The sequence below is a fragment of the Syngnathus scovelli genome, chromosome 2, assembly GCF_024217435.2.
Source record: "Syngnathus scovelli strain Florida chromosome 2, RoL_Ssco_1.2, whole genome shotgun sequence".
Classification (NCBI taxonomy): domain Eukaryota; kingdom Metazoa; phylum Chordata; class Actinopteri; order Syngnathiformes; family Syngnathidae; genus Syngnathus; species Syngnathus scovelli.
Window position 1 is genome coordinate 18,694,392 of NC_090848.1, and position 121,896 is coordinate 18,816,287.

A 121,896-nucleotide genomic window follows, 5' to 3' on the forward strand; every position below is an offset into this window, starting at 1 on the left:
CCTCCTAGACAGGCTTTTTGGAGCCCTGTTAAGGAGATGTTTACAATTTAAAAAGGAGGAAGTTGGGGCCGGGGACACACTAGGCATTGCTGTACCATTGTGCTTGACCCTCCCCCTCCTAGAAGATAAATTTCTTCAAACAAATTTATCCTCTACTTACATTTGCAAATCAAATATAATGTTAGATTAGCAAAGTTGGCCGGTGTGTTAAAACTACTAAATTTACCTCTCTAAATTCGCACCATTCTACATCACCGTTGCTGGGGAGTTACCCCATCAACTCAACATAGCTGGGACAGTAAGCATACTCACTCATTAGTTCCCTATTTGTCTTCATCTGGAGACCCGGGGCTGCAGAGGCTCCGGGAGTCGTCAAAAAGTCAGTCCACGTGTCTTGCCTCCGAAGCACCGCCGTCGTCTTCCTCCTGGAGGCCTGGGTCTTCACTTTAGACTCCCTCCACTTGACAACGATGCTCACAGATGCTCACACAGTGTTTCGTCGTCCCTGTTCCAATAAAAAGAGTCACGTCGCCTAGGGACACAGCCCCGGGTGGCTCTTCTCAGCAGGTCCAGGGCGCGACCGGCCACTTTTCCGTTCGGTGTTTTTCGTATGATGACCGCACCTTTGCATGCGGCCAAACACACCAAGGCGGGGACAGCTAAGTTATCAGCTGTGATCTGGTTCTTTTGGTTACTTCCTAGCTCGAATCAGGTCAGCTGGCAATGGTTTCAACCACTCACCCTCTGGATTATTTTCTTCTAGCGTCTTGATCACGCTCACGATTACTGTTGCCGTTGGCGTTTCTCACAGCTTACAGCCCTTCATGTCTTGACAAAGAGTCCACAAGTACACCTCTTGCGCCATCGACTCGCATGGTTCCAGCGACATACTGGCCCCCATGGCACAGTGCTTGAAAGTCAATCCGTTGGTTCGCTGTCCTCTGCGACCTGTGCTGTACCTGTTATAAAGTTCATGCAAGGCACGAATTGCATTTTCAGAAATCAAGAGCTCCAGCTTCTCCAACTACTTCCGCGTAGGCAAGGGGCCCCTGTGGCCTAGCGCTAACTGTACGGCCGATACCACTTGTTTCACGGACACATCCGGGACCACTTTCCGCGAGGGGTCTTGTCCCATTTCTCAACTCCTAAAACTATAATTTTTCCATTCTCTGACGTATCAATGAACCTTTATTCTTAACCAGCGGGCCCCCTCCTAGGGCCCGTCGGGTCTTCCCTTCACACCCCTGTAGCCATGTTCTTCCCAAATGGCCACAACGTCTTTGAGGGCTTCCTCACCATAACGGCTGTCGGTTATGACTCTCACGCTTCCTGCGTGTCTGTTCACAACCTCCAACAGTCTTTCCAGCACTGTAGGAGCAACTTCTCCTGCCTGTGCGTCGCCGGGCGTTCTTCCTCGACGTCGGTAACTCCTCTTAGGGATGAAGGTGTGTCTGACTTCATAAGACCAAGTTGGGTTGTTGTGATGCGTCTAGTGTGTTGGTGGAGTGCCCAGTGCATGTCACTTCTCACTGTCAACCCTCACCGCTGGCTAGCAGTATGCGAACGGGAGAGCCGAGTGCGTAAGTCTCTCCCTGCCAGTACATAGCCTCTCTAACAGCAAGCCCTATGTAGTGCCTCCACGCGGCGACACATGGTAACTGGGTACAACACGGACCCAGGCAAAACTACAAGGGACTCGGAGGAGGGCTGGCCCCTAGACGTGCGGCACGCAGGCCCACCGGTGTGTGGACACGCCCTGGTGTCCACGAACCAGCCCCCAACTATGGGTTAAATAGTACCACTGCCTAGTGGGCTCCTCGGGAGAGGAATGGGCTAAGGGAGTCAACCCCTACAGAAAATCAATTTCCCCTTGGGTTGGTGTCAGGAAGGGCATCCGACTGTAAAAAGTTTTGCTCCAAAATATTCTCAGTATGGCTAGACAAACACAGAAGAGGCGGGGTACAGCCTTAAGTACCCCGTGGGCATTTTCATCAGCCTACGACAAAAAGAATGATGGAAAGGGAGGCCAAACCGCAGGTGGATATGACGGCCCTCAGCCCGATGGACTGCGGGGAGGCCTGAACCGGAATAGAGAGGGGGAGGAGGCACGTGTTAGGGTGGCTACATGGAACATCGGCAGCATGTCGCACCGATCCAGGGAGGTGGTTGAGGCTCTACACAGGAGAAGGGTGGATGTCTGCTGTGTCCAGGAGTCGAGATGGAAGGGTGGAAGTGCAAGGATGCTGGCTGCAATCGGCAGAAGCTACAAGTTCTTCTGGCAAGGCTGCAATGAAGGGACTGGTGGTGTTGGAGTACTTATCGCTGAAAAGTGGATAGATCAAGTGCTAAGCATTAGCAGGGTAAATGAGCGGATCATCTTTGTGAAGTTGATCGTTGGGAAGCGCCTGACAAACGGAATTTGAATCTATGCCCCTCAAGTTGGCAGAAGTCAGGATGAGAAGGATGTGTTCTGGGACAAGGCCATCATGGTGCTGTCAGGGATTCCCCAGAATGAGGTCATAATTCTGGGAGGTAATCTGAATGGACACGTGGGGAGGGAGTCAGATGGCTTTGAGGGGGTACATGGAGGACAGGGGTACGGCGTGCGGAACGCAGAGGGAGAGAGGATCCTAGAGTTCGGCGACTCACTGGAGCTGGTGCTGTGCAACACGCTTTTCAAGAAGGACGAAACCAAATTAGTAACATACAGTTCGGGTGGCTGCAAGAGCACAATAGATTACATCATGGTCAGAAAGGAGGACCGCGTCCTGGTCAGGGATGCCAAGGCAATCCCCGGAGAAGAGTCTGTGTCTTGGCATCGCCTAGTCATCGGAGACCTAACTCTGCGAATCAAGAAGGTGGGGGCTAAGAAGCATCCTCCCAAGTTGAAGGTGTGGAAGCTACATAGCGCAGGGAGTAAAAACGAGTTTAGGGAGAAGATTGAGCATATAGCAGAAGAAGTGGAGGAGATGATGGAGTCGGGTGGTGTGGATGGCAAGTGGCAGGCAATGAAGAAGGCTCTGCTTGAAGCTACAGGGGAGGTGTGCGGATGGTCAAAGGGTAAAGCAAGACAAAGAGAGACATGGTGGTGGAATGACAGCGTCGAAAGAGCGGTGAATGAGAAGAGGAGGTGCCATAAAGTATGGAAGAAATCTAAAAGGGAGGCAGACCGAGCGCGGTATGTAGAGGCAAAGAGGGCGTCACGGACAGCAGTGTGGGAGGCCCAAGAGACCAAGAGGAAAGAATATGCAAGTGAATTGGAGAGTGAGAGAGGACGAAAGAGCTTCGTCAAGATAGCAAAGCAAATGGTTAAGGAGAGGCGTGATGTGACCGGTGCAAACTGTGTAAAGGATGAGGATGGCAACATCGTGACAGACAGCAGAGGAGTGAAGGAAGTATGGCGATGGTACATGGAGAAGCTGCTCAATGTGGAGAATGACTGGGATGGAGAGGTGGGATGCGACGAAGTGGAGGGTGAATGTGGCACGATCACGCGAACAGAAGTGGGGAAAGCCATGAAGGCCATGAAGGATGGAAGGGCAGCCGGACCATCTGGAGTGGTGGCAGAGATGCTAAAGGCAGCGGGAGACGTCGGTGTGCAGTGGATGACTGACCTGTGTAACAGTGTCATCGCTGAGGGGCACATTCCGGAGGACTGGACAAGAAGCGTCCTGGTACCGCTATTCAAAGGGAAGGGGGACCAACTCGCATGCGGGTCATACAGGGCCATAAAGCTGCTGGAGCATGGAATGAAGATGTTTAGAGAGGGTGTTGGAAAGGAGGGTGAGGTCACGGGTAGAGGTGGACAAGATGCAGTATGGCTTTATGCCTGGTAAAGGTACAACAGACGCAATTTTTGTCATCCGACAGATGCAAGAGAAACACCAGGAGAAGAGGAAGAGGTTGTACTTCACTTTTGATGACCTGGAAAAAGCATTCGACAGGGTGCCAAGGGAGGTGGTGAGGTGGGCCCTAAGGAAGTCGGGCGTGGAAGAGGGACTGGTTAAGGCTGTGATGGCTCTCTACTGCAAAGCATGCACAGCTGTTAGAACAGGAGTTGGCGACAGTAATGGGTTTGAAGTAAGGGTAGGGGTGCACCAGGGATCAGTGCTCAGCCCATTATTGTTTGCTATCGTGATGGATGTGGTATCGAGGGAAGTGAGGGGTGGACTACCATGGGAGCTGCTCTACGCGGATGACCTGGTATTGATGGCTCACAGTCGAGAAGACCTAGCTAGGAAGCTAGCAGCCTGGAAGACCTGCCTGGAAGTGAAAGGAATGAAGGTGAACGCAGCAAAATCAAAGGTCATGGTCGGTGGTGCTGGCCTGGGAGTGGTACCGCAGTCAGGAGCATGGCCATGTGGAGTTTGCGGGAAGGGAGTGCAAGCTAACTCTATCCGGTGCAAGGGTTGTCAGAGATGGGTACACCGGAGATGCAGCGGAGTAAAAGGCAGCCTACTAGCTGCAAGTGAGACCTTCAAATGCAAGCGGTGCAGGGGAGAAGTCGCCCAAGCAGACCCAGCTGAGCAAGAGGGGCTCATAGTAGATGGGGAGATGTACAAGGTGGTGGACAGCATCTGCTACCTTGAAGACATGCTTAACGCTGATGGGGGGGTGGCTTCCTTATACATCTAAAAAACATGCTCTTGGTTCACTAAAAACTCTAAATTGTGTGTGTGAATTGGGGCTATAATCAAACACTAAATAAGTCTAGACTAGGTCTCACCTCTTCTGTGCACTTAAATTAATTTCAGGATGGTGACTTTGAAGGCGCATTAACATGTTGGATGTGACTCGGGGAAGTCTTTTGAGGCACTCGTGACAAATCTTATTAGCAACACAATTCCCATCTGTGTTCTCAACCGGATAGGGGGGGTGTTCTTATACTGTTGGCGGAATTGAGATTGGAGTAGCCACAATTTCAGGGTTATTAGACATATTAACTCTGTTTCCTGGTCTTCTCGCATTGTTGAATTACCATGAGCTTTAGCGTTTTCAAAGGCAACAGGCAACTCTTTATCCATAGAGTGCAGCAAGAAGTGCTGAGAACTTTGCCATTTCACTTGTGCGCGTCTCCTTCCACCTCCACCAGACACCGGCTTCAAGTATAAAATTATTCAACCAATTTCCTAAATACATTGTGGAACTCGTGCCTTTACTGAAACTGATTCACTGACGATGATGGACGTTACTGCCACATACAGCTCAGAACACAAGTCTGAATCTCTTGTGCCGACGATGCTGGACACTAAATAACACTGGTGTACGTTTAAAGTGGTAGACCAATTTACCTGACATATCTAAATGGTTGTGGTAAATAGCACATCTTTAGTTGTTGAAAGGTGGTGGTATGGTTATAATTGAGGCTTCCTCTTCTCACTGTATTTGAGCTTTATAATCACGTCCTTGAAAGGCTTTTTACGATAACATGAATCTATTTTTTGGACGCACACCAATTTTGCCGACTGCACTTATGATAAGTGGCGTCGGGCTGGATTGTAAATGCAGAAATGTAAATGCTCCATAAGGAATGAAAGATGGCAGCGTTCCTAATGTTGAGCGCTTAAAGCACGTCTCAAGGCCGTGTTCACTATTTTAGCGATTACATTCAGATTTCTCGTACGCTGCAGAGCGACCGCGGGGATTAACTCCAATTACATTGTCAAGCCAGTGCTCGCCTTGAACTGTACGGTACTTTAAACGAGTGCCTTAAAAGCTTTAATAGGCTGACGTTTGCATTAAGCACGTGCTGCGTTCCCAAGAAAAAAGCTGAAGGTCGTAGCGCCGCACTGTGTCAATGTTGGCAATACCATAAAAAGTCACATTGATACTTCTGTTCTGTCCTCGCACACAATGATTGAGATGTCTGTCTGGTGGTCTGTCTATACTGTGTATATGCACAGTACTATAAAGTTAAATGAAATATTGAACTGTAGTAATGAGACCATTTCCCTCCTGCTGGCCTCACTATTGATCCTGTGTCTGCGAGTGTATGAATTCAGATTTGCGCGGTGCCAACCAGACAGACTGTGTGACAGCCGAGGCTCCCTTCAAATAAAGATGTTCTTTTTGAACATGAATGCAGTTTGACTCGGGTCCAAATCAAGGGAGACATCTCAACTGGGTCCCGTTATGAATGTCATTACCGCGGTTTTAGCTTGAACGTTTTTTTTAAATTCACCAAAATCATTTAGGGCACTACTTGGCTGCAAGCAGCAGAGGTGCTGTTGAATCACTCTTGGCTACATTGCAAAAAAGCACATGCTACATTGAGTCTGACTGACACAGCTCAAAATTCTATTCTGGAAATTTTAAGGCAATATACAGTATATTGTGAGTAGTTTGGCTTTAAATAACTTCACTTGCATAATTAACATAATGTGAAATAATCTGTAATCCAATAATGCAAGAATACCATGATTTGACTATAGCTACTGTGAAATTCCCACACAAACTTTGAAATAGGACAATAATGTATGTGTGGTTGAAGTTTCAGTGAAAATGTAAAAGAGGCTAACAAGCTCAGATATTTATATCTTGATAGCTGCATAATTTCTGCTGCACTAATATCCAGCCCTTGTAGCCCGAAGCCAGCCAACATTTGTTGTGCTTCTTTCAGACTTGTTTCTAACTTGCCCCCTCCCTCCCTCCCTCCCTCCCTTCCGTGTTGCTCTTATTCTTACCCCAGAGTTGATCTGTTCACCCCATCATCCCCCTTTCACACTCAGGCTTTTCCAACCTCTCGCTCTTTTTATTCTGCGATTTAGGTCAGCGGCTGAGTAAAAGACGACACACATCTGGCCTATAAAGCGCTCTGTCCTCTTCCCCTCCCTTCCTCTCATTTAAACAAGTCAATTCTGGGTAGGTTGACTTTGTATGTCTGTGCTAGGTGACAGTCCGCTGGCGCTGCCATGTTTACTCTACTACTTCTGCATAGTATATGACAGAAAGCTGTATTAGCCAATTTCTTTGTGGAGTTGCACCAGCGGAGCATAGAAAGTCCAACCTAAATTTTTTCCAGGATGCTGGTGGACTTTTGAAAGAAGCGGATGTGTAAATTTGATTAAGTCAGGACGGGTGTGGGTGGCCTGGTGGGGCATGTGGTTAGTAAATCTATCCTAAAAAAAAAAAAAAAAAATCAGTTTTGAATCTCTCTCTGCTGGGGCTTTTCTGAGAGGAGTTTGCATGTTTCTTACACATACTTTCACAAATTTAATTGGAAGTCATCAGTCAGAGAAATGTATTTATATCTGACTCAAGAAGTACACCCAAAAGTGTTTTTTGTAATTGCAATCTCCCCATTTAATATTCATGCCTTTTTAGTGAAACGTTAAGGAAGATAATAAAGTACCTAGCAAAGATGACAAGCTAACCGGGGTGTTAACTAACAAAGAAACAAAGCAAACTGCTTTCCCTTTTGCATCAGGAAGAATATTGGTAAAACATCATCCCATTTAATTCTGTTTGCAGGCATGCTCTCCAATCTAATCAAGTGGCCACAAGGAAGAGCACGGAACTACACAGTGACATGTTCTACAGGGCAAGTTTAATCACATAATCTCAAATCTCCCAAATAATTAATGACATCATTTCGGGCGAAGCTGTTACAATGTGAGCCAATTGGGCGCCAGTAATAATGAGCGAGACAGAGGGAGAGGGCGGGCAGGAGGGAGAGAGATGGCGAACAAAGAGAGTAGACTGTTAAAATAAAGCGCAGATGATGAAGACACAATTTACAGGCATGAAAAAACAGTTTAGGCGCAATGCTCCCTTGACATTGATTTTTAGAAGGTTTTCCTGAAAAAGATCAGCAGACAAAAAATGAGCAGAAAGCAAAAGAAAGCAAATATTGCTCATGAGAGCTCAATTTCTCAGTGTGTGTGTGTGTGTGTGTGTGTGTGTGTGTGTGTGTGTGTGTGTGTGTGTGTGTGTGTGTGTGTGTGTGTGCGTGCGTGCGTGCGTGCGTGCGTGCGTGCGTGCGTGCGTGCGTGCGTGCGTGCGTGCGTGCGTGCGTGCGTGCGTGCGTGCGTGCGTGCGTGCGTGCGTGCGTGCGTGCGTGCGTGCGTGCGTGCGTGCGTGCGCGTGTTTTGCAATACAACCTTGGAACAGATTAATTCTATTCCCTATCTCAAATGGAATTAAACTGTTTGGAAATTTTAGAAATACAAGCAAGGGTGACGTCCTTCCTGGGAAGAATTGTGTTCCAGTTTAGAAAGTCCACAGTGACAACATTAAAAAAATAAAGTACTTGATTCTATCACATTAATGCAAATGGCAATAACCTAAAAGGAACTAATCTAAATGGATTATTGTAAGGAGAGAAGATCCAGACAGAGCGACATACGGACTGAAACGAATCTGTCGGTCAAATGTGCTGGGTTATACAGGGTCATAGGTTATACAGTCATCTAGACTTTGACTTCACTTCTTTCCTCCGTCATTCTTTCGAGGTCAATCAAAGGCTTTTTATTCATGCGCTTCCAATTTTGAACATCAAGGCACGCGCCGTCCTGCTGCTGACGCCATATGTTGCCCTCACACTGAGTGGCTGCATGGAGAGTGGGGTCGACGTTGGGAGGGGTGCTTGCAAGGGGCTTTTCCGAGCAAGTGCTTCTTCTGTCTTTGACTGCTCCTGCGAATGGAAAGGGAGGGGTGTCTGATGCGCACACGCACGCACACACACACACACACACACACGCACACACACACACACACACACGCACTGTGTTTGAATATGCATCACTTAGAAAGCGGACAGATGAGCAGCAAGGCAGTGACCACCTGCTGGCCTGCCGCTCAGCATCTCCCCAGGCTTTTCAGGGTGGGTGTCAGGAGGGGGTATCAGGGTTACAGACAGCCTGTGGCAGCATGTCCCCCCCCCCCTCCCCCCCCCCAATCACTCAGGCCCTCCCCCAAAACTCCACCCACCACCCTGTGGGATGGAGCAACAGAGGGGCAATTAGAGGGGGCTACTATATGCATGCACGCTATGAAGATTGGAAACATTATAGAGAGTGTATGCGTGTGCGTGCGTGTGCATGCGTGCATGCGTATGTTGCGCTATCAGCTTCCTCACCACCTTTGTACTTTAATACACGTTCTCGCATGCATGCATGCGCACACACACACACACACACACACACGCACACATGCACACACACACACACACAGAGGTGGCCATAATCTGCCAGTCTCTGTGCACCGCTACACACACACACACACACACACACACACACACACACACACGCACACACGATCGCTCTGTTACCATAGAAACCAACACCGACAGAACACACATAGGCCCATGCCTACAAGGCTCAAGACAACAAGGAGACTTCCTTTATAAGCAGTCAGCTGGTTATTGATCTTAGTGTACAAGTCCGGATGAGTAGATGGACACACACACACACACACACACACACACACACACACACACACACACACGTGCATATCTGTCTAAAAAAGCATCCACTGCTATCCTTTATTCGCTTGTCTTTTCTTGAATCAATCAACATCCCCTTTAGCCACAGTGACTGAGAATGAAGTCGACCTGTGATTGGAGGCCCTTGGGTTTGATTCCCTCAACTGTTGAGGCGCAACTGCTTTTGAGTGGGGCTATCTAATTACGCCCAAAGCACCACAAGTTCTGGGACATTGTCGATCCGTCCTCCCCTCACACATAAATCTTGAAATGAACTGCTCCATGTGAGGCAGAACTACACTTTATAAATTCATTCTTTTGCCGCTGAACACTTGGATTAGTCTCTCTAAATCAGGTTGAGACACCTTTCCTTTAATCCTCAACTGCACTTTAAGAAACACTGATGGCTGCAGCTCAGCCATCAGGACTGCATTTGAATTGAACACTCTTAAATATTAGACCCAGCAAATTAATGAATAGACCTAATGACTAAGTGCAGGCGTAGCCGAATCCACTTCCACTGAGAGCAAATTCAATCTGCAGCAGACAATGCGAACCAAACTCCTACGCTGATTGTACACGGACCAAATGGCCTGGAGCTTTGATCTCTGAAATCCATATTCTGTCAGAAAATCTCATAGAATACCAGGAGAGTCCCGAATGAATGGCTTTTAAGAGACCTCAGAGCAAATGTGGACCGATAAGGAAAACTCCTGTGCAGCCCTTCATACCCTTGAAATGGTATGGAGCACAGACCAAGTGGTCCATGACCACTATTCTATCTATTGCACTGATACCCACCTTGAAGCAAGGCAAGGAACTAAGTTTATCCAAGTATTTATAGAGTAAAGTTTCTTTTGTAGCTCTAGCATGTTCCCTTTCCACTATGCTACTTGACAGATGATCAGTCATTAAACGATGAAAACTTTCCTGTTTAGTAATCTCTCCTTTTCAAAAGCGCACTGATAAATGGATTGCAGACTGCAGCTGAGCGGATCAGCAGCAGACGGGATCCAGGCGCACCGCAACTTCGATTAGACCCACTCAAGTGATTATGACCTCCATGTTCAATTTTAAAAAAATAATTGCAGTCCATAATTCAGATTTTATGAAAAACTTTTAGAATGAGATTGCTCAAATTAAAAAGTAGAATTAGAAAACATCACAAGAAGAAATATGACAAAAGTCTTTACAAACAGCCCAACGGGAATGCTTAGCATGCATTTTTAAGTAAATTTTTGTCTGATTTTCTGACTTTTTTCTCCGCCTCCTTCTCCTCTCCTACAATTGTGGAGTCCCTGTCTGATGTCAAAGCCCCACAGCGTCTTCTCATGACTGTCAGTCAGTCACTTTCGTTTAGTGTTTGTAGTCCAGGGAGTGTCTCTGATCCATTATAAATAGCTCTAAGTGGCACGACATAGTCTCAGTGCTGTCACTCAGCACGTCCTATTAGAGTCTCCCACTTGTTAACCTGATCAGGTTCTCACAGCAGGAATGAAGGAAGACATGAAACATTTACTATATGTCATAAATACTTTTGTGTTTGTGAGCCTGTTTTCTCATGAAATATTTTGGATGACTTCACTGTCCAATGGGGAAAAAGAAGGTCCAAAATCCGTATTTGTAGGGCCTACGGTTTTCTCATGTTTCAAAAACTTAATGAATTTTATTCCTGCTAGTTAAAACTTACATTTATGAAGGAAACACCTGTGGGACAACTCAAATTTGTTTTTTTAAAAGAAAAGCAAAATCCTTAGTTCAAATTTCACTTACAGTTGATTATCCAAAATAAATTAATGATATTAGAATTTTTATACACGCACAAACACATGTATGTGTGTGTATAGTGGCTGCAGTGCACAGTTGTGCATGTGCAAGTACACCCTGTGGCATTATGGGAGGAAATTGAAAATCTTTCAGCTATTAACCTACGTTTCATCAATATATGCGAGCCACTTTATCAATACGTTAGAACAACATTGCCGCTTCGTTCAATTGACTATCAATATAACGACTATCAAAACGTTACAACAGTTTTACCAAATTGTTTTAACAATTACACTCGAGCGACAGTCCAGTCAAAACTGTTCTCACCATTGGCAGTTCAACCCTTCCGTAATGAATCGATTAGTTTCCATTTCGATGGAAGTTAATTTTGAAATTAGAACGTCACAGTGCATACAGATTGTATTCTTCTATGAAGCAAGTCTTTTCATTGTTTTTTTTAATTTTCAAATGAGTTCTGTTGACACAGAAATTATACTGAACTCTTTGCATAAGTCTCACTGAGCTTGTCTGACAGTTAATGAGGACGCCAATAAAGGGGAACTTTAATGACTAATTTATTGCATTCACTAAAACCGAGTGCGTACGCCTGTTTTTTTTTTTTCTCTTCGTGTAAATTTCAGGGATTTAGTGGTTAGCACGTCTGCACTACACTTTGGAGGTTTGGCCTTTCGCTCTTGGCTCTGTCTTCTCTGTGGAGTTTGCTTGTTCTGCCCGCGCTTGCATGGGTAGGGATGGTTGTTGTCCACATTTTGCCCTGTGGTCACCAGTCCATCACCCAAAGTCAGCCGACATTGATTCCAGATCCCACTGCTGTAATATGTGTGTGTGTGTCTGTAAAGAGAACAACAATGTCACACTGCGTTTTAAAGTACACGCTGCCTCGTCACACAACTTGACTAGACATCCTCCGACGGGCTCCCCTGACACGCGCCCCTTCCAAATCCTATTAAGGGCACCAGCCAGTGCCAAGTAACCTACATTCTGCTGTAATCACACTGTGTGACCAAAGCGTGCGATGGGCTTGCATCCACATTGGGAAAAAAAATAACAAATCCTGTTGGCAAAGCAAAAGGCTGCGGGACAGACTGCAGGCATTCCTGAGGCCGATAGAGGAGAACATTATCTTTTGTGCATTTAAATCGTCTTGAGAAATGGAATGTGTGCTTTTGGGAATACCGTGTAATTGTGGTTATGCTCCAAGTTTCTATTAGTGCTGGTAGAGAGAGGACATAAAATGGCAGTGGTCCAAATGGATGCAACGTGTCCTTAATGTTTAGTTTTATCTTGTGCCTCAATATATTGCAGATGATATTGCTCACTTTTGATTGACAGGGTCATAGTTCAGCATTAATTCTTTTTCCACACAGTGTCGGTGTGATCAGACTGTGATTGATTGTGGGCCAGACCAGTCTGTAGTCTTCTTTTTGCCTTTCAACCCTGGACAGGATAAGTGGTATAGAAAATAAAAAGATATGGGTTTTATTTACATTTTTTAAAATTCATTTTTGTCGATCAATATCATGTTGTTTCTTAAGATATGTTCCCCTCAGGTAGCTGCTTATATTTGCTGGAAAGTTGGACTTTCTTTTTTTGAAAATGTCATGAGATTGCATGGTGCCACGTGACGCTCTTCATCCTAGGTGACCACACGCGCGCAAACACTCAGGCACATACACGCACATGCATGCATGCACGCGCGCACAAACACGATTTCATGCTCGCCCATGTTTCACTGCTGTTCAGCTTCCTAGCGGGTGGGCCGCCTTGTGTTTTCATCTTCTATCTTGCACGCAACGCGAGAAATGCAGTCCCACCAATATCCCATTAGGGGGGGGGGGGGGGGGGGGGGGGGGGGGAGAAAGAACCTTCCCTCACAACCGGAAGGATAAACATAAACTGATAATGAATGTGGGTGGGATGGTAAACGATTTCCTGTAGAAAATAGGCAGTCTGGGTAATTTCCATGATGTGATTTCATTCCATTCTCCAACACAGTCAAGATCTGTTAGCCATGCGCAAATTGGTGTTAAATTGATATGTTGTGCGCAAGCGCTAACTTTACAACCGTGATAAATGATATGCATCAGTTTTGTCAGACCAATGACCAATTATACTTAATCTATCACTATTATTTGTTTGTAAACTAATTTGAATATGTTGACAATTGCCTGCGACCCTCGCGAGAATAAGCGGTTCAGATATTGGATGGATGCATGTTGACATTTTTATTTATGGTTGACAGTCTTAAAATATTTACTGAAGCAAATCTTACTCATCATGGCCAATACGATAATGACGTCACTTGTGAGCTGCCTGGCAGGGTTACGTCACCCTACTGGAATTTACTGTGGATTTCCTTTTATAATGATATGATACCGTGGACAAGCATATGGACATTCATATTTAATGTATTTAATGCACGAACACGCACACACACTTGCGTGCACACTTGCGTGCACAGACACAAACCCGCTAACACACACAAGGACACGTCACAAAAGCTTTTATTGGGCGCGAGTGTGTTTGTTAGCTTTGATGGTAATTTAAATTCTAAATATCTTATAGGCAGCAGAACATTGATAACATTACAGAAAAAATATATGACAGTTGAAGCAACGCAAAATAGACTTTTTTTTATCAAGCTCGATAATAGCTACGTTACAAAAGTGAAGGAATCCTGCAAAATACTCAAATAAAAACATGAAATAGTAATAATAATAATAATAATAATAATAATAATTAATAATAACAACAACGTTTCAATCAAATCACAGTTTACAAACTTTCAGAGCATCTAAATGTCCATCTATTTTTTTTACATTGAAATTTTAGATTTTTAAAGAAACGTGCAGGTTTTGCAACAAGTTCAAGTGGTGATAACTCCACGTCCCCTCGGTTTTGGTGGGCTATATATGTACCACTTCAAGGTAAAGACGCTGGCCGTAAAGGGGAGGGGAGAAAGGGGAAGGAGGAGGAGAGTTTGATTGTGTGTGTGAAGATGCTGGAGGCTTTTGCCGTCGCCAGGGGTGCGTGTGCGTGAATGCGCGTGTATGTGTGTGCGAGTGAGAGAGGCAACCAGTGATCGTGTGAGCCATGTTGGATGTGAGTGAAGGTGTGGAGAGATGCTGCTGCTGCTGCCGCCGCGCAGCTCCTGACGCACGCAGCCCCAGCATCACGCATCACAGCGTTTAGATGCCAACTCTCCAGGCTGACGAAGAGACGGGGGAGCCTGGGGAAAGGGTTCGGGCGGTGCCGGCGCTCCTGGAAGTGGAGTGGAGGGGAGAAAAGTGATCGGGCAAGAAGGAAAGACGGTCTCTTTGGAGAGATTGGTGGAGGAGGATATAGGAGGGGAGAGACCGAGAAAGGAAGAGACTAAATGGCTACACGGCTACCGGGCTTCACCCCGCTCTCGCCTCTGGGTCTTCACCTGCTTCTCCTCTTCCTCGGCTCTTTGTTCGCCATCACCCCGCGGACGGGGAATGCTGCGGGGTCTTCCGACCTGGGCACCCGGGCCCCCCGCCATCGGGATGCCGGTAAAGCGAGCGAACGGCATGAGCGAGAATGGGAGGCGCCGGGAGCCAGCCGGACAGAGCCGGAGGGAGGAGAACGACCAGCAGCGGGAGGGATGCCGGGACCACGAAAGGAGGCACGGGAAGGAGTCGGGACCTTTTGGAGGTGCGGAGACGAGCCACCGATACTACCTCCTCCTTATCTCCTCCCCGGTGTGACACACAGGAGACGCTCTGGGGGGTGGGAGAAGGGCGTTGTTCCGCCATCCACCTCGGCCGCTTTCAGCTTTTCGCCGGTTCAGAGTGGTAAAAAACGGACGGTGCAAAGGACTACCGGAACGTGCGCGCTTCCACGGCCACACCTAACAGAACGTGGCGCAGCCTTTGTGCGAGCATTTGGCCTGCGCGACGCACCCGGAAGTGGAGGAAGGAGTGGCGGAGAGGTGCGCGAGAGGGCTCGTGAGGTGAGGAGACTCGGAGCCCCCGCCACGTTTCACAAACCATCACCCGACCCTGTGCCTTGTCGCATCCTTTCTCTTTATGGATACAATTCAACGTGGACAGAGGCTTCTAAGTCTACATTTCAATCACACTCTTGTTTCAGCAGAAATTCACTTTGGAGCCAAGCAACAAAATTGGATGACATTCTAAACGCCCCTGCATTCAATGTTTTCCAGAATTCAAGTTATCAGTACCAAAAGGCGTATAATGATGAGGATGATGGTGGTGATGGCATGGTTAGGAGGCCAGCTGGTAATTGTTCTCATTTGGGCAGGCACAGCGTTATCGACCCAAGCAGCATCCGAGTGGGGGCTGAGGGAGCCTGCTGCACGGAACGCATTAGGGGGGAGAGGAAAGACCGGTTGGAGGGGGAGCAAGAGGACAGATGTAGTGCACCAACAATGTTTAGGTGCAAAGAAAAGGGGGAAAGGAGGGGTAGAAGAGGAGGAGGGGTGAGCCAAGGCAACAAATGCATTAACTTATCTAATTATGCGCTGAATGATTTGGCTTTTGCGACTCTGACTCGACAATGTAGGGCTGATAATGAGAGGAAAGCTGCGGCTACTACCGGGAGATGGAGCTATGAAGGCTGGGTAGAGAGGAGGGAGGTCACCAACAGTTCCATTTGCTATTTGAAGAGACTAGGGACGTGTTGTGGATTGTTTGCTGAATTTATGGGTCTCGGGGGAGGGAGAACACAGAAATATCCAGTCATCCAATCTAGACTAGGCAGCATCAAAGAAATGCAAGGTCAGTGGTTTATATGTACCAAAATGCATAAAAGCTTACACACACCTCGTGATGCAGAGATTGAACCCGCTGAACTTCTCCTTATCTCGCATGAGAAAGTTAAAGTAACTTCAGAGGTCGCTGAGTCAGCATTTTCTATGCAAGAGAATTTTCCTGTTCATTCAACCAAGCTAAGTCCTTTTTTGCAACATGATTTCATCTCAGCAAAACATCCCCTTATGGCTTCACAAAGCAACCTAACCACTTGGTCTAGTGAATTTCCATTTTTGCCTTTCTCTGCGAGGGACAAGTGGGATTCAGCACTATGGACAGCTCCCCTGAATGTTGGAATGTTTATGTGGCGGGGATTCAACATGAACAGTAACAACAACAACGAAGAAGAGGAGGGGGAGAAGGCAATACACGGTTTTGGTGAATCAGAAATAATTATGTCCAGTGAGCAAAGGCTGTTAGATGACGTCAGACCATTAGAAAGGCGGCAGATGGGGGTTGAGGGAGGAGCGAGGAGGGAGGGCGAGGCTGAGAGGGACGGACTGGAGGGCCCTGCTAGGGGAAGAAAATTACAGGTGGGGGAGGGCGAGTTAATGGGAGGGAAAGGACCATGGGGAGAGAGGCAGAGCGAAAAGGGGACAACAAAGCCAGGCCAAACTGAGGAGAGAGAGGTAGAGGGAGGGAAGGGTCAGGATAGGTTCAGCAGCACCGCCACCATCACACAGTCAAATATGGAAAGATGCAAGAAAGAGAGCATGGTTGATGAAAGCTACAAGGGTGAGAGGATGCCAGAGGGAGAAGCTGAAGAGTGGCACAGTTCAAGGGGAGAGAGGAGCCTGGAAAGGCTGATAATAGAGAGAGCTGATAAAACCTCGCGGGAAGAAAGGACGGACAAGGTTTTGATGCCGTGGTCTCGCTCTCGACGGGCAGCTAACAGACATCCTCATTTCTCCCTGTATAACTACCAAGTAGAAATAGCTGAAAACCAGCCACCTGGGACCTCTGTTATTGTCATTATTGCCACAGATCCTGATGCGGGGGATGCCGGCAGGGTGAGCTACAGCATGGCACCGCTGATGAACAGCCGGTCGTCTGACTATTTCCACATCCACCCCGATACTGGCCTGATCACCTCCACGCAGATTTTAGATCGAGAGCACATGGATCAACATTATTTCCGAATCACTGGAACCGATCATGGCTCCCCTCGTCTCTCTGGCACCACAATGGTAGCTATTAAAGTTGCAGATCGCAATGATCACGCTCCTATCTTTGAGCAGACAGAGTACCGGGAGACCATCAGGGAGAATGTCGAGGAAGGGTACCCCATCCTTCAGTTAAGAGCAACAGATTTAGACTCCCAGGCCAATGCCGATATTCGTTACCGCTTTGTCGGCGACTCCGCCACTATTGGGAAAGCTGCTTTTGAGATAGCCCCACGATCGGGGCTCATAATGACCCGTGGAGTTGTTGACCGGGAAACAAACGAGCACTACACGCTCCAGGTGGAGGCGAGCGACCAGGGCAAGGAACCAGGTGCGCGCTCAACAACAGTTAAAGTTTTCATCACCGTGTTGGACGAAAATGACAATGTGCCACAATTTAGCGAGAAGCGTTATGTTGTGGCGGTCAAGGAGGACGTGAGACCTCACTCAGAAATCCTCCGTGTGAGTGCCACAGACCGGGATAAAGACAGTAACGCTGCCGTTCACTATAACATCATCAGTGGGAACAGCCGTGGGCAGTTTTCCATCGACAGTGTCACAGGGGAAATCCAGGTGGTGGCGCCTCTGGATTACGAGGCCGAGCGGGAGTACACGCTCCGTGTCCGTGCGCAAGACAATGGCCGACCGCCACTTTCCAACAACACTGGCATCGTAAGTGTGCAGGTAACCGACGTCAATGACAATCCGCCCATCTTTGTCTCCACACCGTTTCAAGCATCCGTGCTTGAAAGTTCACCAGTGGGAAGTTCTATCCTCCATATCCAAGCCATCGATACCGATGCTGGTGACAATGCCCGTCTGGAATACAGATTGACCGGCACCGGTTCCGACACACCGTTTGTCATCAATTCTGCGACGGGCTGGGTCACCGTCAAATCCATTCTTGACAGGGAATCTGTCGAGCACTATTTCTTTGGTGTGGAGGCCAGGGACTACGGAATGCCACCTCTTTCTGCCACGGCAAGTGTTACAATAACAGTTATGGATGTTAATGATAACCACCCCGAATTTTTGCAAAAAGAATATTACGCCCGCCTGAATGAGGACGCCGTGGTAGGAACGAGTGTGGTAACCGTCACAGCTATGGATCGGGACGTCAACAGTGCGGTGACTTATCAGATCACAGGCGGGAACACTAGGAACCGCTTTGCTATCAGCACCGCTGGGGGTGCCGGGCTGCTCTCCTTGGCCCTCCCACTGGACTACAAACAAGAGCGGCGCTATGTTTTAACTGTCACTGCCTCAGACCGCACGCTCCACGACACCTGTCAGGTGCACATCAACATCACTGACGCCAACACACACCGACCTGTATTCCAGAGCGCGCATTACTCTGTGAGCGTGAACGAGGACCGGCCGGCTGGGAGCACCGTGGTAGTTATCAGTGCAACAGATGACGATGTCGGTGAAAATGCCCGCATCACATACTTCCTGGAGGACAATATCCCTCAGTTTCGCATTGATCCCTCATCAGGGGCTATCACGTTGCAGACGGAGCTTGATTATGAGGACCAGATGACTTACACTTTGGCCATAACTGCCAAAGACAACGGCATACCGCAGAAATCCGATACCACATACGTGGAGGTGAATGTCAATGATGTGAATGACAATGCACCTCAGTTCCTCAGCCCCAGATACCAGGGAACTGTCAGCGAAGACGCACCTTCTTTCACCAGTGTCCTCCAAATCTCAGCCACTGATCGAGATGCACACGCCAACGGCCGCGTGCAGTACACTTTCCAAAATGGCGAGGATGGCGATGGAGACTTTACCATTGAACCGACATCCGGCATTGTGCGAACCATTCGCCGATTGGACCGTGAGAGTGTGCCATTTTATGAGCTCACAGCATATGCTGTCGACCGAGGCGTACCTCCTCAGCGAACACCTGTCCACATCCAAGTGACGGTTCTTGATGTCAACGATAATGCTCCGGTCTTCCCTGCTGATGACTTTGAAGTTCTGGTGAGGGAAAACAGTGCCGTGGGCTCTGTGGTGGCACAGATCACCGCCACGGACCCGGACGAGGGCGCCAATGCCCAAATTATGTATCAAATCGTGGAGGGCAACATTCCAGAGATATTCCAGATGGACATCTTCTCAGGGGAGCTGACATCACTTATTGATCTTGACTATGAGGCTCGCAACGAGTATGTCATCGTAGTGCAGGCCACCTCAGCACCTCTAGTGAGCCGGGCTACTGTACGGATCAAATTGGTGGACCAGAATGACAACAAACCCAGTCTGCAGGACTTCCAAATTATTTTCAACAACTTTGTGTCAAACCGTTCAAACAGTTTCCCGAACGGGATAATTGGGAGAGTCCCTGCCAACGATCCTGACGTGTCGGACCGGCTGTACTACACGATTGACAGGGGGAACGAGCTTCACCTGCTGCTGCTCAATCACACCAGCGGGGAGATCCGACTGAGCCGTAAACTGGATAATAACAGGCCTCTGGTGGCTCCCATGCTGATCACTGTCACAGGTAAGAGAGCTTGACACGGGAGGGAAGTGTGTGTAGCGGTCCACTGTGACAAATACCATGAAGATAACCAAAAAGCCCGAAAAAAAGTAATTTTATGAACGATGGAATGGCGTGTGAACAAACCTGTTACATTGTTGGAGCACTTCTATACATTGAGTAAAGTTGTAAATGTCAACATTCATGGAGAATTTGCAAACATTTTGCCTTAAAAGTAGACTGTGCAAAAAATGAATGCTTTGAAGGTTGGTTAAGTTGTCTTTTTGAAGCTCAGTCTCGGGAGAGTGTGTGTGAGCTTGTGAGCATGTGTATATTAGATTAAATTCTCTTACTTTTGTAGCATACTTAGCAGCGACAGCATCAATTTATACAGTACTCATTTTTCTGTGTTTTTTAAACAGCAGAGAATTCAGCTGACAGTCAAATGAGGTAGTTAGACAACGAATGACTGCAGGTCAAAAAGTGAGTGAGTAAGGTGTGGAGTCCATTTTTACATAGTGCTTGAATTATTTAACAGCACATCTTTTGTTATTAATGTTACAAATTGGATCTAATTGACTCAACCATAATGCTGTGAACCATTCAGTCATTTTACTGGTTACGCTATGTACACAACTGCAATGATTTATGATGAAATATACACTGGCCTTCCTTTAGGGTGAAAAATCTTTCATTTTTGGTGGTGTTTATCAGCAGTTATAGCATGTGTACGTATTGTGTCTTTTGTGTCATGTGCAGTGAGAAATCTAAGTTTCATTTATTAATGGGAATCAGTCCAGATACTAAATGAGCATATGTGTGCATAGCGGACTTGTAAATGTGCCAAAACGGTGCCCCACTGACTTGTTCCACAGAGCATTCAGCTTTTTAAAACTGACTCACATATAAGATTCTCCCACTATCTTTCCCCTCCAGGATGTGACAGTTATGCGATTATAATGAAACTACATTTTGCGCCAGTCAGGCTCGGAGCATAGCTGTCACTTTCTCTCTCGCTTGCTGTGCGCACGTGTGTCTATGATTCCTGGTCTTTTTTTATTCTCTATATGCATGGATGTGGGGATGAATTAATTCCTATTAGTTGTCTCGCTGGTCTTTTTGCTCCCTCAGTCTTCACTGTGCTCTTCTCTCACCTTATATTACTATATACGTACTTTCAATTGAACTCACCTCTCCCTTCTCAGAACTTCACTGTTATCCTCCAAACATCTGGGTTGCTTCTTCTCCATGGAATTTTTTTTCTTCTTGACTTTCCACGCTTCTTATCCCTGTATTTGTGTTGTTCCTCGATGGTGTGTGTGTACTTGCATACCTGTGCAAGAGATGTGTATACTGTAGCTGTGAGTAGGCAAACGTTTTTTTATTTATTTTTTATTTTTTACCATATGAATCATATTTGTGTGTTTATTTTCCCCGTTTTCAGATTACAAAGTACGTATTCTCAGGTGGCTCAAAAGCTTTGTGCTTCAGAGGGTATTCACATCTTTTTAGTCAATAGTATCTGTGCATGGCAGAGAGCGTAGGGCTGCACTCCTCTCTCTTTTAACTTGGCCTCTTCTAGGTCTTTCTCTCAGTTTCTACGCTATTGATATAATTCCCATGTTTGTGCTTCATTGTTGTTGAAATGCGTTGCCCATTCATGTTTAGCCAGTTTTTACACACACGATTATGAATCAGTAGACTGCAGACAAATCATGTTTTTATTGTAGAGTGGCACCACAAAGGGTGTCAGCTCAAGGTGCCCTTGATCAGAGAGAGAGAGAGAGAGAAAAAAAAGAGCAAGTGGCCAAGAACGGCTTTGGTTGCACTCGCCAACTCTCAGAGGCAAGGCTTTGCTGGAGGACAAAAAAAGAAAATGCAATTTGTTCTGGGGACATCAATGGTAAATAATGTTCCACACACAGTGGTGTAGCACAATTTTGCTGTACGTCCTACAAGAAAACAACAACAAATGTTCTCAGCAGAACAATTAGAATATAAAGGGTGTATCAAAGATGTTGTCCTTTAAAATAATAGTAAAAGCTTAGTTCTTACTGCACCTAAACACATTTGCATGGAAAATAGACCAAAACCAACCAACCAAACAAGCAAGCAAATGTGATTTTTCACATACTCCATTACAGCGTGGGTCAAGGAAGACGCTACCACATTACAAGCTGTGGCCGATCCAACATTTCCCGTTTCCCCCCACTTATGTTTTGTGTTGTGAGACTTTTAGTGGTTTTCTCAACTGCTGCGCAAGTAATGCAAGAGTTTGATGCGGGTCTAATTGAGCCTTGGTTGAGGTCTATGCTGTACTGAGTGCTATCCTCATGTAATATGCAGTTTCATTCAGGGAACGCAGCCCATTATGTAAAAGCAAAAGTTCAAACCTCATGAGCATGTTGACTGCCACCTGAATGCATTGACTATACAGTATCCATACTGTACACGTCAAACCTGTTCTAAGACCACCAAAGAGTGCTTTCACCAGCCCATTAGAGGCCATTAGATCTTCTCCTGATCCGCAGTCGCTTGCCAGACGTTAAATATTTCTCAGGTGGTGCAGCAAGTCCCAGTTTCCGCACCCCGTCATCGGCTCAATGGACCAGATGTCACCTTTTTTTGGGGTTGTTTGTGGCCAGCAATCATGCCATAGCCTGAGACCTGAGACCCTGTCAGTAGCTTCAATGGCCTGCATATGTAATCGGTTTGCTCAAGGGGAGCACATTCTCCATGTGTGGTTCAATGGAATTTTATAACTCCTGAAGCCAACCTGCTAATGCAAAAAAATAAATAAAACAGTTTGAACAGATAATTGTTGAATGCGGTAGCTGGTATTGACATGTTCTTCGAGCAGGCATCAGACAATTTTGCGAAACAAACATTTTCTAAAATAGGGCATATCTTGCTTCATATCGTTTCCGTTGTCGTTAATGCTCCCTGGTTCACATTTCTCAATGTCACTTTTCCACCTTAAAAGATGCAAGGATCTCTATTTCCCCATTTTACATAATGTTTGTGATCCGTGGAGAATGAAAAAAGTAACAGACCTAGTTTGACAAAGTAGAAAGTAAAGATATGTTTTCACATTGGGAGTAAAAGTCATCAGAAAAAATTATATTCAAGAAATTACCCCTGATACAAAATGAAGTATTTTTACATTTGGAGAAAAAAAATTCCAGCTGCAGCAACAAAACAAAAGACACAAATAGGATGTTGGCAGCCGCCACATTCCAGCTGCTAACTGTTGTCACGTGCATGTCAGAGTTCAGAGTTGTGCGGATTTGTATGAGGCTGTAGATCAACCTAGGAAGTACAATAGACACAGCGTGTGTGGAAGTATGATATGGGCTAATGGGCAGAGACTTAACGGGCGAGATGGCTTTTGTGTCAGTGCAACGTACTATCCGGTTTAATGTAAAGGATTAAAGCTTTTGTTGTAAAAGGCTGCTTTGAACCCTAATGTTGCCGGCCGGGGTTGCCCTGTGCATATGTGTGTGTGTGTTTTCAACGAGTTCCACTTTTAGTATAATCACTGACCTCAGGCCTTGAAAGGCTTTCAAAACAAACAGAGCAGAAACCAGCAGTCCAGCCAGTGGCTGAGCTGCATGTGCACGTGCGCACGTGTGTGTTTTGCAATGATAGAGAGACTATATTTTTTAGTATACATTTTTTAGTATAAATTGATATGACCCATTTTAGTGTTGACAAATGTTGCAGAGAAACAACAACAAAGCACAAAGCCACTATAACCTTGGATACAACACAACATATTGCTTCTGAAGTCCAGTGTGTTCATATTCCCCCAAAAAAATAAATTAGAGGTATTTTATTGTGGGTCCTAATAATCATCAGTAACATATTGATGTACAAGCAATGATCAAAGTAACATTCTGAATTGTCAAACAAGTTGACTATTGTTAACTTTTGCGAGATTTTCATTCTTTGTGGCTGTCAAATGCAGAGTTCAGCGTACCTTGTCTTATCTGTCTCAGCAGTGTGTTGTGAGGTCAACCTTCTCATGCACTTGGGGGGCTTTTCTGGCAAGAGGGAGAGAAGGGTCGAACAAAACCATGTTGACAGCGCCGTGTAAAAAGGGATTGAACCCATCCAATTGGGTCGACATGGCCTGAACACTAATGGGCTGAAGGCACCATGACAGACATTTTGTGTATTTCTGAGAAGCAGTAAATGGCTTTTGTTCACCCTAAATCCAATTTTTGCGTTTTTTTTAAACGGGTTTGCATGCTAGTTGTAATAAATCTCCCCCTTTGGGCTTTTTACTCTTAATCCCAATCTCTTAAATGAGCAAGAGAGCAGATACTCAGCCAGAATCTCAACCACAACAGTACGGGTGAATATGAATGAGAAAAGCAAGAGGGGCCTTTTAAGTATTTAATCCTGTCAGACGTGTCTGCTACATCTACAGTACATCCCATGAACTTGACATCATATGACGAGAGAAAGTATTAATTTAAACAAAACGGATTATATCGCTCACCAACTTCTTTTCGCATTTCATTCTGATGTTTGGCCTTTTCGCATTTCATTCTGATGTTTGGCAAACTAATGGAGTGCATTTCTTATACTGGTTCTTAGTCATCTTCATTTAAAGTGCCAAACTGGTTTGCAGGTCCCTATGCCTTACGAATATCAATGTTTACGATAGTACCATGGCAACTAAAATTACTTTTGTCTCCTGTTTTAAATGTAGAAAAAGTTATAGGCTTGAACACACTCATTCAATTTTTTATCGACTGTTCATGAGTAATGCAAGCCCTGAAAATGAAAAGTACATTTCTTCCACATCTAAGGCCAGAATTGTATAATTTAGGACTCACTGAATGAGGCTTACAATTCCTGGTGGGTAGATTGCTTGTTAAACCACAGCACAAGTCTCCCTTAAGAGACCAAACATGCCTTGTGAAAGGATTTCCTTTATGTTGGTGGAAAAATACTGTCTGAAAAATAATACCTTGTGTTTCTTTTGTATGCAGACTTGCGAGCAAGTGCACCATTATTGGTGTTAACATTCGTCTACAGTAGAATCATGGATTTATTTTTTCAATTTCAATGCCTCATTCCATTATACTGTAATAATTTATTGATTTTAATTTTCCAAGTATAATTTTCTCATTTGTTATGGCCATACAAGGGTACAGATAAATGTAATGTGTAAACAACAGTAAATATATTGTTTTATGAAGGCGGAATGATTTGTAGATGCAGCTCATCCGTCTGGTTTACAACATTCTTAATTGTCATACAACTGCAAAACAACAACTCGGAAAGACATCTAACTTTGACAACGCCAATCCAATCACCCGGTAACGGCCATGATGACAAAGTGGATCAGCGGGGAGTGATTTGACACCCGGGGAGCGGTTCATGGTATCGGTGTTTTGCTCAAGGACAGCACAGCTGGGGGTCCGGAAACTGTTGGGGCTTGATGGTCGATTGCTGCATCCTTTCAAGTCTGTCTACTCTTGCTAAATCGTTTTTTTTTTTTTTTTTTTTTTGCCACAATCGTCTACTGGTCGATGATGTTGAACCAGCATCCCCGTGGTGTTGAGCTTTGATCTTAATCTCTTGGCCAAGGTAACCTCGCTTCTTTTCTCCTCAGATTATTTTCACTTGACACACCTTGTTAGGACAACTCCTTTTGAATATGCAGAGTTCATTGTCACTGAATTGAAGTATGCAAAGACTTCATGCTTGGCAGCGGTTCCCTCATCATTTTTCTCAGAAATGTTGGTTGAATTCCAAATGACCTCAGGAGCTTTCAACTTTCCAATTTTTCATAATCGCATTAGGTAGATGATTTGTTTCCATTTTACGCAACCCCCCCTCCAAAAAAAACATATTTTCCAGTCTGCTTTCAGCTGCTACTGTGGCGTCTCATTGAACCTGACTTTGCAGACTATTTGCATCCGTCTTAACTGGATGTTAGCTTGGGAGGCTCTGACATTCAAGGAGCTTTCAGCGCGCTATTAGTCAAGCTACCTGGCAACGTGAGATAGCGCTGGACTCCTCACTTGTCGACCCAGGGAGCATCTTAAAAGCAGAACACTTATTGGACCCGCTTGGTGTTCTGGCAACAGTGGGACTTTACTGGTGATTCCGCATCAGCGTGTTCATTCTTTAAAGGCTTTATAAGCGCTCTGCCGCTTTTCAAGGGGAAGATGATGTCTTCATGTCCACACGGGTCAAAAAGGTTTCTGCCAAGTTATTAAAAAATCTTTTGTTCAACAACATATACCAAAGTAACTTTCTATTTATGGCCTTTGTAAGATATTAATGTTTTATTGTTTCCATGCACGCTAAAGCATCAAAAAGGCTGATGAATTATTTATGACTTGATTTTTTTGTGCAAAATCACCTGTCTTCACTTTGTATCTATCGGAGTGCTTCACTGCATGGCTTTCTATCGCAAAGTTGGATATATATTTCTGAATGAATAAATGATGGTATCACCCAGCAGCAGTAATCTCTCTTCTCGACGGCGCCAGAGTTGCAAGCTATGTATAGTTTTTTGTTTTTTTTCCCACATTTGAAGTGACTTCTGCTGCACTCTGCAGGCACTCACATCTTTGCTTGAGATGATGTTTGACCTTGTTTGTTCAAGTGTCATTGAATGTCTGATGATGGATTTCCAAAGTGTCAGTCAAAATCTCATGCGCTACTGAAGCAAGCTTAGACTTAACCTTCATCAGAGTGTCATAACTGTTTATTGCGAGGCCAGAGAGTAGAGCGAGACATGTTGTGTTCTTTTGTATTTCAGTCTTTATCCAAACTTGAATAACTTCCAACATCACACCAAAATGCAATGTAGAATTACATAGAAAAGATGAGAAATGGTCTTTATTTTTCCAGGAGTCATGATGTACGTTTTGTTTTAATATTCCGCACCACAACAAAGCATTTAGCTGTTTCAATATCCACTGGTGTTCTCAGATTGCTTTAATTTGCTTCTTTTCAAGCCTCCCCTTGTCTTTTAATTGAGAAATGAGTAAACTAAAACTACTGCACAAATTTAATGAGATTAATGTGAGATTTTTTTTTATGCGTTATCCATCATGACTATTAACAAAATGTGGCAGGAGACAGTAAACCCACAACTCAGAGCAGTCATTTTTTAAAAATTATTATTTAATAGCTAAACGACGGATGTCCAAACAAAATGTGTGAGTGTGAGTGCGCATGTGTGATTAAATCCTCCTCCAGCAGATTATCCAGTCATTCTCAAGATTTCCACCATTTAAATAACAATAGGAGATCATCTTCAATTTGTGTGACATGGCATGATGACAATAATGAAATAATGTTGCCCTCTGAAGTTGAGGATGATGAGATGTCGCTTGTTGAAACGTGCTGTGTGAGCAGAGCTATCAGTTGTGACTACATAATAAGTCTATCTAGCCTGTAAGCATCCATTTTCTTCGTGTTAAAGTCAGGGACTCTTCTGGCTTCTTATTTACTGCCTTCGTCTATGTGTGTGCGTGCCTTAGAGGTCAGTAGGGAGTGAGGCTCTTCATAATCCGGTAATCAAACCAGCTGCCACCACCAGCAGACCCCTATCCTCGCTTCTGCCTTTCTCTCCATTTTTTAGCCCACTCTCCTTCTGTTGCTTTCACTTGTTTTTTTCTTACCAAATTCATTGATTCTCTCTGTTTATTAATTTTTAAATTTACAAATTACAAGATAAACTTAACCATTTGAATATCTTAGTCGGGAAAATGAGCTAATAAAAGCCAGTGATTCGTAATACTATTACACTGACTGTACATTTGATGATCCTCCAGCCATCATTTTGTTATGATTTGTTCTTCCATATTCCTGTTCAATAAGATTTTTTTTTTTAATTCAAGTATACTCTGTCCTTGTTTATTTATTTTTCACTAATTGTACGTGAGCCATCCACCACTTTCACCAACCGTGCACAATCTGTCATTCCCACTGTGTCTTCAGTCACATACAGTACCTCTCATCTTGATTATCTTGCTTTGGAGTGGTCATTTTTCCTCCCCCAATCGCATTACATATTCCAATCGCAGTGGGTTGGCTGGTTGCCAAAGGCCTGCAAACTAGCTGTAGCACTGCATATCCATCCATCCATCCATCCATCCATCCATCCATCCATCCATCCATCCATCCATCCATCCATCCATCCATCCATCCATCCATCCATCCATCCATCCATCCATCCATCCATCCATCCATCCATCCATCCATCCATCCATCCATCCATCCATCCATCCATCCATCCATCCATCCATCCATCCATCCATCCATCCATCCATCCATCCATCCATCCATCCATTTATGACTATTAATGGTTGTTTTGTTATTTTTCTGAGCTATTTGTCTAACATATTGCACATTACAGACACCTCTTGCACATTCTCTTTCCTATACCCTGAATTTGATTAATTCTCTCTTTGCACTGTAGTGTCTTCATTCGTCAACTCCTAGTTACTCCCCTCAAACTGTCCTTATGAATGTTTTAATAAATCTTGTTGTTTTTCCTTTTTACCTACTTACAGATGGTGTCCACAGCATTTCAGCGCACTGTGTCCTTCGTGTCCTCATCATTACCGAGGACATGCTGGGCAGCAGCGTCACCGTCCGACTGCAGAACATGTCCCAGGAGCACTTCCTCTCACCGCTACTGGGTCACTTCCTGGAGGGTGTGTCGGCGGTTCTCTCGGTGCCGGTCGAGGATGTTTTTGTCTTCAACATCCAGCCGGATATGGACGCAGCATCGGGAGGGATCCTGAACGTGAGCTTCTCTGCTGCGCTCCCAGGAGGACAATTCTTTCCTTCCGAGGCTCTGGAGGAACAACTGTATCTGAACAGGCCCCGGTTGACCTCGCTCACACAGATGGAGGTTTGTAACCCTGCAAGAAACTCCCAACACAGTTGCTACGTTTATTTTTGTTCCCTTGGCAACATAAACTATGAAAAGGAGTTTAACCTTGAAGGAAGAAAGGTGCACTTTGAATGCAATCAATTTACATAGGCTACTAGTACCGTGCGTCTATACTATTGTATGCCCACATGACAGAAGATGTGCTGAGAGACATGCATTGATTCACAAATAATGAAAAAAATATGAGGAGCACTAATGCTGTTGTGCATCAAACATATTTTCTTTTTTGTGTTCACTGTGAATTGCAGCCATAGTATTGACTGTATTAGATTTTCCACCAGCATACAAAGGCGTAATTGTGGACAGATAAGCTATGAAATAATGATAATGACATCACCCAATAGCTCTGACCAAGTGATCAATCAGAATGTTTTTGGTTCTCATTTCCATGGTCGATAACCAGTTTTGAAACAGAAGTCAAGGAAAATTTGTTGCGAGCTTTCGCCAGCCACATAAAATGAATGGGAGCAAGACACCTGTAATGGATTGGCTCAGATGTTATTCCTAAACTTCATGAGGGCATATCTACATCATATCTGAAGATGCTTTGACATCCTGTGATCAGTTCTTTTCTTTCTTTGGACCTTTTCTGTACCCTCAGGTCCTTCCATTTGACGACAACGTGTGTCTACGTGAACCGTGTCAGAACTATATGAAGTGCATCTCCGTGTTGCGCTTCAATAGCTCCGCCCCCTTCATCTCCTCACCTTCCATCTTGTTCCGACCCATTCATCCCATTGCCGGCCTGCGCTGCCGCTGCCCCGTGGGCTTCACCGGTGACTACTGTGAGACCGAGATCAATCTTTGCTACTCCAACCCCTGCCTGAACGGAGGGGTGTGCGCCCGCAAAGAGGGAGGCTACACGTGCATTTGCCGTGAGGACTACACTGGTGAGTGATGATGCACACTTTTTATACTAGCAGCAGAATTAGTTCATTAGGATGTTTTACTTGAATGTTGTGATTATATGATATTAGTTCCCACTAATCAAATCTTAGTGAGCGAATGGCACAGGCAAATGCTAAAGCTTATTTAAGCCTGGCCAATTTTGAATTCTTATTTATGTATGTATGTATGTATTTATTTATTTATTTACAAAGTTAACATATTTGCTGAAGCTGCCGGTTTACATTGTAGGTAATTACAAAAAACAAAGCAAAAAATAATAAACAATTCATTGTTATTCAAATCAATATTTACAACCTTCAAAAATAGCTTTGCAAACAAGTACTTTAAAAGTGAGCCACAGATTTTCCAATACCATATATATTTGCATAATTTCAGTATTCCAATAACACAAACACATCTCCGTATAATTCCTTTAGCATTTTTTTGTATGGTAAACTTGCAAACAGTTCTTGAATCACATTGAAATTCCTGGATTACAAACAGCTTTTGTATAAGGTGAGAAATTTTGTATTTTGAATGAGTGTAATGATAAGTTTTAATAAGTATCAATAATATGTATTGATGTCTTTTACAAAACCACAATATAATGATAATAATGATAAAATCATAAAAATTATGAATAAACAATATTTACTTAACTTCCAAACATATTGTTACATTTTCAGTTCGAACATAGTAGGTAGGCCAAATGCTAAAAACATTTTTTTTTTTACTCACGCATGCCCAATATGCTGTGGCATTATAGGAAATTTACTACATTTGTAGCATTAAGCCTACAAGTATGTCAGTCAAAATATTTTTACTCCCCATTGGGACCTTCACACTTCAGTAATATAGTGATCTTCCAATGGATTTTCTTCCAATATATTGGTTATTGCATAATAATTGCTGTCTCGTAATAATGATTATTGTCATTGAAAAGTACTGGTGGCTAAATTATAATTATATTGTACTAGAGGTTTCAATCCCAGTTATAGCGGTTAAAATAAGAAACATTTGTGTACCGTATCTGTGAGATAGGCATTAATAGTAGCCCAGGAATTTAGCAGATTAAAAAGAGTTTCTTCTTTCAGAAGTTGTTTTTCTCCATTGGAAATATTCACAAATAGAAGCGGCTAATGATGGACGTACTGTGTAAATTCATTTTCATGTAATTACTCTGGATGTGGTTCACATTTCACACAGTGTTAAAAGTGTGTTAGGCCACTCATGAATTTCAAATCTGCATCCTCTCCAAATAAATGGGTGCCCTCGGGTAAAAAATGTTTCTTTTTTTTTTTTTGTCGGCACGCTCAGAAAAAGAACACACATGTAAAGTTTCTGTGAGCTGAAGTTAACAGTTTCCTTTGTTGGTGTCCCACATTGAGATTGTTTTTGATCTGCTGTGTTTTCCCTCTTTTGTCATGTGGCGCCTGACAACTTGAAACACGCACCATTGCCATGTGGGAAAACTTCTACTTTGCCGTTGTCTACCTGTTAGTTTGTCATTTACACACAGCATGGCTACTTTATACTGCTTTGCTTTAGTCTATAAGCTTCTGTTTTTTTACTTCATTTTGTATTTGATTTGAATTGATGCTGTGAAGTGTCACATCAGAGAGGAAAAGTAGTTTCAAACTCCCACTGAGACATTCAAGAAGAGTCACGACGAATAGAATGAAAACTAAGCACAATTGGTGGGGAATACGGAAGTCAAGACCACTAGTGGAGTGATGACTAATATCCATATATATTCATATGATTAATAATTGTTAGTTCTCCAATGGTGTCAGGTAAGTAGAAAAGACTGACTTGATATGAATGAGGCAGCCTAGAGAAGTAAAGGTGTATGCGTGACTTATCCAGGACAAATCAAGAGTCTGTCTGAATATAAGTAGCAGATTGATCACACCATATGCCTCCCTAGATCTGAATGGACGTGTCTTCGTAACCATTCCAGTACCCTCGCCTAAACTCAGCTGGGATTGGTTTCAGCTCAACTCCTAATAAGGACACGCAGTATAGAAATTTTAGAGTATGTATTTTTTATTCTTGTGTTTCAAAGGTAGTCAGTACGTCACAGAAATTAAGGAACACAAAAGCCTCTATGGACCTAGTTCAAATGTACTTTTTCTGTGTTTCTGCTGAACCCAGCTGGTGCTTTAACTAAACTGTGGTGTGAATTGGATCTTAAACATTTGATAACCCTGATGCCATGAAAAAGAAAGATGACGGCAAATTATCTCATGCGACACTCAAGATGGTGATATACGATCACACTGTAAATGCAGAGTCTGCTTGGAAGAGACAAGACACAAGCAGGGATGCAGACTAAATTTGTTTGTGAGGAGACGGAAAGTCGACGTAAATAGAAATGAATTCTCATGGTGGTTGTGCAGCAGGCTCTATTTCATACACAGTGAAGCTGAGACAAAAAGAGAGATGGCTAGAAGCGCAGTATAGGTGGAGACAAGATTAGTTTTACCTGCTATGACTATTAAATTGAAATATAATCTATTTTACAGAGAAGAGTGAGCAAGATCAGATATCTAAGCTCTAGAAATGCATCTGCTCAATCGGTTGGTGTGTTATCAAACTAGTGGATTGTTTCAAGTGTTTGGATTGTGTAAAATAAAATAAAAAGCTGCATTCATCTAGTGCAGTAAATTTCAGTGAAGGTGAAAAATGTAGTCCAACCCGACAATTTCGAACTGCAAGAACAGAGGAGTGCTTTGTCTGTAACAAAACAGGGAGATAAAATTGTGAGGGCATTGAAAACAATCTTCCGAAAGGTAAACTACTGAATACAAATACCTGAGGGAGGGGATAGTACCAAAACTAGACTATCTTGCATGCATATGTCACGTTGCACTCATCGGCATACATCATCATTACTGCCACGCTGTTCTCATGAGAAGGTAGTACAATTTTGTATGACCAGTCATGCAGTACTGGTTTATATTTAAGGTTGCTTAAACACAGGAAAAGGTGCACCTGATTCAACAAGGCCTCAGCACAGCACTGCAGCTCTCCAAATCTGGTGGTCGAAAAACAAAAGTTGAGTACGTGGTGCGTGTAACTATGCATGGGGGCGGGTTTTGTAAATCTGCGACTAGCAGATCTGTGAGACGGAGGTCTCTGCTGCTGTGGGAATAATCAACAGCCAACTTTGATTATATCAGTCGCGCACTGACAGCTGTGGGAATAATCAATAGCCAACTTCGATTGTATCAGCCGCGCACTGACAGTGTTGACATGCCGGAACGCAGAGAACCACTTTTTGACATGGGCGCAGTGGGCACATGGGGATACAAAACATCTTCTCATCTTAAGGACTGCCCCTTACCCCTAATTGTTTGTTTGTCTCCACAGTGGTTGCGCTGACCATTAGGATATGATTTAAAAAAAACTCTAAAATGATTCAAAGGGCCTGCTGCTCCCAATTTTCTGAACGAAATATCCATCATAATCCACCGCATGTCCTCTGAGCTTGTTATCTGTCTGCCTGTGCTTCAATCGAACCCATGGAAGTCACGTTGCAGCAGCAGTCTACCCTGCACCAGCACTTAGACATGGTCTGAGCTGGCGCAAGTTTACATCGACTTTCTGCCACCCATTAGTCACTCAGCCAGTCTCATCTCCTGTAATATAACTCCTTTTGCTGCAGTGGTGTACCCTGCTCAGTGGAAACCGGTCTGCCAAATTGGCAAACATGCGCAGCCAGTCTTTCGCTTGCACGGAAATCAAGATACGCTTGCATTTGTTCCCCACAGGTAGATAAGCTTTCCAAGAAAATAGAGCCCAGTCACTTCACATATGTCCCATGTATTTTGTTCTTTTTTATTTGGGGGGAGGAAGGGCATTATTCCCACAACAACCAGCTATTGCAGCTGGCTTTTCTACTAGACACAAAAAGATAACCAAAATCAAAACATGCGGAGTTCATAACTTGAGCTATGTCGAGGGCTCATATTATGTCATGTACGAAGGCTATTCGAATACCAAGACTTTGTGTCTTTTCAGGCCCCCCCAGAGTGCTTAATTCTTTTGTTCAGTCACTACATTTTAATATACAATGTTGTTTATATAGAAGCACTTTATACAAATTACAGTTTACTGTTGTCCATGAGCTATCAAACACCACCGTGGTAATTAAAAACATATTTAAACTAAAAAAGAAGTGGACATTTTAAAGTGTTACATAAAATGAAAGGATAAATACTGTATTGCAAACGAGAGAAAAGCGAGGATGTTTGATACCACTTTTTTTCAGCCCCATATCAATACGAGTTCTCAATTCTTGAGTAGTAACCCTGACGGATACCAATCCCTATATTAAAGTTGTCCTTGAAATTAAAGGAAGTTCATGACAACATTCTATTCTTCTAATTTCTACTTCCTGTTGGTAGAATGGTCAGAAAATACTAGTTATATTGCCCATCCCTAGAAAAAAAAAAGATTTCAGTGGAAGTCTTTTTACCTTTGAACAGCTGCTGTCAAGTAATTGAACCCAGGAATTGGAAACTGCCTTTCATAATACAGCTATGTTTTGTCGAGAATTAAACGATGACAGCAAAGATTGTTTATTTATGTGAAAAAGTCACAGATTAAGCAAATTGGTTGATTTGCAGTTCATTATGCATTTCTAGAGGGGCCGTAGGAGAGAGAATGATCGAGACGGGGGGGACGATGTAAAAGGGAGCAAGACCTACAGGGGGAAGACAAAAGGCAGGAAAGAGGGATCTACGCAGAGTATATCGGCCTCCGGGGATGTACCATGTGGTGAGGTGGAAGAGGAGGGAGCGACCGGGCGGTGGAAGCCGAGGCAAAGCAAACCAAGATGCCGAGGGGTACTTGAAGAATATAGTGGCTTTGATGAATAAAACATCTGCATGAATGAAAGGATGGTGAGAATACATTAAGCCAAGCATGGAGGAGGAAGAAGAGATGAGCAACTAAAGATGAGGCAAGATGGATAAATACTTAGAGAGAACACAGGTGAGGAAAGGAAGGATGAAGCAATAGACTGGAGGGAGGCAAAGTGAAACAAAACTAAACTGATGAGGTAAGTGATAATTCAGGTAGAGCCATAATATTTCGGGACTGCAAGTGGACATTTGCTGAAGTCAAGGTCTACAATCTAAAAATATATTTTAACATTAGTGTTAAAAGTACAGCAAAAATAAAATGTTTTTTTGTGCCGGTGCAGGCCTTGTGTGACAATTTTGTGGCTGAAATGTTAACGACTGTTGGTCAATTTTAACGGCAATGAGAGGAGCCGCTTTGATTGGCCGTGAATCTGTTGTGGTCACACTCACAGTGACGCAAACCACCTGTTTCTGACAAGCCTCGTGCCTCTGTGAAAATATCGACATTTGTTGTAGCCTGTCTTGTTGCACCGCAGAGACTGCCCTTTGCTCAAAATCTTTGGATTCTATGTATCCTTGATTTGGGAATATTTTCTGTGGAACGTTTTTGACTCCCTCTTGTCACAATCCAAGGATGAAAAAAAATGCACTGCAATCCTGCCTGTTGTTCTTGACATCCTCTAATTGGGATGTCTCTATGTTTTTTCAGTTATTTCTATTCTTTCTCCAATTTATTTCCAGTTTCTGTCTCCGTCCAACTGTGCATGCAAAATGAACCAGCCTTTGTGTTTGGCACGTACGCATGTGTGTATTTGCGTTCGTGTGTGTGTGTGTGTGTGCGTGTGTGTGTGTGTGTGTATTTATAGTAGGTGCGTTTAATAATGAACACGCATTATTCATGAGTATTAATGTCTATTCATTTATTTTAATATTAATGAGTCTGTGCAGATAAGTGGTCCAAGAGAGAAAGGCAAGACAGGCAATTTGCTGCATTAGCAAAACTGTGTCCTTGTTGCCGAGGTTGACTTACATGGACGTTTCTGTTATGTTTCTGTTGGCGAGAGAAGGCGACGCCACTAATGGATGATGCACTAAGATGACAATCATTTGGCAATTGGCTAAGACGATGAAGACTTGGAAGGACAAACAAATGAAGAGTAGTCAAGAAAGCAAAGTGGTCAGCTACTCACCTGCTCTGTACATACTATTCATAGGAATATCTAAGTATAGTAATTATGATGATACGGCGATGATGTCTGCATTGCCTGGAAGCACTCACAAACCATTCAGTTTCCTCTGAAGACATTCTCTATGTGGCTCGGAGCCACGAGTCGAGGGAAGACTGAATCTTTTGCTGTTTGGCTTCACTTGTGTGTGGGCGTGTGTGTTGGAGGGCCCTTACCTGCCCTCTAAGCATCTGTAGCTATTGTTTGTATATCTCAATGTCTTTTCTGTCTGATGATATTTTCATCCAAACTGCCATGAGGAATGGGGAAGGTTTCTATTGACTTACAACTGTGTGTGTGTATATTTGTGTGTGGCCTTGTGTGATGTGTGGACTTTTTGCTCATGGGCACAAGCTAAAAGCAGCACAAACAAAGTGCCAACAGAGACAGCTACTTGATCAAACTTGACAGCCTTGAGGGCAAGGGCAATGATTCTTTGTGTTTTGTGTTTTTCTGTGTGCTTGTGTGTGTTTGTGTGCAAATGAGAGAAATACTGGAAGTCTGACACACAAAATTTGATTTATTGCTTATGTATGTAATCAGAATGTCGTTCTGCTTGCTATCTTCTGCAGTGTGGATGTTTGAAATGCTGTCGTCAGGCTCTACTGAGGGTCCTTAAGGAGCAATTTATCTGGAGGCCAGTTTCAAACCCTGTTTGCTCTTTTTATATTGAGAAGCCAAGGGGGATGGGGTGCGAGTGTGAGCAGCTGCTGTGTCAGAATATGTTTGCGTCCGAATGTGCTCCAGGAAAGGTAGAAACAGAGCATTGATGTGCTGCATTCTGTGTGTGGTGATGAAGGGATTATGTGGGTGTTTCTTTTCATAGACAGATAATGTAGAACTTGTTTTTCATTTCTTACCTGCAAAAGTACATTCCCAATAAATTGGAACAACACTCATTGAAACGGAACTAGCCAGAACTTTCTGAAATGCGACGTGGGATGAGGCCACCCAGTTTGATTTTTTTTTAACTTTCAAATTTGGGGTAAATGCTGTTAAGGCGTAAACCTTGCATTGATGACTGTTACTTATTCAGTTAGTCTGTGTTGAGAAGAAATAAAGGCAACAAATTTGTTTAAGTTGGCTGTCGTTGCTCATTTGCACTGTCTCATCAAATCTCATGAGATGAGGTCATTTGACAGGCTAGCTGTTTCACGCAAATTATCCTTTTTTTGGAGGTTAGATTGCCTATTATACTTTTTTTGTGTTTTTTCCATAATATCTTGTGTTCGCTCCATTTGATCGACCACAAAGGTCAGTCCGCTACAAAAGAAACTCTTAAGTCTTCCTCAAGGAATCAGCACCCTGCTGGTGTACTCCATAATGAAGGAGACGTTTGCATAAAAAGGAGAGTATAATTGGCTGCCTGATTGGGAAGAAAAACCAAGTCTATGAACATGGTGCATAATGGAGATACAATCAGCACTGTTTGTTGCACTATTTTTCCATCCTCAAAACCTTGAAATAAATATTTCTGAAGGCTATAGAAAAACAATAAGAAACAATAACAACAATAACGCTGATTAATTAAAAAATAAGGTTTTTTTTTCTTGTGTGGTACATTATGAACATGTTTCTGTTCCTTCAATGGACCTGCAAATTTTGACTGCACATTTCGCAGATTTTTTTTTTCCTCCAGAAATCTATTAAGAGCCAAACAATTTATCCATTTTTAAAAATGTAATTTTTGTCATACATCAAGATAAGAAATAAACAGTCATATGTGCCCCCCCCTTCCCCCCGGAGCATTGATGAAAAATTGTAGAGCGCAGCAGCATTTAAATTGCCCCTCCCTCCTGTATTGTTTCTCTGTGTCTTGTTTTTGTTTCTAAGCTACTGTGGTGTAATTTCACAGAAATCGTAAGAGGCCTTATGCTTATTAAGTGTGTTTCCGACACAGGTGACCGATGTGAATCCGATCGGCGAAACGGTGGCTGCGTGCCAGGGGTGTGCCGTAACGGAGGAACGTGCCGAGAACTCTCGGGTGGTGGCTTCCGCTGCGAGTGTCCTGCCGGCGGGTACGAGCGACCATATTGCACCATCACGTCCCGCTCCTTCCCCCCAAAGACCTTTGCCATGTTTCGGGGCCTCAGACAGCGGTTTCACCTCTCCATCTCTTTAACGTAAGTAGATAAGAAAGACTACTTTCTGTTGCTATCATGTTTCCTTGGGCTCTCATCTCTCAAAATCCAATTTCCCCTCATCCAGAGATCTATAATTAGACCCCTTTGATTCTCATCTCGCACTGTTTTTTTCACTTTTGATTTGGTCTCCATCTCGTAGATCGATGTCACTCTCCTTTTCTCTTGCTTCCATGATGCACACTGGTGGGCAATATGATTTCTCCTCTTTCAACTTTCATCTGCCCATCTACAGGTCTCATCAACATCTGTATCCCTGTGGTGTTCTCTCAGTCTATCTCATCCTTTCTTAGGGAGGCCAGCGGAGTGCCTTCAGTATGATTTTTATGGTTTTCCTGTACAGTGATAAAATATTCAATATTAATATTAAAATAGTTCATAAAAACCAGCAATTCTCTAAAGTGGCAGCAATGTTTAAGTTTGAGCAAGCATATCTTAAAAATCCAGATTTTTACTGTCACCACAAACACTCTGTATGCATTACATTTAAAAATTGCAGCGTGTTCAGAAATCTTACTGCAATCGGTGCTCATTTAAAAATTGTCTCCTGACAACTTATGACAAAAAACGATCAACATCAATTCTGCAAATATACAAATCCCTCAAAGAAGGCCCTTCAACTTTTAGACCAAAAAAAAAAGCCTGGCTTGGCTGAATTTAGTGTTGTCCACACACATTAGGATTTGCCATCTGAAATTTGAACAGGTTTAATGTGTATGACACCACAGGATAATTGGTCAGGATAATCTTTCAGTGTTTGTCGACTTTGAGCTAAGAATCATTGTCAAAATTGAGAAACCCTATTGTTAAACTGCAGGTGCCCATTAATAGTCACATGTGGGAGTCTTGCACATCAATCTTAAACGTAGTGCCTTGCTGAATGGCAAAAGATTGCTGAGCTTGACATGCAGTCAAATTCTTAGCCTTGTTGAATTTTACATCTTAAGGTAGCTAACTGAAGCGTCTGCACTGACATTGTTACCCTGCCTGCTCTCCATATTTTATTCAGCACCCTGTTTGCTTCCAGTGAAATGTTTGGCCTGATTTTGCAGAGCACACCATTGTAGAACGCTATCATTTCTCAAGTCCCTCCACCCCCTCCAAACAATTTTGTATCCCAGACTTCATCAGTCACCTTCAGAGGTGCACGATTTGTCATTGCCACGGGGCCTAAAGACTGATACTGGGTAAATATGCTGTGTTCCCTGCAGCAAGCAGTATATGTTTTTGTGTACGGGCCAGCTGGAGAGTCTGTGCTGCACAGATGAACAAACATTAGTTGAGAAATTTTAAGAGCGAGAACATCAATATGCTTCGCCAGCAGGGATACAAATATGAACTAAAGCATGTTTTTATGCTAAATTTGTACAACATATTTATGTAATGTCCAATGCCATAATGCATTAGTCGTCGACATATTGGGCACATGAAAATTTACCACATCCTTTCCTCTCCTGTCTGTGTTTTAGCTGGCTGTTGCACAACGGCTAGTTGGTTAGCAGAAACTTGATAGCTCTGCAGAATGTCAGCAAGCACGGTTCAGCACTGCTGCAGTGACTGCCAAGTCATGCAGACGATTGCTATGGAAGAAATCAGTATTTGCATGATTGTAATCAGTTCACATATCACATCTTCTATAATGGTCACAAAAGTTCCAAGTACACATTTACAAGATTTTTATGCTTTATAAGTGAAATCTGCACCAAATCTGAATCTGGTTTTCATAGGTTATGATCCGTCGTAATAGTTACTTTTTACTTCATTTTAACTTGTTTTTTAATTCAGTTAGGTTGAATTAGTTTTTGGAGTGGGTACTTTTTATTTTTTCAAAAATGCTTTGTTTCACTTGTCATTGGTCAATTGAAACATGTTTTGATTTCCACCCCTTTATTGAAAAACAAGACATTACTTGTATTTCAAAATTAACATCTACGCACGCACTCACTCGCTTCTTGCTTTTGAACTAAATAAAGTTTATGACCATCAAAAATGAGTAGGGGTGCTTGACCAAGTAAGAAGCCAAACTTTCATCCTATCATACTATATGTATGTTTTTTTTCTAGTTTTGCCACACTTGAGAGCAACGGCCTTCTGTTCTACAATGGACGCTTCAACGAGAAACATGACTTTATCACTTTGGAGATCCAAGAGGGACAAGTGGTGCTTAAATACTCCACAGGTATGTCCAAACACCGAGCATTGCAGGTTGTCTCAATACATTGAGCTGAATGAAAAGGAAAAACTGCAAGGTCGGTTATTTTGAGTTTTTGTACAATACCTGCAGGTGAATCGTCCACCCAGGTGAGCCCTTTTCTGCGTGGAGGTGTGAGTGATGGGGAATGGCACACAGTTCACATCCACTATTACAACAAGGTGAGTTGCTCACAAAATCTTATCACAATTGTGCTATTTTATTACACTCACTCACATTTCACATGTTATTTCATAATGGCTTCATATCAAGTGTCCTTTTCCAGGCTTTGTATTGTTTGGCTTTCTCCTGAATTTTAATTGCTTTGCTTGTCTACTGAATTTATTTTAACATTTCATGCCAACAAAGCTCTTTTCTTGCTGACAAACATGTGATTATGCCATTGCGTGGGTGTTTGCTTGTCATTCTAGCCATGCACAGTGAATGCACATCACCTTTAATTTTCTTTTGTTCTTTTATTTTCCTCAGCCAGCTATACGCTATGTGAGTATGACTGTGTGACATGCTGTCTGTTTTCCTTTCTTACCCTGCAGATTGTGTGTAAATTAATCAGTTTATTGTGTCTTGCCTGAACAATAAATCTTTTCCTTTTTCCTTACTATGAGATACAGTATGAGCAATGTATCCCACTGGTCTGCTATACTCTATTTTAGACTGGTAGTAAGACAGGTATCGAGTGGGATACAATGTAGTCAACAACCTTGCATTTTTAGTTGATAATTTTGTTCTTTAATGTGGTTTGTCTGGTTGTCTAAAAAACGTCATACAAGAGTCTTAATTAAAAAAACAAATCCTCTGCAATCTTTTCATTTTGCTCCTTTGTGTGTTCAGCCCAAGCGCAGCATGAGTGGTGAGGCTCAGGGTCCCTCAGATGAGAAGATTGCAGTAGTGAGCATTGACGACTGCGATACAACCTTGTCACTCCGCTTCGGGAGTCAGCTTGGAAATTACAGCTGTGCTGCTCAGGGCAAACAGATCAGCAGCAAAAAGTGAGTGTGTCTTTTTATGCAAGAATGTTATGTTTACACTTGAAGAGCCAGTGTGGTGTATATACGTATATGGATGTGTTTTCAAATTGTGAAACATGTACTCCTACTCCCATAAGATCCCACAATGAAAAGATCTTGAAATTAGTATATTAAGTCGTCTTTCATGAAACATCAATTGACTGCATGCTCCCTGGTGATTCGTTGTATCTCTCTTATGATCTTATTACCTATTGTAGTCATCATCTTCATTTCTTTCAGCAATGCTTGCTGATATTGCGCTCCCATCTTTAATAAAACACTTTGATGGGCCTGTGTCTTGTCACCAGAAATGTGTAAAGGTTATAAGGATGAAATTATAATGATAACTAAAGAATTTTCCAGAAACTTGCATGCTTGCTGAACCAGATAAGTGATACAGAAAATGGATAAATGCATCGGTGGATGTTAAACTAATTTCCAGAAGACCTTGGTCCCGATGTTCTTGCCCAGCACAAGTCCAGCACAAAGTGCAGCTTAACTGAATGCATGGGTGGATTTTTTTTTTTCCTTTGATATATTTGTAGAGAGGGGAGTTTGCACCATTGTGGGAGTGAACACAACAGACTTACTTCCTGGCCACTGAACGCAGCTCCACTCATTCTGTCTTAATGCAGGAGAGGCTCACGCAGTCTTTGACATTGCGAAAGCAGGTGTAGATTTATTGTTGTACATGCAGAAGTGCACAGTGAACATTGATAACGAACTTCATGCGGAACTCCACTTGCGGATCATGTTAAGTTGACCAAGGCAATCATAGAAGACTGCTGTGAAACTTGGAGACCACCTTCCACCTCGATTAATTTTGTGCCCGCGAAATAGCATAACGGACACCTTCTTCCTCCAGGCTGTCGCTCTGATGAACTCACACCACTCATAGAAACTCAAGAGACATATCACTGTGCAATAACATCCAGCTCTCACCACTTAAATGTTTTGTTAGTTATCTGAATGTATTCAGTCGCTTAAATGTTGCACAGAGGCTGAGATCAACCAGAGTCAAATTCCCTGTTTGGCATGCACAAACTTGGTCAATAAAGCTGATTCTGTGCCACTGCCAAGGAATCTGAGTTTCTCTACCTGTGCATAAACTAGCCCTGCTTTGAGCTGGTCTAAAGTATACTTTCTGTTACCAAATTTTGATATGCATCGGGGGCGTGCAAAAGAAAACGAACAGCATGGTGCACCACTGTCTGCCACGTTCCCAAATACAGTAAACTAGTCTTGCCGTGAGACAAAAATTAAGAGGTGTCAGTTTTTGCGCGCTGCATTTGAGAGCAGAGCCTTGAAAGTTGAGACGTGTAAGAAGTTATTTTCTAAATCAGTGCAAAGGGGTCATTTGGTGCTTAGACTGACTTCATACATTTCACTTTTTAATTTCTTCCCCCCACTAACTAGTACTAATAAGTACGAGTTGACTATGACTTATTGACTTTGCTGTACCAAGTAGCACATTTCTATCTATTGACAAATTATAGACGCAATTATAGACAAATCAACATAACATGCAAGTTTTTGGAACATGTGAAGAAGACAAAATATCTAGAGAAAATCCACTTAAGTATGGGTAGATCATACAAACTTGACACAAGAGGTGTGAAACCGAAATTTTGACCTGGAACCTTTTAACTGTGGAGCAGATGAGTTAAAGCTAAACACTACTCTACAGATGCTTAAAATTGTTGTTGTTGTAGTGGTTTATGTTTAGCTTCTGGGTGCTGTGATCACATTGGCTGTGTCATCTAAGCATGAAGAAAAGCAGGAAGGATCAGAGAAACACTGTCTATCGTCTCCATAGCATGTGTCATCTTTTACTCAGCACTGGCTTCCAATGATGGTTTTTTGTTCATATTTGTCAAAGGTAAATCTCTTTTTGTGTTTTAATGTGTCTGGGTTTCCTCTCCATTTGATATATGGTCTTTTATCAAAGCCAGGTTTAACAAAGAAAATAAAGACAATATTCACACTCGAGAGCACAAATTTCTCTGTGACAACACAAAGATGTCTTTGTCAGGTTATTCATTATCACGTATTCTTTCTCCCCACATTCCCTTAGCTTACCTTCTGTTTTTTCATTCACTTCTCCACTTTTGATATTTGCTTTAACGCACAGTTAATCACAGATTTTTTTTTGTCTGCGTCCCAGCTGCCTCCTGTCATCCTTTTATTATTTTTTGCCTCCATTATTATGATTATGATTGTTATTTTGTCGATGTTTCCTTAAAGCACCTTATTTTATTTTTTGCCCCTGTTCTCTGCTTTGTCCCCCATCTACCTCATAATCCGCTTGATGATTAACGTCACTCATATTCAATCTTCATCTATCTCCTTGTATTATTTCCTGTCTCCTCTTTTCAATTTCTTTCCTCCTCCCTTTAGTCCACCATTATCCTTTGATTTCACCCCAAAAGCCGTGCTTATGCTGCCATTATTATTTCCTCAGACAAGATATTTCATGGGTTTGTTTAATCCTTATCGCCTGTCCTTTCTTATTATCTGACAATGGGTGAATGAGAAAGTTCTGCCTTAACATCCTTAATCCATATCTCCTGATTTCTTAGGTCTCTTGACCTTACTGGTCCATTGTTCCTGGGTGGGGTTCCCAACATTCCAGACAACTTCCCGTTTGGCACCAGGGAGTTTATCGGCTGCATGAAGGAGCTGCACATTGACAACAAACCACTGGACTTGGCTGGGTTTATTGCTAACAATGGAACTCTGCCAGGTTAGCAATTTTATTCAAGTCATAGCTATCTTTCGTTGCTCTATTTTTGGGACTAGCAACAATCCGTGCATGACCAGTGGGTGGCATGGGAACAGATATAACACTAACAACGATGGCACACTAGCCAACAGGACGATTTAAAAACAAAAATAATGAAAGCGATCATAATAATGATGCGTTCAATTAATCTATTTCCAAGATGACTCAGAAGGTTTAATGCTTTGTTTTCATATTTCTAAATGAAATATGATGAAATTCACGCACATATCTGTGCTTGTGACCTGAACAAATTCATCATAACTTACAGCAGTCTACGTACTACATTGATCCCAACTGCCCCCACTGCCCTGATGCATTTCAATAGCTGTCAATTATACAGGGATTTCTGCCATTCATAGTCCAGCTTGGTCCCTATCCCCTGTGAATACATACAATTCGCTATGTATCAGTTTTTAATACCTGCAAATACTATAAATATGTAATATGGTGTTCTCCTGTGTTACTGATAGGCTGCAGTGCAAAACTTCCCTTCTGCAAGTCCAATCCCTGTCAGAATGGAGGAATCTGCCGGGTCAGCTGGGAGACATTCTCCTGTGACTGTCCTCTTGGGTACGGAGGGAAGGACTGCAGCCATGGTGAGAACCTATTTCAGTTACAAAAATTTGCCTATGGCATTCAGTGCCTAATACATTATTATGAAAATATTAGCAGAAAGTGATCACAGTATGAAATCTACAACAAGGTGCTTTCTATTTTCAATGGGCTTTATTTACCTGGACTTTTTAGATAGAAGAGCAAAGGGTCAAATAGGAGCAGCATGGGTAAAAGAAAACTGAAGCTTATGGTTGAGTTTGAGGGTGGAACAGACCACAAGGGATTTTGAGCAGAAAATGAAAAGCTGTTACATAGATAAGCAGGAGCGGAAGACAGGCTGGAAAATATGATCAGGGTTAGCTAAATGTGTTTATAAGTAAAACAGAGTTCCTGAAAAGAGAACAAGAGGCAGATGGCGAATGAATGAATCTCGCAATCTCCAACGCTCACTGAAGTGGTTTGCAGTAGAGGTGTAAAGTGCTTAGGATGAGAATTGGCACCTCCAAATCTGAGACTAAGCAGCAGATCCTGGATAGAAGTGACCCAAATGAGTCGTTCGGGAGGAACTCAAAGTTGAGTCGCTCCTCCTCCACATTGAGAGGAGCCAGATGAGGTGGCTCGGGCATCTTGTTAGGATGCTAGTGAGACGTTCCGGGCACATACCACCAGGAGAATTCTCTGGAAACAACCCAGGACATGCTGGAGAGACTCCCAACTTTCCTGAGAACATCGCGCTGGCATTCAAATTTCAGTGTCTAATCATTATTCCAAGTGTCGACTTTGCTCGTAATTACACTAGGCCGTGGTTCTGTGGTTATTCATACACACGCACACAGTAATATTAAATTTCATCTACATCATATTTCTTCTCAAGTCCAATGATTCATCCGATGACTCATCACCATTATCGTCATCCAGGATGTCTCTGACTTTTTACACATGATCCCTTCTCATCTTTTCTGCAGTGATGCCACACCCCCATCGCTTTTTGGGAAACAGTGCCCTCTGGTGGGATCTAAAGAACGACGTCACTATTTCCACACCTTGGTACCTGGGTTTGGTGTTCCGAACCAGATCCCGAGAAGGGACGCTGCTTCAGGCTCAGGCCGGCCAGTATACCAGCCTGCTATTTCAGGTTAGGAAACATCTCTTTCATAGTTTTTGTCTTATTTATGCTACTTCGACGACCCGGTTATGTTTACTGATGTGTCGCATTCTCTTCCAGGTGATAAATGGTCAGCTAGTGTTCTCCGTTACTCGGGGTTCTACCAGACCAGTGAGGTTGAGGCTAGATCAGGTTCAAGTGGCAGATGGGCGGTGGCACGACCTCCAGCTTGAACTACGAGATGTTCGCAGTGGCCGTGAAACTCGCTATGTTGCCACTCTTCGCCTTGACTTTGGACTTTATCAAGTAAGTATCAATAAGCCAAAAGAAACCATCACTTCAATTTTACATTTTATAGCTGATCTTAGAGAGAATGTCTCAGCCAAAGCTCTCACAAAGGCAAAGGGTGCATACCTAAATCAAGTATGATCCACTCCAGCTCTGGAGGTGCAGTTCAATCGACCAGATCTGGTCGGTCTCTGCAACTGTAACTGCAAAGTTAAAATAGATTCAAGTAAAACTAATACACGCTTTTATAATTTGCACCCAAATCCAATCAAATTTCTCTGAGTAAAAACAAATCACTAAACCACATTCACATTACACATAAAAAATTGCTTCTGAAATAGAATTTGAGCTATTAGTGTAGCTCAAAAAAAGTGTTTTTCCTCCTCTATAATGTTTGCTAGGCAGAGTCCTAAGCTACGTATATAGTAATAATAAAGGTAAACTACCAACAGAAAGTAGTTTTTTTTTCACATTTATTTCCTTGTGAGAATGAAGACCATTGAACAAGACCATTACAAATGCCCAAAGATTGTATCTGGAATCTTCTCGCTAGGTTTGTGAGGATGTTTACAGCAGTCGATGTTTGACATTAAGTATTCATTAATTTGACAGTGATTACCTTTGAAATTACTTGGCAGTGACTGTCGGCCAAACATCAATTCTTATTGCTGAAAGACTAACATCGTAGATGGGACCCATTGATTTATATTTCATGCTTGATGTCTAATGTTCCCAGACACTGCTGCATCCAGTGTCGTGAGCATTGTCACTGTGTGCATCGATTTCATTTGATTGTTTTCTTTTATTTAATTGAGTCTATTATTCTGTCTGCCGCTCCATCTTCAAAAGCTAATATTTTAGTCTGCAATGTGTCCTTGGTAATAATCACACATGAAAAAAAATATATACTTAGAACTATTGCACTTTAAATTTCTTTAAATTCCACTTTAAATTAATTAAAAAGACAACCTTGATTTCTTCATTCTTCATACATTGCTATTTGATAATGACGGTGACATTCAAATGAAACCCTCATGCGTCTTTGTTCAGGAATTCAGTTCTCATCTTTTAACAATGATCATTTTTTTTGCCTTTTCTGTCCCCCTTTGACTTCTCACTATTCTTTCCCCTCCATTAGGGAACAGCAATTGTAGGAAATGAGATTCATGGATTGAAGGTGAAACATCTGCATGTGGGAGGAGTGTTGGGCTCTGGAGAGGTCCAGAATGGGATCAGAGGATGCATACAGGTGAGACTATAATGGTGAATTATTGATGAATGGGTGGCCTCATAAGGGGAAACTTATTTGTTTTTGTAAAATATGTATGCAATAACTGTCTCTCTTTCTAGGGTGTTCGCTTGGGTGTGAGACCGGACGCCCCCCCACTGCCGCGCCCCTCTAGAACTGTCAAAGTTGAAATTGGCTGCAATGTGGGGAACCCTTGCGTCTCATCTCCTTGTCCTGCCCACAGTCGCTGTTCAGACCAATGGGAGCGGCACACCTGCGTATGTGAACCTGGTGAGTTAGTTGCCTTTTACCCACCTAGGAAAGAGAAATTGCAAAAGCTATCTTCAGAGAAAGAGGGAGAGTAAAGTAATGATATCAACTGTTTCATTTCTTAAATTTACATTGTGCATAGCAGTAAATTTTCCCAGCACAGATAATTTAACTGTTTTCACATGGGCAGAGTTAAAGTAAAAAAAGTTTGTCAGAAAAAAGTTAAGTGCAAATACCTGAAATGTTGAGGAGTTCTCATCCAAATGAAATTGAAGAAAAAACTGAAACTTTTGAGGCAAATGAGAAGAGATGAATCACAACAGTGGGAGCAAACACGTGAACAAATGAGCCAAAAAGAGAGTTAGAGGAAGATCAGAGCGGAGGAACAGACGGTTTGAAAATGTTAATGCTTAATTAAGTGAAAATGATGGCAGACGGAAATAATGTAAACAGCAGCGGTTTGGGGCGGTAATACAAAAGACGAGAAGAAAGAGAACTTGAGAAAGTCTAATCAAATAGCCTGAAAACATAGGCGACACATTTCATGAATAGATCTGAACAGTAGGTTAGAGGAAAAAAAAGATTTAAAACTGAATCATTAATTAAGCAGAACAAGCTGCAAGAGAAATGTGTCAAGATACAAATGACATCCTCAGCTCTGTATTGTTTACATGCAACCATCTGTCAGCAGATTGAGGGAAAAAAGTGTTTGAGAAAACAGTCATTGTATTAAGAATTATTCATATTCAAAATACTCATATTGTAAAGTTGTAAATTGAAAAGTCTCTGGTTGTCTGTCTGTCTGTCTGTCTGTCTGTCTGTCTGTTTGTCCTTTATGTACTGTATATATTTGAACAATGTAAAAGTTAGAGGGGAGTCACTAAACAAGGAAAAGTTTGGAAATGAGACAATGTGCTCGCAGCAAATATGGAGGGAGCAAAGGAAAAGGATGTGTGTGTCTGTGTGTGTCTGTGTGTGTCTGTGTGTGTGTGCGTGCGTGTGTGTGTGTGCGCGCGCGCGCGTGTGTGTGTGCGTGTGTGTGTATGTGTCTGTGTGTGCGTGCATTGCAAGCAGGATGAAGAGGCTGTACTGTGTTCAGAAGCCTCAGGCTTTGCAGCCTGAGAGAGGAAGCACGGAGGCAGTGCTGCTTCTGTTGCATCCTCCATTAGCCCATGAGCTAATGCCCCTTGTCTTATTTGCATGGAACACCGCAAACGCGTGTGTGCGTGCACACGCATGCTCTTGTTTATTTTAAACTACAGCTCTCATTATTTTTCATCAGCACAATGATCATTAAAAATGAAGAAAGTTGAACAATGAGTGCGGCCTACAGACAAATAAAAGTTTAATAACAGCACAGAGGGTGGGGGAAAAAAGAGAGTTAAGATCTCAATAATTCACCTTCATCTGATAAATCAAACATACAAATGACTACGTACGCAATCGGTCCAATACAAGACATTGCACACAATTTTAAATAGGGCAAACATGTTCACTTTTCTCCCAATGATATATTTTGAATAAATGACTAAAAATAAAATAAAAAATATGCAAAGAACCAATTGAAAACATTCTAACAAAAATAACATGCAAGGGTATCTGCATGCCTCACAATATTGACCAACCTATAATCCCATGTTCGCCTAATAAATATGAGCTGTCATTGTGTTCAATACTGCCCGTCAACTATCTTCAAACTCTGGAGTTTGTCTTTTGCAGTATGTGATTTTTTTTTTTCCCCCCAAGGTATCCAAAATGATCATTCTTGAACCCATATCCAGCAATCTTTCCATGTAGTCTTTCTGTAAAAATATCATCATATTGTTTTTTAATTTGTGCTCAACCAGGTAAAGTCAGAAAAAAAACCCTGTCAAGTTTGACAGATGTTTTATTATTGATCAACACTGATAATGGAACTCATAATACTGTAGAAGAGAACCAACGGACAAAACAATAAATCTAAACGGGAGTGGCATTTATGCCATTTGCAACATACTGCAATAACTACAACCTGTGCTAGCTACTATACTAATATTACAATCACTGATAGTTACATGGACTAATTAAAATGTCTCTTAACAATTTTTAATAAAACCGCTGCCAGTCAACCAGCATTGCTGTCAACATAACAAAAGAGATCAGCCAATGCTGCCAACCCAGTTTGATCAATATCTGACTTTTATTGGCTACATCGATCAACTGGATTTCCTATTACCTGTCTATCACAACTCTGAAACCAAATTAATCTGTTTAATTTGCACCTTGATAACTACTTTGAAATATGCATTTCCATGACCTACAAGAATGGAGTGTCATGATTACGATATCTGTCTTGGTGGTCACCGTCTGTGCGTTACAGAAATATGATCAAAAAGTCTTGAGACAAAAAGCAAGTCAAAAACAGTTCTAACTCAAGTGTTGCGATATATTGTGATGTACAGCAGTTGCCGTAGTTACAGTTAAGTGAATTAATTTCTCCCAGTGGCGTCTCAGCTTGGTGACAGTATCTCAGGGAATCAGAATTCGTTGTGAATGTGGTAAAAGGATTCCCTTTCTGAAGCAAACCTCTAGAACAGTCACAAAAACAGTGATGTGTGTAATGATTAAAAACAAAATGTTTTAATTAATCATACCTTCTCATCTTGTGTGATGTGCTGCTGCTTTGTTCACACAGTCTCAAATCTGTCTGCATCTGAGACCGGTTCCCTTTTTTTTTTTTTTCCCTGTTGTTGTCTCAAGGCCCATCATTATAAGTGTTTGAACAAAAAGCCAAGGCTGTCGTCACGGTGCTCTGTCAGTTGCCATGATGAATGAGTGGAGATGTATAGCATTGATAACGGACTGCATTTGTGCGTGTGTGTGCGTGCACATGTTCGAGTGAGTGTGAAAGCAGAAATTTGTGTGATTCTATACTGAACGTATCTGCGTGCCTCTGTACGTGTGAGACGTCAGCATCAAGTCAACATGCTTTAAATAGATTTCTGTTAATGAGCTTGTGAAATACAACTACATAAGGTTTCTCAGCTCCACATCTATACATTATTAAAACTCGTGACAAAAATACTGTTCGAAGAAAAAAAATGCTATTTTTGTACTGACTGTGTTGATCTTATTTATCACACAGAGGGTTGACAGCTATTTGCCCTTAGCATGTTTACAAAATGCTCGCTGCTAGCAAAATATTCATGAAGATTTCCGCAAAACATTCACAACATCCGTCTCTTGTCTTTATTGCATACATCATATTGTTATGGTTGGAGAGAAAATCACGGCTCTTTCCTAGAAACCAATGTACATTTTCTTCCTACATGTTTGACAAAGTAAATGAGCTGTACATGAATGTCAAGAGTATTTGTATTTGCTCCTCACATCGCGTTGGAGTGCATCGCGTTGGAATGCATGTTTTTATGCACACTCTCTCACGCTCTTGCAGGTTACTATGGGAAAGGGTGCACTGATGCTTGCCATCTGAATCCTTGCGAAAATGACGCTCAGTGCCACAGGAAGCCCAGCTCGTCACATGGCTACATCTGTGACTGTGGTGACAACCACTATGGACAGTACTGCCAACACAGGTGGGTCCAACATCTGTCAAACTTTATGCATGGTTCTTTGAAGCTGCTTTTGATAATGAGAGGCCAAGATACTGTAAATACTTTATATACCAAATCAACTATCTTGTGTGCACATTTAGGATTGACCACCAGTGTCCCAGAGGTTGGTGGGGATCTCCCACCTGCGGGCCCTGTCATTGTGATGTCAATAATGGCTTCGACCCCGACTGTAACAAGACAAGTGGACACTGTCGCTGCAAGGTAGGACAGGATGCACGCTCATACTGTCTACAGGCCGTTTTAGGTTGGAAATTGCATCATTTATACATCATTGCATACTTTGTAAACCACCTTTTACAGTCTGGTGGTACCCAGTCTGCTATAGTAATATAGAACTGTGATACATGAGAAGAAATTATTTTTAAGCACAGATTACATAAAATAACTATGGTCTGAAAAGCTTTATGTGGAAAAATAAAAAAAAAATAAAAATCACCATTTGCATGGCACACAGGCTAGTGCCATGTCGTCCAAGTGTGTGTGTGTAAGTTTCTATTTTGGTGATCCACTCTCTAATCTTTACTATTACCCTTCAATCTGTGTGATATCATGGAAAATGTATCAGATTTTTTTCCCTAGGTGTCCGTGTCCACATATATGTTCTGTGTGACACATACGTGAATATCGCCATCATTATGTTATCGTGTTTTCCAATTCCTGTCAACTCTGTCTGGAAGGTCGACACTGGCAGCCCTTAACTTGTCATTCAGAATTTGTCAAACCTTGTGGGCATATGACTGTTAGAAAATTATTTGTGTGTTGTTGGAAATAAAAGAAAAATAATTCAGAAACAAACACATTTAGACAGTAAGTGAGTGATATCTGGTACCAAAGCAGTTGGTGGCAGTCATAGTTTTTTTTTTTATTGAAGTGGATGGATAGGTTTTATTTTATTTTGACTTTTATTTTTAGTTTTAAGAGTGGGTTTGCTAATTTTCTTCATGTGTTTTCAGGAGTTTCACTACCGTCCGCGCGGCTCAGACAGCTGCCTGCCGTGCGACTGCTACCCAGTCGGCTCCTTCTCACGAACATGCGACCCCGAGACTGGCCAGTGCCCATGCAGGCCCGGCGTGATTGGTCGCCAGTGTAACACTTGTGACAACCCATTTGCTGAGGTCACAAACTCAGGGTGTGAAGGTGAGGGTGTGTTTGAGTTCTCATGTGGTTAGGGATTTTTTTATTTTAATTGGAATCCAATTTCGCCACATGTACATACAAACTTTTATTTTGCTACCTCCATGTACTCTCTGCGTCTGGATTCAAATTCTGCTCCTCACGTCACAACTGTCCAAGAGTGTGAAACAAGTCATTGTCTCTTGGATTTTTTTGTGTTTTTATGTGGTTTCAAACACTGTGAGCCCCATCTCTATTTGCCTCCCAATATTTTTGGGTAATTTATTATCACTGGTCCATAGGTCTTACTCATCCACACTTGACTGCATGTGAAGCAAAGCAAGTTCACCACCTCCACTGTTACTCCATGTTTTGTTTTGTGCAGTCATTTACGATGGCTGCCCAAAGACCATCACTCAAGGGATCTGGTGGCCACGGACCAAGTTTAACCTCCCCGCTGCCGTTCCGTGCCCTAAAGGTTCTGTGGGTGAGTTCACACTCATCTCCAGTCAATTCATATAGGTTGTGACCTTTTGGAATGGAACCATAACACAAATTCTGCCCTTGGACTTACAGGGGCTGCAATCAGACACTGTGATATTGAGAGAGGCTGGATGGAGCCAGACCTTTACAACTGCACCTCCCCTCCATTTGTGGAGCTCAATGCTGCTGTACGTTGGCAAATAATGCTCTAGATAGAAAGAAAGCACAAGATATTTAGGATGAAATTGTAGCTGCGTTTACATCGCCATATTTTTTGGTTTTCATTCAGCTGGATTCACTTGAGCGCAATGAGACAGAGCTGAACACAATCATGGAGAAGAAGCTCGCACACCAACTCCGTGATGTCACCGAAGCGACAGGCCGCCTCTATGGGAATGATTTGCTCATCGCAGAGCGACTGTTGTCACGCCTTCTCACCTTCGAGACCCTACAAACTGGCTTTGGACTCACCGCCACGCAGGATGCACACTTCAATGAGGTAGGAGATGCGTAGCCATTGTCAAGTTTTAGGCAGACAAGAATGCAAATTTACTTTGATGACGATTGCGGGATCGGCAGCAAGGGTCGATATAGGATAGTGGTGAAAAAAGGAATACGGATGAGTACATGAGCGTGAGAGGAGCATTAAAGTGCATTGAAAGAAAATATGTCGTTAATGTGCTTGGACAAGGTCTTGATATCGAAGTCTGAAGGCTAACAAACACATTAGAATTCAGTAGGTGGGCAATGTGGGCATAATGTAGCATCATTCATTGCCTTGCTTTTTCACGTATTGCTCAAATGATTAGTTCTCCTCGAAACAACATTGATTGATTGAATTCAAATTGCCTATCATATTACTACTGTATTACGTGCACAATGTTTGGATAGGACTATTTTGATGTTACTTTGGTTGAGCAAATGACTAGTACTTTGAAATTGGAATAATATGCTACAGTCAATATGCTGTTGTGCCTCCCAAAACAAATTATTTTCTCATAACGCCAAGTTAGGGCTGCGCAATAATTCATTATCAATATATATCGCAAAAGACACCTGGTCAATATCAATAGAAATTGTACACAAGAAAATATGGATTTAAAAAAAGTCAGTATAAAACCCCCGACTGTGTTATTCTGCAGGCAGACGTTACAAAAACCCAAGAGGAAATTTGGACCGCAAAAACAGTTTTTACTACCAGATATTTTGAATGGTATTTTTCTTTTTGATAGCTTTCTTTTATTTAATTTTAATATTCAATTAAAAAATAATTAATTATCAATAGACTGCTCTTGGCGGCTCGGTGGCGCACTGGGTAGCACGTCCGCCTCACAGTTAGGAGGGTGCGGGTTCGATTCCACCTCCGGCCCTCCCTGTGTGGAGTTTGCATGTTCTCCCCGGGCCCGCGTGGGTTTTCTCCGGGCGCTCCGGTTTCCTCCCACATTCCAAAAACATGCTTGGTAGGCCGATTGAAGACTCCAAATTGTCCCTAGGTGTGAGTGTGAGTGCGAATGGTTGTCTGTCTCTGTGTGCCCTGCGATTGGCTGGCAACCGGTTCAGGGTGTCCCCCGCCTACTGCCCGATGACGGCTGGGATAGGCTCCAGCACGCCCGCGACCCCCGTGGGGACTAAGCGGTTCAGAAAATGGATGGATGGATAGACTGCTCTTCAGCCAGCCCTACTAAGCACAGAAAAGAAGCAATTGAATTCATTCAGTCAAAAAGAGTATAAAAATGTCCTGAACATGTTATGAGATTCAGCACTGCCACAGCGCCAGTCATGCCTGCTGGCATTGTGCACCGTGACAATTGCATCTCGATCTGACTGTATCATGAACTCCTGCACAGTAGATTAAGCCAGCATCTCTAATCCATGCAAACTCGATCAATTGTGTGTGGTTTTAATTTTACAAAAAGGATTACTGCCGTGCTACTGATAAATTCATGTTGGCATCACCACACTAAACCTCTGCGTTATTGTATGTAGCTACACACGCCACAGTGCTTACATATGCTTGATATGTAGCAATGGAAGCTTAAGTCTGAAGCAAGTGATGTTGCGATGGCAGTCAAGTGATGGCAGCTCATCTAATGTTGCAAATGTCATCCTGTCATACGACAGAGCCTCATTATACGTACCTGATATGATGAGAAATTGGGAATTTGTTGGCATTTGAACACGCCAACAGGCTTTCCAGTCATGCAATCATACTGTGAGCACTCCGCTTCCTCCTCTTAGTGTACTCTGAAAGATTTCCGTGTGTGTCGTGTAAAGCTTCAGCTCATTCATGCAGAGAGGGAGAATTTTAAGTTTTTGTGAGGGTCTGGGAAAATAAGATTTATAGCGGCCCTCTTCCACTTGCAGCTGTGGCTATATACCGAGCTGTTGAAAAGGGCTCAGTCATTGTTATACCACTGAAAATGAGTTGCCATAGAAACGGTCATGGCTGGGGAAGTAATATATCATCATATATCATCTTGTAATCACAATGACAACTTCAAGGAAATGTTGACCTTTTAAAAGACAAATGTTATTTCTAATGTGGTAATGCATATGCATTTTCTCCATTATTTTTTTCATCTCTCAATTTTCACACCATCCTTATGCCAACAGTGTTTATTCTCTTTTCTCTCTCGCAGCTCTGCACACATTGTAAATTCATTGCTTTTGGGACTGAAAATTGTGTGTCTTCTTTTAAGGAGAGTCATCAAAAAGAAATCTAAGATTCTCTTTATCTTTATTAAGAAAGACTTGTGGGGCATGCTGGATACTGTCATTCTTTCAAATAAATCAAACAATCGAAGAAGGATGCCAATGTTATTGTTAGTTTTCGGATCTTCACAGTTCAAGTAACTTTCATTACTTTGATCGATCAGTCAAGACTACAGTTGTCATGGCAACTGAGCCCTACCTTAAAGGAAATCCTATAGTGAGTGAAATGAATACCCTCTTATGGCAGACCTCTATCTGAGTGAAGCAACACGTGCTAGAAAAAATAATTCCATACTGTAGAAAGAACTTCATTTTGGCAATTTATCTACAAGCAAAAAGCACTAGAGTTTTGTTTTTTATTTTATTTTGAAGGGCATCCATGGCTTATTCCAATTTGTTTGACATACTAGTTTTTGTACCTTTTGTGGAAGTGACTCAATAATCCAATTGATATCCTGCAAGTGGATTCTGTTGTGTGCAGATTGTTTTCTTAAATACAACTCACTGATCAATTTTTAAATGTAAGGATGTAGCTTTAGTTCTTGGTTTGACTTCACCATTTCCTACTTGTCAGTCCCTCTGTAAATTTATTCAGCCAACGTTTTTCTGTCTTTTACAGTTCGTTGCTTTCTTAGCTCCTCCACTGCACTCTGTGCTTTGTTACTGTATTCTCCCCTGAGCATCATGATGCTCCAATACTTTATTGGATCTGGAGTGGTATCATGAAGCCCCCCCTGCACCCCCATGCTCTCTGTTCATATATGAACCACAAACAGAATGACAAAAACAGGCAAACAAAAGCCTCTCTTATCATGTCTTTTTATACACGTTATAGTTCTTCCTCCTCCCTGCTTTTATTGCAATTTGTCTACTTCTTTGCTTTCTTGGTATTCATTGCAATCTTTGCACCAAAATGTACTCTTTTGGCTCCTTCTAGAACATCCTGCGGGGCTGCAGTGTGCTGTTGGCTCCTGGAACAGAGGGGCTTTGGCGCGCCCTCGCTCAGGGTCAGAACCACGTTGCGAGCGGTCCGGCTGAATTGTCTGAGTTGCTGGAGCAGTACACGCAGAATCTGGCTCAAAATATGAAGCTCACGTATCTCAACCCTGTGGCACTGGTGGCTCCCAATATTGGTGAGTTGAGGGTGACACACATACAGACATGATGGAGCTATACCATCAGTCAAGCACGATAACATTGAGTGGACAGCTTCAAGATGTAAATCCTCACGGATGATCTGCCATGAAATGGGCTAGAATGAATGGGGGACGCAGATGAGAAGAGCTGGCAGCAGCACAGAGATAGATGACGCTTACATGCACGCACGCATGCACGCACACACACGCACACATTCATCATTGGAATGGAAGTTTCCATGTACAGCGCCTGAAACATTTTAGCACTGGCCTTTTAGAATTAAAGCTATCAAATGAACAAATTCGCTCAGTTTTCAAGACCTTAAAGTGTTTTTGTATTCCCTTTTTTAAATGTACCTACTACTAACCAAGAGCTATCATTTGGACAAAATTTATTGGAAAATAGAAAATATTTGTAATGGCTAATGCACCTCAAAAACACACCTCAAGCTGGTTGGTATGATGAACAATTGTATTATTCTTTAGTTTTACTGTCAAAATGTACTTTTGACATGACGCATGCTTTTAACATTAACATGTGACTGTGTGTTATCTTCCCTTTGGCTCAAACATGGGGATTTGGTTAAAAAACAACAACTTGTTTTTGTTTCCTCTGTATTTTAGTCATGAATCTGGATCGGGTGGAGAATCACACCCATGTGCGGCGACGTTTTCCACGTTACCACACGACACTGTTTCGTAGTCAGGCTGTGTGGGATCCATACACCCATGTAATACTGCCCCCCGCTGCGCTCATGCCACAACGACAACAGCAACACAACTGGAAGGAAAAAGAGCGCACAGAGAAAGAACGTGAGAATACATGCATAAATATGAAGAACTGCGAGAGTTGCCAACAAAGAGAAAATACTAACCAAGAGTTCTCTCTCTCAGACGTTCCTCCATCTAATGCTGTTCAAGCGACAGTTAGCATCTCGGCCAATCAGACAGAGTACACTGCAGCTCGGCGAACAGTTGAACCGCCCATCACAATCGTGATTTTGCTCATCTATCGAAGTCTGGGTGGGGCACTCCCTCCCAAATATCACACGGACAGACGAGGAGTGAGGTAAGACTCAACAAGTTCACAGTCTTTTCACACACTGTACCTTTAATGAGAAAAATTTATATTGCGATATAGGTATTTAAAATGATCTGTCACTGTTTTGGGAGTAATTTTATGCATCAAAAATATCAATAGCACTAATGGTATTTAGAATTGGTATTGCTGACTACTCAAGAGTTGAATACTCAGTGTGATATTGGTATGAAGAAAAGCGGTATCAGACGTCCCTCATAATGGGAAATTCCTGATAGTCTTGGCCTACAATATATATACCTGTAGATCAGTGGTTCTTAACCTGGGTTCGATCGAACCCTAGGGGTTCGGTGAGTCGGCTTTAGGGGTTCGGCAGAGCTGATATGTCATTGAACCCCCCCCTCTATAGAGGGGTTCGGTGAATGCGCACATGAAACTAATGGGGTTCGGTACCCCCCCCTAAAGAGGGGTTCGGTGAATGCACATATGAACCTGATGGGGTTCGGTACCTCCAAAAAGGTTAAGAACCACTGCTGTAGATACAAAAGGAGAGTTATCATTAGAAAATTTCAACCTCAACCTCTAGATAGGACTGTAAAAGATGGGCTCACTGAATGAGGTCATTAACCCTACACTCTCTTTTGTTTCCAGACTTCCTAGACACCCAGTCATGAACTCCCCGGTGGTCACCATCTCTGTCTATAACAATCAAACTTTTGTGGGCGGACATTTGGACCAGCCCATCTTACTGGAGTTTAAGCTACTAGAAACAGCCAATCGCAGCAAGCCGCTGTGTGTGCAGTGGAACCACAGCAGCCAGTCAGTTCACAATTGTTTATAATCGTAGTTCAGTTCGTTATACAATATACTATCTTTATTTAGCCTTTCGAGCAGTGGTGGGAAAAGGTTTGTTCTCAAAGGCCACTGTTGACTTTTTAAAACAGTTTTGCCTATAGTCATTTGTAGATGAGGCAAAAAAAAATATGTTGCTGTGACTTTCGGCTCTTTTTTTGCCTACATGATGTATGCTGTTAGGAATAAACAGCTGGCTCGTAGGCTGTATTTTACCCTCCCCTGCTTTAGAGAGGTTTCTTTAATAATGTTGATATTCAGAAAGGACATGCTTTATTGTAAGGTCGCAGATTCAGATAAACAATAAAGATAACTTCATATATTCATGATGTAATGTTTATCTTCTCTCATGGATGTCTTTGTTCTGTGGCCCTGCAGGTGTGAGATTGGCGGCTGTTGGACAGTAAGGGACTGTATGGTGGTATACAGGAACACGTCACATGTCCGCTGTCAGTGTCAAAGACTGGGCACCTTTGGAGTGCTGATGGACAGTTCGCAAAGAGAGGTTTGTGATACGTACACACTATTATGTGGTCTCAACATGGTAGTGCAGCGGAAAGCAATTAACTTGAAAGCAATACTTAACAGGCTCTTTGCCTTCTGGTCTTTGTTTTGAATTTTAAACTAAAGCAAATACTGCAAAAAGATAATGTGGTTTGTTACTGTATTGTGTTTGCAATCTACTGCCATTCTAAGCGGTATTTTTGTCTGCAGTTCACAGATCATGATCTTATTTATATCTTAACATCTATTTCTTAAATGTTGACAGATTATTTTGTGTCATCATTTGACAGGTGAAGGCTAAATACTGTAGATTTTTCTTTTAGATGCTCTCAAACCTCAGATTTAAGATATACTATAGCTTCACTTGCTAACTCTTCTGCATCACAGTGCAGGGCTCGTGGGTCCGATCCCGGCCTCTGGCCTTCCTATGCGGTGTTTGCATGTTTTCCCCGTGCCTGCATGGGTTTCTTCAGGGTATTCCAGTTTAGTCCCACATTCTGAAAACATGCATAGTCGGTGAATTGACCACTACAAATTGTCCGTAGGTGTGATTGTGAATGTGAATGGTTGTTTGTCTATGTGTGCAACCAGTTCAGGGTGTACTCTGTTTACCGCCCAAGACAGCTTTCTCACAGCCAGAAATGTTACCCACTGATTGTCTTTTTGTTGCTTTCACAAGCAGCAGTTGGAGGGTGATCTGGAGACGCTCGCTTTGATCACGTACTCCTGTTTGGTGCTGTCAATGCTGGCTCTGCTTCTCACCGTCCTGGTGCTGTCCTGCCTCCGAGGTCTCAAGTCCAACACCAGGAGCATCCATTCCAACACGGCGGCGGCCATGCTTCTGTCTGAGCTTGTGTTTCTACTGGGTGTCAATCAGACTGAACAACAGGTTGGTCCTTGAGTTTCTCCTGCCTAGTTTGTGTCAAGGAATCATTCTAGCTCACTCTACTTTGTCATTATCTAGGTGACTTCGCCATGTAAAATGTAAAATACAGTATGTGGAGACATTTCAGTTTGCGTTATTTCATCTGCGTTGTGACTTGTTAATTTTGGCATCATTCCTAACTTGACTTGCCAGATGGTTTGTTTCACAAATCTGTCTGTAAAACAGCCTTGACAAACATGTTTTGCAAATGGTGTCTGTCACATACACTAGAGGCCAAATACAAACCATGCCTCTAACTTTGGCACACTGCTGATTAGGCTACTATTTTTCTTTAAATATACTCTCTACAAACTGTACTTTTTGTGTATTATTGCAAAATACATTATTATATATATTATCATTCCCAGCCTGAATTTTATAGATCTAAAACATTTACTTGCTCACTGTGTTGTATTTTCTGTTTGATGGTAATTTTCTCATGTTTTTATAGACCCCGCAGCTTTTGCTCTGCGCTTCCATTTTCCTTCCTGCCATTTTAATGATGCCATATATGCATTTGTGTTTGCATTTGTGTGCAGCAAGGTATATCTTGCTTTCTTACAGAGGAAAGGCTGCTCATGTGTGCTCATTCTGCATGAAATCTTATTAATTAAAATGGTTAACTCCAGCTGTACTAGCCTATGTGCTCTCTCAATTAATGTATATTATGCATCATGCTTAGCAGAGCGTGTTAGTGCTCATCGTCATTCTGCTATATTTGCTATTTCTCACACTTCTACTGTCAAGTCCATCCCTTTTAAAAGAATATTGTCAAGGGGAATGTTTTTACTTTTTGTAATCATGGTAACTGTCTCTGGCCACAATCCAAGATGTCTGCCCAACACTAAATCTATTGGCAAGATTTGCACACCTCTTTTCCCATGTATATCACTCACTCTCTATCACTTCATTCGTTCCATCTTAACTTGGAGCCATCTGTCTCACCTTGCTTCTGAGTCACCCTCCTTCTCCTCTTGCAGTTCCTGTGCACGGTGGTGGCCATCCTCATGCATTACTTCTTCATGTCCACATTCGCCTGGATGTTTGTGGAAGGCCTTCACATCTACCGCATGCAGACTGAGCAACGCAACATCAACTTTGGCGCCATGCGATTCTACTACGCCATCGGCTGGGGCGTGCCGGCCATCATTACCGGTAAAAAAAACAATGCCCATGCGCATGCTTACAGTTTCTGAATTTTAGATACATGACCTGTCATTCTTATATAAATTAGAGAAGGCATTTTCAGGCTTCAGTAAAAACTATGCCTAATGTATTTGCTTGAAATGCTTGTTTTCTTTCAAAGGCAAAGTTCTCAAAATTTACCAATATAATCAATGGTGAGTCGTTCTAAAACTACATCGTAATGGAGAACCGAAAAAATACTGTATTCTGATTCAGATTTTCAATACATAGCTCACACCATAAAATTATTTTTAAGTTCATTTGTGCACTTCTTTATTCTTTGGAAAAGCAAAAAAATATGTGTTGGAAAAAAAATGGTGCTGTCAAATGGATCTAGTGTGACGTGAAATTGCTCCTAATGCAGGCCGATGACTGCATCCACATTGGTGACATTGGTGTCAATTCATTGGCAATATCCTATACATGCACACGTCTGCAGCAGCTGTCTGTGCAGATAAGGTGTCCTATTGCCGTTTGGGCGGAATGTGTTCCACTGACATTTTTATCTCAGCAAAGGTAAAACCTGAAATGGACACATACTTGGTTGTCCATCAGTTTTCTTCACTGTCACACGTATACACGTGCAAGGTGAAACAAAATAAAATTGCACAACCCTTTTGAAAAGTTACCAATTTCTTAATGAATACAAGAACTTGCAGACTCACCTGTGGCGGACGTCTTGTGAATTAGAATATTTTAACATATCATTTATTTTAGTTTGAAATATTATTAGCTAAAAATATTATCAGGCTTGTATGCACGTTAAAATATCTAATTTGCAATAAAAGGTGCACATTTGTATGAGTGTATTGAAGTATAACACACTTCCCCTTGCTGTATATAAAAATTCTTGTTGCTATGAACATCGAAAACTCAGAACATGCACAGTCAACAAAACAGCAGAAAAAAACGGCTCATTGTGCTCTAAAAATGAATTGATATTAAATAAAAAATTGTGATTTTACCACATCCACAATATGAATGTCTCAATAGCTCCAAAGTTTGTCTACATAACCATTGCTGTATATGTCTGAGTTTCAATTCTGCTATTACTGTCCTCAAAAAATCAACATTTGCCGGCATTAAGACCATTTCTGTTCATTAGTCCGCGAGCACTCATCCTCTTCGGAACTAATTTAATTACCTTTATTTAATAACTTATGCATGCACAGTTTATTGAAATGGCAAATTGTGTTCACTGCTCATTGGAAAATGATGCCCAACGTATTCGAACGATTTCCTCGAATGTTTTTTTTTCCGTGTGGTGGAGTTCGCTTCAAATGTAATAGCAGTAAACATTATTCCATGATGTAGAATGTTTCAAATGGCTCTTGCATGTATTTGATTGTTTTTGAACAGCTGAAGCAATTTAGTGACTGTTAGAAATGTGTGTTACAGATGTCTAAACTACATGACAGTTGACCTTGTCCACTTGTGTGTGTCTGAATTGAAGGTTTGGCTGTGGGCTTGGATCCCGAAGGTTATGGGAACCCGGACTTTTGTTGGATCTCCATCTACGACAAGCTCATCTGGAGCTTTGCTGGTCCAATCGCCATCGTTATACTGGTAACTTTTTCATATTTTTTTTTCCTCATGTTTTTTTTTTTTCCCAAATAAACATTCTTCTTAAAAGATCAATGTTCAACACAGTAGTTTCTTCTTCTCTGGCTGCATACATGTGACTACATGTGCCTCACTGTCCCTCTGTCCAGATGAATGGAGGCATTTTCATGATTGTCGCCAAGATGTCTTGTAACACGTCTCAGAAGGAGACCAAGAAACTTCCTGTCATGTGAGTATGGCACCATGACAACAGAGAGACAGTAGCATCTTGAACTATGTATGTACCTTTACATTCTTTTATTAGTTTCTGAGCATGGCTACTCCAGTGGTGACTCTCAGGACGACTTTATACAGGACCATTTTATACATGAACCATATTTATATCAATCCGTCAATTAATGAAATGAGCATTTTTTTTATTTTTGTAGAAAGTTTGTATTTCATAAAATCTGTTGTCATGCATTTACTATCCAAGCCATTTCCCTTTGCAGTGCAACCATCCGCAATGCGTTCTTGCTTTTGATGGTGGCCACCTCTACCTGGCTGTGTGGTTTGATGGCTGTCAACAACAGTATCTTGGCTTTCTATTATATCTTTGACGTCCTCTGTCTAGTGCAGGTATGATCATTCTGCATGATGAGTGTACTGGGCTCCCATGTCAGGTCCCGTTGTTTGAACTGGTTGTTTTTTCTAGGGTCTGTCAGTGTTGTTGGTCTTCGCTGCGCTCAACTCTGAGGTAAAGGAGGCTTGGAGAATGGCTTGTTTAGGGAAGAAGAGTCCTGGAGAAGAGACGCCAAGACCAACATCGAATGCTGTAAGTTACACTGCATCATAGTGGGAGAGGTTCCTAATGATTTGGGTTTAGCTTCAGAAAGCGGTCCAAACACTATTATGAACGACAACCACATTGACAAAAATAACAGCAGTAACCCACTTTTCGATGACCTAATAATTAGGACAACTGAATACGTATTATCTTGGTACAGGCAGGGTTTCTGATGTAATTTAATTGTTAGACTTCATTAGATGATGCAATTATACCCAATGATGTGTCCATTGAGGTTATTATTATAAAACCTGTATAGGCTAATCTCATCAATGAGGTTATTTACTATTATAAAGTCTGTGTAGGCTAATCTCATCAGATGCACTGACTTTACTGTGCTAATCCACTCCATCAATTCTCCCTTCCATCTCCCCTGTCCTCTCGCTCTCCTTCTGCCTCCGGGATTCGGTACTGACCCGGATAAAATAATATACAGCCCTTCCCTGCATTGTGTGTGCATGCGTGTGCGTGTTAGTGACAATGTAGTTCAACCTTTAACTTCCATCGCTGTCGCAACGCTCACTGTAAAATTTAAAACGACTATACAGTAGCTCTCGTGAGCTATTATTGGATGCTCAAAATAGACCATGTTTGAAGCGCCGCTCTGTCCAACAGCATATGTACATTATAAATCATCTGCTAGTGTGCTGGCTTATTAAGTATGAATGAATAACCTATTGCAAAGATCGCTGAGGTCATGTCAAGTTTCATCATGTCCTACTTTGACTACATCTGTCAAAGCTCTTTTAGTGACAACTGAGAAGGGATTTGTTGAAACAGAAGCACCTTTGAAGTTTTAAACAGTTTTCACCTGCAATTAATTCACACCTCGTAGAACCTTGTCTTGAGTCTTAATTGCATTCAAATGATGTTCTAATTGCAGGTACATTTCAGAATTAGTAGAAAATCGAGTGAGAAAAGCTGTTATAGCTTCAGTACATCTAAAATTTGTCACGTCCTCCTTCCTCCTAGGCTTGTTAACATCAACTGTAGACTAACAAACACTTTATGTTCATTAAACTTAGGTTTTTTTGTCTCAGACACAGAATCCCTATCACAATGCTTCCCTGCTGGAGCAGAGTGGTCTCCATCGCATCACCCTGGGAGCGTCCACCATTTCCTCCGTCAGCTCTGCTAGGTATAAAAGCACACAAATACATCATGCAGCATACATACAGAAATAAATTTTAAAAAAGATGAAACATCAATCATTTAGGCGGTACTAGTACTGCTTCCTTGTGCTACTGGATATCAGGCAGTGTTGCTTGAGGGAGGGAATATTGAAACTCCAGCCATTAAAAGCCTCTTGTCTGTTTTGTGGGTCAGTGGGGTAAAGGGAATACACATCGGATAAAACAGTTTCTGTACCGAATGTAGAGCAACTCTAATGTTGCCGGGAGTGACTTTTTCTTTGTAGCTCGCTGCTTGTCTCCTTGTTTGTAATTGACATGCTGTATTTATGTGGATGCTCTCCATTAGTCAGCATGAGTAAACACGCAGTACTTGTGTCTCTAATGTGTAGTAACTCCTCTCCTGGTTTGCCTTTCAGAGAGAATCTTTTAGCGCGTCAAACTCTGGAACAAAACATCGTTCAAACCGGGGCAACGGACTTGGATGTCGCCATGTTCCACAGAGATGGAGGTAAACAAGCCCAAAGCATTTCAATTAGCATAGGTCAACAAATTTCATTTATGGAGTAAAGACACACTCATGCACCAGGTTTGGACATTTGTTTTTGCTCCAAAATTTTATTTATTTTCTGTCTTCCCCTTCCTAAAAGGTGAGGATTCTGACTCTGATTCCGACCTCTCCATGGAGGAGGAGCGCAGTCTCTCCATACCATCATCCGAGAGCGAGGACAATGTCCGTCTACGCGGGCGCATCCAACGTCGTTTTAAGCGCTCCAATCACGGCGAGCGTCTACTCACAGAGCCTTCCAACAACGGTACCAAAGGTGGGCATATTGTCGAATACACACCTGTACTGTAACTTCCATTTTCCTATCTTTTTATTTTACGGCTCTATTTCTTGCAGTTAAAAATTGGTCTGTTAAAGTGTCCTTCTTACAGAACATGTTTTCTACCAAAGGTTTGTCTTCGAGGAATGAGAAAAGGGCATAGAAAAAGAGACTAACAATCTATGAATCTAAAAAAACAAATCAATGTTAAGCCCAATAAGCTATCTGGGTTTTCTCTTGACCAAAACCTGTCAGCTATATAGACAAGCATGTCCAGGATCGCGGTGATCCAGGAGAATTTCAATCAATTCATCAATGAGAAGGACTGTGACATGATTGAGGGAGGGGATGTTTTACTGAAAGGTCATTTTCTTTGAAAAGATGCTATCTCATCTGTCTTGACGTAACATTAAGGCTGCCATTGATTTGGCAGAGTCGATAAATGGATACCATTAGAAGACCACAGGAGGAATATGGATAACTAAGACCAACCACATCTGTTACAAAGAACATTAAAGTACCGTAATTTTCGGACTATAAGTCGCACCGGAGTATAAGTCACACCAGCCATAAAATGCACAATACAGTGAAAAAAAAACATATATAAGTCGCACCGGAGTATAAGTCGCACTTTTGGGGCAAATTTATTTGTCAAAATCCAACACCAAGAACAGACATGAACCAGCAACAACAGGCTAAACGATACGGTATGCTAACGTGACATATACACAAACGAGGAGCTGAGAACGGGCCTGAGTAACATTCAGAGTTATTCAAATAAGTATTACATAAATAACACGTTTATCAAACCATCTGTGTCACTCCAATTCATTAAATCCATCGATCGTCCTTTATGTAAACAATGCCGTGTATGCGCCACATACGCGCCGCTGACGTCGGACTCGTAAGTTGCATTTCTAATTATTCCACAGACCCATATAATGATATATAAAGTATATTTCAAATAACTATCATATAACAACAAACTATCTGTGTCACTCCTAATCATTAAATCCATTGATCAAATTCCTTCTCCTTTATGTCAACAACGCCGCGTGCGCGCCGCACAGATCTAGTATACAACTATATTGTAGCGTTAACAAAGTACCAGGAAACACGTGGGTTTGGTAAACGGCTCTTTATTTAACAAAACAAGAGTTCAACAATCCAACAACTACTGAACTGTAACGATAAAAACATATACAAGTTGCTACACGAAATAAAATATATCAAATAACTATAACATAAATACGTTTTTCAAACCTTGTGTCACTCCAAATCATTAAATCCTTCAAACGTGGGGCCCTTCGTCATCTTCGTCATCCCGTGATAGAATCCTTTGTCCTTATGTAAACAACCGCCGCGCTGCTGACGTCACTTGCATGTCAAATGACAGTAATCCCTTGCTACATCGCGGTTCGTTTATCGCGGTTTCACTACATCATGGATTTTTGAATTTTGAAAATTTGCAAAAAAATTCACATATAAGTCGCTCCTGAGTATAAGTCGTCCCCCCACCCAAACTATGAAAAAAATCGCGACTTAGAGTCCGGAAATTACGGTAGTCAAATGTGACACAATTGTTTGTCTAGTGACGGCCCTAAACTTTATTTTAAAAACAACCCATGAATAATGTACAGTATTTAGTCAAGTATATGGTCATCAGTGCAATGTATTATTCACATTTAAACAAATTTTAGCGCTCTGGTGAGTTGTTTTTGAGGTTTCAAAAGTGGTATGCTTTTTTTCACAAAAATGATTTGAAGATACAAATGGATTAATTAACATACTGCAATTTTTTTCTTTTTACAATCACATGTGCATATCATGGGTTTTTTTTCATTTTCATTGACTTACAATATTTGAGTTTGTGTACAACTCTTTTACATTTTAAGTGCTTGAGGGTGACTTAACAGAAGATTGAACCTCTTATTGTGTATGCCACAGTGAATAAGTTGTGTTTTTGCCTAATGGACACTTTAAATTTTAGTACTCTTAAAATGAATGACTCAATGAATGAACGAACAAACAAACGGATGACTGAATGATTCATTCATGTAAAATCTGTTGTTTTTAAATTTTACCGATAAAGTAAGCAGACCCTGACTGATCATTTGTGGTGCGTGACAGATCTGGATGGCAATGACCTGCTGTCCTATTGGCCCGCTTTGGAAGGATGCGATAAACACACCCTGCAAAAATGGGGCTCCGAGCGCCCACTCGGCGCAGACGACAGTAAGGATGCAGCCAACAACAACCAAGCTGACGCAGCGCTCACCAGCGGCGACGAGAGTGGCCTCACACAGCCACACAGGCACCGCAAGGGTGAGTTCAATCACGCGTAAGACCCGAGCCTGATGTCAGGGTTATTTCAAAGCTTCCCAAAATAAACAGCACGGGTAATTAACAATATCACTTTATGTTCGTGTAACACTCTCTGGAGTAAAATAGTGAAATACAGACTCCACCTATGTATTTACAGTTAGCTATTCACAAACTGGCTAAGGTGACGTCAGGGAGACAAAGACACTTCCTTTCAACGTATAAGGGTGTGGAAAGTAAATTTTAAATGTGTATGTACTGGCAACCTTCTGCCTCTGAAACTTATGCATCAATGTCATCCTGCATCAGCCATCAACACACAGGACAGTGTGTCGGAAAAATACCGTTCTTGGTGGCCAGTGTGTTAAAAAGGCTATTTTCTTTTAACAGTGAGAGCTTAATGTGGGAGTTCCTCACGGTATATTACTAAAACCCATTGCAGTGATTCCCAAATTGTTCACCTTGCTAGAAAATGAGAAAAAAAAATGCTACATTTGTTTCTTTCTGGTTTTCGAACTTTATTTCTTCTTCGATTCTGCCATCATGGCTCTCATGCTTTATAGGTATCCTCAAGAATCGTCTGGGCTGTCCCCCCGCCCTCCAGGGGCTTTCATCAGTGGGCCGTGGTGCCAGTGAGCTCAATTGGTACCGCACCTCAACCCTGGGCCACCGAGGTGTTCCTGCGGCCTCTTACGGTCGCATGTACTCTGCCTCAGCTGGTGCCGGAGGGGGTACGGGCTCCCTCTCGCAGCCAGGTTCTCGCTACTCATCCAGGGAGCATCTGGACTCACTGGCCCGGAGGCAGCTGTCTAGGGATCCTCTCGGGAGGCAAACAGTCGGGGGCTCGAGGGACCGGCTGGACTCTCGGGGATCCAGGGACAATCTGGACCTCTTACCCAGGAGGAGAGAACTGGGCCAGGGTGCAGGGCTGGCGGGGTTGGGGCTGGATCACCAGAGAATATCGTCATCCAGGGAGAACCTGACCTCCTCTAGGGACAGACTGGACAACCATCACTCCGGTACCATCCACGCCTCGCGAGAGGACTTGAGGGGAAATGGGGGCGCTATGGGCGGTGGCATAGAGGGAAACTTGAGCGGGTCCAGATCCCAGTTGAACATACAAACTCGTCGACAGGCTTCATCTCGAGAGCACCTGGCAGGTGCACTGATGAGCAGTAAATCAAAGGAGCAGCTGGAGGCCAATGGAGTGTCGGCGCAGGCTCAACCCTGTCGCGAGTGGCTGCGCTCCCTGCCGCCCCGCCAACCCTTGCACCCCGACCAACCTCCGCCGTCCTCCCCGCCTCCACCCATCTCGGAGGAGCCCCACCAAGAGCCCTTCTCCTCGTCGGATCACGGTCGAGGACGCCTGGACTCTTCATGTAGGTACCCCGGTCATACGGCCACGCCTGGCATGGGTGTGAACCCTCTGGGGAGACAACCTTCTAGCGAGCACCTGGATATTCTCTCCTCTATCCTTGCATCCTTTGACCCCTCTGTCCTCACACCTCCAAACGCTGCCTCCAACCCTGGGTCCAATGGCCCCTCCCTGCCGCAGTCTGCCACCTCCCACAGCATATCAGAAGTTTCCCCTGACTCTGAGTAAGTGTCCTCTTCATTTGTCTCAACATGATGTCCTTTAACCAAGCATATAAAAATGATGTCTTATTTTGATTGCCCACATTTTTAAATGATTGCAATGACAAAATTCATTTCTTAAAATGTACACAAAATGTGAGTTTCATTCAAACAGAAAAATCACACTATAATTGGGTTAAAAAAGAGCGTAAGGACAGAATGTTTGATGTTCTCCTCATGTTTCCGTGGTTCTTTAGCTCATACCTCTCACATTCCACACATTTCGTGGCTCCTTGAAGACTGTAAATTGCGCATTGATGTGACCCACTTGTTTGTCTATATCTACCATTAATGAGGATGCGCTATACATAAAATGATGTTTGAGGTTTTAACTGTATTTCTTATATTGAACCGATTATTCATTTGCTTTAAGGCAGCATCACAGCATTCATTGGTCATTTGTAAGGCAATTATCAAGCTATCGGTTCAAATTGTATGCATGTCCTTGTCTCATTTTGTACAAAAAGAAAATCTAAAAATAAAATGATTTGCAACTGAAATTAATTTGATCTTCTTTCCATCTCAGAGCGAACAGAAGCGAAGGACAGTCTTGATGGCAGCCTCAGTATTCATCGACGCATTCCGAGAACAAGGTGAACCAGCGATGCATTGGAGGACTAAAATACAGCTTTGGACACAGGTGACTTAGTGTGGGAAAATAAGAAGATGCCAACTTTGATGGTCCAGAGGACAAAAACTGTTTACAAAATATCGCAGTCAGATGTAGATCGAATACATCTAAAATCGGGGAAAAAACTGTACATACTAAAACATTTTTATACATTTTGTATCTTTTTCATTGGAGACTAAGCTGTCTCTTGTGATGTTTTCTTTTTTGTAATGTCCGTGTGAGTGAGGTTTGTGCGAGTGAGCTGTATTTAATTCACAAAAAAACATATCTCATCTAATTTGCGTGGTAATTGCAAATGGCATAATAACATCTGATGAGAAACCGCAAGACATAGTTGGAGGGAAACTATCAGCATCAGTGGGTGATGTGTAAATAGACCGTTATCATTATAAGTGAAGAGATTTGAATGGAACAAGATGATTGTAGGGTGGGAGACAATGTTGAGGGTGCCACGTGAGGTTTCAGGGTCTGACCATTAAAGCTCCGTCACAAGTTGTCATGAGATTGTGATGTTTTGTGATCAAAGTTCCGCTGTTAAATGAATGTGACCTTGTCGTCTGTCGACCTTCCGTGCCTGGGCCGTGTCCGTGTACGTGCGGCGTCACATCCTCAGTGGGTGAGGGTTGACACCAGCCTGCCTCTCTTCAATGTGGCTACATTAAGCCACAGCAGTTTTTCATAATTTACTGTTTTTGCATAACAACTCAACCTGCCTCAAGGGACAGAACAGATGCATTCAAGCCAAAGGGAAAACGATCCCAAAGCTATTTTAGGCATCGGATTCACTCAACACTAATGATGAGAAGATAAATTGAAGATGCATGGATGACTACAATTAATCAGTTACAAGACTCATTATAAAAAACATCAATTCATTACTTTGAGTTATAATCTGCATTATATTGAAATGTGTAGAATTAAATTCAAATCATAATAATAATTTAAATATGCATAATTAATTCAACATTATGTCATTGGCTTTATTGATTGATGGATGGCAGATTATTTTTAAATTATCCCCCCCAAATATTACAGATTATTGCAATGACAACAAGGGCATTTATTGTCATTGTATGATTTGCCATTTAAATATTAATAAATTATCTTTAAATTATTTTTTATTTTATTTTTTTAAATAAATTTTCAGTGGAAAAAAAAAACATTTGTGGGTCGCCACCAATTTAGGTCGTCATAACAATCAAACTATGTACAAGTCGTAAACAGTGTTCACTTTCCATGGCAGCGATGTAACTCGAATTTGTCAGAATGTGACTAATGCAGTAATTACACTAAACATTTGTAAGAAACTACTTCTGTTCTATACGTATAAAACACTCAAATGAAAAATAATGTAACTATGATGTTAACGGAGCGTGCCTTCCCGTGACACGTGACAACGTATTCTTACATTAGCCAGATAGCAGGTGAAGCCGAGGGCTCTTCTGTCCCAGGAGCGAAAGGACTGAGTCTGCACAAACTCATACGAGCTCTCGATTAATTTTTAGATATTTAAATGCTGAATTGCATCATTGGCACGATTCCAACACACTTTCTTTCACTATCTGCTGGACACCTGCACTGAAATTAAATCACTCCTAACTGCCATACAGGATAATGACCACATTTAGTGTAAACAAGTGGACTTAGATTTGGCCTGTCAGTATGAGTAGTTCAGCTTCCTGCCAAGAGTATTAATGAAGTGAGGGAAAAGACGTTCCTGCAATTTGAACTTCTGTCTGAAGGCCGGTTTAGTCTCCTACCCGGTGAATTCTGCACTGCGGCTGCACCATTTGCACAGGAGAAGATATCAGTTGTATCTCTACGGGCTTTTGAGATGCAGCTCTGTTTCATCGTAACAGCCACTGCTGTTCTCACTCCTGCAGGAGGAAGCACAACCCTCACAAATGATGACTTCTTTTCCCCTTCAAAAAGCTACATTGTACTGAGAAGCTAGGACACAAATGTGTACATCATCATCATCATAGTTTTTACCTTTGATACGAAAATGTGGTGGCATTGTATGAAAAAGCAAAACACTTCACAGACTGCAAAATCACAAAGCTAGAGTCTGACAATATTGAGTGACGCATCGTGATGGAAGTTTTTACGCAACCTTCCACTGTACTTAACACTCATGGCGATAATCTTCAATGGTATTTGCATCCATGCAAATCAAACTTTTAGTTAAATTATTAATTCTTTAGAAAACTGCATTGTACGGCTATGATGCCAACATCATCTTCTTCATGGATGTAAATATTGTTGAAAGTGATCATTTCCGCCCCGCCCACCCCTTCCTCTCTTGATTTGATGCAGATCCAAGGTTGACTTTGAATTATATCTGTTTTGTTTTAATGCAATGTTTAGGAATACACAATTACAGCAAGGAGGCAATATGGTTGAATCAAGAACAGAATTTCTCGGAAAGACACACGAATGAGGCAGTAATGAACGGCAATGTCTGTGATGCATTTGTGTTTACAATGGGATGCCACATTCCCTGCACTCAGCAAGCAGATTGCGGCATGAAACCATCATAGTTTCTGTTACCATGGATACAACAGAAATGTTGAACATTAAAAAAAAAAAAATTCTACACAGGTTTTTTGTGTGTGTATGTGTGCGTGTGTGTGTGTGTGTGTGTGTGTGTGTGTGTGTGTGTGTGTGTGTGTGTGTGTGTGTGTTGAGGGGATGGGGGTGGGGGGGTGTAATACCTGATCTGTGTGGGTCCATTATATGATTACTATTCACTAAATAAAAACAAAGTCTGTTTGGAATCTAATAATGAGGGCTAAAAGTGTGACAGCAATAAGGAGTATGGAACTAATGTTAGAATTTCTTTAAATCAATGAATTGGCCTCTCAATATTTACAATAAGGGATGAACTCAATTTGACCACGTAAGGCACTGGTGTCCAAACTATAGCATGCAGGCCATTTGTGGCCTGCCCGGTTTTTAGTGGCCCGTGGCATAAATAAAAAAATATATATTTGGCATGACCTGCAATGAAATTAAAAAAAAGGTATGTGGGTGTGAGCAATAGTTAGAAATGTGGTTGTTGAAAAAGTGGGCTATATGAGCAATATACCAAATATATAGTGAAATGCCACTATAACTTTTAATAAAGCTTTTCTAAAATAATAAAATATATTTGAGGAATAAAGCTGTGGTGATAATTTTTGTTTCAGAAACAAAAATGGTTCTATTTGGATCTATTCTAGTGGGCTGCAGGGTCACGGGCCAATCCAAAACTAACTTTGCATTAACAATTGTACCATGTTTAAAAAGTTGTATTGAAAAAAATAATTACTTCCGTCCTGACATTTTTCTGTATGCAGACCTCGGAGGAAAGAGTTTGGACACCTCTGCTGTAAGGTGGATTTATTCATTACATTGGGGTCTTTTTGGTTGTTATTGGTACATTTCAATGTTATACATGCACATACAAGCCGCAATGTGAGGCAAGGTTGTCCATATAAGAATGCTAGCAGAAGCAAATATGATGCTAGTACCACAGGCACACATGACAAAAACATATACTGCCATGCAAAACTTGAAAAGCTGTACAGTGGCTTTTCTGGCTGCCCTGTCTGAGGAGAGTAACTCACACATCAGAGAAAGCTTAGAAATATGATTTTGGTTAACTTGGTAACAACTGCATTAGTGCAAGCAATTTGGATCCTTGGAAAAGCAGAATGGGTGACCAAAATCTCATTACACTAGCTAATTACTATTTTGTCTAAGCTTATTAACAAGCTAGCATTAGCGAGCTCATTAGCGTGATATCGTGAGTTGGGTTGTGCCACAGATTGATTGTTGAGACAACAGGTCTTAGGATTCTGTGTAATATTTCCTAAAGCAAATATTAGTACGTAATAGAAATAATCTGTTCCAGGATCAAAGTGTCACCACAGGCAATAGAGTACTTCAAGAAACAATTAAACATACTTAACTGCCGTACACATTGCAATTTTATCCACTACATTTAGGTTCTAATACTGAATTGAACATCAGGGGCAGATTCCAATGTAAAGGTCCACTGAATCCAGGAAACTATGTTGATATTGTTTGAAGACTACTTGGGTGCCATCGTCAAGATTGCCACAATTTGACCCAAGTTATTATATGGTAAGCATATCTGCCTCACAGTACTGTGGTTCGGGTTTCAAATCTTGGCTTTGGGTTTCTTCTGTGGAGATTGTATGTTCTTTTCTTGCTGATGTGGTTTTCTGTGTCCTCGAAATTCCATCAAAATGCATTTTAATTCGAGATGCTAAATTGGTCCAATAGTGGTTAATGGTTGTTCATCTGTGTGCGTTGCTATTGATTGGCTACCAATCAAGGGAATGCCCTTCAGTTTGCTCAAAGCTGGGCTGAGCTCCTAATAAGGGTAGGGAAAAAATGTAGTATGTATGGCTGAATTTGACTCATAATTTACTTTATCTGAGGTTTGAACTCTCAGACTTGCCAACTTTCTGGTGTAGCTCACTTAAGATGTAAATAATAATTTAAAAAAAAAAAAAGTGGGCCTGATATCGTAGCTTGCTCTACTCAAGCAAATGTTCCCCTTGTGCAAGATAGACTGATGAGGCAAAGAACAGTCTCAGCATTCAGGTACAAAACCATACATTAAAATACTTCAAGGGCATGTGGGACAAGCGCTTAAATGGCTAAAAGTAAAAACTCGGCTCATCCCGTTGGATCGGGGCCTCTCTCTTCGTCGCTGGTGTCGGGGGAGGATGGCGGCACGACCTCTCCCATCCTCTTTAGTTTGGCCTTGTAGTAGTTCTTCTTCATCCTAAAGGCTTTCACCTTCTGGCGAGCTGCTCGTGTCTTCTCCCTCATCAGCTCCTGCTCCCACGCCAGCACTTTCATCCTGTTCTCCCACTCTAGCAGCTTCATGTGCTGCTGTTGCTCCAGGACTTCTGCCCTCTGCTGGTGATCCGCCGCTTCCTGTGTCCGGCTGACTGCCGGCGGGACGAGACGCTGGGTGACAAAGCCGGAGGTCCCTGGGGGAGGGGGCAAGTATTCAGCATACAGACAAGAGATTTCCCTCTAGTTAAGGAACAATGTGAAGTGAATGAATTGGGATCAATATGTCATCATCATAAAGTCTTTATTAACTGTACAGCGGGGTGATAAATCACATTTGTTAGTCATAAGTGTCAAGTCTTAATTTTCATGCATGGCCCCAGTTAATGTGGCAACAATCAAGCAAGCAAGCCAAGTCACGTCTCCACTAAATTTCAAACAAGTTATAAGTCAAGTAATTTTTTCTTTTTTTAAAATGGTGCCTTGACTTGAGAGTTTAATTTGTTCGGTGACCACAATCATAATACAAATCACATCTTTTGCGGCTACCATCTTGATTTTTGTTTACAATTCAAAGTTTAAAAAGAAGTCCAGCAACGTTTCATCGCTCGATAAACAAGATAGTTGGGTCATTTGTAAGTCAAGGCACCACCATAAATTCAAACATTCACCACTTTGCACTCAGTAGCTGTTGCTATTCTCTCTCCCCCGATGTACTGTAATATTTGATTTGGTGTCAAAGTGACTGTATCTACCTGCTGCTGTAAAGTAGGCAGCAGGGAAGGATGCATCCTGCAGCTCAGTATTGTGGAGACTGGAGTTTGACACGGGGCTGTGTTGCGGATCTGACCAGTCGTTCCCTGGTAGTCTATCCAGGTCGTGACGTTGCAGGCAAATAGCCACGTGGTCCTTGCTGTCTTCAGTCTGTGCATCACACTGAGGTGAAAGAATACTTCATCATCTACAGTTTTGGTTAGAACAATTGTTTTAAGGTAGTTACCCAATTCAAGCTGCCGTTCATCTGTCCTGCAGCATTTATCATCCTCAAGTTGCCTGTTTGACAGAACAAGAGAGAAGGAGCGCAAGTAATTGTGTTTGTGGAAACCAGTGGGCAGAGTATGTACAACACGCCCTACAAGAAATAAGATTGTTTACTATTATACTATTATATTACTATTATATATAATTATATTATAATTTTACAAATACTGTAAAATACAGTATTAATATAAAGCATCTTAATATCTTGCGCCACATTGAGACAATATTCGATGATTGAAATTTGGTGACCTGTAGAAAAATGCTGTATCAACGCATGGTGATGTAACAGAAATTGCATGGGCACTCATTTTGGGTGGGAACATGGGTGGCTTTGCCAAAGTAAGCAGAGCTGCAAATGTTAATGTTTTTGATAAACAGCGCTTACTTGATTGCTCCAAGCGCTTTTTCTCATTAAGTTAGGCACGAGTCCTGACACAAATCGCAAAAATACGCAAAAAATGTTGCTTCTGAAAGTATTTACAATTGCCTATTTTGATAATTACAACCCATACTATCACCCCAACACACTTTAATATAATTTCAAACAAATCTTACAACAATACCCCTAAAAACAAATGCCTTACAAATTATTTGATTTTCATAAAACTTCACCTGAAGTATGCATGCACATGCGAGGAAGACTCTATCTAGGAATACGAAAATATTAGTCTTTGGTCGGAATGTATCACTTCTTTGACATCAATTACTACTTTCTTTTTCACCAGAACTTTGGTGCCATCTTGTGGCATCTTAGGAGATTACAGAATGTGTATAAAAGAAGAGAAGTGTGACTAGTGTTTATAGTAAAGCCTGTGTAGCTAAGACTTAGATTCTTGAATATTGAGGGTATTGGGGGCGTTAGGGGCGTGCCAGAGACAGTTAAATTGCACGTGTTGGCTTACTAAATGCTCGCTGGTAGTGACCTATTAATTAGCACTGACTAGTACTGTTCATTGACAGCATAGCTTGGCATTAACGCACCACATCTGAGATGAAAAATATACTAATTATAATATACTCATAATGCCGTGTAAACCTTAATTTAGCAGTTTCATCGTAGAATAACAACTACGCGTAGTGTCGTGATTGTGTGGCAGTAAGCAGCATAATGACACGCCGAGAATGCACGTAATTATTATTGCACAGGATTGTTTCCTCCCGTCTGTTTCCTACTTTGACATGTGAAGCTTATCTACCTTCCACAAGCTTGCGCACCGCCGCTTTGTGTCCAGCTCCCCCTGCGTGGCTGGTGAGAGCAGCCTCGCCCATGGTCTGAAGTTTAATGGATTTAGAACAGGCCCGACATCGAGCGAAGTGAATGTCATGGGTGTCCTTAACCAGCCAGTCTTTGTAAGCCTCCTTGGAAAGCCAGGACTCCTGAAATTTGCACTTCCCAGGCATGGTCGAAGGAGAAGTTAGCTGGAACGCTATTCCACGGAGCTTCAGCTTCTAACGGCGCATTTAAGTTCACTCGGAAAGGGGCAATTTCTCATTATTGCTTCACTGCGCCATTTAATATTTGGAGAGTTTTATTAACCCTTGCATTATCAATGCAGCGATACTCGCCCATTTAAACATTATTCAGTGTCGACCTACTCATGACCCACTCATTTAATTCATTGAAAGTCACATCGGAGTGGCATCTACTGTTGTTGCTTATGAAACTATGGCTTTGCTAATCCAGTTTTCAAATCAAATATGAAATCCACAAAGAATGGGGGTAAAAGTGTTTTTTGTAAAAACGTGCCGCATAGGGATTATAACGACTCTTCTGTTTTAACCAAACATCCTTAAAAGCCTCACAACGCAGTCGACCTCTTACACGTGACTCATTGTGTCCAATAGAAATTCATCTTCAGTATTTCCAACCAGTCAGCAACCAAGAACCCCTGTGAGAGGTCTGATTGGTCATAACGCGGCACAACACGGAAGACGGAAAACGATCACGCTGGACCTTATTGGAAACTTGAAAATAGAAATATTTTGAAACGTCTCCTGTCTATTCTCAAGATACCTTGTGGGCAAAATGCAAACCGTAAACGTTACTTTTTGCAGTCTCACATAGACTAACTCATGCTTAAGCAAGATGTCAGCGACTTCAAAATGCTTTACTCAAGATCACTTGAAGATGGAGACAGCAGCGTTAGTGGTCCCGGTCACAGCTCTGGAATTCTTCCAGGACACGTTTCTACTCACAGGTAGGCATTCCTTCCACTGCACAAATTTTATTATTTTCCTCCTGCAAACATTTGTCCCTAATGCATTGTAAAACTCCAGTATTTAAAAAAAAATGTTTTTGCAGTGCAAATGCAGTTCTAATTTCATTGTTGTCAGGTGAGGGTCCAGTGTTGACGGTGTACAATCTACTGCCTGAACCTAAAGCATGTACCTCAGCGACGGTGCTTCAACAGCACCGCATCCACGGGATAAGACCAAAAGTCTTGTCGACTGCTTCACAGCAGAATTCATTCACAGAAAGTTGCAGAGAAACTAAAGGTAAGCTCAACTTTTATGCTTTGCATTCATTACATCTGATGACCACGATCCCCCTCTCCTCACTCCCTAGACCTGAGCACCACACTTCAACCCAACTCCTATGATCTAGCTGTGTTTGGTGGAAAGGCAGTCCGGCTTGTGAAACTACATTTGGATGCCTCAGCTGTGGAGCCTGTGCACTTGGAGATACTGACTCCCCTTGTAGAGCTCCAGGACTGGGCTCTTGATATCCGCTGGCTATGTGAAGATGAGCAGTCTCTCCTGTGTGTGGCTGTTGCCCATAACGGTGCCCTTCTCCTGGACATCAGCTCAGGGAATGCCTTAGCTCAACGCTCGTGTCTGGAAGGGTGTCTGCTGTACTCTGCCCTCCTTGTGGTGCATAAATCTTGGGCAGATACTGTTCTGATAGCAGGGACCGTTTTCAACCAGCTGGTTCTTTGGAAGCCTGGAGGAGGAGAGAGTAATAAAAAAGCTCCGGTGGAAAGGCGTTTGCTGGGACACACCGGTGTTATCTTCAGCATCTCTTATCTCCTGGAGAAAGGATTGCTGGCATCAGCTTCCGATGACCGTAGTGTCAGGGTGTGGGCTGTTGGTGCTTTAGGGGGCTCTGGAGGGAACTGTGGGGACTTGAAGCCAACGTGCTTAAGGGTGCTTTTTGGACACCAAGCAAGGGTCTTCTCAGTGTTCCTTTCCCCAAGCAGAGTGTTTAGCGCTGGGGAAGATGGAGCATGCTTAATTTGGGACTGGGCTGGAGTTGGGACAGTGCTTCGCACTTTGAAGGGACATCGAGCAGGTGGTATTCGAGCGCTGGCAGTCGGTGCGGGAAGGGATGACACAGGCAGATGGGTGGCAACCGGGGGAGCGGACGGAGGGGTGAGATTGTGGAAGGTTGAAGACGATGAAGAGGAAGACACTGCGACAAATACAATAACAGACTTGGAGTTTTCTGGTCAAGGCATGCCGAAAGTAGTTTGTGTCACAGAAGGCGAAGCTCACACTGAAAATTGGAACAAGTGTAGGATTGTGGTTTGTACTGACCAAGGATTTGTTTACCAATACGGTGACGGCTGCTGGGAGTTGTTATGGCAAGGTTCTCCTGAGTTTCAGTCCTACTGTGTAATGGAAACTGTGGCCTTTAGAGTGAAAGACTCAACAAGCAGAGCTAATTTATGTGCTGTTGGGAGCCTGAGCGGAGTATTAGAGGTCTTTCTCATCTCTCATCCTTACAATCGCATTGTCCTCCAAGCTGGATCAGGAAAGATTCACAGTCTTACTTGGCAGCAATGTGATCCAAATGTGTATTTGCTAGCGTCAGGTGCTGAAGGACGAGTCCATCGCTGGTGTATTGGTGTGAACTTCAATGAAACGAGTACTCCCTCTCTCTGGGTAAAATGCTGCCCTGCATTTGTCCTGCCTGCTTGTGCCAAACGTTGGCTGACGGCTGCAGTGCGCTTCCATTACAAGTCAAAGCGGGCTCTGTGGTTGTGCGGAGACAGAAGGGGGTCCCTGCTTTTGTTTCAGGAAGACCTGGAGCAAGTGTGTGAGAAAGAGACTACTCAAAGAATTCATGAAAGGGATGGAACACTGAAAGAGACAGAGAGGCCAGAGGAACACGAAGGCCAGCCATTGTCTCCACTAAGCTGCTTGTTTGGTGTCCATGGAAAACAGGGTGTCACATCAGTCTGTGAATATCAGGGACTTCTCTACAGTACTGGGAGGGATGGCTGTGTGCGGATTTCCAGAGTGCATTACACACACAAAGAACAAGATGAGGGAAGTGGTAAGGTCCTTCAGCTGGAGGTTCTAAGAGTCCAGCGGGCTTGCAAAGGTATGGAGTGGCTAGAAAGGGCTTTGATCATGGCACCTCACAACTCTGCGGAGAATGGACTTCTAAATGAATTTGAAAGGCTAAATGTGATCGAGGAGAACCAAGAAGAAGGGTTAAAGCTAGAGAACAAGGGAACAGAAGCCCGCTTTGTCATTTTTGGCTTTCATGCCACCCAGTTTGTAGTTTGGGATCCGGTAAAGCAGGAGAGGCTCTTAACGGTGCCTTGTGGCGGTGGCCATCGCTCTTGGAGTTTCTGGCCGATCCACAGTGGAGTTTGGTCTGGATACGGGGCTCTGGTTTTCATCAAGCAGGGGTCCGTCCTGGCTTCTGAGCCCCCCGTAGGCTCATCAAGCTGGTCGGGCAGGGCAGCGTGGAATGAGGGATGGAGCCTGAGGGAGGGCATACATGGGAGGGGGATCGGGTGTGTTTGCCGGTTGGGGAGCATTTGGGTTCAGAAAGACTGTGCAGCAGACAGAGCAGGAAGTTTGAACTCGGATGGGGTTCAAGTTGAGGAGCAGTGGGAAGTGATAGTGACCGGTGGAGAAGACACAAGCTTAACAGTTTTGGCCATACACCCCAATTCTGGTAGCGTTACAGTCCTCTCCGTTATTACCGACCACATCTCGAGCGTACGCGCCATGGTGGCGCTTCCTCATCAAGATGGACAGAGATTTCCTACCCATGCCCAGACCCTCTCTGCCCTTTTGATATCAGCCAGCGGGCGAGCTCAATTACAGTGTTATCGGCTGTGCTTCGGCTGGAACAAGCAGAGACTGGCTCCCTTCTGCCAGGTGGTGCAGGTGGCCAGTCACAGATTGGATGAACACTGGGAGAGGAAGAGGAACAGACACAAGATGGTGAAAATGGACCCGGAAACGAGGCAAGTCTCAAGAGCATAAATTACTATAAAAACTGCTACTGTAACATCATGGCTGTGCGTTTTCAGATATATGTCCATGGTGGTGGTTGACCACAAGTCAGATGCTGTTCTTGTGGCTCTTGCCTGCAGTGACGGTGCAGTCAGGTTAGTAATGTTGCAAAAAATACTGTACCAGAGCTCTGATCAGTGCTTCTCAATTACACTACTGGTCAAAAGTTTGGGGTCGCTTCGAAATGTCCTTGTATTGAATCTTCACCAGGCCTTTCTGATGGGCGTCTGTCACTAACCTAGGCTTGTCACATTTTTTAGAATGATACAGTTTCACAGGGACTATCATGATAAATCATTAGATTGCAATGTTTTTTATGCTGTTGATATGGTAAAGCATCTTAAATCGTGTACCTATGTCCTTGTCAAGAGCAAATAATAATTGTCAAGACTATTGAACATTATTTATCCAAGATATTACTTATTTTCAAACGACATCATTATTAAAATGCATCTTGCACTTATAAAATTAACCATAAATACAGTGACCTTTAAAGCGTAGCGTTATGGTGTGTACAGAGATACACTACTGTTTAAAAGTTTGGGGTCACCGAGACTATTTCGTGTTTAACATGAATATTAACCCAATTGTGTATGTGTGTGTATATATGCATGTGTTTTTGTGTGCAAATTTGTGGAAAAACCCATGGCTAGCTATATCAAAAATAAGAATATCTGTATCAGCCTTCCCAGGTCACCATTGTAAATGAGAAAGTGTTCTCAATTGGCTTACCTGGTAAAACATTGAATATTTTTTTTAATAATCACACTGAACAGATTTTGGTATTTGTATGCAGGCTCAAAAGCTCTACCAAGGATCTGATTTCGATTACACATAAGGACAATTACATTTCTTTTAACAGAAATACTTTTAAATTTTCAGTTTTTTAATGTGCATTCTTCTGATCTGATGCACTTTTTAGTGAGTTGATCATAGATTAGTAGCCTTTTAACCATCAATATTGCTGTCGTTTCAACCCTGCACACTGTATTGTTTCATTAAAGTCCTATTTGTTTTGAATCACTGTCAGTTCCTCAATGCCATTGCTCTCTTTTTTAGATTGTTCTCCGTCAGTGAAGTGAAACGCCAAATTGATTTGTTGCGGGAGATGTTTTACCACCAGCGGTGTGTGCTCAGCGTTGCTACCTGCAGCCTACAGGATGGAAAAGGCAACAGGTAGCACATTGTTTCTGTCTTTCACACCTGACTGTTTTTACATTAATATAACTCATGCTGTAAAGTATTGTTTCTGTCTTTCACACTTGACTGTTTTTAGATTAATATAACTCATGCTGTAAAAAATATAAATGTAAATATTATGGGGAGGGATTTGTATCAAAACTATTGTCACAAATACTACGTCCACAATTTTCATATGTTTCACATCTCTAAATATACACTGCAGTTCAAAACTTTGGGGTCACTTAGAAATGTCCTTATTTTTTAAATAGAATTGCTGTTTTTTTTTCAATGTTTTAAGAGGTTACACACACACACGCACACACACACACACACACACACACACACACACACACACACACACACACACACACACACACACACACACACACAAACCACATAGTGTATTGGTCTGAGCATTAATGAAATGGGTACTTTTATTCATTACATAGAGCTGTGACAAATGTTTGTAATTTTCTGCAGGTACATATTGCTATTCAGTGCTGCGACTGATGGCAAGATTGCAGTGTGGGATCTGACCCAAGAAACCTACAGCTCGCTGAGTGGTGCTCCAACTCCGTTAATCCCCTGCCTCACCTTAACCGCCCACCAGAGTGGTGTTAACTCACTGGCTGTTTGGGTCCAGACACAAGGGCATCAAGATGGCGGCCTTTTAACCATTGCGAGCGGCGGGGATGACGGGATGCTGATGATGTCCACCATTAGCGTGGACTACCTGTACAATCATGGCACGACTGTGGGCTTTACACAGGATCAGCCGCAAACTCATCTTGGTCTACATCTTCTCTCCCAATTGAGTATCCCTTTGGCCCATGCAGCCCCTCTAACTGCCCTGAAGCTGCTTAGACCAGGCCTGATAGTCAGCACCTCTTGCGATCAGAGAGTCTGCCTGTGGGAGCTCCGCAGTACTTCCATCAACCACAAAATGGTGCTGTGCTCCCATGTTGCTGATGCTGCAGGACTTGCAGTGTGGGAGGACCAGGTGATGGTGGCGGCGGAAAATGGAAAGAGGACGACCGAATCTGAGGCTGATGAGGTTTGTGGAAGGACAGAAGGTCAGACGCATTTAGAACGAACAAAAGGTAACGCAGAGGGGCTGGGTCATAAGGACCAGGAAGATGGTGGGTCATGGGATAAGATAGACGACTCAATTATGAAGATGGATGCTGAAACAGAGTTTGGCAAGAAAATACATACTAACAACCAACATGGAGATGAGACAATCACAGGAATTGCTTTGAGATCTTGTGATGAAAGGAAAGGGGCAGAAATTACGGGATGGGTGTTGGTCTGTGGTCAAGGCTTCCAGCTTCTGCAAATTCAAAACAAAGACACTTATAAAGATGTACAGCTGCATGAAAGGAGGAGAAGCGAGAAGGACGAGTGCACAGTAGCTTTACACGGAAAATTAACATGAGGCCGCCAAGAAGTGGTTGTTTTTGATTGCATATGCTGCAATCATTAAAAGCATTTATTACACACTTTTAAAAATAAAGCTTTTTTGTTTGTTTGTTTCTTAAGTCGTCATTTATGAGGCAGATGCAAAGAATGTACTTGAATGGCTCAAGACCTGATGATAAAGGACAAATGGCTCTTGTGTACTCAGTGCTGTATTTTAGTTTTTAAATATGTACGTATGTATATGTTTTGCACAAACTGTTCAGATTTGAGAGTGTTACATTTTTGGTCATAAAAGGACATTTGGTGTTACATAAAAAGTATATTTCAATTTTTCTGCAATTTCCTAACCTTGGCATATCTACATTATAGTGATTAGCATTGCTAAAACAGCATTATGTTTTTCTTGACATTATGTGTCCTGATATTTTCCATAATACATTTATATATTTAATACATTTTTATTCAGCTGGATGGCAATAATGTTTTTGTTTTTTACTGTTAGTAGTCCGTCCAGCTTACGCCATGTCTGATCAAAATTTGTCTGCACTCCGCAACAAGAAGGTTTCAGAGATGTGCTGGGAAACTTTATGAATGAATGAGCAATTTAAATTCTGACGCCTTAGTATCCATACAACATTGTAAAGAGGCCTGCAACGATATATTGCCATATTGATTTTTTGAGTACACATCTATTATATGGGATGGGTAAAAAATTAATCCAGGGGCCTGCATGTGGTTGACATTTGCCCATTCCTGGTTTAGACTGTCATAGACTATCATCAAAGAGATTGGAAGAGTCACAGAAAGGCATAGAAGTGCAGGTCACGACGGCAATGGAAATAAAATCCAACCGATCAAGTTGTGCGAAAAGTATTGAACCATTGAACAGCTGGACATGAGTTCACAAGTTTCGAGAAGGTCAAATTAAGTTCAGCAAATGGTTCTAGTGCATTTTAGGTTCATTCTGAATATTTACCCCAAATCCTTATACCTCTAAAGTTTTGTGATGTGAATGTACGTATGTGTTGCATGGAGAGTGGTAGTCCATTAATTTTTTTGTTCTACTGAATGCAGCATTAATATTTTAATGTATTAACTTCGTCTCATGTTGCCCTTTTGTCTAGCACCCATGTCACAACTTGTCATCGCAGAGAGAAAAGAGGAGGAGCGGGAAGGAAAATGAAAAAAGATATGTCCCTCAAAATACCAAGGAGAGACAGAAGCAAAGAGGTCAGCATCAGTGCAAGTGTTATTGTATTGCTTACAAGAAAGGAACTCCAGGTGAGTGAAAGCATTGCTCTTGTACAGGCACTGTGAAGGTGAGGCGAGCTGGGGGATTATGGAAACATGAGAAGCTGCCCTGAGCATCACTGCATTTTGTAGATTCATTTTTAATCATCTCTATCCACAGATAAGAGAGCTGCATTCGAAGACTAACTTGTTTCATTTAACAAACAACAAAGGTAGAACCACTGCTGCGCATTTCATTTCTACCAATCGCTTTCCTTGATGTGTCTTGAACTCTTTGCCACTTGACTGGGCACGGTTATTTCTTGTCTCTTCAAATTCAAGTTCCCTCTTGTGATGATGTAACTCAAAGGGTCCAATTGACCTCATAGTCAACAGCTTTTCAAGTAAGTAACCTGAAGTACCAATGAGTAGCTGTAATTAGCTGTATTTCTACAGTGGTCATATTTTCAGTACGTGTAATTTGGCTGCACTCCCATTTGCATGGCTTGTGTTTCCACAATGGGTGTGTAATTGATGGCAGTTATTAATATGACTTCATGGCTGTCGCAGTAAATTCATCAAAGGAAACAAGAAACAAAAGCCCTGTTTAAATCCTTTAAAGCAGTGGTAACCCACATTTTCTTAGAGCTTTTCCAATTCCATAGCATTCTTTGCACACAAAGGAAAAGGACGCTTTTGCAAATGGCAGCTTTATTCTCCAATAGAAAAAAATAAGTTGTGTTTTTTATGTTAAAAAGAATAAGTGGAAAATTAGATGAATAGAAAAGATAAGTTGTGTTTTTTATGTTAAAATAAGTTATGTTTTTTATGTTAAAAAGAAGGGACTAAGAACATCCATCAGCAAATTTTCTCACGGATGGCTTTTATGCCAAACCTATTTTGACCCTTTCAAACATGTCTTTACCCTTTCTTTCATGTCTTTTTTTCACATTGACCTATAAAAGCTTGCATTGTTAATGTTCTGTCAGTTGCAGTCCATCTTGGCGATGCCACGTGAACGCCTTCTTCTCATTGGTTCTTCTGGAAATAAAACTGGTGAGCTACATGTATGTTCCCAATTGTTAAAGCTACACTGGAATGTTTATGAGAAAATCTTTCAGTTTCATTTGGAATTGCTTATGTCAGACTCATTTCTATTTACTTTTTACAGTCAAGCCTCATCTCCCGTCACGGACTCCCCAGCGTATGAAACGCAGAAAGCACAGCCATCAGGAGAGACCTTCTGATCACGGCGGACAACTTCCTCTCCTCTCTGATTCCACAGTGACACCCTGGCGAGCCCTCCTTCTCTCCGACTCCTCTTTTTCATCTATTCATGTGGCCCCATCTCCAAAACCGCCTCCATCGACCCCTCATCTTGGCAATCACAATGAAGAGTTAACTTTAAGTTTCAGCTCGAGCGGTAAGATTCTGAGGAAGACAGATTCTTTTTTTTAAGGTGTAGCCCTCTTTTTTTCTTTATGAAATTACTCATGATAATTCAAAATACAGTAGTATTGTGGTAGTAGCTTGACTATAGTGTGTATGTAAACCTATTCACATTGCTCTATTTTTCTCTTTAGATGAAGGATGCAAAGAATTAATCACACAACAGAAAATGTGGACCCAGTCAGTGACACCTCGTCCAACACGTCTCCCTCCAATGCGTCCCATTACCAACCTCAGCTTCTCTCGCAGCTTCACTTTCTCTTTCTTTGAGCTTCCTCTGCATCAGTCACCTCGATGGCGTTCCGAACGTATGAAAAACCTTATGCAGCTTTTGAGACAGACACATTACTGATCCCACCCTCCCAGAAAAAAAAGAAAAAAAAAACCTAATGGCTGTTATCTGTTTTGATCAATTAGAATATTCATAAACTCTTAATTACGTGTGTGTTTGGCTTGATCTATCAGTTAAATAACCTAATGGGCATTTTAAATGATGGAGCAGGCCACCAGTTTTCAGCAGCTATCTTGGCCGTGCGTTTTTTTCTAAATCCCTCAAAATTCAAAAAGCCTCCAATATTCACTTTCTAGGGAGAAAAAAACTGTTCTGGGGGTTGTGGACCGGGCTCTGAGCGTACTGTGTGCAGCTTTTATGTTCTCCTCCAACTTGTGTGGAATTTTGCTAGGTAATCTGACTTTCTTACCGCATTCTGTAATGGTGTGCTCTGAGAGATCATCTGGAGTGCCATGGGAACTTTTACCGAGGCAGAGTAAATTTCCATTTTCTTTGCTGCTTTTGCTTAAACAAATAAATAAATATGTATAAATTGAGATCCAATGATCATTATTTTAATGCTCATACTTTTTGTGACCCGGCTGGTGGTGTACCATGAAAATCTAATAGGACATTAAAGGTTAAAGCATTATTGGCTCAACCAATGGACCCTGAACACTTCCTTGAGTGACGGCAGCTGTTGCGGTGCACTCTGGGACTTGTAGTATCTGATCCAAACTAAATGACAAGACCAGTTATTTTGTCCCAAATAAAGATGTCTCACATCACATCCAAAGACTTCAGTTTCTCATGATTCAATAATGTTAGAATACAATAATTGATAAAGTGGTTGTATCCCAACCGAGAGATTGGAGGTTTGATCCCCGGCCATGAATCATGAAGTATTTATATCCGTTATGTAACAGTATAAATTATCCTTGAGCATGGGGAGTGTGCCATGCAGTTGCCTCGTTTTTCCTGATGTACTCTTTGTTTATCTGAAACAGTATAAACTATATAGATTACAACATTTTAGGATTGCGTAGTTGTATTTCAGAGGGGAGAGACATTGAAGAAAGATGCGCTTGGAACCTGATCCCAGTCATTTTTGCATTCTAGAATTATGTATTGGAAGTGCAACTATTCCTTTATTTCCACACAAACCATAATTGAAGCATTCAGAGCAAGAGAACGGAGCTGCTGGACTAGGACTGAAGGGGGTTGTAAAAGCTCTGCAGTGTCCGGAGTTCAAGGGTTCCCCATGCCCAATCTCCACCCTCCTGGAGTCACGTGTGTTTTTGTGTGCTTTGCTCCCTCCCTACTTTCACTTTGGCACGTGAACTCCTGCAGCTAACCTAGCATTCAAATAGGTCATCCCTTCTTGCGCATTCGCTTGAGCTGAAAAACCTCCCTACTCAAGTTTCATGACCTTTCAGACAGAAAAGTGCTTCAGAGTTAGGACACATTGAAGGCACACGGTATAAAAAGTGAAGATCCTCTGTTTTATTAATCCCTAAACTTGTTTTTAAATGGACGACTCTGAGCAAAATAGCCATCCCGACAACGGGCATTATCTTGCTGTGGCCCTGGATGAGGCCCAGCTGGAGATTATTGGGCAGCGAGTAAACACATCAATGTCCTTCTTGGAGAGGGTCAAGATGATGATTGCATCATCATCATGGTGAGTCAAAGAAGGTCAGATTTTCTGCATGCACTCTCCACAGCCAATATCTAACTCTCTGTGTGGGTTTGCATTGCATTCAGGTGTTCAGGCGCCAGGATAAAGACCACACTGCTGGGCTTGTTTCCCATCCTGTCGTGGCTGCCTCACTACTCCATCAGAGAAAATGCAGTGGGAGACCTGATGTCAGGGCTTAGCGTGGGCGTTATGCATCTGCCACAGGGTGAGCAACGTACAATAGAGCAGAAACTATCATTAAAAAAAACACACACACATGTAAACACGGCGTCTCGCCGCACGGGTAGTTAGTGCTTATGCTTCACAGTTCTAAGGTTCCAGGATTGAAGCTGAGTTTCAGCTGTCCTGTGTGGAGTTTGCATGTTCTCGTGCTTGTGTTGATTTTCATATCTAATTTGATTTCCAAACACATGCTGTAAATGTGATTGAGAATAGTTGTCTGTTTGTGCAGCAATTGACTGGTAACTAGTCCAGGGTCTCTTGCTCAATGCCAGCTTGCCAGTGACATGAGAACAAGCCCTAAAGAAAAGGGATTAATGCAAACAAGTCAACAACTAACTATACAAAAAAAAAAAAACACCCAATCTAATGAATGGATTTAGTGAGACATGACTATACAGGTGACTTGTTGGTCTTGACTATATCTATATGATGTTAACATAATTGGTTCTCAGAGACAGCTTGGCTCACCATCGTCAATTTCATCTCAAAGCATAAAACTTCCACGTTCCATTAACCTCTAAGGCATGTGTCTTTTGTCTCTATCCTGTGCAGGTATGGCCAACGCCATGTTGGTAGGCATTCCTCCGGTGTTTGGCCTCTACACATCGCTCTACCCGCTGATCATTTACTTCATATTCGGCACTTCCAAACATCTCTCCTTAGGTGACTGTCACATTCAAACAAAAATGTCAACAAAATATACATCCTTATGCCTTGTGTCAGAATTCTCCACAAACGTGTGGAAATTATTTTGTGGGTGAATACACAAAAATAATATGGATTCACAATGGTACATCCTGATCAGCCTTGTGTTTTCACCGCCATGATGCCTGATGGCGTTCAAAATAGGTACCAGTACCATAAAATATGCAACTTTTGATGATGGAAACAAAAATTACACTAATATGCCAAACTAATCCTGCTTGGTGTACATATAACTTTGAAACTCAGCAAATAGTGGGTTTATGTTTCAGGAACTTTTGCTGTCCTGGCCATCATGATTGGGTCTGTCCCTGCTATTGTGGAGTTGCCTAATGATGGTGCTGATGTGGCGGCAGCTAAAGTCAACATAGCTGTACAACTTACCTTGCTATGTGGTCTCATACAGGTAAACACACACACACAATACATCATTATCTATTTTTTGACAAAAATACCGCCTTTTGAAAATTTAGTTTGTTTATCCTAATATTTATTTATGTATATATATATAAACATATTGTATTGTATGTATATATATTTATTTTATAATATTTATCGCAGCTCACATCAATTCCAGATTTGAAAACCGCTAGCGTGCGTGTGTATGTACAGTATGTGCGTGTGTACTTATCCAGCTCCTACTGTATCTGCTGCGCTGTGGGTCTGTGTGCCGTTGGTTGTCCGATCCTCTCATCAGAGGCTATACAACAGGTGCTGGCCTGCATGTGGTTGCCCTGCAGCTTCCCCTCATGACCGGAATCATTGCACAGAGACACACTGGACTTATAGCCTCCGCATGGGTTGGTTGTAGTTACACACACACACACACACACGCACACAAACAGAAACACGGACAATTTCTATTCAAATGACAGCATGTCATGATAGTCATTTAAACAAGTTAAACATGTACAGTATTATCCGGGGCAGAGGTCCGATTCTTTTGCATTCCACCAGCATCCACTTTTCATTTCCACCACTTTCTGTATGTACATTTTATCATCAAACTTTCTCTGCTGTCAGAACAGTGGATTACCCCCCCCCCCCACACACACACACACACACACACATACACATACTCACTAACAGTAATGCTTTTTAAATGCTCTTTCTAAAGACGATGATGATGAGGATTATATATTAAAGCATCTGTTGGTTTGATTATGTCCTCCTTTTCCAGACTTTACATGATGTCCTGTGTGGGGTTACCAGTTTGGTACCTGGAACTCTGTCAGTCACTGTGGTTTCTATGGTGATACTCATTGGTGGCAAAATACTGAATAAACATTTCAAAAGCAAACTGCCTGTGGCCATACCTTGGGAAGTCATACTGGTGAGCAACACATACAAACAGCCATGTGAACAAATGACTGTAAATAGTTAATCTGTTCATCTGTATTGTTTTTATGGGTTGTTTATGCATTTTGTGTTTTTGATATACATAGATTAAAGAGGTTCACAAGTCTTTAAGTAATTGTGTGTTTCATTTATGTGATGAGCTGCTTAATTCACAAAGCTGCAAAGTGTCAGGGCTTTAACCTCCAGTTGAACTGCTTTAAACAGGATGTGATACAACACCGTGTTTGTGTTAAATCTGTTGTTTTTGCGGGGCCTACAGATTGTCCTGGGTACTGTGGTCTCGGTGCAGATGGACCTGGCTGAACAACATAGAGTCCAGGTGGTCGGAGACATTCCTTCTGGGTCAGTGGTATAGTCTTATTGTCTTTTTTTGCTTCTGTTTTCATTTCAACTTCCAACATTTCTATTACCAGATGCTAATTCTATTGTTATTGTGTATTGACATGAATTACACAATCTTGAATAGAGACAATGAATAGAGGCTATATGTTGACTGACCCATATTTGCTGTCTTACTATCATAATAATAAGCTCCACATTTTAGTCTTAAATTGGCATGTTTAGAACTAATGTTGTTGTTGTTAAGATATATATATATATATATATATATATATATATATATACATTTAATGTCTGTATTGACATCAATGAGTAGAGATGGTTTTCTTTTAGAGTACAATCACAACATCATCTTTTTCCAATTAACCTGTTCACGGGTGGAATGTTCCAAACAATCTTTTGTCTCACCTATCCCAGCTTTTGGGAATGTATTGCAGGCAAAAATAAATTGCAAAAAATCAAATAAATAATTAAATAATTTTGAATAATAATTAAAAAAAAATAATTAACCTCATGAGTTTGAACAATAAATATTCTATTTTTGAGGTGGGTGTATTAAATTGAAAAGATGCTGAAAATGATTCATAAATCATTGTATTTTGTTTCTATGTTTTACACAACATCCCAATTTCTTTGGAATTTGGATTTGTTGATTACTCTGCTAAATCTTAAAGAAAAACATTTTTTGAACAATAGTGAGAAGAGTATTGAGGGCACATTGTTTCACTTAGTAGATTTGGAATTGAATCGTCATTCAATGGGTGTTTTCCTTTATCGTTCGTCTTCTGCAGCCTGTCACCCCCCATCATCCCCTCTCTCACCATGGCCAGGGAACTGTTCATTCCAGCTTTCTCTATCGCTCTGGTGGGATTCAGCTTCCTGTCAGCTATGGGCTCCACGTTTGCCCTCAAACATGGTTATCACTTTGACTCCAGTCAGGTACAGCCCGCCTAACCCAGTTCTTCAAGAATTATTAGTTTCTCAATTTCCTTGTCAAATATTTGAGGGTCCACTTTTTTTAGTTAGCAGGGTGATTCATGCTAAGAGAAATCACCTCAGGTCCATGACAGTGCTAGTACATTGAGGACCATTTATTTCAAGGGACTGCAATAATAGCAGTATTTGTTCTAGATGTATTGCGACCATCCTATGAGCTACATTACATCAGTGTTATGTTTTTTCGATGTTGTTTCCAAGTCATTTTGACATTTTGTAACAATTTGACAATTCCATTTAACTTGCAGAGTTGTCTTTCCATTGACACCATACTGACACCATACTGACTCAAATAGAAGACTGCTGGGCTAGTTGATATCTAAACTCACCACAGCAGTTTTCCCAAACATCACTTCAAACCCTCTCCGAGCCTCCACTGATCATTTTGAAAGATTACTTTAACATGTTTTATTTGTTTCTTTAAATTATTTTTTTAGCCATCTTTGTTCCTCCTGCCCTTAGGACCTGCTGGCTCTGGGTTTGTGTAACTCCATAGGAGCCATGTTCCAGTGTTTTGCTGTCAGTTGCTCCTTCTCACGCAGTATGGTTCAGGAAAGCATCGGCGTGAAAACACAGGTATCGTTTGTTTCTCGAAAAGACTCTTCTGTTGAAAGAGCAACATGATATAGCGTCATTAATTTTCATTCTACTACTACTATTTATGTTTATGTTCTAAGTGGTTGGCCCAAAGGAACTATTTCATGGACTTTTATTTTACTTTATATATTATGAAATAGTAACTACAGACAATCAAAGACAATATACATTCTGCTGTTTGATAACAAAGAGGTACTTTTTCCTCTTTTTTATGTTACCTTGATTTTTTCTTTATTTGTTCCTGTATTTGTAAAACTGGAATATGAGTAACAATTTCTTGTAAATGTTATACTGCAAAAACGGTGGGTGTTTACAAGCTTTGCACTTCAGCCAACTCCTTCTGAGCATTAGTGTACTAGTTTTCAATTGTAAATTTTAAGTATCCTGATATTTGCTCAATAGAAATGATGATGATGGTAAAAATGTAAATCCCCATGTTTGTACTTCCTATTGCTCACATGCTCCTTGGTGGTTTTGCTCTTCAGATGTCTGGCTTGGTATCAGCCCTGATGATTTTAACCGTTTTGCTAAAGATTGGTCATCTCTTCGAGCAGCTGCCAAAGGTAAAATCTACTTGTTATATCATTGCAGCTATTTTTATTCCTGTAAAAGCATCTCTTGCAGTCATACTTACACATTCGAGCTCTGTTGAAAATTAAATGCATGAATTCACTTTGTCTTCCTCCCACTTCAAATACCAAGTGGTAGAAAATGAGTCAATGGTTGTCTGACTGTTGCTGTGTGTCAGCCTTGGTAGGACTGGCAACGGATCCAGGAATGAATAGAAACATGCTGTGTGTTCCAGGCAGTGCTAGCAGTCATCATTGTGGTGAACCTGCAGGGGTTGCTGGCTCAGTTTAAAGATGTGCTTTTGTTATGGAAGTCTGACCGATTGGACCTGGTAGTATACAAACGCACATTCAATCTGATACATATTCTGCACTTGATTATCAAGACACTTACCCTTGCCTTCTTGATCATGAATGTTTGACCTCTGCTCTGGTATTTCCCAACTCAAGCTTGTGTGGTTGGCATCACTTATTTCAACCCTAGTTCTAAACCTGGATTTGGGTCTGGCAGTGGCCATCGCCTTCTCCCTGCTTGTGCTCATCTACAGAACCCAACGGTCAGTGTTGTTTCTCTACCACATCAACTGTTTGTGTAATATTGCAGTCTGTACGTTTAAGCCTTCAATTGAACTGACCACCTCACAATTGAACACAGAAAGGATATAGGCCTAAAATAAATACTTCTGTTTCTTTTTTACTTTGACTTGCAAACACAAATTTGAGATACAAGCGCTGTACCCACTCAATCCACTTCAAAATGAGCTGCGCTTTGCCAGATAGTAGAACAGTTCTTCAAAAAATAGGCTTCAAGGTCTTCATCACTCCCAGTTGTAGTTTACTGTTTATTTTGTTACACTCTAATTGTTATAATTGTTTTTTTATAAAGTACATTATAGAGTGCTATTTTTCTTAATAGATGATGAATTAAAGCCCTGTCTGTGTGTTTTTTCTAAGCTTCTTTCCCCAATTAGCTTTGGAGTCATTTGCCATGTTGTATGAATCTTTCTCTCATGTGTCCATACCTTCCAGCTCCCCCATTGCTGTCTTAGGTCAAATTCCTGGGACAGACTGTTACAGAGATGTGCAACTCTACACTGAGGTGTTTTCACATTTTCTATTACCTTTAATTTAATCTTGCAGCAGCTGTAACTATGAAAGATGTGTTGCTTTTGTGCTATCGTTCATGGATACCATTTAAGATAACCTAGAAAAAGTTGAGCAATACAAATCCTAAAAAGCTGAATAATGGAGTCTCCACATATAAAAAATATAGTAAGTGATATATCCTTGGTCCTCTCTGTTGGATCAAGGCTGCATCCTTCTTTCATTAGCAGCCGTGTTCTTTGGTTCTTTTTTGCAGGCAAAGATGGTTCCCGGAGTTACCATAATCCTTTTTCCCAGTCCAATTTATTTTGCTAACTCTGAACTGATCTTCACTGAGATCACACAGGTGGAAAACACACACAAACTAACACATTTGTAATGCAATTGTCTCTAACGCTTCCACTTTCTGTTCAGATCGTGAGTCATGCTCAGACGGAGAACCCGATAAGAGTCGAAACTTCCTCGTCGTCCTCCACTGATGTCCCGACACAAAGCCACTCCTTGATTCTGGATTTTAGCTCAGTCAACTTCATGGACACTGTGGCCATGACAGCACTTTGCAAGGTGATTAATCAATTCTTTCGATATTTATTTTGTAGAAGTACAGTCGAGACAAGATGACTGGACTGGCCTTAGCCTTCTTTGTCAAAACTCAATTCGCCACTAACCAATGCCCAAATAACTGCGATTCTTGTGGAACAGCAAACCAAGATTTCCAGGACATCGCAATGGTGATCTCACAATAATTGGTCATAAAAATTCTTTATTCATAGTTTATTTGCCTTCAGCCATGTCATACACAATATGTATGACTACTGGAGCATGATTAAAACATGCACCCATTAGAAACAATTTGTTACAATTTAATCAATGAATTTTCTAAATGTTTTTCAATTCACATTTGAGTCGACAGAGACGTATCTGCATAAAAAATGTTTAGTTTCCATCAGATTACTACAAACATTAAGTACAGTTTTAACAAAGTGTATTTAAAGGGTTATGATTTCAATCTGTCTTTTTGAGCTGACTATACAAGGTAACTAGTACTTTTCATGTTATCATAGTAAATCACAATATATCATTGGCCTAAAGTAAGGAGCATTTATTTTTCTTCAGCTGTTTGTATCTAATTTGGCGACCTGAAATGTAAGTCTGCTGATTAGTTTTTGTTGGTCGGAGGTTAATGTTCACAAATAATGTAAAAAAAAAAAAAAAACAACGTTATTTGCAACAAAACCCATTGACTCCCAGCCGCCACCTTGATTTGTACTTTGAAGGTATGTTATATTTTCAATATGTCCTTGTTATGTCTTCAATACATGTATGTCAGTATGTTGTGTTTTCAATATGCAGTTAACTTATTAATTATTTCCTACCGCTTATCCTGTTCACAGTCATAGGTGAGCAGAGTGTGGGTGAGAAGCAAGATATATGCTGCACTGGTTGCCAGTCAATTGTGTTGTATGAAAAATAATCTTCATCTCATATTTAATTTGCAGATAAGCAAAACACACTTAGAATTTGTGGTAAAATCTCTTCTAAGCTTATTGAAAGTCAAATTGTGGTAGCCAAGTAACTTGTACTTTAAATTTGAGCACAACGTAGTTTTTTCCTCCACTTTCAGAAAATCCAATTCAAATGCTCATCTATGAGTGATACGAAACCGTTCATTGGTTCCGTTATCACCAAAGTTGATAAACACCTTGTTGATTGCACACTGTCAGTTTTTGATGAATGACCAACCAATCTTAGTCACGACTTCATCACATGTTTGACCTCACTGACAAGCAAAATAATAAACACAAGAAACTCACCAAGCTTCTTGACAGATTTTGCATGGCTTGTGATGTTCTATTTGTGTTCAACAGCTCGTGGAGAACTTTGAAGCCTCGAGTATCCGTGTTTTTCTGGCCTCATGCCCGGGTCAGTTTTATTGCATGTTTTTTTTTTTTCTTTCTCATTCATTGTGACACGTGCTCAAGCTTACACACACCCAATTTAGACGTCAAGTAGTGGCAGACACCTGCATGTTTCTTTTTCCAATGGACACACACGTGTCACAAACATCTTTATCTATAAATGTGATTTTTGATGACGTGACTGAAGTGCATACTATGTGAGGTCAAACTTGAAGTGTGCTGTGTGTCAATAGAGAGTCTTTTATCCCAGCTTTGGTATCACGGCTGCATTCCCAACAGCCTGCCAAGCTCCTGCATCTTTCCATCAGTCCATCACGCCGTCCATCGTTGCATCAGCGCCCCTGCCTGTGCTTCTTGAGGTATTTGTGTACAAGCAATTAAAAAGTCATGTTCCCTTTAAGTACCACACCCTTGATGTCAATGATTGTCTTCATGCAAACTACCCAAGAACATCTTATCATTTTTCTATAACGATAGCTGAGCAAAGCAGTTGTTATGTTTGCATAGCAATTATTTGTCATGCATAGGTTTTAATTGTATTCATTCAGCTCTTCCCAGGAAATTACCTCTGATGCAAGATAAAATAGAATGTACAACTTGGACTGCTTCCTCTGTATGTATGTGTTATACAGCTCAAAACTCTGGCACCATTCAAAGTGGATGTCCAAATGTTGTAGTCCAATTTATTCATACAATTTTGCAGTCAAAACTATTATTAAATATGTGTGGTTACATTTTGGAAATATTAGTGCTTTTTGAATGAGGAACTTTGATAGTGGTCAGTTTTCTGACTATTTTCCGAAAATGAAACATTTCTTGTGAAAAGAAATACCAATTTTAAGAATGTTTCGCAGTCGTACAGTTTTGCAGTGTATATGAATTTATACATAGGAATCATATACAGTACGTCCCACAGCATCTTGAGGTGCCCTGAAAAAAAATTGGCACTTCATTTCACTAACATCATTAGTAATTGAATGCAGTCGTAATCTGTGATTGCACTCATTACATTCATTAAGCATCTACTACTTAGCACGCTTGCATTTGTCAATGTATGTAATTGTATATAATTATAATTATATATATATATTATATGAATATGTAATTATTATTGGGGTATACAAACAAACAACAAATCAAACCAATCAAGTAGTGTTGTGACTGTTAGGGCCCTTGATGGTGTCAGTGGCTATGATCTTTATTTTGTCACAGAGTGTTGGGCGTGGCCTGGTCATTTGCTGGCAAGTGTGCCAGTCAGCTTGTCCATGTTGTCCACTGTTCCTTTATTTTTCTATTATGGTTCATGATGATTATGGACTTCCTGGTGACACAACTTCATCTTTGTGAAGAGTGGTCATCAGTATCACATTCTGTGAATTTTGTTTTCGTTTTGTTGTCTGTTTTGTTTTCTGGACAGTATTCAACAGTGGTGTTGTCTGTAAAAAATAAACTTTGACGAAGGTGGAACACTCGCCTCCAACTGCCATGGTGAGTAGAATGTTCTTGTTCTCGATCAGGGGTGCTCGAACTTTTTCAGCTTACGAGCTACTTTTAAAATGACTAAGTCACAAAGATCTACCCACTACAATAAATAAATAAATAAATAAATAAATAAATAAATAAATAAATAAATAAATAAATAAAATAGTGCGTGTATTTTTGTAACGCACTTGGAAAAAGTCCAACTCCCATTCCGTATGAAAGTGATCCGTTTTTGGCTTCTTACTTGGTCCAGCAACCCCACTCATTTTTTATGGTCATAAACTTTATTTTGTTTAAAAGAAAAAAGCGAGTGCGTGCGTTGATTAGCTTATAAACTTTGGCGGTTTGTGTCTGCGCGGCCGTTACACATGTTGCGGTGAGGGGTTGTAGTCACTCTCTATTGCGCATGTGCGGTTCACTGTGATTGCCTCCCGACAGGCCTACCTGTATGTCAATCAAGCGATGGGCTGGATTCTAGCATACAGCATTTTTTTTTTTTTTTTTTTTTTTTTTTTTTTTAACGTTATGCGATCTACCAGTAGTAGCTTTGCGATCGACGAATAGAGCACCCCTGTTCTAGATCATACCCGTTAAAAAAAAAAAAAAAATATATATATATATATATATATATATATATATATATATATATATATATATATATATATATATATATATATATATATTTTTTTTTATATATATATATATATATATACTGATAATAATGTAGTGCAGTAGTCATATCCAGGACTACATGTTTTTGTGTTTGTTATAGTAAAAGGAAATAATAATAAAATAAAAATTAATAAAATAAATTGTTGAACCATCAGCATTGTCAAAGAGAGCAAGCTATTTTCAACACACGACTTTGGTCAGTAATTTGGAAAAATAACACACAAATAAAGATTGAGCAATAATAGGAAAATTACCAAATTATGACAGGGGATTTTGACCTGATGCAAGCGATATATTTCATTTAATCATGACATCATTGATCACGCATGATTAAAATGTGGCCAACTGATTCAGTAGCAAAGGGGAATTCTGCTTCCATGTAATAAAATAATCCATCAATCGCTCACATATTAATCTGTTTTGAAAGTAATCCAGCCGGCATCATATTTCTTCTGTCTGGTGAAATGATTGGACAGGAAACAATCCTGACTCCAATGGCTGATTTATCTAATCTCTCACAAATGCAAGATATGACAAGAGCTCGAGTTAAAGGAGGCACCATAAGTGTGCTCCACTGTTTCTTCTGGCTGAAGACTTGCTCCACTTGAATCAGATGGAAAACTCTTGAACAAATTCGATTGAAAGCCTGGGGACATATCTGCACATAGCAAGGAATCGTTTGTCATGAAGTGGACTTTGTAGGATGTCATCTTAGGACCTAACCAACTTGATTTTAATCAATTGGATGAGTTTATTATCCTGCCGTCTGACTTGGGAAAAACAAACTGAAGACTCAAGGTTTGTGGTTTTTTTTTTAGTTTTCATTGTTTTTACCACAGCAGGAAAGTATTTGTCACTACTTATTCTCTTTGCTTAGTAAGTATGGACACATAATGTGTATTTCAATTATTCCATCATAGTGTTATTGTTAACCTTCTGCATTGTAGATATGGCAGAGGGGGGAGGACTTGTTGACAGAGTCCACAGAGAGATCTTGGATGAAGACGCTGTGGACAAACTGTCCGGGACGCCAAAAATGTCTGTGTGTAACAAGGTCAAAAATTCCCTCAGGTAAATGTCATGAATCCTCATCCATTGATTGTTGCCATGTCCGCAAAACAATTTTCTGTTTTGGTCCTCATGCATATTTTAACACTGAGAAACCCCCTCACACTATAAAGCAATTAAAATCGTTACATTCATTTGTAACATTTAACACATTTTCCCAAGCTGCCCTTGAACATCTCACTTACAGCTCTTTCAGTTGAGAAATTATGGTAAAAAAGGTAAAAAAAAAATTAAAAAGTGTAGTCTGAGACTGACATCACTCGCTTTCTTCACTTTTCTCAAAAATTCATAATGCTTGAGATAAATGCTACCTTTAGTGTCTGATTATAATTTATGCTCACTCCAATCTAGGGAATCAAACATTTGTGATTGATTGCCATATACATCAGAATATACAATAATAATAATAAATGTGTGCACGTATTTCTTCCTGCTTGGACACGGTGGTAAACCGAACATGTTCTACTCATGTCCAGAAATCTTACAGCATCCCCTTTTTCACTTCTTATATTCGAACCTGAGCAGTCCCTTGTTATCTGCAATTAATTATCATACAAAGGAATTCATATTGTGCTCGCATGAAAGGGAAAGATTGACATTTGACATTTCCCCTCTTGTATTCCACACAGAGACCACGGTTCATGAAAACAAGTGAACCTTGTGCATTTCACCCCTAGGTCAAATCTTCGTCACAGGTGTTCCAGTCAGAGTCTCAAGAGCTCCCTGCTGGCTAGCGTCCCTGTTCTGTCGTGGTTGCCTCGTTATTCCGTCAAAGAAAATGCCCTGGGTGACCTCATCTCTGGGCTCAGTGTGGGCATCATGCAGCTTCCCCAAGGTGAGCTATTGTAGGCTACATACTGCATACAAACAGATTGCAGGCATTTTCACGCTTGCTGAACCTGTCAAATTAAAACTCAGGTGTTTTGTACATTTATTTCAATGTAATCAGGTGATATGGTGAATATTATTTTTTTTGTGGCCCTGAAGGTATGGCCTATGCCTTGTTAGCGGGTGTCCCTCCAGTTTTTGGCCTTTACTCCTCATTCTACCCCGTCCTCATCTACTTCATCTTTGGCACATCCAAGCATATCTCAATAGGTTGGTTATTCACAAGTCACCACATATTGTGTGGAAAAGGCTCTCGCAACTGTTATTTAGCACAGATTTCACATTAGATTTCATGGGACACCACCAAACAAAAATTTTAGAAACAGTATACATACTGAAATAGCCGCAATTTACCCCTAAATTTACAAACCCCAATTCCGTGGTGCGAATTCAAAATGACAAATTGTGTGCAAAATAACAAGAAGATTCATCAGTAGTTTGAACATTATATATTTTGTATTTGTAGTGTATTCATTGAAAATAGTTTGAAAAAGATTTACAAATCATTGTATTTTTTGTTATTGTTGGAATTGGGGTTCTTATTATGAAATCTGGGCCTATTTAACTCAATACACTTCTGATAAACAAACAGGAAACATGACTTGTTGAGTATTTGATATAACGCTCTCTCCTTCAGGAACATTTGCAGTGATTAGTGTGATGCTCGGTGGGGTTACGGAGCGATTAGCCCCAGACTCAAACTTCATGACATGGGACAATGTGACCAACATGAGTGCATTGGACATCCCTGCTCGCGATGCGGAACGAATCCGAGTGGCTGCTGCCGTTACTCTCTTAACAGGCTTATTTCAGGTGTCGTTTTTGTTTCCATACCCACTAACAAAGCCTGCATTTCTATATTCATATGTTTTGTTGTCCAATCAATGTAGCTCCTGCTCGGCGTGGTCCATTTTGGGTTTGTGGTGACCTACCTCTCGGAGCCGCTGGTCCGAGGTTACACCACAGGTGCCGCAATCCATGTTATCGTGTCCCAGCTCAAATACACCTTTGGAATCAACCCCTTGAGATACAGCGGACCGCTCTCCTTGTTATATGTATGTTAGGTCATTGTGCTCATATCTGTATTTGCAGATCTAAATACAAAAGTTGTAAAAATGTGTGCTTTTGCCACATCTCTTTTCCTTTATCTCGCATATGTTGTTGTTTTGCAGACAGTGCTGGAGATATTTTATCTCGTTCCACAGACCAACATCGGGACTCTGGTGGTCAGCATTGTCTCCATTATTGCCCTTGTCCTTGCAAAGGAGCTCAATTCGTACTTGAGTAAAAAAATTCCCATCCCAATACCTGTGGAGTTGATTGGTGTGAGTATAAGGCACATAAATATAGGGGCACTGCATTTAACAAGGAAGGCATCAATCAGTCAACACGCTTTTACTCCAGATCACCGTAGCTACATTGGTATCCTGGCAAATGAACTTACCAGAGAAATATGGAGTGGATGTGGTTGGAGAAATTCCATCAGGGTGAGAAACAACATTTTTGAATCAATGTGGGGGTTTTATTCAATTTCCTTGACTTATCGGGCAGCCTCCAGCCGCCTGTTCTCCCGAGAGCTTCGCTCTTCACTCAGGTGATTGGGGACGCCTTCGCCCTGTCCGTGGTGGGATACGGCATCGCCATTTCACTGGGAAGGATCTTTGCACTGAAATATGGATATAAAGTAGACAGTAACCAGGTAGGACACAAGCACGCTGATCAGGATGTCGAAATGATTGACTTAAGGCATGTCCCTTTTATGCTTAAGGAACTGATAGCCTTGGGTCTCAGTAACTCCATTGGGGCAATGTTCCAATGTATTGCCGTCAGCTGCTCCATGTCACGCTCTATGGTTCAGGAGAGCACAGGAGGAAAGACCCAGGTGGGCGGAATAATCCTTTTTCGATTTCATTTTCTACTTAGTCAATTTTCCACTTCTATTGTTATTGTCAAGAGGAGATTTAAGAGTCAGTTGTTTATTGCAGTCTTGGAAGCTTTATTAAATGAGACTAAAATGTTACTTCCTTTTAGCTCTTAAGATGTCAGATTAATTGGTTTTGTGGAAGACAAATGTCAAAGCCCAAAGTAAAATTATCAACATCACACAGCACCTAAAGCACTGAAAGGACTACATGGAAGAATGCTGAGTTTACCATTTATCATTTAGGTTTGTAAGAGGAAGAGAGGCAGGCCCTGATTGACGTTCTCCTCCAATAATTGTGTTGTGGCTCTCTTCAATGCAGGTTGCTGGGGCCCTATCAGCCATTGTTATTCTTTTCATCACCCTTTGGATTGGAGCTCTTTTTGAAAACCTACCCAAGGTCTGTGTGTTCATGTTTATCTAGTTTTTAGAATGAGATCTAAAATATTCAGGAGCATTTTTAGATGGCAAAAAAATGGTGGAATACCAACTAATCGACTATCATACATACGTGACTTGAAACCACAAATCCATTTCATGGGTTCATTTTTAGTGACCACATCTATTCGAGTCACCACCGATTGGTTGCTGCACAGCCCTACTTATTTCCATTATAAAATTGTGAAGGCCTTTTTTTTTTGTACATGAAGAGCGCATGAGAGCATCAACAACCTTTAAATGTAGAGGCAGCCACTCCACACAACACGAGTCATACACAAGATGGTGATTCTCTTGTTTTACAGTACAAATAAATACCGTAATTTTCGGACTATAAGTCGCACCGAAGTATAAGTTGCACCAGCCATAAAATGCACAATACAGTGAAAAAAAAACATATATAAGTCGCACCGGAGTATAAGTCGCACTTTTGGGGCAAATTTATTTGTCAAAATCCAACACCTAGAACAGACATGAACCAGCAACAACAGGCTAAACGATACGGTATGCTAACGTGACATATACACAAACGAGAAGCTGAGAACGGGTTATTCAAATAAGTATTACATAAATAACACGTTTATCAAACCATCTGTGTCACTCCAATTCATTAAATCCATCGATTGTCTTTTATGTAAACAATGCCACGTATGCGCCACATATGCGCCGCTGACGTCGGACTCGTAAGTTGCATTTCTAATTATTCCACAGACCCATATAATGATATATAAAGTATATTTCAAATACCTATCATATAACAACAATATTATCAAACTATCTGTGTCACTCCTAATCATTAAATCCATCGATCAAATTCCTCGTCCTTTATGTCAACAACGCCGCGTGCGCGCCGCACAGATCTAGTATACAACTATATTGTAGCGTTAACAAAGTACCAGGAAATACGTGGGTTTGGTAAACGGCTCTTTATTTAACAAAACAAGAGTTCAACGAGCCAACAACGACTGAACTGTAACGATAAAAACATATACAAGTTGCTACACGAAATAAAGTATATCAAATAACTATAACAAATACGTTTTTCAAACCTTGTGTCACTCCAAATCATTAAATCCTTCAAACGTGGGGCCCTTCGTCATCTTCGTCATCCTGTGATAGAATCCTTTGTCCTTATGTAAACAATCGCCGCGCTGCCAACGTCACTTGCAGGTCTACATCGCGGTTCGTTTATGCGGTTTCACTACATTGTGGATTTTTGAATTTTGAAAATTTGCAAAAGAATTCACATATAAGTCGCTCCTGAGTATAAGTCGCCCCCCCACCCAAACTATGAAAAAAATCGCGACTTATAGCCCGAAAATTACGGTAATATTCAAGTATCACATGCAGCACATGTGTTGTATCATGTATCACCATGCTTTGTTGTTTGACACTATTTGTGTTGAAGAGACAACAATTGTGCAGCTATTTCTGTTTTTAATCTTTAGTTTTTTTAAACATTATTTTTTTATATGTATACAGGCAATGTTGGCTGCCATCATCTATGTGAACCTACATGGTATGATGAAGCAATTCCTGGACATACCTACACTGTGGAGGAGTAACAGAACAGACATGGTGAGTTGGAAAAAAAAAGGGTACTCAGGTAGTCATAGTCGATGACAATTATTTTGCAACGTAAGTAAGAAGAATCTACTTTTTCATTGGAACGTAGGGAAAATTGAGTACTTAACAATCGCTTTTATACACATCTTGGGGATTCTGATGTGCCTGATCACCAATCAGATTTGAAATTAAATCACTTAGACAACCTTTGAACTGCCTCTTGCTAATGTGTCTGTAAGCAAGCCGTTCTGCATTTTTGGTTTACGGCACTCATTAACTGGCTAACTTATCCCAATCAATCAATCAATCAATCAATCAATCAATCAATCAATCAATCAATCAATCAATCAATCAATCAATCAATCAATCAATCAAGCAATCAATCGATCAATCAATCAATCAATCAATCAATCAATCAATCAATCATACTGTATGATTCAGCAGCGAGGTTGACAGAAAGCCTGGCATTTCAATGCTTCTCCACTAGACAGAACCAATATCATTGTTAAAGTTCAAAGGTAAGCAGAGCTGCATTGTTAGCACAGCGTTATCAGTGTCAGCTTCTGATAAGCGGCACATAGTTAAATGATTGCCGAAGTCACTAGCGTGGGGAGGGTGGAGTGTTTTTGTTTGGCGGTGTGTGAAATTAATTAAACAGATCAGCTATACGACTTTAGAGCCATAAGGGCCATGCTATGCTTACTACAACTGACTTGTTAGGAAAAAAAAGAACTAATGCAAGATTTCTCAATCACACTCTACTATTAGCTCATGGCCTTACACAAATGTCTTCTTTCCAGATGATCTGGCTCGCCACTTTCCTCCTTACCCTGCTGTTGAACCCTGACCTGGGACTCGCTGCCTCCATTGGATTCGCAATGCTTACTGTCATCTTTAGGACACAGCTGTAGGAAATATATCCAGTAATAGTATAATAATCGTCAATTATATTGAAACTTGTAGTTGAGTCATATTTTCCTCTCTTTTGTGTGTGTTTTATTCCAGACCTACGTACTCCAAATTGGGGCAAGTTCCAAACACAGAAACCTACTGGCCATTGGAGGACTACACTCATGTAAGAAATATGATATTTCAGAGTTAATTTAGTGCTTGTAGTAAATGTCTGTTTGGTACAAATTTTCAGCTCATTTTACAATATTTTTGTTTTCATTCGGAAAATGATTTGTCCAGTCAGCATTTGTCATACTATTGGTTTCCAAATGACAAAATGCAAAGTTTTCTTGCCACTACACAAACCTTTGTAACAACGATGTGATTTGTTATGCATTAGTTGTAGTTAAGTGCAAATGATGCATATAATGTGTCTGTTTTTACTGTTTACTTTATAGTGATTCATTTAACGTGGTCATAATGTTGTGTATTGTCGGGTATAATGATAGTATTGTGATTTCCCCTCCAAATCGTTGACTGCTGTAAGGTGAGAGAAGTGCCGGGTATTTTGATCTTCAAATCTTCTGCCACGCTCTACTTTGCCAATGCTGAAATGTATCAAGATGCACTGAGCAAGAAGGTGAGCCCCTCACCATTCAACACACACATTCTCAAGCGCGCACACAGTGACATGTTATCAATCGATTGCACAGAACATCATTTTTTTTAAAAGTTCTAAAAAACAAACAAACATTCCACCACAAACTTGAAACCCATTTATAGTAGTTATTCAAACTTTTAAAAGTGTACACATATTTGACCACATTAAAATTAAAGTATATAAGAATTACACAATATTGGAATAAAATTCTGTGTTTTTGTTTTGTTTTTTAGTCCCAGCTTTAATATAAGTGAACCGCAGTATAGTGACTCTACTCACGTTAATATGGACACTATCCTTTTACAACGATAATTATTCATGCACATGCAAATGTACATGCTGCTTGAAAGAATTACAGCCTTAAAATGGATCAGGAGTTACTTAAAAAATAGAACCCAATTTGTACAGGTAGAGACCAACAGGTCACCTACATTGAAAATAACGTGTGGCGTCCCCCAAGGGTAAATTTTGGGCCCTAGGTTATTCACGCTATACATAAATGACATTGCAAAGGCATGTTCCCTCAAAATGGTAATGTTTGCCGATGACACCAGTATATTATGTACTGGACATAATTTAAGACACATGGAAGCTTGTATAAACAGAGAAATGTCAATTTTACAAGCTTGGTTCAATGCAAATAAATTATCTTTAAATCCATCCAAAACTAAATATATGCTATTTGGGAAAAGAAAACCAAGCGAAGACTTAAACTTAGTGTCAAACGGTACCAAGATCGAACGAGTTAATGAGTATCAAATGCTTGGCATAACACTTGATTGTTTACTTAACTGGAAACAACAAATTACAAACTTGTGCAAAAAAAATCAAGAAATATGGCCATTCTGTGGAGGCTGCAAAATAAAATTAGTACATCTGCTTTAAGAATAATGTGTTTGACACTCATAGAACCACATCTACATTATTGTTCAGAGGTCTGGGGTCACGCATACCAGACATCAATCGAACCACTTTACAAACAACAGAAAAGAGCACTGAGGATCATTTGCAAAAAGCCGTACAATTCTCACACGAACAACCTCTTTATAAACACTGGAATCCTGAAGCTCCAAGACTTAATCACTGTTGCAGGACTGTTTAATGTGTACAAAGCTTCTAGATGTATGCTACCAGCAAATATTCAAAGCCTATTCACCATGAGGGACACAAAATACGACCTCAGAGGATTATTTAACTTTGACCAACGACAAGTGTCCAGTACACTCGGAGGTCAATCCCTGACGGTTGTCGGTGTAAGAAATTGGAACAAACTAAACTCTGACCTAAAACTATCCGAAAATTTCAAGGACTTCAAGAAAAAACTGAGAGCCTCTCTCATATCAAATTACGTAAGCTGAGTCCGCGGCAACCCTGGGACGAAAGCATTGATAGCTGTTTGTTACACTCGATACAAATCATTCAAATTCCAAATATTAGCATCATACATAACCATAAATTTTTTATGTTGGCTATTTTGAAACTAAATGTGTAAATGCACTAATGTACAAATATTAGCATCATACATAACCAGAAATTTTTTATGTTGACTATTTTAAAATTAATGTGTTACATAATATCTGTGAAGACTCTCATGAAATTGCTGTGTGATAAATATCTGTGAAAACACGAAAAATATTTGGATGAAAGTTTTGGGACGGGACTCGATAAGCAAGACTGCTTCCACCCGTTCCGTTTTCGGCAAGTACGAAGCGAACTCTAGGCTTTGTGAGGAAAGTGTGACTTTGATGATGTCTGTGTACAAGCTGAAATAAAAAAAAAAAAAAAAAAAAAGTTATATCACCAACATTGTTCAAAACGTCAACCAAGTCTTTTCTCCACATCGCATTTGTTTAGAAAAAAACAGATACAGGAAAAGCATGCTTGACAAAAGGCATATTCATAGAACACGTTTAATTAATTTTCATGTCAACTCGTCAGTATGATAAGGAATGGGGAGCTTTTTTGCTTCCCTATCTTGGGAGCACAAATAACCTTTCACAAATGCCACTCACTGTAAGATGACTGGAGGTATCTGCTCCTATGAAATTACTGTTAGGTTAAGATCGGGTGCTTGAAGGATTTCAATGTGGAATTCATTGTTTTCTGTTGCGCATGAATTCATATGTAAACACTTCCAATTCAATTGCAGTTATTCACATGTCACTCGACGAAAAACGAGGGGATGAGAAAACAGTACATGCAGTGCTGATATTTTCTGTTTAAAAAATGGGTCAAATGCAACAAAAAAAAATTTAAGACATAAAACATCTCAACATCAGATCCAAGCTGTAATTCTTTTTTGTGTTTTTTGTTTTGTTTAGCTTATTTTCTTGTGTACCCTTTTATATTGGCACAAATGAGAACTCTGTTAAGATATTCATCGAGTTTCACAACTAGTATCTCTAAATGCTGGATGCCTATTGCAGTCTTTTTTTGGTCAACATACAGCATACATTATTTTTTCTGCATATTAAACTATGATGTATCAAGTCTTTTTCAAGATGATCACTCTTGAAATGTTTTTCACAAATTCTACTCAGCTAGGACCTGTGTGGTTTTCACATGTTATCCAAGTGCTTGCGTGGGTTTTTAGAGTGTACACCAGCTCCTGCCCACATTATAAAAACAAAGCAAAAAAACATTTTGGGGTGAGTATGAATGGCTATTGTGGTTCTGCGACCAGACCAGAGTGAACTTTTCACCTGAAGCTCTCAGTGAAAACAAGCGGTGGAGAAAATGGATGGATTGACATGTTTCAAATCTTTACAGCTTTAGTACTCTCACTGGTTGAGGTTTTGTGAAGAGGATTTCTGGCATGAGTGCTCAATGTGAACAAAAATAAATGAAACAGAAATAGGTGTTTGTGTATTTCATGTAAACAAAATAGTATGAAGATAAAAGTCAGGCTTACATGTATGTCTTTTGTTATGTACTGCATTTTAGTTTGGCTATGACATTACCAAAATCTTGTCAGCGAAGAAGAAACTTGAAGCCAAAAGGAAGAAGTATGAGATCAAAAAAGCCAAAAATGCTGCAAAAAACAATGTGGCAGACATGGTGAGAATGCTACACAAACACAAATTCCACATGTTACAGAATTGCTTTTTAGCCTCCCGCTCAGATATGAAACCAGATTGTCCACATTTACCCTTAACTTGATATATTTGCTCTCATTATGAAATAAATAAATCATTTGCTTGTATTTGCGTCCTTCTGGATACTCAGGAACAAGAGCTGGAGGAGCATGAGAAGGATATCGCCACCATTCAGTTAGAGACTGAGCCTGACCCTTCAATGCCCAGAGCCATCATCCTCGACCTCAGCCCTGTCAGCTTCTTAGACACTGTGGGAGTCAAGATCTTGAGTGGTGTAAGAAAACCATAGTTACCATTTGTCTAGCAGGCTTATGAAATGACTGGCAATATTTACTAATCATCTTGGAAAAAAGTACACGCCACACCACATGCACTCCCCTCGTGAGCTCTCAAAGGCACACGTTTTTTGTTTTTATTTGGGGTAGCAGGAGCACACTTGGTGTTTTGTGAAGGCATCTGCAGATTGTGGAATCTGGCCACCGCTTAACAAACCATTGCTTTCCATACCCTACCAGGTTTTGGACTTGTTGCCATCCAGCAAGTCCGACGTACTTAGTTACTTTGAGGATTATGTGCAACATTCATTTTTTGGGAAACAAAGTATTCCGTCCTTAGGGAATTAGTCACACAAAGATTAGGCTTCAATTAAAACCTTTACCTTTGACGTCACTTCCATTTATTGCAACCCACAAGGAATTCAATTACTGATGTAAAAACCCAATTTATTGTCCTATACTGTTTGCTGTTGTCTTTTTCAGATTGTCAAAGATTATGGGGAAGTCGGTGTGGAGGTGCTGCTTGCATCTTGTCAATGTAAGTTTCCTGGCATAGCTAGGAAACCATAGAACTGACTCGTTGACAACAGACATTAAATGCACAATATACATTTTCCATTTCCTGTCTTTCGTCTGCCTCATCACACTCTCATCATTCACTTGCCTTTCTGTTTATTTCTCTAGCTGGCGTTGTGAATAATCTGCACATGGGCGGTTTCTTCAATGACAAAGAGAAGTCTCCTATCTTCGCCACTGTCCATGAGGCTGTGCTTCACTGTCAGTCTGGGCAAACAGACTCAGAGGTGATGTAAAAATCGATGACACACATCCAAGGTTATTATTTTAGTCAGTAAAACTAATTACATTAAGATTAGGATTAAAATTCATCAAAGTGCATTATAATATAAACATGTTTCTTTTTTTTAATATAGAGAAATCAATACCACAAAACATTCTTTAACCACTCTCCTGATGATAATGACAAATGTATGGTAATAAACATTGCAGAGCTGATGCGCCTTAAGTAAACCTAAATTAGCTAAATAATAAAAATTTCATAAAACAGTCTCAGGCATGTGCTTGCTGACGCAAAAAACTATATTCACCACTAGTGTAACAAAATGTTATTTGAATTCTAAAGATTTGTATGGAAGGCCAATTGAGCAGTCCAAATTGTCCGTAGGCGTGAGGGTAAATGGTTGTATGTTTCTGTGTGTCCTGCAATTAATTGGCTGCTGACTGATTCAGGGTGTTCCCGACCTACTGCCCCAATGTCTGGAGTTCAGAAAGTGGTTGGATAGGTGGATAGTTAATTGAGAGAAACCAAAAATGCTCTCCACGTGTACCAGGTAAAGCAAGCAGCACTTGCGGGATGCAGTTACTGCCTCATGCGCCCGCTAATGGCGATATCATTGGAAAGAACGCCAAACTAGCCAGGAATTAACCAGAAAGAGGAGAGAATTTAGTCAGATTTGGATTTAAACATGCAGAAAATGATACTTTGGGGAGTGTGCATCGAATAGAATGGTTACTTTTTTTTACAGGTGATCACAGCAACACATTTCTGAATGCTGTGCGTAATTTTATGAAGATGGACAACTAGAAGAGGATATACTGGACTCTTTTGCATATGTGCAGCCAGATCAATTTAATGAATGGCAACCCATGAAAAGCAACAGAATTGAAATGAAAAAAAGTATGTGCTAACAATCCAAGTTTTGAATATAAATTGGAAGGATCGTGGATAAACCGACTCGTGATGGGGCTTAGTCTATCTGGTGTATGCATCAAATCATAGGTTTACGATTCCTGTCATGAAACAGCAGCTTTTCGTTCTACAGCATTTTCAAGTACTGTTCGAAAGTGTTGATTTTAAAATAAATGCACATCTGAAAATGTGAATAGATGGCAGGCAAAATGTCAAAATTATTTTTGGCAGGAAATGAGCTTTACACCCGAGCATGAAAACTAAAAGTGTAAGGATAAGAAATGAATACCATATTACATTCTACAAAAATTAACAGAACATACTGAAACCTTCTGGAGAATTTCGTCATGATGATGCCAGTGATGGTAAAACTAGGTGTGTTGTGTATTCTACACCATTACCTTTATAATTAATCAATTTTATTCTGTGTACTTATTTGATGTGCTACTCGCTTCATATTTTTCACCCAACCAATTCTCACCATTCTAACTTAGTCCAGCTGATAAAAAGGACTCAGCTGAGAACCTCTGAGGAAGGCAACTGAGTACACCAAAACTAGTAAGGTAAATGCAAAACATTTCCTCATTGTCTTTACATCCACGAGGTGGAAAAGTAATTGTTTTGGTCCTAACGACCATTCGTTCGTTTAGGTTTTCCCTTGTGTTTTCCTTTGAGCCATTTGGTCCGTTAATGATATCTATTGGCCACCTTTGATAATGACATGTTTGGGAGTGTATTTCCGGTTCTCTTCCCGTTTGGAACGAGAGCTCAGCGTTCAAGAGCTTCATAGTTGTGATTCCTCACGAGGGCAATGCTGGTGAGTAGACTAATAATGCAATGTGATTGCCAATGAGTATTTTGTTGAAGCTAGTTAGCGATGTATTATTGGGACAAGGAAATGTACATATTGCTAGTACTACTGTAGTCAATCTGTTCTGTGTGTACAAAATATTATTTTGGAAATCGTTTGAAAGACAATATAAATAAAAGCATATTTGTATTTCTTAGTTTTACAGCTTTCTGTTTTGCACATCTGTGTGAAATAAAGGAGAGGAAATATTAGAGGATCGTTTTGCATTCCCTTTGTTGGTCTCCTCACCTAGCCGTTTACACATGCTGCATAGTTGAATACCTACACGTTAAGTGAGGCCAGTATAGCAATCATACCCATGCTGATAATTAAAAGGGAGAAATATCCCAGCAACACTGGCAACAGCCTCTTCTCCTTCGAGCCTCGCAAAAATGACGTTCCTGTATTGTGCCAGAATCATCAGTTTGGAGAAACTACTACTTGCACTGTGCACGTGTATTAAGTGATAGCCTTTACTTCTACTGTTTAGAAGCCCATCATGTTAACTTGTAGAGTATCTGTTCCAGGAAAGGTCACAAATCGATGATGTCACACTGCCCAGTGATGTCGCTACCTCAAACCCATGTGGTGATGCCACACCCTGTGTTTCTACAGCTGCCATGACACAGTGACTGTCATCATCGAGGAAGGCCTCAGAAAGCCACTTTTGAATCCTGAAACTGCCGGGATCTCCTCACAGGAGGTGATTTAGAGTGCTATGTTTAAACAAGGCAGAACAAAACGTATTTCTCAACAACGTAACATCATATATATATTTTTTTTTAAATATAAATGGATTCAGATGATCCTTCGCCATATAGCGCTAATAGCCTACAGTCTACATCCAGTACACCAGTCATTGCGACAGAGCCTGATACTGTCCCAGAATGTAGAGAGACACATAAAACCCATGCGACACAAACTGAAGGAAAAGACTTGACAGATATGAAGGAGGTTTCCCTTCACTATGAAGAGCTATGGGGTAAGTCAGTGTGGTTATTGATACTAATGAATGGGGTCGTGACAGCAAAATTAAAATGTTTCCATGCAAGACCAATGTCACTGAAAAGCACTGGAATAAAGGATCAAACTAGTTTAATTTTGGTCAGTATGTTAACAATTAAGGAAGTTTAAAGGAAAACATTTTAAATGTTTCAAAAAGTGTGCAAAAAACGTTTTCCATCCACTGTGCGAAGGAGTGTGGCTTGTTATGGAGAAGTAACGGATGGATAGCTTATACCAGTGAATAGCTCCCACCATTCAAGGTTAGACAACACATTTTAGTGTATAATTTCCCTCCTTTGCATAAACCGTAAATGGTAACTGAACTGCCCTTATACAGTGTTTTTTTTTTTTCTTTTACTCCGTATGCCTCACATTCACCCATTCAAACACATATTCGTACACCAATGGGAGGCTGCTGCCATGCAGGGTACTGCCATGTCCACTGGGAGCAAATTAGATATGTGTCTTGCTCAAGGACATGCTATTTGTGCCAAGGCTAACAAATTTGTTGTGAAAAAACACGTTTAATGAAGGGGACAAACAATGTATCTCAATCAATCAGTTTGGTGATTTGAACAAGGAACATAGTAACTTTGCTCAAGGTTAATGGGACAATGCTGTTAAGTCACTATTCAATTCACTCTATTCATTGTGAAGAAAATACAATATTCAATTCACTATTTATTGTAAAGAAAATGCAAAACGTTTGGCACACAAGCAAAAGCGGGTAGCCAAATCCTCAGAGGGAGATGAAGTCAACTAAAATTGATTTAACTCTTTATTTGTTATTGTTCATGTCTTTTGGTAGAATTGCACACAGGGGAGTCTCCTTCACTCTCTGTGTCAAGTTCCTCCACTGCATCAGTGATATGGAATATAAAGAAAGAACTCCAACACGAAGAGATCCCTGTGTCTCATATGCACAACCCCTCTAGACCAGCCACACCACCACATGAAAAGACACAAGTGGATCAAACAGAGGGTAGCTATGGTATTCAGGATTTAGCTGGATCATCAGCAGATGGTATATCTGGAACTGTTTCTCCAAAACTCACCCAGGTCAGTGCAACTGGTTTATCCGCATCAGTGACAAAAACAGTAAAATTGTTTGGACCACAGCCTCAGGGTGTGTCTCTCACACACAAATTCAAATTAGAATCTGGGCCACATGGAAAGATTCATGTTTTAGAGGATACATCTGGACTTGAAGACATCATTGTATCTAATATAGATACGTCACATGTATCAGTGTCAGACTCGCATGGCACAACAAATCCGGACCAATCTGATTGTGAACCTAGAGTGACCCGTTCATGTATTCAAAAAGAAACATCTGATCCTTTGCCACTACCACGCAAAGAAGAACATTACTGTCAAACAAAGGATGTATTTGAAATTGTGCAGCCAGAACACAAATACGATATTTGTCAACATTTTCCAGTAAAAGAACCCAAAACAGAAACTACAAAATCTGATACAGTGGATGTATCTAAACTAGTCTCACCACAGCGCAATCATAAAGAGGACTTGTGTGGATGGGCACAAATCCCATCTCATACCAGCACTGTTAAAGATACAGGGAACTCGTTCCAGCCCAGACAACTACCACATCAAGAGGACCCTTCTGAACCAGTGCAAAATCCTGTATCAGATGCAAATGATATTTCTGGGCCGGATCCATCAGCATCCAGAGAGATCACTGTATCCGATCATGATTTAAAGACAATTGCTGAGAACTTATCCGACCCGCTTTTAAGTGTAGAGGACTTATCGGGGCCACTGCCATCCTTTTTTGAGGGAACACGCTTAATACATAAAGATGATTCATCAAGTCCAATGTTAAAAAAAGAGCCTATTCATGGACCTGTCCGACAGTCACATGGACATATCCCATTTCTTAATATAGAGGACCTAGCCAAACCAGTGCCAAATAAAACTGACATATCTGGACCAGGACCACCAACGCCACATGAGGACATGTCTGTATCTCATTTAAAGGATTCATTTTGCCCATTGATATCACCGCTCAAGCACTCTATCATATCCGATAGAGAGGACTTTTCTAGATCATTGACACAATCCCATGAAGATGTCACGGTTGCAGAGCTTGGCAGTTTTTCTGGATACCTCCCATTACCACCACAAGACCCTAATTTGATGAATAATGACAACTCACTAAAAGGGCCCGTACAGCCTGATGCAGAAGGCATAAGAGCACCACTTTCCTCAGCACATGGAGAGACTACTGACTCTAATTCCGAAGACATCACTGAATCAGTGCCATTGCCACTAATACAAGGCATTGGTTTTTATAAAGAAGGCATAACTGGGCCTGTGCCACCACAAAAAGGGACCACAGAGAATGTTACAGAAGGTATATATGAACGAGTACCATATGGAGAAACAAATGATAAAGAATACAACACTGATTCAGTGAGATCACCACAAAAAGAGACCACTGACTCACAAACAGAAAACGTGACTGGACATGTGCCATCACCACAAAGACATGCCGTAGAGCATCATGGAGAAGACATATCTTCCGATGTACGAGACATATCTGAACAAGTTCCATCATCACAGGAAGAAACCATACATCATCATTCAGAAGACATTTTAGAAGTAATTACGATTGGAGAGACCACTAACTCTGATACCACACGTATCAATAAATCAGTGCCATTACTACAAACAGAAAGCAATGAGTCTAAAACCGAAAACATAGCTGGACCAATAACATCACCACAAAAAGTGACCACTGACTCTGAAACAGAAGACGTGACTGGACCTGTGCCATCACTGCAAAGACCTACCCTAGAGCCTAATAGAGAAGCTGTATCTGAATCAGTTAATTTACCACAAGGAAACACAAATGACTCTGATACAGAAAAAAATATTGAACCAATTACATCACCACAAACTGAGATGGATGAGTCTAAAGTTGAAGACATATCTGGACTTATGTCATCTCCACAAAAAGATACCCTGGAATCTGACATAAAGGACATACCTGGACCAATTTTGTCACCACAAAGAGAGACCATAGATCCTGATTTACAAAACATATTAGTCTCTTTACCATGTGTGGACACCATTGACACTGATAAAGAAAACATAAATGAATCAGCAACATTACCACAAGTAGGAACAAATGAATTTAAAATAGTAGACAAAACTGTACCATTTCCACAAACACAAACAAGAATCACTGAATCTACAACAGATGACATAACTGGACCAATGACACAAAAAGACACTACTGACTCTGAAGCAGAGGATGTAAAAGGATCTGTACCATCAGCGCAAAAGCAGACCCCAGAGCCTGATTATGCAGGAGACATATCGGAACCAGTTCCTTTACCACACGGAGAGACCACTGACACTGATAGAGAAGACTTAGTTGAATCAGTGACCTCACCACAAATAGAAACTGCTGAGTGTAAAATAGAAGACATAACTGTATCAATACAATCATCAGAAAAAGGGACAAGTGACTCTGATGTACAAGACACATCTGGGCCAGTCCCATTGCTGTTTGCAGAGGTCAATGATTCTGATACAGAAGACATGACCAAGTCAGTGCCATCCACACAAATAAGAACCAATGAGTCCAAAACAGAAGACATAAATAAATCAATGCTATGCAACTCTGGACCAATAGCTTTACCTCAAGAAGGCCCTCCGAACTCTGGAACATTTCCTTTACAACAAGAAGAGACCAATGAATTGTACACAGAAGACCTTGCTGAACAATTGCCACCACCACAAATAATAACCACTGACTCTAAGACAGAAGGCATAAATAGACCACAAAAAGAGGACATTGACTCTGACACTGAAGATACAGCTGGAAAAGTGCCATCACCACATAGCAAGACCACTGACACTGATACAATGTACAATATTGGAAAACTGCCATCACCACAAAGGGAGAACTTAGATCCTGATACAGAGGGAATATCAAACCCAGTACCCTTCCCAAACAGGGAGACAACTTACTCTGGGACAGAAAACAGCACTGAACTTATTTCATCACCACAGGTGGAAACCAATAAAAGTGAAAGTGAGGATATAACTGACTCTGATATAGTGGACATAGCTGGAAAGTCACCATCACCACAAAAAGACATCATAGTGCATGATGCTGAAGACATGTCTGGATGGGTTCCTTTACTACAAGAGGAGACCATGAGCTATGAAGCAGAATGCAATTCTGGACCAATTTCTTTACATCAAGAAGAAGAGACTGCTAACTCTAGACCATTTCCTTTACAACGAGAAGAGACCAATGACTTGTATGCAGAAGACCTTGCTGAGCAATTGCCATCAACACAAATAACCACCACTGACTCTAAACCAGAAGGCCTAATTGGACCACAAAAAGTGGACATTGACTCTGATACAGTAGACACAGCTGGAGAAGTGCCATCACCACATAGAAAGACCACTGACACTGATGTAGAGTATAATGCTGGAAAACTGCCATTACCACACCCTGATGCAAAAGGACGATCAAACCCAAAACCCTTACCAAATGGGGAGACGACTTACTCTGGGAAAGAAGACAGTACTGAACTTGTTTCATCACCAGCGGTAGAAAGCATTAAAAGTGAAACTGAGGATGTAAGGGGGCTAATTCAATCACCACAAAAAGAGAACAGTGGCCCTGATACCGATGACATAGCTGGAAAGGTGCCATTACCACACATAGCAACAGCTGACACTGATGCAGAAGACGTTGTTGGACTAAATCGAGATTTAACTGAATCAGTGACATCACCACAAAGAGAAAGTGCTAAGTGTAAAATAGAAAAAGGGACAAGTGACTCTGATGTACAAGACATATCTGGGCAAGTTCCATTGCTGCTTGCAGAGACCAGTGATTCTGATACAGAAGACACAATGACCAAGTCAGTGCCATCCACACAAATGGGAACCAATGAGTCTAAAACAGATGACATTAATAAATCAATGCTATCCCCACAAAATGAGAGCAGTGATTCTGAGGTACAAGACATATTTGAACGAGTGGCTTTAATACAAAGACAGACCATTGAGCTGGGTACAGAATTCACATTAGAACAAATCCCTCAACCACATGGAAAGACCACTCAGTCTGATACAGAATACATCACTGAATCAGTGCCAGCCACACAAATACAAACAACTGAATGCAACATGCAACACAAACTATCACCACAGAAAGAAATAACTGACTCCGATGTACATGATATATTCGGACTAGGGCAATCACCACAAAGAAAGATCTTAGATCCTGACATTCAAGACACATCAGGACTATGTTCTTTACCATGTGGAGAGACCATTAACTCTGATAAAGATGGCATCACAGAAACAGTGCCTTCACTTCAAATAGAAACACTTGAGTCTAAAATTGAAGAGATATCTGGACTAAATTCTCTATCTTATGTGGGAAGATTTGATTCAGAGGAAATCATTGAAACTGTGTCTTCACAACGAATGGAAACCACTGAGTGTGAAATAGAAGACATAGCTGGACCAATTCAATCACCACAAAAAAATACTTTTGACCATGATTCAGAAGGCATTACTAAAACAGGTCAATCACTTAAAATGGAAACCACTGATTTTGAACGAGAAGACAGGTGTATACCAGTGCCATCAACACAAAGTGTGACCATGGAACCTGATAAGGAAAGAATATCAGAAGCAGTTTCTTTACCACATGAGGAGACAACTTACTCTGGTACAGAAGACAGCACTGAGCTAATTTCATCACTCCAGGGAGAGACCATTAAAAGTGAAACTGAGGATGTAACTGGACAAATTCGATCACCCAAAAAAGAGAATACTGACTCTGATTTAGACAAAGCTGGAACATTGCCATCACCACAAAAAGAGAGCACAGGGCCCAATATAGACTTATTTGCAAAAGTTCATCTACCACAAGGCAAGACCATTGGCTTTGATGAAAAAGGAATATCTGGACTATTTCCTTTACTACATGGAGAGACCCCTGACTGTGAAAAAGACATCACAGACACCGTGCCTTCAACACAAATACAATCCATTAAGTCTAAAACTGAAAAATTATCTCAACCAGTTTCTCTACAACACGTTGAGACAGTTGTCTCAGATACAGAAGAAATCTCTGAATCACTGTCATCACCACAAATAGAATCAATGGAGTCTGAAAAAGAAGACAGAACAGGAGTAAGTCTATCACCAGAAAAATATCAATTTGGTGTTCGTATGGAAGGCATTACTCAACTAGTTCAATTGCCGCAAATTGAAACGACTGATTCTGAAACGGAAGAGAGGCCAATACCTTCACCACAAAAACAGAGGATTGACTCTAATATTGAAGACATTGCTGAAAAAGTGCCATCACCACTCAGTGAGGTCTTAGCACCTCTTAAAAAAACTTTTACTTTGCCACATGACTCAGCTGAAGAAAATGCTACTGAACTAATGTCATTTCTACAGGTAGAAACCATTGAAAGTGAAACTGAAGATATAATTGGACCAATTCGATCACCAAAGAAAGACAATTTTGACTCTGGTAGAGTTGACATAGTTGGAAAAGTTCCTTCACCACAAAAGGAGACCTTAAAATCTGATGCGGAAAGACGATCAATACCAGTTCCTTTACAACATTGGGGAACAACTTGCTCAGATACAGAAGATAGCGCTCAACTAATTTCATTATCCCAGGTTGAAACAGTTGAATGTGAAATAACGGGACAAATTCACTCACCAGAAAAAGGGAACATTGGCTCTGACATAGAATACATTGCTAGAAAGGTGCCATCACCACAAAGTGCGACCTTAGATATTTATGAAGAAGGAACATTAACACCAGATACAGTGCTTTCATCAAAAAGAGAAAACACTGAGTCTAAAATTGAAAAAATACCTCAACCAGTTTCTCTACCACATTGCAAGTCAGTTGACTCTGACACTGAAAAAATCTCTGAATTAGCGTCATCATCCCAAATGAAAACAATTGTGTCTGAAAAGGAAGACATAACTGGAGAAATTCAATCATCACAATATCTGTATGATTTTGGGACGGAAGACCGTGAACCAGTTCCATTATCACAAATGGAAACCACTGATTTTGAAATAGAAGACAATACACAACTAATATCATCAACACAAAGAAAGAGCACTGATGCTGTTACAGAATATATTGCTGGAAGTGTGCCATCACCACAAAGTGACACCTTGGAGTTTTACAAAGACGAAACATCAGAATCATGTCCTTTGCCACATGGGGGTTCAACTGACTCAGCTAAAGAAGTAGTCACTGAACTATTGTCATCACCACCAGTAGAAATTAATGAAAGTCAAACTGAATCTCTAACTGGACCAATTCTATCATCACAAAATCAAAACATTGACCCTGATACAGAAAACAAAGCCGGAACAGTGTCATCACCACATAAAGAGACCACAGCTTCCGATGAAGAAGTCACTGAACAAATATCATCACCACAGGTAAAAACTAGTGAAAGGGGAATCGGAGCTCTAAATGGACCAATTCCGTCATCACAAAATCAAAACATTGACCCTGATACAGAAGACAAAGTCGGAACAGTGTCATCACCACAAAAAGAGACCACAGCTTCTGATGAAGAAGTCACTGAACTAATGTCATCACCACAGGTAGAAACTAATGAAAAGAAAATTGAAGCTCTAAACGGAGCAATTCCATCATCACAACATCAAAACATTGATCCTGAAGACAAAACCGGAACAATGTCATCACCACAAAAAGAGACCACAGCTTTCGATGAAGAAGTCACTGAACTAATATCATCACCACAGGTAGAAACTAGTGAAAGGGGAATCGAAGCTCTAAATGGACCAATTCCGCCATCACAAAATCAAAACATTGACCCTGATACAGAAGTGTCATCACCACAAAAAGAAACCACAGCATCCGATGAAGACATATTTGGAAAAGGAGAGACTATTGACATCACGGATATGGTGCCTTTACCAAAAATAGAAACCACTGAGTCTAAAATTGAAAACATATCTCAATCAAGTTCTCTCGCACATTCAGAGTCATTTGGGGCTAAAATGGAAAAAATATCTCAACCAGTTTCTTTACCACAACGAGAAATCACTGATTCTGAAATGGAAGACACGGGAACATTAACACAATCGCCACAAAGAGAAAGCACTGACATAACTACAGAATATATTGGTGGGAAAGTGCTGTCACCACAAAGTGAAAGCTTAGATATTTATGAAGAAGGAACATCAGAAGCAGTGCCTTTACCACATGGGGAGACAACTGATTCAGCTAAAAAAGGTATCACTGAACAAGTGTCATCACATGTAGAAACACTTAAAATTGAAACTGAAGATATAACTGGACCAAATCGATCACCACAGAAAGAAATTATTGACTGTGGGACAGAAGACAAAGCAACAATTTTGTCATCATCACAAAAAGAGATCACTGCGCGTGATGCGGAAGACAAATCTGGACAAGTTGTCTTAGAAGAAGGAGAAACCAATGATTTTGATGCAGAAGGCATGTCAATACCAGTTCCTTTACCACATTGCAAGACCCCTGAATACGATAAAAACTACAACTCAGATACTGTGCTTTCACCAAAAATTGAAGCCCTTGAGTCTAAAGATGAAAAAACAGCTCAACCAGTTCCTCTACAACCTGGGGAGAAAACTGACTCTGATAGAGAGGAAATCAATGAATTATTGTCATTCACAAAAAGGGAAACAATTGAGTCTAAAATGGAAGACATACCTGGCTCAGTTCAATTACCACAATATACATCTTATTTTGATTTGGACGACATTACTGGACCAGTTCAATTACCACAAATAGAAACCACAGATTCTGAAATGGAAGGCAGGCTAAGACAAATGTCATCACCTTGTAAACTGACCATAGACTCTGATATTGAAGATCTTGATGGAAAAATTGTTTCACCGCAACATGAGACTTTACATTCTGATACAAATGGAATATCAAAACCACTTCCTTTACTATGTGGTGAGAAAAGTAACACATATACAGAAGACGGGACTGAACTAATTTCATCAGCTCAGATAGAATTTGTTGGAAGTGAAATTCAAGTTATAGAATACAATGCTGGAAAAGTGCCGTCACCCCAAAGTGAGACTGTAAATATTTTTATAGAAGGAACATCAGAAACAGTTCCTATTCCACATAGAATGACAACTGACTCAGCTAAAACAGACATCACTGAAATAATGCCATTACCACAGGGAGAAACCACTGAAAATGAAAATGAAGCTATAACTGAACCAAATCAATCACCACAGAAAGAAAACATTAACTCTGATGCAAAAGGCAAAGCCGGAATAGTGTCATCATCACAAAAAGAGACCACTATGCCTGATGCAGAAGATGTGTATGGAGGAGTTCAAATACCACAAGGCGAGACCATAGATTTTGATGCCTTACCACCTGGAAAGACACCTGAACACCGTAAAGATGACATCGCAGATACGGTGCTTTCATCAAAAATAGAAACTACTGGGGGTAAAATGGAAAAAATATCTCAAACAGTTTCTTCA

General features: G+C 41.3%; 6 protein-coding genes across 9 annotated transcripts; 5 read left to right on the top strand and 1 right to left on the bottom strand.

Annotated features, from left to right (window-relative positions):
• Positions 1 to 14,198: 14,198 nt before the first annotated feature.
• Positions 14,199 to 70,154, top strand: celsr3 (cadherin, EGF LAG seven-pass G-type receptor 3). 2 transcript variants are annotated; one of them, XM_049753001.2, is made up of 37 exons: positions 14,199 to 19,677; positions 28,200 to 28,543; positions 29,187 to 29,475; positions 37,468 to 37,690; positions 39,772 to 39,887; positions 39,993 to 40,081; positions 40,389 to 40,403; positions 40,752 to 40,909; positions 43,507 to 43,670; positions 44,180 to 44,305; positions 45,230 to 45,399; positions 45,490 to 45,675; positions 46,796 to 46,906; positions 47,008 to 47,176; positions 50,589 to 50,730; positions 50,850 to 50,970; positions 51,723 to 51,906; positions 52,268 to 52,369; positions 52,459 to 52,553; positions 52,655 to 52,864; positions 56,015 to 56,210; positions 56,838 to 57,026; positions 57,108 to 57,282; positions 57,904 to 58,071; positions 58,483 to 58,609; positions 59,291 to 59,497; positions 60,514 to 60,688; positions 62,172 to 62,284; positions 62,431 to 62,510; positions 62,773 to 62,899; positions 62,976 to 63,095; positions 64,148 to 64,245; positions 64,657 to 64,748; positions 64,888 to 65,061; positions 67,195 to 67,389; positions 67,950 to 68,985; positions 69,548 to 70,154. In XM_049753001.2, exons 1-37 carry the CDS (start codon positions 14,586 to 14,588, stop codon positions 69,573 to 69,575), a joined length of 11,406 nt encoding a protein of 3,801 aa, XP_049608958.1. In that variant the 5' UTR covers positions 14,199 to 14,585; the 3' UTR covers positions 69,576 to 70,154. The 2 variants fall into 2 exon arrangements, with proteins under 2 accessions (XP_049608958.1, XP_049608960.1); XM_049753003.2 differs by lacking the exon at positions 40,389 to 40,403 and having other exon boundaries at positions 14,200 to 19,677.
• A 2,864-nt stretch (positions 70,155 to 73,018) lies between these two features.
• On the bottom strand, positions 73,019 to 77,016 carry LOC125988173 (uncharacterized). Its single transcript, XM_049753044.2, has 4 exons — positions 76,702 to 77,016; positions 75,465 to 75,517; positions 75,220 to 75,400; positions 73,019 to 74,661 (listed from the first exon to the last, which is right to left on the bottom strand). The coding sequence occupies exons 1-4, from the start codon at positions 76,904 to 76,906 to the stop codon at positions 74,342 to 74,344; spliced, it is 759 nt and encodes a 252-aa protein (XP_049609001.1). The 5' UTR covers positions 76,907 to 77,016; the 3' UTR covers positions 73,019 to 74,341.
• A 386-nt stretch (positions 77,017 to 77,402) lies between these two features.
• Positions 77,403 to 83,473, top strand: wdr6 (WD repeat domain 6). The gene is made up of 6 exons (XM_049753013.2): positions 77,403 to 77,703; positions 77,840 to 78,001; positions 78,072 to 80,709; positions 80,776 to 80,853; positions 81,818 to 81,934; positions 82,421 to 83,473. Exons 1-6 carry the CDS (start codon positions 77,592 to 77,594, stop codon positions 83,373 to 83,375), a joined length of 4,062 nt encoding a protein of 1,353 aa, XP_049608970.1. The 5' UTR covers positions 77,403 to 77,591; the 3' UTR covers positions 83,376 to 83,473.
• A 355-nt stretch (positions 83,474 to 83,828) lies between these two features.
• LOC125988175 (uncharacterized) lies at positions 83,829 to 87,083 on the top strand. Its single transcript, XM_049753052.2, has 5 exons — positions 83,829 to 84,822; positions 85,579 to 85,645; positions 85,761 to 85,793; positions 85,875 to 86,012; positions 86,173 to 87,083. The coding sequence occupies exons 2-5, from the start codon at positions 85,597 to 85,599 to the stop codon at positions 86,388 to 86,390; spliced, it is 438 nt and encodes a 145-aa protein (XP_049609009.1). The 5' UTR covers positions 83,829 to 84,822; positions 85,579 to 85,596; the 3' UTR covers positions 86,391 to 87,083.
• A 491-nt stretch (positions 87,084 to 87,574) lies between these two features.
• Positions 87,575 to 97,301, top strand: LOC125988160 (solute carrier family 26 member 6). 2 transcript variants are annotated; one of them, XM_049753019.1, is made up of 18 exons: positions 87,575 to 87,990; positions 88,074 to 88,213; positions 88,783 to 88,893; positions 89,205 to 89,338; positions 89,568 to 89,732; positions 90,113 to 90,265; positions 90,551 to 90,633; positions 91,422 to 91,569; positions 92,089 to 92,202; positions 92,709 to 92,786; positions 93,029 to 93,124; positions 93,243 to 93,349; positions 93,822 to 93,891; positions 94,153 to 94,242; positions 94,311 to 94,460; positions 95,765 to 95,819; positions 96,049 to 96,174; positions 96,374 to 97,301. In XM_049753019.1, the coding sequence occupies exons 1-17, from the start codon at positions 87,839 to 87,841 to the stop codon at positions 96,171 to 96,173; spliced, it is 1,971 nt and encodes a 656-aa protein (XP_049608976.1). In that variant the 5' UTR covers positions 87,575 to 87,838; the 3' UTR covers position 96,174; positions 96,374 to 97,301. The 2 variants fall into 2 exon arrangements, with proteins under 2 accessions (XP_049608976.1, XP_049608975.1); XM_049753018.1 differs by having other exon boundaries at positions 96,049 to 97,301.
• LOC125988159 (solute carrier family 26 member 6) lies at positions 97,026 to 111,542 on the top strand. 2 transcript variants are annotated; one of them, XM_049753016.2, is made up of 20 exons: positions 97,026 to 97,303; positions 98,917 to 99,040; positions 99,715 to 99,872; positions 100,025 to 100,135; positions 100,563 to 100,738; positions 100,816 to 100,980; positions 101,098 to 101,250; positions 101,330 to 101,412; positions 101,477 to 101,624; positions 101,694 to 101,807; positions 102,169 to 102,246; positions 103,767 to 103,862; positions 104,651 to 104,757; positions 104,856 to 104,925; positions 105,289 to 105,381; positions 108,346 to 108,459; positions 108,628 to 108,771; positions 109,256 to 109,310; positions 109,457 to 109,575; positions 110,317 to 111,542. In XM_049753016.2, exons 2-20 carry the CDS (start codon positions 98,919 to 98,921, stop codon positions 110,338 to 110,340), a joined length of 2,130 nt encoding a protein of 709 aa, XP_049608973.1. In that variant the 5' UTR covers positions 97,026 to 97,303; positions 98,917 to 98,918; the 3' UTR covers positions 110,341 to 111,542. The 2 variants fall into 2 exon arrangements, with proteins under 2 accessions (XP_049608973.1, XP_049608974.1); XM_049753017.2 differs by lacking the exon at positions 97,026 to 97,303 and adding an exon at positions 98,410 to 98,767.
• Positions 111,543 to 121,896: the final 10,354 nt, after the last annotated feature.

Excerpts from the sequence above, each read along its gene's own strand:
- LOC125988175 (XM_049753052.2), top strand. The coding sequence starts at position 85,597 with ATGCCACGTGAACGCCTTCTTCTCATTGGTTCTTCTGGAAATAAAACT. Across the intron at positions 85,646-85,760 it reads TTCTTCTGGAAATAAAACTG|TCAAGCCTCATCTCCCGTCA; the intron begins GTGAGCTACATG and ends TACTTTTTACAG. Across the intron at positions 85,794-85,874 it reads CCCGTCACGGACTCCCCAGC|TGACACCCTGGCGAGCCCTC; the intron begins GTATGAAACGCA and ends CTGATTCCACAG.
- LOC125988173 (XM_049753044.2), bottom strand. The coding sequence starts at position 76,906 with ATGCCTGGGAAGTGCAAATTTCAGGAGTCCTGGCTTTCCAAGGAGGCT. Across the intron at positions 75,401-75,464 it reads TGAACGGCAGCTTGAATTGG|TGTGATGCACAGACTGAAGA; the intron begins GTAACTACCTTA and ends CTTTCACCTCAG. Across the intron at positions 74,662-75,219 it reads TGCCTACTTTACAGCAGCAG|GGACCTCCGGCTTTGTCACC; the intron begins GTAGATACAGTC and ends CCCCTCCCCCAG.
- LOC125988160 (XM_049753018.1), top strand. The coding sequence starts at position 87,839 with ATGGACGACTCTGAGCAAAATAGCCATCCCGACAACGGGCATTATCTT. Across the intron at positions 93,125-93,242 it reads AGTCTGACCGATTGGACCTG|CTTGTGTGGTTGGCATCACT; the intron begins GTAGTATACAAA and ends TCCCAACTCAAG. Across the intron at positions 94,243-94,310 it reads TCTTCACTGAGATCACACAG|ATCGTGAGTCATGCTCAGAC; the intron begins GTGGAAAACACA and ends CTTTCTGTTCAG.
- LOC125988159 (XM_049753016.2), top strand. The coding sequence starts at position 98,919 with ATGGCAGAGGGGGGAGGACTTGTTGACAGAGTCCACAGAGAGATCTTG. Across the intron at positions 108,772-109,255 it reads GAGTCAAGATCTTGAGTGGT|ATTGTCAAAGATTATGGGGA; the intron begins GTAAGAAAACCA and ends TGTCTTTTTCAG. Across the intron at positions 109,576-110,316 it reads CTGGGCAAACAGACTCAGAG|GTGATCACAGCAACACATTT; the intron begins GTGATGTAAAAA and ends TTTTTTTTACAG.
- wdr6 (XM_049753013.2), top strand. The coding sequence starts at position 77,592 with ATGTCAGCGACTTCAAAATGCTTTACTCAAGATCACTTGAAGATGGAG. Across the intron at positions 77,704-77,839 it reads GGACACGTTTCTACTCACAG|GTGAGGGTCCAGTGTTGACG; the intron begins GTAGGCATTCCT and ends CATTGTTGTCAG. Across the intron at positions 80,854-81,817 it reads TGCAGTGACGGTGCAGTCAG|ATTGTTCTCCGTCAGTGAAG; the intron begins GTTAGTAATGTT and ends TCTCTTTTTTAG.
- celsr3 (XM_049753001.2), top strand. The coding sequence starts at position 14,586 with ATGGCTACACGGCTACCGGGCTTCACCCCGCTCTCGCCTCTGGGTCTT. Across the intron at positions 39,888-39,992 it reads GGTGCTTAAATACTCCACAG|GTGAATCGTCCACCCAGGTG; the intron begins GTATGTCCAAAC and ends CAATACCTGCAG. Across the intron at positions 62,285-62,430 it reads CAATCGCCATCGTTATACTG|ATGAATGGAGGCATTTTCAT; the intron begins GTAACTTTTTCA and ends CCCTCTGTCCAG.